Source organism: Chenopodium quinoa, unplaced genomic scaffold (genome assembly GCF_001683475.1).
Source record: "Chenopodium quinoa cultivar QQ74 unplaced genomic scaffold, ASM168347v1, whole genome shotgun sequence".
NCBI classification, from domain to species: domain Eukaryota; kingdom Viridiplantae; phylum Streptophyta; class Magnoliopsida; order Caryophyllales; family Amaranthaceae; genus Chenopodium; species Chenopodium quinoa.
Genome location: NW_018742204.1, coordinates 10183634 through 10327812, shown reverse-complemented (window position 1 = coordinate 10327812; position 144179 = coordinate 10183634). Strand labels below are relative to the sequence as shown.

The 144179-nt window shown below is 37.3% G+C and overlaps 1 protein-coding gene across 3 annotated transcripts; it reads left to right on the top strand.

Annotated features, from left to right (window-relative positions):
* The first annotated feature begins 44912 nt into the window (after positions 1–44912).
* Positions 44913–47916, top strand: LOC110714963. Of its 3 annotated transcripts, none has more exons than XM_021893682.1 (4): positions 44913–45765; positions 46477–46656; positions 46726–47108; positions 47185–47916. In XM_021893682.1, the coding sequence occupies exons 2-4, from the start codon at positions 46647–46649 to the stop codon at positions 47401–47403; spliced, it is 612 nt and encodes a 203-aa protein (XP_021749374.1). In that variant the 5' UTR covers positions 44913–45765; positions 46477–46646; the 3' UTR covers positions 47404–47916. The 3 variants fall into 3 exon arrangements, with proteins under 3 accessions (XP_021749374.1, XP_021749315.1, XP_021749246.1); XM_021893623.1 differs by having other exon boundaries at positions 44913–46403; XM_021893554.1 differs by having other exon boundaries at positions 45680–45765; positions 46076–46656.
* The last annotated feature ends 96263 nt before the right edge of the window (positions 47917–144179 follow it).

Below are 144179 nucleotides of genomic sequence, written 5' to 3'. Positions count from 1 at the left end.
TCCCTGACGAAGATTTACTCATGACCGAAGATGATAGCTGGACGCTCTATTTTGATGGAGCTTAAAACCAAAAAGGTTGTGGTGTAGGAGTCTTGCTTGTATCACCTAATGAAGAGCATATCCCAATTTCCATGAAACTCGACTTTGATGTCACCAACAATGCAGTAGAATATGAAGCATGTATATTGGGATTAGAAACAGTTGTCGCCTTGGGAATTAAGAAGCTCAGAATCTACGGTGATTCTTCACTAATCATTAACCAAATCTCCAAGAGATGGAAGGTGAGGAGTGAAAGTCTCGCTACGTATCAATCTCATCTGGAAACTCTCACGGAGCAACTAGATGAAGTGGAATATACGTACTTGCCTAGAGAAGAAAACCAGTTCGCCGACGCACTAGCTAAATTAGCATCAATGGTGCAAATTCCAACGGAGACAATCAGAATGCCATTGACCATAGAAAGAAGATATGAACCGGCTTATGATCACTAACTTGATTATGAGCAAGAATCACAAAAGAAGACGAAGAGCCATGGTATACAGATATCCTTAACTACGTGACAAGAGGAGAATAGCCTCCAAACACTGATAAAAGGGCACGCCGTGCTTTGAGGCTCCTGGCCTCACAGTATGTGCTCATTAGGGGAGAACTCCACAAGAGGACTGCAATAGGGAGAAATCTCTTATGCATAGGGTAGAAACCCATTTGTGTCTCCCCAAAACCAAACCCAGTGATGAGTACCTTTCACGTCGAATCATAATCGAATGAAGTGAAAGTGTGGAAAGTTTAGTGTTGCGGATAGTTTTAATTTCTTTTCTTTTCTCTCTGTTTTTGAAAACTTATTTTAAGAAAACAGCCAATCCAGTTTGGTTGGTCCATGATATGGGTCCAATAGTAGTGTAGTTGGATGGGGCTTGACAAGAGCTTTCCAACGATATATTAAGCCCAATTCCGATGAATATTGAGGTAGTTATGGCCAAATTACTAAACTGGGCCAGGTTTGAGCCTTATATTCGGCTCAATGATCTAGGGGAGGGCCTAATATAGATTTATCATTCCTAATGCAATTAGGAATGGTTTTAGTCTTCTAGATTCTTCTAGAAGGTTCTTTTCATTCCTAATTCAATTAGCATTGATAAATTCACTTTTGTTGACTTTTTAGAGTTTTAATTAGAATCAAAGAACATTTTTTGAGGAAAAATACGATTTTATCCTCCTATACGACAATTTCTATCTGATTTTAAGAAACGCGTGAATTTCTAAATCAGCACCAAACGCCAGCTGTAGCGCCTAGCGCTACGATTGGCGCCTGGCGCTAATATTGGCATCTGGCGCCAATAGCCATCGTTGGCGCTAATCCAATTTTATTTGCGTCAGAACTCTGTTTTGATATTTTATCTTTTTGGCTGATTTTCTTTATAAATAATCTCGTAAAAACTCCATTTTGATTCATCAATTTTAACAAATTCTCACCAACTCTCATCAAGATTCTCTTGATTACTCCCTCTCTCTCTCTTTTCTAAACTAGCCTTTTCTGAAATACGAAATTCCGCATTCATTAGATGTAGATACACCTAGCCATATTCGAAATTGCCTTCGACCTAGACGTGAAAGGTTTTAATTTATGAGGGTTTGGTCCCAAATCTTTATTTCAATTATTTAATTGTTTTTTTTTTGTTTATTATTTTCCTTGAAGTTACTAACGTGTGTATTTTGTTATTAGAAAGAGGTATGAGACATCAAAGTAAGTGCTTTAATGGTTTTTATAGATGTTATGATATACAGTTCATGCTTAGATTGTTATTTTGATTCCTAGTATCATGTCTAGGGTAACTTTAATACTAAGTATGATTGTTATGATGCCTTCTATTTTCTTTCCTAATATTCATGTTAGTATCATGTTAGGGTTAAAGCTTTGATTTTTATTGCTTAGTGACATGCTAGGGTTTGTTATTAATCTTGTTAGTATCATGCTTAGGATTTTGCTATTATTATGCTTTAACATGATTATTTTAATTAATATGATTGTTAACATGATTATGATTATTATTATGTTGCTTGATATTATTTATTGTTATTGCTTGATCACACCTTTCATGCATGTTTAAAGGGAATTGGTACTTGTAATCACACTTAATAAGATAATTAATAATCTTGTTTAGGGTTAATTTCATTAAAATTCGAGTGATCGCCAATTATAGAATTATTTGTGCATTAAATTCAACCAACATATATAAACAGGTTTAGGGTTATTCCTATTGATTGCATGTTAGTCAGAAAGCGCACATGAATACGATCAGAATAAAGTAGAGACCTATTATTAGGGCAGGTTTAATCTCTTTTAGGTTGGATTTGTACCTTCATCCCCGAACCCTATTTGGTTCAAGACCTTATGGAGTTGACGATCTCTAGGATCGTTAAGGGGTGTAACCTTCACCTCGAGAACGGTTTACAAGTTCCTTAAAAAACTTGTTGGCGACTCTTTTGCTCTATCTTCTTTCTATTTGGATGCCACCGTACTTAAGTGTATGATCACAGTGGGGTTCAAGCTAGGGGTTAACGCTTCCACTAGGGAGGATTTCTATTTTGATTCCTGAATTTGTTTCGGCAATGATTTAGAATGAGTGGATGAGACTTGAAACGTTCTAAGTATTTCATGTGCGTAATTTTGATTAACATTATTGTCATATGCATAAAAAAGATCTCATTGGAAAGACCATCCGTAATGAGTGAAAAACATAGGATTTTACACGTAGGAAATTTGAGAAATATCTTTCACAACTAGGACCGAAATAACACTGCGCGAAACTGGAAAATTTTATCGAGCACAGAAAGCAGATGAGGCATGTAGGAAGTAGCGTCAGCGAACAGTAGCTGGCGCTAGACATTTAACTGTAGCGCAAGAAGACAGCTCTGTCGCCAGGCACTACAGCTAAATCCTAGCGCCAATCTCTGTTTGCTGGCGCCAAATTCTTCCAATACCGAGCCAAAAATATGCGTTCTAATTTCAACCAGTTTTTAGCATTGTTTGCTCGATCCTACTTCCTCGCCAAGGGTTTAATGAAGAACTCAATGCTCCTAAGCCACGGGCAAAACTGACCATTGAAGAATACAAACCAATAGGAATGGCTTACTATAGACACCCATTTGTGTCTCCCCAAAACCAAACCCAGTGATGAGTACCTTTCACATCGAATCATAATCGAATGAAGCGAAAGTGTGGAAAGTTTAGTGTTGCGGATAGTTTTAATTTCTTTTCTCTTCTCTCTGTTTTTGAAAACTTATTTTAAGAAATCAGCCAATCCAGTTTGGTTGTTCCATGATATGGGTCCAATAGTAGTGTAGTTGGATGGGGCTTAACAAAAGATTTCCTACGATATATTATAAGCCCAATTCTGATGAATATTGAGAAAGTTATGGCCAATTTACTAAACTGGGCCCGGTTTGAACCTTATATGCAGCCCAATGATCTAGGGGAGGGCCTAATATGATTTATCATTCCTAATGCAATTAGGAATGATTTTAGTCATCTAGATTCTTCTAGAAGGTTTTTTTCATTCCTAATTCAATTAGCATTGATAAATTGACTTTTGTTGACTTTTCAGAGTTTTAATTAAAATCAAAGAGCATTTTCGAGGAAAAGATACGATCTTATCCTCCAGTACGGCAAACTTATCTGATTTTTTAAAACACGTCAAAAACAGCCTGGCGCCAGAATCCAGGCATTAGCGCCTGGAACCAGGCCTGGCGCCTGGCGCCAGCCATTGGCGCCTGGTGCTAGCCATTGGTGCCTGGCGCCAATAAGCTGGTGCTGGTGCCAGATCTATTTTGCGTGCGCCAATCTCGTTTTGCGTGCTTCAAGTGCTATGTTTTGATATTTTATCTTTTTGGCTGATTTCTCTATAAATAACGTATTGAAAACTCCGTTTTCATTTACGAATTCTCATCAACAATCAGTTTTAATTAATATTAACCTACAATCAGTTTTTAGTTCTCTCTCATTCTCTCCAATTCTTATTCTTTCATTCACCAATTCTCATCAAGTTTTCTTGATTATTTCATTCATCTTTTTCTTTCTTCTTTTTCTAAACCTTGTTTTTATACACAAAATTCCGCATTCACAAGATCTAGAAACACCTAGCTATATTCGAAGTTGCCTTCGCCCTAGACGTGAAAGGTTTAATTTTTGAGGGTTTGATCCCAAATCTCTATTTCAATTATTTAATTTAATTGTTTGTTTATTATTTTCCTTGAAGTTACTAACGTGTGTATTTTGTTATTACAAAGAGGTACGAAGCACCAAAGTAAGTACTTTAATGGTTGTTATTGATATTATGATGTGACATCATGTTTATATTGTTATTATGATATTCCTAGTATCATGTCTAGGGTAATTTTAATATTAAATATGATTCCTGCGATGCTTCCTATGTTCTTCCTAATATTTATGATTGTTAGTATCATGTTAGGGTTAAAGATTTGATTTTTATTGCTCAGTGACATGCTAGGGTTTGTTATTAATCTTGTTAGTATCATGCCTAGGATCTTGCTATTATTATGCTTTAATATTAACATGAACATGATTATGATTATAATTGTTATAATTTATGATGATTATGAATATTATTATTATTATTATTTTAATGATGATTATTATTATCCATGTTTATTCTAATTACTGATTATTTATTATGATGCTTATTTATTTGTTGCTTGATCACGACTTTTTATGCATGTTTAAAGGGAATTTAATATTTGTAATCACGCTTAATAAGATAATTAATAATATTGTTAGGGTTAGTATGATTATAATTCAAGTGATCGCCAATAATAGATTTATTTGTGCATTAAATTCAACCAACATAGATTAAACAGATTTAGGGGTTAAACCTATTGATTGCATGTTAGTCAGAAAGCGCACATGAATACGATCAGAATAAAGTAGAGGCCTATTATTAGGGCAGGTTCAATCTTTTTTAGGTTGGATTTGTACCTTCATCCCCCGAACCCTTATTTGGTTCTAGACCTTATGGAGTTGACGATCTCTTGGATCGTTAAGGGGTGTTACCTTCACCTCGTGAACGGTTTACAAGTTCCTAAAACTTGTTGGCGACTCTTTTGCTCTATCTTCTTTCCCTTTGGATGCCACCGTACTTTAGTGTATGATCACAGTGGGGTTCAAGCTAGGGGATTAACGCTTGAAATTTATTCCCTACACTTACAATGAAGCTTTTGACTGTCTTCATGATCAAGGTCATATTCACTCCATTGGTCCCAGTCAAGATTCTCCACCTGAAAAACGTTTTCTCAATTGGGATCCAAATTCCTATTGTCGATACCATAGAGGTCGCGGTCACACTACTGAAAAGTGCCTCGCCCTCAAAGTCGTGTTCATGACTTCATTGACTCAAATCTCCTTCATGTTTCTCCGCGCGACAAGAAGGCCAAGATTATTAACGATAAAAACAATGGTTGTAAAGGAAAGAAGAACGACTATCCTTCTTCTTCCGAAAACACCTACTCTAGTAATAGTGTTGGTACTTTTGACCTTAATGAGATCTTAGCCATGGACAATCGAGGATTTAGAAAGCATTAATAAAAGGATTTTACCCCTATTTGAATTAGCTACAATGATGCTTTTGATCAACTCCATTCCAAAGGACTCATTACTCCTATTGGACCTCTTCAAGATCCCCCGCTTGAGAAGAGGTTGCCTAGTTGGAATCCAAATGTGCGCTGCAAGTACCATCAAGGTAGGAGTCATGCTACTGAGAGCTGTTGGAAGCTAAAGGAGGCTATCCTACATTTGATTGATAATAACAAGCTTCCCAGGCCTCCAGTTAACAAGAAGAGCGAGTGATGATAAATCAAACAACACAGGACAAGAGGCGAGCTTCAACGACGAGATTTCATGACATCTTTTTTCTTTTTCTTTATTTACCCTTTCCCCAATAAGTCTAGCATAAGCACCTTTCTTTTCCCTTAGATTAATTTTGCAGATTCTTTCTTTTCCCCTTTTTAATAAAATGAGCATTTATTTTCTTGCATATGATCATCATCATTTCATCACAAAAAAAAAAAAAAAAAAAAAAATCCATATCAAACTAAGCACAAGGTATATCAATGATTATAGGCACCCTTTGTAGCCCATCATATCACCTTTTATCCTTCAATTATACATCCTTTCTTCTTAAACCACTTTGAGCCTCGTCTAACGATATACCTTTCTTTTTTTCAACCCACATCTACCTAACCTTGGGATGGGATGGTGTGTAACTTATGCAATCTCAAAAGCTTGAGTGATTTCAAAAGATCAAAATAAAAAAAAATAAGCAAAAAAAATAAATAAAAGTGTACAAAAGGGCAAGTGTTCCAATGTCTTTGACATGAAAATGTCTTTGATAAGAACACGTCTCGGATTGCGTTTCTTATCGAGTGCTCGGTACCGTGCCTGAGAAACATGAATGCCAAGTGAGTGATAGACCGCATGATCGGGATTGTCCACACTTATTAAAATAAAATAAACGCTAAAGCAAAAGAAAGAGCTAAAAAAAAAAAGGAGTAGAAGCTCAAGCATAAAAAAAAATATAAAGATTCAAAAGCAAGGTTGCACACCTTGGGGGCTTATCGAGGGTCTTGAGCCTTTATCCCTTTCTTCTATAACCTTTAGCCTAACCACGTTACAACCCTTAAAAAGACCTTTTTGAGGTATACAAACACTTGTGCGAGGTTCGGCTAGAGCTACGTTCGGCCTGATTCCTAACGGATACGTAGGCAACCTTAAATCGAGGTGCGACCGTAATAAAAATGCATTCATATTCAAATTCACACACTTACACCATGATCATATCAAGGGATCTCCTATGCTCATCCCTATTTACTTAGAGCTAGTCTTGGGGGCTTGATCCCTACATCATTAGCTTACCTAGCCTAAGAGTCACCACCATTTGACTTTTTTTTAATATTTTCCCACACACGTAGCCCTTGTGGCCTAACTTTAGTGTCACTTTCACACACATCACGGATACATGACCGAATATACTTCCCTTAGGAACCCTTTGTCATGAAATCTTAACATAACACTGAATCATGCCTTGTCATATCAAAATCACTCATCAATCATAATTGTCATTGCATCACAAAGTATGAAGTGCTTAGCCTCCGTGCCTAAGTTACCCAAATACTTTCATCATTGAGTCAACCATTGAGATAGCCTAGGATGGATTAATACTTGCACCTTGAGAGATAGTATCAAACAACATTTGATTAAGCTCATTCAACATGCACCTTCAAAACTTCAATTCTTTTTCGCGTCTTTCTTTTTCGGGAGAAAGTCGATACCCTCCACAAAAATGACGAAAGTTTTTTGCTTTTTTGAGTCACATTGAATCAACACTATGCACACACGGGTCATGAGTCACACGTGTCATTTCACTTCGAGTCGAGTCAACCTCGAGTCAATCACAGTGATTAAAGTTTATACCTTGAGTCATCTCAAATCAATGAGTCAAGTGACATTAAAACTTAGGTCAACCCTAAGATAATTAAAGAGATTAGCAAAGTTCTATAGTAAAAAATAAATACAGGTGCAGCAGAATAGGGAAGACTGTAGACACCCATTTGTGTCTCCCCAAAACCAAACCCAGTGATGAATACCATTCATGTCATTTGATTATCGAATAAAGAAAAAGTGTAAAAAGTCTAGTGATGAGGATGTTTTTAATTAAAATATCTCTTCTTTCTGTTTTTGAAAATATTTCTTTTCTTACCTTATTTATGAAAAACGTGCATTCCAGTTTATTTTGGTCCATGATAAGGGTCCAATAATGGTATAGTTGGATAGGGCTTGAAAATACCTTTACAACGATAGTATTATAAGCCCAATTCCGATGAATAATGAGGAAGTTATGGCCAAAATACTAAACTAGGCTCGAACCGGATCTTACCTACGGCCCAATGATAATGTGGAGGGTCCAAAGGTTTAATCCTATTCCTAAACTAATTAGGATTAATTAGAAGCTTCTATAAGTTTCTAAAAGATCTTAATTATCCTTTTTGAAAAGATAAGATTAAAGAATTTGAGTTAAATAAAAACTTTCCTTTTTCTTAAATCCTAATTCTATTCGAATTTAAAGATGTTCAAAGACAGTCAGAATTTATTTTTGTGCCTCATAATCTTTATCAAAATTTTATATGTTTGGATAGATCTTGAAATTATCTTTCCAATGATATATTATAATATTAAATCCGATCTATAACGAAAAAGATATGAATGAGATATGAAACTCTATCCAAAACTGACACTGTTCCACTATTTCGGCCATATCTTTTTATCTACAAAAGACTTTAATCTGATTCTAATTGTGTTAGAAATTAGATTTCAAGAGCTTTCCAATAACATATCATATGCCTTATTTTGAATTTTGGATCAAAAGATATGATAAAAACAAAATCCGCAAAAACTGTTGTCCATCGAGTTCTATTTCGATTCGAATTCGGATTCTTTTCTTATTCTTTGACCCTCTTTTTCTCTATAAATAGAGGTCATATCTTCCCTTTTTCAATCACCAATTCTCACCAACTCTCATCAAGAAATTCTTGATTCTCTCTCTCTTTCTAGCCTAGCTTTTTACAAACACAATTCCTCATACATTAGCACTAGACACACCTAGCCATATTCGAAATTGCCTTCGCCCTAGACGTGAAAGGTTTAATTTATGAGGGTTTGATCCCAAATCTCTCTTTCAATTATTTAATTTAATTTTTTTGTTTATTATTTTCCTTGATCTTACTAACGTGTGTATTTTGTTATTAGAAAGAGGTACGAGGCATCAAAGTAAGTGATTTAATGATTTATTGATTATTGATGTAGAAATCATGTTTAGATTGTTATTATGATATTCCTAGTATCATTTCTACTGTAATTTTAATAATAAATATGATTGTTACGATGCTTCCTATGTTCTTCCTAATATTTATGATTGTTAGTATCATGTTAGGGTTAAAGATTTGATTTTTATTACTTAGTGACATGCTAGGGTTTGTTATTAATCTTGTTAGTATCATGCCTAGGATCTTGCTATTATTATGCTTCAATATTAACATGAACATGATTATGATTATAATTTTTATAATTTATGATGATTATGAATATTATTATTATTATTATTTTGATGATTATTATTTTAATATGACGATTATTATTATGAATATTATTTTTATGATTATTATTATCTTGATGATGATAATAATTTTATTGTCATGATATTTATTATTATTATGTTGCTTGATATTATTTACTTTTTATTTCTTGATCACGCCTTTTATGCATGTTTAAAGAGAATTGGTACTTGTAATCACACTTATATAAGATATTTAATAATCTTGTTTAGGGTTAATTTGATTATAATTCAAGTGATCGCCAATAATAGTTTTGTTCGTGCATTAATATTCAACCAACATAGATAAACAGGTTTATGGTTAATCCTATTGATTGCATGTTAGTCAAAAAGCGCACATGAATACGATCTGAATAAAGTAGAGGCCTATTATTAGGGCAGGTTCAATCTCTTTTAAGTTGGATTTTTACCTTCATCCCCGAACCCTATTTGGTTCAAGACCTTAAGGAGTTGACGATCTCTTGGATCGTTAAGGGGTGTAACCTTCACCTCGTGAATGGTTTACAAGTTCATTAAAAAACTTGTTGGCGACTCTTTTGCTCTATCTTCTTTCCCTTGAGACGCCACCGTACTTTAGTGTATTATCATAGTGGGGTTCAAGCTAGGAGTTAACGCTTGAAATATTCCCTACACATAGCCAAGAAAGAATTACGCAGAACCATGGAAAACCTTTATGCCGGTATATGTGGAACGCACATGAATGAGAAGATGTTAGTCCAAAAGATTCAACGACAAGGTTATTATTGGATTACTATGGAGAGAGATTGTCACGAATACGTCAAGAAATATATGAAGTGTCAAGTCTACGCAAATTTACAGCACGTTCCACCTTCGCTCCTCTATACATATACTTCTCCATGGCCTTTCTCTACTTGGGGCATCGACATCATTAGAAAGATAACGCCACCAAGACAAGGGGGGCATGAATTCATCCTCGTAGCAATCGACTATTTCACCAAATGGGTCGAAGTTTCCTCATATGCTAAGCTAACGGCAAAACACGTAGCTCAATTCATTGAGAAAAATATCATATGCCGCTATGGGGTACCTCATGAGATGATCAGTGATAATGGAACGCATTTCAAAGCCGAATGCGCGGAATTATAATAGAAATATCATATCAAGCATCACAGATCATCACCTTACAAACCACAAACAAATGGTGCAGTCGAATCGGCCAACAAAAATGTGAAAACTATCATCGAAAAGATGACAGAAAATTACAAGGATTTTCCAAGTAAGATACATTTCGCCCTTTGGGGTTATCGAACCTCTGTTCGTACATCAACGGGGGCTACCCCTTTCTCTTTGGTCTATGGATTTAAAGTTGTACAACCAATAGAGCTCGAAATCCCTTCTCTCCGAATCGCGTTGGAAAGCCAACTAGATGAAGTCGACTGGATTAGAGCAAGATATGATGAACTGGTCTTACTTGATGAAAAACGCTTGGCAGCTTTGCATCATGTCCAAACCTACCAACAGCGTATGGCGCAACATTTCAATAAAAAAGTCAAGACTAGGAACATCAAAGAAGGTGACCTGGTGCTTAAGGCACTTCGCAAAAATGTGTTGGATCCAAGAGGAAAATTCAGAACAAATTGGTCAGGCCCATACATTGTTAAAGCCGTCTTGTCCGGCGGAGCGGCACAATTGGTAGATATGGACGGTAACGGTTTCCACAATTTAACCAACTTGGATCAACTCAAGAAATTCTATGCCTAGTTGCATGGGTTCATGACCCAATAGAGCTACGTTTGGCCTGATTCCTTTTTAAGGATACGTAGGCAACCCCTCAAGGGGCCCGAACACTTTAAAAAATAAAATCCTTCCTCCGTCGATCAAGTATTGTGTCACAAAAAACAGAGCTAAAAAAAAGGAAGGTTTGCCGCGACACGAGACTATCCACCGTGTCACGGCACTGTCCACCGTGGCGCGGTGGAATTGCAAAAAAAAAAAAGTTTGCCGCGCCACGGGAAAATGTAACGTGTGACGACAAATTTCCACCGTGGCACGGTGGACCTGCAAAAAAAAAAAAAAAAATTTGCCGCGCCACGGGAATTTCTACCGTGTCACGGCAAGCTCCACCGTAGCACGGTGGAATTCAGACTTTTCGATTTTTTTTAGTGACACAGTCTTCGCGAATTCAATTATTTGTTCAATGTTTTTTTATTTTCATTCTTCCATTGCGTTCGACTCCTTGACTCGGATATATAATAAATAAATAAAAAAGAGTCATTGTAATTTTTATTTAAGGCGAAAATAAATATGCTATTATTATTGAATTAAATGTGACTACAATTATTGACATCATGCAACTTATTTTAAAAATTATAAATCGTAAAAGCAAAGTAATACTGATCTAATCCTTCTTCACTTTAGGAACCTCCTTCTCTTTTTCAATTAGGTTGGCCTTCACCATTAATGTGTCTTTTGTAGCTCGAACCGTCACACCCCTAGTCGAACTTTAACCCCTTTCACCTTTCTTAAAATTCTTTGGTTGTTTCTCTCTATAAACCATCTTCTCCTTACCCTTCCCTTTCACATAATTCTTCCTTTTCGGCATTATAGGAGTCTTAAACTCAATCCCTTGTGTTCTTGGACCTAGACGATCTTTAGGAGGCGCTTTCTTATTTCCAAGACGGCTCTTTAGATCAGATTTGCGTGATCCGACTCGTTCCCTCCTACTTCTAGGAATTAACCATGCCTTGTATGCACTAGATAAGGGAGGAGGAGCTTGGTTACTTGCAGAAACGGTCCACAAAGGTCTTCCAATCCAATAAGTCTCGTATTTGTGAATGTTACTTTCATGCAACGATACTTCACGAGGACTATCGTTATAGCGTGGAACTACTTGTTCAAGTCCATACTGTCGTATCAGTCAAGAAGGGCAATAAAAAGTCAGTCTTGAGATACTAGGAACACGGCAATACGGAGTATCATTCGTACCAACCATCCTAGTAAGCCTCCACCAAGACACCACCCAACGAATGGAAAATTCTCTCTTTGCAAAGAAATTCTTCCAATCTTCATACGACATGTTCACAGAGTAATTCTTCTTCTTGCGAACTAGATCGTTAGGGCCATATTTTTCAATATCGTCGGGGGCTTAAAATAGTTCTAAATGCTCCATCAACCAAATCTGCAAAAAAAAAAAAATAAAAAAAAAAAAAAATTGCAGATTCCACCGTGACACGACAGAATTCACCTTGTCATGGCAGACGGCCACCATGACACGGTGCCTGTTTTGTGTCACGAGGGCTACTTGGAGCGTGTTTTTACCTGCAGCAGTACTAGAGAGCCCTTCCTGATGGCTTTCCGATCAGCTTTTGCTTCGTCAAGGCCACGAAATGTTTCTCCAAGGCACGTAGGCATAGGAGACCTCCCAGATTCAACATGTTCAAGCACAGATGTTAGACAAGCATGTCCTACCCTACCGTTTGCAAATAAAAGCTTGCTAAACATGCAAAAAATATATGCCTTTCTACGGTATACATGATAAGACTAAGAGACAAGGTGATTGAAATATAAATTTGCAAGTTTTTCTAAGACTACCTCATTACCACACACAATTCTATTTAAATCTGGATCTGTTAGATTCAGAAGGCGTTCATAGTCTTGGTAATAATACTCACGTAGGGTAGGCATGGCAATAAGATTTCTGGCAGGAAATCCAAAGATGGCACCGAATTCCTCTGGCACGGGACAGATCTCATCGTAATCAAATTTAAAACAATGTGTTTCTGGACTTCAATAGTCTAAGGCTGCCCTAAGAAAATCATATTCAATCGCTACATGCCTCAGGGCTAGTAAACCCCTGACATGAAACAATTCCAACTCTCTTTTGTCAGCATTGGTAAAAAAAAAAAAAGACCAGTCGCGCAATGTATTATAAAAATTCCCACCATGTCACAAGAATTTTTGCCGCGACACAACAGATTTTGCCGTGACACGGTGTACAGTGCCGTGTCACGGCGCCCACGTGTTTTCTTTTTTTATCCTTTTCCTGTATCTATCCGAATTTTTTTTACTGTTTTATCTTCACCGTTTATTTTTTTTTCTGTTTTTCGAGAGTTTCATTCCTAATAAAATTCTTAACTTTTTTTTATTAATATTTTTATTTTTTTATCATTTTTTTTTTATTTTATTTTATTCATTTTTTTTTTTTTTTTTTTACTCATATTTCTATTATTATTTTGGGGGAAGTTATAAACCTCGTCTCATTTCCAAACATATTTATTTTGGAGTAGTTGTAAGACTTATTCATATTTTTCTTTTCTTTTTATTTCTTTTTCTTTTGGGGAAGGTCGGTACCCTCTACTTACTCCACTTATGTTTTTTGTCGCGTCATTAATAACTACACAATCACACACAATGAGTCTCAAGCACACACTAACACACACTAATAAACACATAAACTGTGAATAATGTACAAAATGAGTCATAATAAATAAGCAGCGTCAAGTGTCATCACAGTATGTACAAATAAAGACCCTCGGTCAAAAATCTGCAGAACTAGAAAAGTTAGGATCAGTGCCATCTCCAGCCTATGAATATTGGAACGGTGAGCCAAAGAGTCCCGCCATCATCCAAGTACGAGGAGTAGTATCCCTACTAGTCCCTGTACTCTAGTAGCAGTCAAACTTAAAGCAGGACCCGTCCAACTGGCAAACGGTGTAGACTGACTCAAAGAAAAAGGAATCGTCGGTGGAGGCATCGTCCCATACACTGGAACGGAAAACAAGCCCGACACCGGTGGAGGAACCCTAGACAATGGAGCTGAATATAAGCCAGGATCAACGGGAGTGATAACTGGCCTGAACTCAGGCTATGGAAACGACTGTCGCTGCCACTAACCCTGACCTTGAAGGCGCTAGGAAGACTGAGGCTGCTGCCACTGAGCCTCCTAAAACGGCTGAGAAATTTGAGGCTCCCGCTGAGACTGAGAATGCCGATGAACCTCAGGAGATCGTCTACCAAGACTAGGCTCTCCCTCGTCCGAGCCTCTATGCCTCGAGCGCGAGCGGGACCTCCGTTGCTCCTGAAGGATACAAAATCAAAAGACGTCAACAATGCAAAATAAAACAAATGGTAGAAATGAAAGAAAGTGAACATACCTCAAGAACATTGCCAGAACTGCTCCAACAACTCGCACCACACCGAAGCTTGATGATGCAGTACTTCAGAGCGTCAACCAGCTTCATGAATCCCATCATCTGCGGGCGGGTAGGCTAAGAACAAAATAAAGAAAAATTAATAACAAGCGGTGTTAAAAGGGAGGAATAATGCATCAAAAGCTCACCGACTCAAAAACATCAGGCAGAGACTCCTGCGCCTGTCTGAAACCCTCTGGCGCGTCAGCAATATGGTCCTCGGTAATGCCAATCAGCCCTGGGTAGCGGACAGATTGAGGCGGAATCTCAATCCTCCCCACACGGCGAAAAGTCGTCTAAAAATACGATCGAATAATCAAGTTATTAGACTATTTAAACAGAGACTATCGACAAAACTCCTCAAAAGAAATCATACCTCAGGAAGACGGGGTGGAGGAGCCAGAGAGGGAAGCAAGTCCTGCACATAATCACCCTCCATGTGCACAAGCTCCTGCCAAGGAAAAGTGTAGCGCTCTCCCCTATTTATCAACTCCCTAAGCAAGCGCGAGTCCAGCATCGACTCTGGTGGAGACAAGGGCACCACAAAGCAATCACCACTGTGCTGACGAGCTCCCCCAAATACGAGACAAAGCGTCCGGTACCAACAAAAACATAGCGGTACGCTGAAAGCTGCAAGGCCTCGGGAAGATTAGTCATCCCAGCCCAAGGACGATACTGGACATCAATAGCAACCTGAAAACCATAAAAAGTTGCAATAAAGCATCGGAAATAACGTCAAGATAGAAAATAACAAGCTACAAAAGAGGTGCCTCAGCATAGCAGCCCGCGCAGCACAGAGACAGACTCCACCCGTGACTCTCCTCGGTCTCGCCGACTGGCCTCGATAGGGAAGTCATGAACCGCTCCATGACGCCGTCGAGGCGCCAATCCTGGAAAGTACTCGTAGAACCATAGCTGCAATGAAAAGTAATCTTTGAGCACATGAGTCGAACAAGTTAAAAATAAAACAAGAAGAGGAAAGGATCGTCACCTCTACGACTCTCCATAAATCGTAGACAGTGACAGGGGACTCGTCGTTCAGCTGCCTACAACCATTAACGTAATGACAAGAGAAGGTCGGCATATCCGAGGTTGGCCTAGCTAAAGGATGCTATCTCACTGATCTTGACTAAAGAAGGAAGGTAGCAAAGGAGCGCACGCGAACTCCTGTCAGGAGAAAGAGTCATGAAAATGAGAATCAAAATGAAGATCTGCACTCACTACTCAGGTGATGTCTCCTCCATGTCAAAACCACGGGCTAGAACTGAAGCCAACTCTGATTGCCCGCTCCTAGGACCACCTCGAGACACTGGCTGGTCTTGATATGCTGAACGATCGGACCTAACAAATGGGCTGCCTCAGCCGCTCCCCAAGAAAGATCAGACATCTGTGCTACGGCCCGGTCGGTGAAGCGTAGACCACTGATCATGCTAAAGTCTAGAGGGGTCACTATCATCTCCCCCCAAGCAAAGTGAAAGGTGTTGGTAGTATCCTAAAAATACTCCAACAATGCGCGAATGACTGTCACACCACAACCCCGGGGGCTGCAAAACCTTACGATCGCTGAATAAAAGTCTACTAGACCAGCTGATTCCCATAAGGCGTTCGTAGCAGGATCCCTCGTGATAATCCGATGAAGTCGAGGAATCAAATCTCCGGCTCGAGAACCGTGATGGCAAAGCGTGCCGTCAACTATGCCAGCAAGTGGACGATGAGAAACGTGGTTCTAACGACAGAAAACTAACTGGTCTGATGTCCACATAGGTGGAGCCCACCTACCTCTACCCGTAGAGGCCCAAGGCTCATACTCTAAGACGTCATGATCAATACCCTCGGGAATCGTGGGAGTGTCTTCCCGAAAAGCCAGACGCCGGCCATGAGTGGAAAGATCGCGATCTCGTCGTCTAGGCATGCTATTATAAAAATAAAAATCTAAATGCTTAGCATCATTTCCTAAGATATTTAGTTATTTATATCGAGTTGCATTTTAATAAAAAACCTAAATTCTTAGCATCATTTCCTAAGTTATTTAGTTATTTATTGCATTTTCTATTATACGCTAAATTTTTACCTCAAGGCTAAAAATTAGCAAAATAATGGAATTATTTATAGTATTTAGTTTCTCTATGACGAACTAATACTACGTTCTCTTAATTGCATGATACTATATTCTCCATGACAATGTAGTACATACACAACACAAAACATGTCTCATAATTGCACAAAAACAATAGATCGACGCCTCATGACATATTTTACAAGATCTACAACCAATACATCATCATTTCAAGTGCATCACCATTTCCCACAAGTAGTACCAAAAATGATGATTTGCTCAAATCTTCACCAAATCATGCAATTTTTGTCTCAAATCGCTCACAAACACACATACATACATATACAAGTAAATTCATGGCAAGAATTTCAACATAAACCTCAAAATCAAAAAATCCCCAAATTGAGTTTAAGGGTTTTTTTTCATGAAATTACTCATTTGAAGCAAATTCGAGACAAAAATCAAAGGAAACTTACATAGATCCTTATGGAGAACCAAAAATGAAGAAAGTAGCAAAAATTTAGAGCAAAATTGATGAAGATTTGAACTCCAAAAGCTCGAAAAGTCGTGAAGACAGCAGCACAACCGCCGCGACACGGTCTGCAGCAGCCCTAACACGGTAACCAGGACCCGTGTCAAGGTGAACCTGGGATGTGACGCAGCTCCGACGGTAGCGGCGGCGACTTCAGGTGACGGCGACAGCAGCAATGAGCTCTAAACAACAGCAGGAGCAACGAGCAGCAGCGGAAATAAAAAAAAAGAAACAAGAATCCCAGAACCGTCGTGTCACGGGCAAGAACTCCGCGTGACGGGAACCATAATCGTGCGCCGGTGAATCCTCGCCGTGGCTCGGTAATTTAAGCAGCTTAAAATAAAAAAAATGGAGAAGAGGAAGTGCAAAAGTAGCAAGAAAATGGCAGAGAGCAGCTTGAATTTAAAGAAAAAAAGCATCTCGTTTCCCGTGTGACGGTTTCCGTTACCATGTTACGGCAACATATTGAAGTGGCGCACGTGGTTTGGACTGGTCAAAGATGCCAGTTGATTGATTTGCAACCAACAGATTTCCCGTGTCATAGGAATTTGTTCCGCGTGACGGGGATCCCTGCCGTGTCACGGGAATCTTGCTTCGTGACACGGTGGTCCCGCGTGTGTCCTACACGTTACTTGAAGCTGTCAGCGAATATTCCTGGCATTTTGACTAAAATTGCGCAATTTTCCATACAAATTGGACAGTTAGTAAATTACGCAGAAAATTTTAAATAACGTTTAAAGGGTATCAAAATTACTATTTTTCCCTAGGAAGCGTCAAAATCAATTTTGTCGATATTTTAAACACCTAATATGGTCGGATAGTCGACTTAAAGGTATGAATCATCTGTGGCCCACGTTCGGGGATAATCGAACCATCATACACTTGCAAATTCTAGCGATTACAGTAGTTGTCAGCTTTCCTCAAGCATGGAAAGCGTTATCGGTGGATTTTTCTTCATGTATAGAAAACCGCCAAGTCGGCTTTCCTCAAGCATGGAAAGCGTTATCGGAGGATTTTTCTTCAAATATAGAAAATCGCCAAGTCGGCTTTCCTCAAGCATGGAAAGCGTTATCGGTGGATTTTTCTTCAAGTATAGAAAACCGCCAAGTCGGCTTTCCTCAAGCATGGAAAGCATTATCGGTAGATTTCTTCAAGCATAGAATGACACCAAATTCATACGTCGACTTTCCTCAGGCATGGAAAGTATCATCCGGTAGATTTCTTCAGGCTTAGAAAGCTACCAAATTCCTCAGTCGGCTTTCCTCAAGCATGGAAAGCGTTTCAACAAACGTCATCCGGTGGATTCCTTCAAGCATAGGAAGCTGCCAAACTCATTTGTCACCGATACACTGGTGCCAGATACGTATTATATCCTTTTCCTCTTTTATCTGTGGAATTAACATTTTTCTGCAGGTATCGACGTATACAGAGTGATTTAGGATCGCCGAACGTCTTAAATCATTCTCCGTCCCTATCGACTACTTTGACTATCGTTTTCGAAACTAACGTTTCTACAAACTCAGTCAAAGTGGGGGCTTCTGTAGACACCTAAAAATGTCTCCTCAAAACCAAACCCGATGATGAATAACTTTTCACCGTCACTATTGGTCGGGTTCAGTATTTAATCCTAAGAGTGCTTAAAAAATCGTATTTAATTAAATCTAATTTTTGAATAGTCCATGGATCAGTCTTGATGTTTGGTCAAAGCATAGATTTTTTAATTTCAGCCCAAAACCTTTTTTATTTTATTATTTATTTTGACCCAAACCTTTTATTTATTTTATTTACTTATTTTCTTATTTTTAGCCTAAATAATAATAAATCAAAAATGGCCCGAAATTATCAATCGGCACTTAAAATGCTGAACGAAATTAGGGTTAAAAATGAATTTAGACGGAAACACGGATAAAAAATTCCCGCGTCACGGCAATAGTCCACTGTGTCACGGGAAATTTTCCCGTCAGAAGGTGGGATTTCCCGTGACACGGGACTTTCCGTGTCCGTTCCACGTAAACCCTTCACGCGTTTTATTCCCCGTACCCTAAAATATTTCCAGCGTCACACAACTGTTCATCGCGTCACGAGAATTTTTCCCGTCTGACGGTGGGATTTCCCGTATCACGATACACTTTTCCATGACGCGGTATACTTTTTTAGGGGTTTTATCATTTTAGGGTTCTGTGTGTTCCCTCAACACATTTTTTCTATATATACCCCCTCATTTCTGATGTACAGGGCATCAATTAATTCTCTATTTTCTCTCTTCTGTGCTCTAGCCTAAACACTAGCCTACCCTTTTTATTTCAAAATTCCTTCTTCAAGCACTCCAAGGAGTCCGTACTTTACTCGTGGTTCTATCCTTAAGCCAAAGCGTGAAAGGTAGAACTGTTTGAGGGTTTGGCCCCAAATCAACTCTACTTTGTTTAATTTAATTTAATTATTGTTCTATTATTATTTCCTTGAAGTTACTAAGTCGTTTATTATTTTGTAGTTGCAAGCAAACAGAATCAAAGTAAGAATTATGTTCCTTTTATTTCTATTATTTTTCTAACGATTTTGTATTGTTGAATTGCTTCCAATATTGATGTTATTCTATTATTTTTATGATCACCACATTGCATGTTTAAAGGGAATATATAATTGAAAATCACGCTTAAAATTTGGACGACCGGTTTAGGTTCCTTTTTAATCTTGTTGCTTAATTAAAGTGATCACAAAATATTTTAGAATTATGTGTTGCATTAATATTCAACCAATTTAGCTTAATAATAGTTTGGAGAAAATTGAATCTCTGTTTGTATGCCTTTGAGATCGCAGAAATCATTTTTCACTATAAAAATCGAGTAGAGGCCAATACGGGTGAATGTGACTCCATGACTCACTTTGTACCATCATCCTGGATCTCCTTTCGTTGTTCCGAACCATATGGAGTTAGTAATCTCATGGATTATGAATGGGGTATAACCTTCACGGGTCAATCGTTGTTGCCTTCGTTGTCCCTTATTTGTGGTTGCCTTTTATGATCCGTGAACGGTTTTCAAGTTCCTTAAAAAATTGTTGGAGGCTCCCTACTTTCCTTGTCCCTAATCGTATATGTCAATTCCCACTTCCTATGAGTGCCAAGCATATTCACCACATGCTTTAACGTAGGCGCACTTCGAATGATGCCCACAGAAATGGAAATATGGATTTAAGCACTCCAAGTAGAGGTGTCCACCGTGCGAGTCGTGCGAGCTGGGTTAGGGTTAGGTGGGTCGCGGGTTGGGGTTTCATGACGCACGACACACATTAGGTAGGGTGGGCCAGGTCGTGGTTGGTTCGAAGAAGTTGGACACATTAGGGTTAGGTTCGTGGGTTAGACGGGTCGTGGGTGGGTCGAGCTGGGTTCGTGGGTTAGACGGGTCGTGGGTGGGTCGAGGTGGGTTCGTGGGTTAGGGTGGGTCAAAGGGTGGGTTGAGGTGGGTTAGGGTGGGTTGAGGTGGGTTAGGGTTGAGATGGGGTTAGTGTGTTAGGGTCGGGTGGGCTAAATGGCTAAATGTGTGGTGTTTTAATTTTTACAAAATTAACAATTTGATTGCTTGCTCTTAATTAAGATGCCTACGTATCCTTATATCACAAAATAAGGAATCAAAGCCAACGTAGTTCTTATATTGTACGTATTTTGGAATTTGGGAGGGGGGGGCTTGGACCTATCTTTAGAAAATAAATTTTAATTTTGCAATTAAATTCTAATTTTCGAAAAATAAGTTGCCTACGTATCCCGAAAGAATCAAAGCCCACGTAGTTCTTAGCGTACCTGATTAAGACTTTTCTAGCCACCCATGTTTGTTGCATCATCATCCCCGGAAGCCGCATCATCCGTTGACGACTCCAATATCATCACAGGATCATCTTCATCGTCTTCGTATTGCTTTAAACCTTGAGTTCTTTTTTCAGCTTGATCCCAATCTTTCTTACAAACACAAATTTGAATGCTTTCCGGAGTTAAGCGAGATATTTTTTCATCTAACACTCTTCTACCTGCACTAAAAGCAGACTCGGAAGCAACAGATGAAGCGGGAACTGCAAGTATATCTTTTGCAATTCTCGCTAATATAGGTTAACTTTTTTGATGTTCTTGCCACCATTTTATAATTTGAAAGTTGTTGTTGGTCTCATGTTGATATGACAAATAATCATTAATAGAAAGTGTTGAAGAAGATGATTATGAGAATGATGTAGATGCTTTGTGTTTTTTTTTTCATAACATTATCAAGAAAACCAAATCTAGAATCGGAAGTACTAGTATTAGTTGGTGTTGCTAAATCAAAACCATAAATAGATGCATAATGATCATAAAGGTCTCCCAAAACAGATTTGCGTTTGTTAATATATTCACTAACATTATAATCGATACCTAAACTTGTATAATAAAATTCTAAAAGATTTTCCAAACCATCATCTTGGACACCGGGGTCAAGAATAGCAGCAATTCCTTAAATAATTGGAAATTCACTAAAATAAGTATGCCACTTACGTTTCATACTATCAAGAACGGGACGAAGTTCATCAATCTTCGTATGCTCTTCGATGGTGTGAACAACTTTTACACACTCGGTTACGACTAAATGAATGTTAGGCTCATAGATTTTAGAGAAAATATGAGTTGCATTATCAAAAGCATTTAAAACATCACAAACAAAAGAAGCATTAGTCCATTGACTTTCGGTTAATAACTCAGTAGGATCAACACGAGTCTCATTGTAAAGTTGGGTCAAAATATCACGATATTTTATAGCATCATTCAACAAATTGAAAGTAGAATTCCAACGGGTAGGGGTATCAATGGACCATTGTCTTTTCTTAAGACCTCTTTCTTTACACATAGCTATGTACTTTCTTCTAACTGATTGATTCATTCTAATCCATTTTATAACTGTTCTAATTGGGTTTAGCAATGGTTGTAACTCACCGAGAAATTCAAAATATGAGCACAACATCTAACATACAAGAGACTACCACCCAACAACAAATGCAACTCGGAGTCATTTTTCAAATAGTCAATACACTTTGTGTTTGCAGTTGCATTATCAAGAGACAAAGAAAAAACTTTATTATTCAAGTGAAATTCTTTTAAACGATCCAAAATACAAACTTTGATGTTAAAACCGGTATGCCTTTCTTCCATAGCTTGAAAACATAGAATACGTTTTTGAATAAACCAATCATCATCCACCCAATGAGCAGTAATGCAAAGAAAAGGTTCGCCCATACTAGAAGTCCATGTATAACTTGTAAAACTAACACGACCATCAAAAGTACGAAATAGTTCAATCAAACCACTTCTATACTTATAATAAGAAGTTTGTGTATAACGTCTTAGGGTATTTCGAGGGACACGAGTAAATGCAGGTTGTAATGCAACTTTATTAAAATGCTCAACATTTTCATTTTCACCATAACTAAAAGGGTATTCATTAGCAATAACTAAAGTACTCATTTCATCAATCATTCTATCTTTATTATAAATGAAAGGTGTACCTCCGCCTGGTAGATGGTTCATGTATCCACCCAATTGTGTTTGGACGGGCATCCCACCCCCCTGAAATACGGGGGCCATTTTCGAACAAGTCATGTTTATTTTGCAAATGCCAAGTCAAGGTTCCGATTCCATCTCCCGTTTTCCAATTATATGACTTGACATTTGCACCTAGCGCCTTGCAAACTAGGCATGTGCACGTGATCGAACCTCTTTGGTTGACCGGGTTGCCATCCTGGGGGTGTAACTTCAACTCGTTCAAAATGTTTCCACACCCAAGAAGTTTGTGCTCGACCTTTACTTTCACTGCCACCACCTTTCATAAATCAAATTATTGAAATTAATTTTTAACGCTATTTATAAAAATGCACTTTTAAATTTAAAATATTTTAATTATATTAATTTAAACGCATTTTTCATGGTGATTATAAATTATAGAAAATTGGAAACTAAACTAACTTTATAATCATTAATAATAGTTTTTTTTTTATTTTTTATTTTATATATTCATAACAATAAAAATTAAATTAGAAATTACCTTGAGATGAAGGTTGAGATGTTGGTTGCGATGGAGGTGGAATAGTTGAACTTGATGATTGGTGGGAGAAATGTTGTGGTGGAGATGTTTGAATATTTTGCCCATCTCCTAAACCATAATCTCGATCTCCATATTCATTGACAAATTGGTTGAAATTTTCCGTATTAATTTTATACGAAAAATTTGCACCACCACTTCGACCACCAATTTGATTCCTTCCCATTCCTCCTCTTGAACCCATTTTTTTTAATGAATACTAACTATAATATAGTGAAGAATTTTTTAGACCTTTTTTTTTGAGAAATTATTTATGAGAATACTAATATTAATATTAAGGAGATTTTTTTTTAACAAAAATAAACTCTATATAACACTAAATAACACTTGAGATTATGAGAACAATTAAAAAATTTTAAGTACGAGAGAAAGAAAGCTTGAGTTGTGTGGAAATTTGAGTGAAATGGAATTGGTATTTATAGGAAAAATTAAGGGGATGGTCTTACAAAAAAAAATAATAAAAAAAATAAACTAGCCAGCAAGTTACTGTTAGTAGCTAGCCGTTAGTTTAGGATTTCAAAAACTAGTTAACTTTGAATTTTTGAACTATGGCAGAATTACATAAAGTAGACGTTAAATGGATTAGAGGGGTTGGGTTGGCGGGTTGGGCGGGTTGGTGGGTCGGGTGGGCTGGTGGGTTATGCAGGTTGGTGGTTGGGTTGGCCGTGCGTGATGGGTCGAATTGGGTGGGTTCGTGGGTTGGGTGGGTCGAATCATGTGGGTCGAAGTAGGTTGAACGAGTTGGGCCGAATCATGTGGGTCGAAATGGGCTGGGTCAAAATGGGTTGGGCTACAATTTTGAGACCCACGACACAACCCCCTTTGTAGACGGGTTGTGCCGGGTTGTGCCGGGTTGTGCTGGGTCGGATCCGGGTTGGACCCATTTGACCCACTAGCCGTGAGGGTCAGGGTGGGCTGTGTCCAACCCGGCCCACTGGCCACCATACTCAACCCGACCAATAATGGCGGTGAAAGGTTGTTCATCATCGGGTTTGGTTTTGGGGAGACATTTTTAGGTGTCTACAGAAGCCCCCACTTTGACTGAGTTTGTAGAAACGTCAGTTTCAAAAACGATAGTCGAAATAGTCGATAGGGACGGAGAATGATTTAAGACGTTCTGCGATTCTAAATCACTCTGTATACGCCGATACCTACAAAAAAAGGTTAATTCCACAGATAAAAGAGTAAAGGGATAGAACGCTTATCTAACACCAGTGTATCGGTGACAAATGAGTTTGGTATTTTTCAATGCTTGAAGGAATCCACCAGATGACATATGTTGAAATGCTTTCCATGCTTGAGGAAAGCCGACAGATGAGTTTGGTAGCTTTCTAAGCCTGAAGAAACCTACCGGATGACACTTTCCATGCTTGAGGTAAGTCGACATATGATTTTTGCGTTTTTCTATGCTTGAAGAAATCCACCGATAATGCTTTCCATGCTTGAGGAAAGCCGACAAAGGAATTTGGCGGTTTTCTATGCTTGAAGAAATCCACCGGATAATACTTTCCATGCTTGAGGAAAGTCGACAGATGATGAGATTGCAAGTCTCTGTGCATCGAGAACCTTGCGTTATGAAATGATGGTGGTTCGATTGTCCCCGAATGTGGGCTGTAGATGGTCCGCTTGTCCCCGGACGTGGGCTGTAGTTGGTTCGCTTGTCCCCGAACGTGGGCTATAAATGGTTCTCTTGTCACTAAACGTGGGTTGTAGATGGTCCGCTTGTCCCCGGACGTGGGCTGTAGATGGTCCGCTTGTCCCCAGACGTGGATTGTAGTTGGTTCGCTTGTCCCCGAACGTGGGATGTACATGAGACCTGCAAAAATAAATTTGCCTATGGACTCGTATATATTGTGATTGACTTGACCACTGACTTGACAAAGTTTGACTTGATGTGACATGACATGTGTATGACTTGTGAGTGTGTGTGTGCATATCAGTGTGTGCTGAAACAAGCAAACGAAGATGCAAAAGCAAAAATTTTCTGTCAATTTTTGTCATGAGTAGAGGGTACCGACTTTCTCCCGAAAAAGATAGATGTGAAAACTGAACTTTTATTTTCAAACTTTCCTTGATGAGAAAATTTTGAAAAAGTTTTTTTAAACTTCCCCAAAAGAAAAGACGTAAAAAAAGGAAAGAAGTTTTGAACTTCCTCGTTGAGCAAGACAAAATGAATCGCATGGATTGAATTGCTTTTCTTGAAAGTAATGTATGCATGATGCATGTCCTTAGGCCAGGAGGCTAAGGATAATTACATCATGTGACACGATGAATGAACTTAGTTCATGGGGCTAAGCATCATATATATATAATTCTCAATGGTACTCATCAGGTTTTTATTTTTCTTAATGGTAAACACAAAAATATTTAATTATCTTTGGTAATCTATAATTTGTATAACTAATTCAGTGGTAACATTAGTTAAGCATTTTAAGAAAATATTAACCATAGTTAATGTTTTAAAAGGGAGGGAAAAGCAAAAGGACTAAAATACCCTTTTAACAAAAACCCACCACCCACCTCTTCCCTGCCACCCCTGCCCGCCCAGACCAACCCCTTGCTCCCGCCCGGCAAGACCCCTTCCTAGCGCTGGCGCCAGGCTGAACCCTTGCCCTTCGCGTCCCCTAAACCACCCAATTCCCACCCCCGTAGGTCGCAGCGCCGCTAACACCATTAACATCAAAATGCGTAAGTAATTGGAGGCGTAGATCGAAGGTGGCCGGAGGGACTTAGGGTTTCGCGAGGGTTTCGGTCGGTGGGTGGCGCTTGGGGTGGTTGTCAATGGAGATCGGGGCTGCTTGGGATTTTCGGTTAGGGATTTCGTGGGGTTTGTGGTTGTGGGGGATCCGGGAGGGAGGAAAGGGAGGCCTCGCTACATGGGGAGGGAATCGGCGCCGGCGCCTGGGAGGGAGGTCTGGGAGCGGCCGCCGCCGGTGGGCAGGTGGATTGGGTTTGGGCGTTGGGCAGGGTGGAGTACGATTAGGTTGGTGGGTGAATTTTTTACTTTTTCTTTTTAATTGTTAAAAAAAAATAAACTGATTTTTAAGGATATATTAATCATTTCGCCTTTAGTTAACTATGGTTAGCTTTATAATTATAAATTAATTTCATTAATGTTACCACTAAATTAGTAACACAAATATCTAATTAGCAAAGATAATTTATTTTTTGATGTTTACCGTTGAGAAAAACAAAAAGCTTAAGAGCACCATTGAGAATTTCCCATATATATATATATATAAGGTCCGATCTTTTCACTTCACCTTATTTTTACTGAACTTAAATTATATTTATTGTAACAAAATTATATTCGCTGAACTTAAATTATTTTTACTGAATTGAAATTAGTTTTGCTTAACTGAAATTATTTTTTACTGATTTTCTATTATAATTCTTCTTTAAAAAAAACTGAATTTTACTAAACTGAACTTATTTTTACTAAACTAAAATTATATTTACTAAACTGAACTTATTTCTACTGAACTGAAATTATTTTTACTTAATATTATTTTTTTAAGGTGAAGTGAACAAGGCTTAAGTTTGTACTCCCTCCGTTTTTAAATACTTGCTTCATTTCTCCATGCGCGGAGTTTTAGGATAAATTGGAGAAAGTAATAAAATATGGAGGTAGTGGGGTAGTTGAGAAAATAAAAAATTATAAAAAGCAAAAGTAGTAGAAGAATAGGAGGAGAGAGAGTATTATGTTGGGTCCACTAAGTTTGAGAAATGAATTAAATATTATAAAAGCTTTCCATAAAAGGAAATGGAGTAAGTATTTAAAAACGGTCGGAAAAGAAAAGTGGAGCAAGTGTTTAAAAACGGAGGGAGTATTTGTTTACGGATTTTGTATACATTTAATATTTTATTCATTTAATTTTTAAAATTGTTATTGTACTCCGTATAATTATTTAGGATGTACGGAGTATAATTTTTTTTTCAATTAACCTATTATTTTTTAAAGCTTAAAATAAAATAAATAAAAGGTTTTTGGCAGAAATTTTTTAATGTAGACGCGACACGTGTATTTCTGAAATAAATCAGATTATTTTAGTATATAAAAATATTGACTAGATTATACTTGTGCGTTGCATGATTTAATTAATTTTTTTTATTATGCATAAAATAAAGTTTTATCATTTGTGTAAAAAATAATGGTAATTTTTTTTGTTAGGAAAATATATAGTGTAGGTTAAAAAAATAAAATAAATGACAACATCACACATAAAAATGGAAGGAAAATTTTTAATGACACGTAGGATAATTGGAGGGTTAGGGTCTGTTCTCTTACGTTGAAATTCAGTTCAGTTCAGTTCAACTCAGTTCAGTTCAGTTCGTTTCAGCTCCTAATTTCCTTCTCTTATAAAATATTCATTTCAGTTCAGTTCAGTTCAGTTTAGCTCAGTTCAGTTGAGTTCAGTTCAGTTTAGTTCAGCTCAGTTTAGTTCAGTTCAGTTCAATTCAGCTGAGTTCAGTCAATGAGAATATGCCCTATGATGTCAACAATTTTTTTGTTTTAGTAATAGTTATAGTAATAGATTAATAGATTTTACATATAAAGAAATAATAAATTTTTATATACACATGCCTGATTCAAAGTGCAAAATGGTGATATTTATTACTCTTAGAGAATGACTATTTGTGAAACAGAAAAACTTGTGTGAACCCGAAGTTCTTCACATTTGCAACTGGCTTTGTATTAAATATAGTGACCCTTATATTAAATATAGTAACTTTAATTTTAACATAGTAACCTTCAATAAAATTTGTGTGATTTTTAATATTGTTGTAAACCTGAAGTATGACGTTATGATCCTAATGTTAACCTAGTGACCTGTATTATTCATATTGACCGCTATTTTAAAAGTTTCATTAAAAAAATTAATCTATAAAAACACAATCACTTTTATTTTAATATAGTGACTTTTTTTAATTAATAAAACGACAATAGTAACTCTACTATAAGTGGTCCACAATAGATTAATGTGAAGCGGGTCTATTTAAGAGTTTGTATTTGTGAAATATTGATTTTTATTTTTGTAATATCGAATCATCCTTTTATATGTCGTTGATTGATGGCGCATGGTAAATTGGTGATCTACCAAGCTACCATCCATAAAATTATGGATCCGCTACTTATATATTTATACCAAATCTTTAGATATTATACCAAGTAAAATCTACATTTTTTATATAGTTTTACATTACTACTTTTTTTTTATTATTTTTTTTTTTTTACATTGAATGGTACTATTTTTCAGCTTTAAAAAAACTTACAGGTGATTTACACTAGTGAAGTGAGCAAGGCAGTAACAAATTGCTCAAATAAATATCGTATAATGTTGTGCTTCCATGTCGAGAGGCAGGAGTTGTACTACATGTCTACATCGACCTAATACCAATGCAGTTGCAACCATACAAAGGGCAAGATCGACACTTCAATATCCTTGTTTACAAAGGGCATGCTCGCGATTTGTGACATCTTGGGGACTAGGAGTAATTTAAATACATTCCTAAGCATAAGATTATGGTGTATGAAGGAATACATGAACACCAAATCTTGGACCCTTTTGTTTGAAGTGCAAACAACGGAAGTTTGTTTGTTCCAGACATTACTCTGTGGAATGTACCGATATGAAGATGATGACAATGTCGATGCGTCATTGTTAGCTAAAGATTTAGTATGGACGTTTGATCCTCATAATCAAAAACTTAAGCAAGTCCCTATAAAAACCGGTATTCTTAGTCGATTAATGCCATACCAAGAAAGCCTTATTCTCCTGTGATAATTTGCTAGTGATTTACTCACATTGTGTTTTGTTTTGGATCATGCTCTTTTCATCAATTAATTATTGTAGTTTTTTTTTAAATTTTTTTTTGCAATTATACTTTATTTTTTGAGAATTCACTATTGTTTTAAAGTAAATCTGTAACTCTATACAGAGTACTCCTTATGTAAGTAAAACATTTTTTCCCATCCTAAATTCCTTAAAATCCGCCTATTTTATACTTATATTTTTTTTGGTACTTGGAAATTTACCTTCACTATTTCAGGAGAGAAATATTGATGGCATATTATTCGATCACAAAGTTTTATATGTGGCTGGCCACACCGTACGGTTAGCCACAATTTTTTTTAATTCTTTTTCTCTCTCCGCTTTCTCTCTCCTCTTTTCTTCTTCTCCAAGCTCAGGAAAAAAAAAAAGACATCTTACTTTTCTCTCTCCTCAAACACTTTTCACACTCCCATTATCTTCTCTCTCTTAAAACCATCAATTTTTCTCTAAAATCCATAGTAACTGCTCCAAAATTCAAGCAATTTTGTTCAACTTTTTCTCAAATTCAACAAATTTTAGTCAAACTTACATATAAACAAGTTGAAGTGACCAATTTGATTAGAATTTTTGCAACTACAACCCTATTATGACAAAAGAACAAATTGAAGAAAATTTGAATGGAATGAGGTAAAGAACAATAAACTCGTACTGAAATTTGTTCTGAAATACAAAGGTAAGTTATACTCCAAAAATTTTTGAAGAATTTGATGATTTTTTGGGCGATTTTTTTTTAACAATTTTAATGGTTGTTTGTGGTACGGGAGTTGGTGGTGGTGTGGTGGAGTTTAAGGTTTTGAGGACGGCGGTTGAGAAAGGTTGGTATTGGTGGTAGTTACGGTGGGTTTGGGTGTGGGTTAATGGTTACTAGGTTGGGGGCTACTAGGGGTTACTAGGTCGGGGTTACTAGGTCGGTTAGGGGTTACTAGGTTGGGGGTTACTAAGGGTTACTAGGCCGGTTAGGGGTTACTAGGTTAGGGGTTACTTGGGGTTACTAGGGGTTACTAAATTGGTTAGGAGTTACTACGTCGGTCAGAGGTTACTAGGTTGGGGGTTACTAGGGGTTACCATGTCAGACAGGAGCTACTAGGGGTCAGTCAGGGGTTACTTGATCAGGGGTTACTAAGTCAGTCAAGGGTTACTTAAGTGGGGTTACTTAAGGGTTACTAGAAGGTTACTGATATGGTACCTTGCCGCACCGTGTGGCCATCCGCACCAAAAACGGTTGTTATTCGATTGGGTGATGAATGATATTTATCCAACAAATATAATTGTTTTTTTTTTTTGTTAGTTACATTGACAATAAAATTAATCGGTTTGATGATGATATTTATCCAACAAGTAAATTAAACTTAATAGATGTTTTTTTTTTATAATTTGGAAAATTATATCATTAAGTTGTTTGTTCAGGAAAATTCTTCGTTAGTTCATTAAGTTGGATACAATTTCAATTAAGTTCAAATCATAGTGTATCGGGTCAAATCAATCTATAATTAATAATAACAAATCAGATCAATTCAGATTATGGATCATTAGGTTCACCCATTGTTCAAATACAAGCCGAATACAAATCATTAAAATTCAATTCGGGTCCCAAATTTGGTCATTTAATTTGATGCCTTGCCAAAGTACTCCTACATAGAGTAACACCACATAACTATTTCCTCCATGGATTGACTACAAAAAGATGGAAGGAGGGGGATATTATGTTTGTAGGTTTCATAATAACATTAGAGCACCATTATTGGTGAACAAAAAAAAATGGTTCATGGGTCACTATCACCATTTCTCTCTCATCCACATCAACCCAACAAACCATTTACAATATTCACTCTTAACAATAAACACTAAACAATGGTTCATCATCAATACTCCCTACCCCACCTTATTTTATTTTTGTAAATATAATCTTTTTGTTTCATAATTATAATTTATTAACCGATGTCAATGTAATTAATTGACGTATTTAATATTTTAATCGTGATTACTAATTAAGAAATTATCGCGTTTTTTTATCAGCTTTTTAAAAAATTCATTCTTGTGATTAATATTTTTTTAACAACAACGCAGCTAATTTTAATTAACATAAAAAAAGGAGGTACAAATCGTGATTACAGTTCTACAACTATAATCTAGTACATTTTATTTAAAAAAAACAAAACTACACATCGTTTTGTAAGATGTCCTTAGGGATAACCATTTGTTGTAAACCTGGTTGTCTAAGTTTTCGTTGTTACCAAATTTATTCCATATATGTTCGACCAAGTCGTTTTTAGCTGCAAATGAGTTTGTTGATCCTCAATCTCTGTTCTACGAGACAAGTATAAGCCGATATCCACAATACGATCAGTACGGTACTCGGTAGTGTCCTCATTAGTGTTCCCTCCAGCATTCATAAACTCATTGGTATTAACGTTATTTTGATACGTCTCTCGTTCATCTTCAACGATCATATTATGTATTATGATGCAGGCGAGCATGATATTGTGGAGTATGTCGGTATCCCACGCCAAAGACGGCTTTTTAATAATGGCAAAACGAGCTTTTTAATAATAATAATAATAATAATAACAACAACGATGATAATAATAATAATAACAACGATAATAATAATAATAATAACGATAATAATAATAATAATAATAATAATAATAACGATAATAATAAAAATAATAATAATAATAATAACGATAATAATAAAAACATAATAATAATAATAATAATATTAATAATATTAATGATAATAATTAAAAATAATAATAACAATAATAATATTAATATTGGTATAAATAATAATAATAATATTGGTAATTATAGAGGGGATTTTTGAAGAGAAAAATATAGTAGAAAAAAATGAATTTTGAAAGTTGAAAAAATATATCAATATGGGTGTCTATTTATAGAGGGGGAAAAAATAGAGTCGTTGGTAATTTTTTTTTTTTATTTGTATTTTGTAAAATATATCCGTTGCAAAATTACAACGGATATATTTAAAACAGTGCACACGTGTCAAGCAGCGGCTGGACCAAGTGGCCACTCCCAGCCGCTGATTTCTATTTTTTTTCTGAGCTTCAACAGCAAAACGACGTCGTTTTGCACCATGAAACAGCAAAACGACGTCGTTTTGCTATAATACCAGTCCAAAATATTGGTGGGGCCCAAATTTATTCCATATATGTTCGACCAAGTCGTTTTTTAGCTGCAAATGAGTCTGTTGATCCTCAATCTCTGTTCTATGAGACAAGTATAAGCCGATATCCACAATACGATCAGTACGGTACTCGGTAGTGTCCTCATTAGCGTTCCCTCCAGCATTCATAAACTCATTGGTATTAACGTTATTTTGATACGTCTCTCGTTCATCTTCAACGATCATATTATGTATTATGATGCAGGCGAGCATGATATTGTGGAGTATGTCGGTATCCCACGCCAAAGACGGCTTTTTAATAATGGCAAAACGAGCTTTTTAATAATAATAATAATAATAATAACAACAACGATGATAATAATAATAATAACAACGATAATAATAATAATAATAACGATAATAATAATAATAATAACGATAATAATAAAAATAATAATAATAATAATAACGATAATAATAAAAACAATAATATTAATAATAATATTAATGATAATAATTAAAAATAATAATAACAATAATAATATTAATATTGGTATAAATAATAATAATAATAATATTGGTAATTATAGAGGGGATTTTTGAAGAGAAAAATATAGTAGAAAAAAATAAATTTTGAAAGTTGAAAAAAATATATCAATATGGGTGTCTATTTATAGAGGGGAAAAAATTAGAGTCGTTGGTAATTTTTTTTTTTTATTTGTATTTTGTAAAATATATCCGTTGCAAAATTACAACGGATATATTTAAAATAGTGCACACGTGTCAAGCAGCGGCTGGGCCAAGTGGCGCGCTCCCAGCCGCTGATTTCTATTTTTTTTTCTGAGCTTCAACAGCAAAACGACGTCGTTTTGCACCATGAAACAGCAAAACGACGTCGTTTTGCTATAATACCAGTCCAAAATATTGGTGGGGCCCACAGCGAATTAATTCATGGAAATGCTTGCTCCTGCAATCGAACCCATGACCACTCAACATGAACCATTAAAGGTTTGCCATTAAGCCACCACTTTATTTGTTTATTCATTGTGAACAATTAAATAGTTTATCCTTAAAGATGCCCTTAGTGCAAAAGAGAATCTCCAAACGCTGACTTGTAACAACTTTTACCTTTAACTTTTTCAAGTGATTTGTCTACCAGTAAAGTCATTTTCAAGCCCAATTTTTCTTTACTTTATACATTAAGCTACATAGTTAGGAATCTGCTTGAATTAATCAAATCAAAACATGATAAAAAAGACTGTTTTTTCGTGTCTAAATATTGAGTAATCTTTAAACTGACACAAACAAGAGTGGACTATGACAAATTGCAATTATTACATCTAATCCAAAGTAATTTCAATTCCTGACCCACTTCCGTTTTGACAAAATTTTCACACTGTCGATTGGAATTATGTAATGGTCACTGTCATTTTTTGCTTTATCTCACTAATTTGTTGACCTTTAATGCTTGATTTGTTTGTTGATCGGCCTTTACTTTTGCTTCATTATTATACATGCGTGTACATGGTTGCATCACTTGCACAGTTGCACATATGCTCAATAATTGGGTTGTTAATTTGCTACTTCATCCGTTCTATTAATATTGCAATAATGATGAAATTACGCATCCAAAATCACATTTTATATACTAAATATCTATAATTGTGTAAGAATAAAAATTATAAAAAGTTGAATTTGTGAAAGTATTTTTTTGAGACAAATCCAACAAGATTTCACATAACTATATTTTGCTTAACGTATAAATCATATTATTTGGTCAAACAAGGGTGATGAATAATTGAATAGTGCAAAAAGTCCATTATTGCAATATTAATCAAACGGAGGAATTATATAGTGTATACCGCGGGATGTTTAGTACATACTCTCATTGTCCCTAAAGTAAAGTCCCTTACTCATTTTTTAAGTTGATACCTTTGGTTGAGTGGATTGATCGATAAGAGATAAAAGTGATGAGATTTAACCATTTTAAGTATTTATGTGAGCTAAGAGCCTAAGAGTAGTGATGTGATCCCCATGAAAAAAAAAGGACGGAGATAGTCTTTCAAAACATCCACTTTTGGTATATATGGAGCAAACATTTAGGGATAGATGGAGTAATTATAAGAATTTGAGGTGGGATCGGTGGGATCGATAGAGATTGAAAATTAATTGTTAGAGGTATTTGTAAATATCTCAATATCTTAGAGGAGTGTTTGATATGTGGCAGTTTAGGGTAGGAATGGGACTGTTAATCTCAATTAGAAGGAATGAACTCCTATATTTGTTTCTTTAGTTTAGGAATAGTGGTTGGGAATAGGCTTGAGAATATATGTCCTCTAATCCCAACCCCAGAAGCATTGTTATTAAAATCGCAATTTGAATCATAGAATTTCACAATTCTACAATCCTGGTCCACCAAAATGATTTGAATAGTAGTCAAAATTGTTCCCTACTAGAATCAGTGGTAAGATTCTAAGGATCACACCAATCTTGCTAATCCTGCACCAATTCTAAGGATTCTAGCTATTTCTATATATGAAAATAATAATTATTGATTTTCTAAAAATTCATAACTTTAATTTTAATTGTGAAGTTGAAATTAGGCTTATAATATACCATTAATTGGAAAGAACTTGAACTCTACTTTTTTATCCAATTGGTTTTACACCTATATCATTTTTTTAATTTATGTTATGGCTTAAAGAGTACAACAGTGTCAAAAATTTAAACCTAATTTCTAGTCAATTGCTCATAAATTTTCAATAATCGAAATTAAGCTTATGAAATACCAATCTAAAGCTCTTTCAAAATGTTATCTAACCATTTTAATTTCACCAACCAACAACATAGATTCAAGAGTCTTATTAGCTAATCTTTAAATATATATATATATATATATATATATATATATATATATATATATATATATGTTTATATATGTTGTGGTTGTCATTCTTTAATTATCTCTTTGAACCGAACAATTTGATAATTAGTATTCCATAATCATTGGATTTTGTATTAAGGAAAAGAATATGTCAACAACGTTATTAATTGTCTTGTACTCGTGTGATTAACCTACAAGAATAGAGAATGTGTACTATTATCTTTTTTTTTAGTGTACTATTTGAAATATGGGCGTGTATACTTCTAAAACTATTTTAAGTATTTTTTTTGTTGTTGTCGGTATTATGTTAGAAACACTATATATTATTAGCATTATTATTGCTTGTAAATTATGTATTTAGTTATTTACTACTTGTAACATTCATTTTGAATTTTGTGGAAGCAAACATACAACATAATCCTACGATTCAATTATACACCACTAAGCACTCACCGATCTAAGGTAGAATCTATATTTTTATATTAAAAAGCGTTCCTAAAAACATTTATGTGTCATGTTGAATTTCATTTTATTATTTACCTTGTCAAGAAGGGAGGATAATGGAAATTGGGAGAGTTCAAATGTCATTAATGAAAGTTAATACGAGAAGTTTTAGCAAAGATATTTTAGTAAACTTATACTCCATAATGATAAATATAATGTAATGATAAATATATATATTTTGATCAATTATTTTTTGGCCGAAACTCGAAAGAGTCAAAATTAAGTTAATAATAATGTAGACAAAATTTGAAATTAAGCTTTGGTACATACCACCCATAATAAATTAACACGCTAGTTAGCATTATTTTTTGTTAATAAATTAACATACGAATTGAGGTACGTACGTGTACTCAGAAATTTATTATGCGTGTAGAAACATGCTAGGATTTACTTAATTGATTCCAAGTATGTGTCATGTTAGGAATTGGTTGGAATGGTTGAATTGAAACGAGATTGGTGATTTGAATTGGATTGATCGAATTGAGAATGGTTTTGGTGAATTATTTGTAAAGCATTATTGGTTGAAATAAATTATTTATTGAAATTGGTGATATTGGAATATTGTCATTGAACCATATTTTTATTATTGGCACGTTTGAAGGTTTATTAATTAAACTAAATGTTTAATTTGGTTTGGAATATTGAAAAAGAATTTTATTATGGTTCATATAATTTTTATTAATGCTATAAACATGAGGAACGAGGAATAAATTAAATTTTGGTGCCTTAGTGCACTTAAGGTGTTTCTAACACCGATGGATAGGAATTATGGCGCATTATGCGTTTAAGGTGTCTTTTACACCGATATAGATTAAAAAGGGTTCAACATTAAATATTATGTGGTCACTAATTATTCAAGAATTAAATTGGTATGCTTGATTGTTTGAATAATTATAATGATTGATTGTGTTGTGTTTTGAGAGTCATCACCAAGTCTAATAATATGTAAAAAAACGTAAAGTGAAAGAGATTACGCACCAAAACTCTTGGAACGTATATATCTTGAGTATGAACATATGGGGGGAGTTATGCGACTTTATGTTTGACCATAACTTCTAGTGTGGGGTATAGGACACTGTACTTTCCATTTTATTATGCGCAGGAATTCCGCCACTTACGAGTAGTTCTTTTATACAGGCCCGGTTAGCTCCCGTGTTAGTACCCCTTTATTGGGGCAAGTTAGGGGGAAACCCGTTCAATGCGTAATCAAGCTAAATAAATTATTTAATTATTTAATTGTAGAGTCATGTTGTATGATTGTAAACAGGTGCAACAAGGTAAGTTATATGATGATAGGATGAAAGCATGTTAGTGTGATTTAGTTACGCTTATGTACTCAGTTTTGCTGATTGTGTGTTTGTATGTTTGTTTGGCCTTGTCTTTACTTTAACCCTAGTGGGGACAATTAAAGAGGAGCTTTTCAGCTGATGAAACATATTCATGATGGGCATGAGTGAAGAGCGAAGCATGCTTAGTTTCCATAAGACTATAATGTGATTTATTGTTTTATTTATTATATTATATTATGCTTGTGAGACTAACGCAAAAGTTTTAAGTTTTATTGGTTTTACTAAGGGCCTACAATGGTTCCAAGTTGTAGGTTGACTTTGTTTGATGTTAGATTGACTTTACTTTTGTCTTAATTGACTTTATAGTTGACTTGTTTTGAATGTTTTTAAAAAGAGTCTTTCGCTATGTGTCTTTGATAATTGCCTTAGCCGATTTCACGGTGGTGGTAATATCTCCGATTTTCCTATTTAGAGTTTTGAAAAGAACAAAACGGGTATTTTAAAGGAAAGAAATTTCTAAGGTGTTACAAAGCAAATTTTCCAAAATATTGTCATTACCAGTCAACGTATTATTATCTTCTAGTATTATTAAAGTCTCTCTCACCACACTTTCCACTAGCCACCCTCTCTATTTGACACAATATATGTACCCTATGACATTTCAATAGTCTAAATCAAGCAAAAAATTCTATCATGATAACAGATTATTGTCAATCAAAGACAAAAAAAAAAATGTGAAATTCCACAAAATGATAAGAAAGTACCAACAAAATAATTCAAATCAAACAACATGATAGTGAACTATGCACCCACCAATACCCTAGAACCCTACAATTCATTTTTGCTCAATGCTCAATAATAGGCAATAAAACTGTAAAGTTAGTCATTAATTACCTTTTTGTCTTGAGCAAAGTGATTGATGTTGGGCTGAAAAAAATATCCCATTATCACGCTCACAAATTTAGCCACGTCTAAAAAAAACTTTTTTTTTTAAAAGCATTTTACCTTTTCTTTAGCATCACCTTTGATTAATTGTGTATTTATTTACCTAAATTAGTGTGGAAATTCCAAGAGCCTAGGAAAACGAGATAGTGGAATTTTTTGTTTTGTATTCCCCACAAACATGCTTGGTAAATTAGGTTGAACCGAGAACAGAATTTCAACATTACTGCTATGCACGTCTTGTAAAGGGAAAACAAATAGTTCTACTTGCTACCACCCAGTAATAAAGTTGATGTTGTCTATTTTTGACTTGTAAATCCAATTTAGTCATCCGCTTCATACTTCATACGTTCTTTTTTAATTGTAATGTCATACAGAGTAAACTCTTCTATACTTTTACGATTAATACGTTAACAATACAAGCAATAATTTTGGGGAGGAAGTATAGTTTTTTTTTTTTTTTTTTTTTTAATGGACGGAAATGGCCGGTGTAGCTTTAAAAAAAATGGAGGGAATATTAAGTATTAATGATTAAAAACTTGATATTTAGAAATTATAAAGTAAAATGATTCTAACATTCGTAGAACCATGCTTAATTTTATGTATAAGTATAAAACATCAATATTGCTCAAAGTAAGGTACTATGTGATCAAATTGAATGGTATAAAAATCAAATCGGAGCAATTATTATAAACGGTTTTTTCACCAAATACCCCTGAGTTATAACGTTATTCATCATATACCTATGAAAAATTCAAATTCACCATATACCCATAAGTTTTACGAAATTTTCACCAACTGCCCTTAATGGCAAACGTCGTTAACTCCGTTAGTCATTACGGTTAATTATTCTATGTGACAACCTATGCTTGTTCTTATTTAAATTAATTAATTAGTTAATTAATTAATTAAAACAATAACTATTTAAAAAACATACACCACCAATCCAACCACCCTGCCCCAACCCCCCGCTCGCCAATGCCCAACTCCCCCACCCTCAGCCAGCAAGCACCCATTCCCCTTTCCCCGCCGACAACCCCCACCTCTCTCACTCCTTTCGCCCTAACACCACACTTCTCCCATTTCCCCCACTCCAGAAAGGCTCCACATCACCGAAATACCACTCCCATGTTCGCCGGTCTTCAAAACCCTAAATCCCTGTTAGGTTCCTGTTTAGGTTTTTAAACCACTCTGAAAATGGATTTGGTTTTCTCAATGGTTTTGGCTAGGGAGGGGGTCGATTTGGGGAGGGGGGCGTTTATGAGGTGGGTCGGTGTAGGGGAAACGGGGAGAGAGGTTGTTTTTGGGGATGCAAAGACACACAAAGTTAGAGGGAGGGTGCGGGATTTGAGGTGCTTAAGGCCTTAAGGGGGAAGGGGGGACGACATCAGTGCGGGGCTAGGGGGAGGGGCGGTGACCGGCACATGGGGGGTCAACCGCCTGGGTGGGGGGCAGGCTAGGCTGGGGGCGGGGAGGATACGGTGATTATAAGAGTTAACGGTAAAGGGCATGTGGTGACATTTTCGTTAAACTAACGAGCTTATGGTGAATTTTAAAATTTTCACAAGTATTAGTGAAAAGACCGTATTACAAAAAATTATGTAAATGAAAAACTAGTCTTGATAAAACTTACAAGTACATTATTGTCATTATTATGTACAAGTACAAAACATAGTAATGAACTAATGATAGGGTAATAATTGCATAATCAATAATACTGCGGGTGTCATAATTCATGAACTGTTATTAATGTTGCTCCCTATTTATATACAAGTAGGTTTCATTTGTTTGTTTTTTTTTTCTCATTAATAATGTTAGAATTTTTTTTAAATTTTATTTATTTATTTATTAAATATACGGAGTAGTTGCTCAAAAATACATAAATAAATAAAATTTAATTTTATAACAATATTATAGCCAATTTACGAAACCTTTATTCATTGTACTTCGTATTTAGTTTTCATTTCAAGTGAACATATTTGCCAATAAATAAGGATGTGCAAAATTAAGTGTAACTAGACGCATAACTCCTATATGTTTAGGATGAATATAGGAGGGTTAATTGGTAAATTCACTTAGTTTTTGAGATTTTTTTTATTGCTACAGTGGTATTTTTAATATACCATTATATTTACAGTGAAATTTTAAATGTAATACTAGAGTATAAGCTATTTTAGACTTTTAGTAATACTATTTATAGTTATTATAGGTAACAGTGGTACAGATATTATACCACTAGAAAAAAAAATCACCACTCTTTTATAATATAGCTGCTATTTACTTGACATGTAAGGGCCTGTTCTCTTCCGTTGAAATTCAGTTCAGTTCAGTTCAGTTCAGATCTTAATTTACGTCTAATGATATTGCTAATGATATAAAGCCAAATTTCATTCGTTTAAGCTCTTATTACAACGACGAAGACGACGACAACAACAACAACAACAACAACAACAACAACAACAACAACAATAATAATAATAATGATAATAATAATAATAATAATAATAATAATAATAATAATAATATTAATAATAATAATAATATTAACAATAATAATAATAATATTAACAATTATAATAATAATAATAATAATAATAATAATAATAATCAATAAGTAATAAATAATAAATAATAATAATAATAATCATCAATAAATAATAATAATAATAATAATAATAACAATAATAATTGAAATAATAATACTAATAATAATAATCAATAAATAATAATAATAATCATCAATAAATAATAATAATAATAACAATAATAATAATAATAATACTAATAATAATCAATAAATAATAATAATAATAATAATAATAATAACAATAATAATAATAATACTAATAATAATCAATAAATAATAATAATAATCAATAATAATAATCAATAATTAATAATAATAATAATATTATTATTATTATTATTAATAATATGTACATTTGTATATACACATATGTATAGTAATAAATAATCAATAAATAATCAAAGATCACTAATCCGTAGTTAAAAATCACTAATTGATAAGTTCAGTTCAGTTCAGCTCAGTTCAGTTCAGTTCAGTTCAGCTGAGTTCAGTTAATCGGAACAGGCCCTAAATAGTAGCTATGCGCCAATACTTATCCCAAAATTAGACCTAAGTCGGAATTGGAAAATTAGAATGGACCTACTGTCTAGTACTAGAATCTAAAAGAAATCACTTTACTTATCAATTTAGGTGGGTACCTACAAGTATCCAAGAAAAAATTCTTTAGCATAGAAGACTGAAAAATAAATGAATTAATCAATAATTAACCAATTATAATCCACGCACATTGAACCAAAAAGCTACAATCTCCTCTTTATATATCACCCTTTGTACACTCCCCATATCCACACCCCAAAAACAGAAGGAAATAATAAACACACTTGTTTTTTCTATTAATACAAAAGTTCATTTTTTCTCCTTTGTTCTACTTAGTAGAGAAGGAGAATCAATGAACTTTGTTACCTTACAATCATCAATGAAGTTGAGCAAATGTTTATGCATTCCCATTCCGATGGTGGAAGGCGGCCGTGTTGGCAAAAGCGAAGGCGGCTGGCGGGAGATGGTTGTATTGTATATAACAAGTGACAAATGATGGTAGAAATGTCCAAAAAATTTTACTACTACTACTTCAAAAAGACTTTGCAACTGCGCTCTCCCGAGTTTCTAGCCCTTTTTTTGGGGCAGAATTGGGAGAGCGCCAATGTTGCATCGTGGGGAATTGAGGGTAGCGGTCCGATTGTTACTTTTATTTAATTTTTACTATTTTTTATAAATTAAAACTCGTTGAAACTCTTATTATTACCTTTTTGCCCTTATTTTGATAAAAGTAAGTGGAAAAATCATGTAATTGTTTGTGAGTTACGGGGATGTAAGAGATGCATTCTAGGGTATTTTAGGAAATTTTCTTGTTTTTTTTGGGTGTTTGATGATTTTGGGTATCTAAAGTTCTTTCTACTGGGAATGCATCACTTACACCTTCATCCAACATTATTACTCATATAAGTGCTGTATTATTGTTATGTTTTAATAAATGGTATTGTTTGCTTCTATCTATTTCTTATTCGAGCCGAACCCATCTCTTTGGGAATAAGGCTAACCGGCTAAGACTTTGTTATTGTTGTTGTATCTATTTAGTTATCATACATATAACTAGTGTAGGCCCGGGCGATACCCCAAGTTACTGCATTATTTCCATGACAAAAATCCTTATTAATATTTAATTTTTGTTGAATGACATGTAATATGGTAATAGCTTAGTGACTAATACGTTGAAATTTAAAATTGAGGTTGTGGGTTCAAATCTTAAGAATCATATTTTTAGACGTGGAGTGAAAATTGGATTAAATGAGGAGTGCGCCATGTGGCACCTAAACTTCTTTAGGAACGCCTTGAAGAAAGCGCCACGTGGCATCTAAACTTATATAGGAACGTCTTTTAATATATAGTATAGATTGTTTGATATTGTACGTGTAATGGTAATTTATTTGCCTACTATACTACGACTAATTCGGATTTGTACACTTAATGGTACGTCTTGTTATATTATTCTTAATGCTCGAACCCAAGAACCTTACCTAAGCTGGAATATTCTGTTTGTGTTGTATGGGACGGGTACCCGTACCATTAATACTAACTAGAACATTTGCTTACACTAGATAAACACAGTCTAAAAGTACTGTATTGTTTATGAGTGAAGTGGACAATTTGGGAGGCAGGAGAAGTTAGTTTACCAAAGATCTGGGATTCACAATAAATTTTGGTTGAATTAGTCTATGTTTGCTAGCTAATAGTTCGAGCTAGAACATTTGCTTACACTAGATTTCAAACTCAGAAAATTTTAAGTTCAACCCATGAATTTGAGAATTATCCACACAAATACAGAGTAACCCTTTGTACCCGTGAGAATTTTATTGTAGTCTTTTATAATGTTTTATTGATCAAATAGTTTATAGTAGACATATTTTTTTTCAAGTAATTAATTATATTAATGCTCTCCATTAACTATTACTAAAGTAGAAAATTGCTGACATCATCCTCTCCTCAAATTGTATACATGTCGCTCTCTCATAAAAAATTTTCCCGCCTAATACACTTATGATGTCATATATATTTTTGAGTTTTTTTAAAAGAATTGGTTATTTTTAATCATTTTTATTTCAATATTTGACTGTGTCAATAAATAAATAAATAATATTTTTGGTTGGAATAAATAAAATTGATATTGAGCTAAAATATTTTAGGTAACTACGACAATTTTATAAATTTTTTGTAAGGTTTTTCTATTATTTATGTGTCTGTAAAATAAGGAGTGTGCAAGCAACCTAGCTATGAAGTCACATAATTATATACGGATGTTTGTTATACAAAAATGAACTAATGTTGTCGTTAAATGTTACCATTGTTTTGCGTATTTTCAAGGTGCTTCAACTTATTTATTTATTTATTTATTTATTTATTTTATTATATAGCTTCAACTTATTTAAGTTACATTTATTTTTAATTTGTATTTGGAACTAATATATAAATTCATAAGCATATGGTTTGATTAGATCAGATTGACTTTCATTTTTATATTTTGTTACTAAGTAATTTATGATGAAAGATACTTCGTATGTTCTTATGATCTAATTTATAAGTATACACGGGGAAATAATAAATAGAAACAATTTATTTCATACTAATAATTTTTTCAATCCGTGCATTGCACGGGTCTAATCTGTAGATTGTATTATCAACATTTTTTTTTATTTATCAAATTTTTAGTTTTATTTATGAAATTTTTATTCTTACTGTATAGTTTCTCAAAAAATATTTATTTTATGTTGGATTAAAATGTTCAAATTCTATATATTTACATTGTAGATATTATAAGACTAATTGTGACCATTTTATGACGTAAAAAAAATGAATCGATCATATTATATATATCATTAAAATAATATGGTAGTCATTATTCAAATGACTGATGTAAAATCGTCCTTGTACCCGTAATTCACGTGTCCTAAATATCTCTTATATATAAAACCCTAGCCTCCTCTCTCTCCCTTCTCTCTCCTAAACTTTAGCCTCCATTGTCAATTTTGAAGGGGCTTCCATCGGATTTCACTGGTGAAAAGCCCCAATCTTTATTTACCTTTAAGTTTTTTGTTTCTTAGGTTACAATAATGTCTCCCTCGAAAGAAAGATTTTATCTCCTTCGAAAGACAAAGTTTTTTCGATCTCCTTCGAAAGACAAGGTTTTTCGGACTCCTTCGAAAGACAAGGTTTCATTTGTGTTTAATTTGGTCTCTGGTTGTGCGGGGCTACTATTGATTATGGCTCGGATTCGGGTTACAGAATCAACACAAGAATTTACTTTCTCACAAAATTATGAAGCGGCGACAGATCCACTCAAAAAGTTGTATGCGGCAACGAACCGAGAATGTGCCGAATTGTTATATTCATGTATTTGGATTCTTAGCCCTTCCCCGATTAATTCTTGTTTGATTTTGTTAAATTCGTTTTCATTATCGTTAATTGTCAATTATAAATGACGTATGGCTATCATTAATGAAAATTAATGTCCTTTAGGAATTCTTTCAAAAAAAAAAATAAATCTCTTATATATGTAGACATGCTCACAAAGGGAATAAAGTTACACCATTATCCACCAACCATACTCTAACAATGTATTAATACATAGTATTAGTGCGAAACAACAAACAACAAACTACCACAAACCAACTCTTATACAGAGTACAATTTACAAATGAGGGAAGGGGATTCCAACCTTTGACCTATTGTACAATTGTACAGATACCAAATTACCAATACCCTCAGTTTTTGCAACTTAGATCTATTAGTTAGTCAAAAAATGGTTTGACTCATAAACCCATTAATTGTTAAACCTTGATGAGGCAACAACCTATGTTGGTCTTTCAAAAAAAAAAAAAAAAAAAAAAAAAAAAAAAAAAAAAATCTTAATTTATGAGCAGAATATTTGCAGAATCTTGAACCTAAAACTTTTAGTCCAAACTCAATGCATTATTATTATGACAAAGCTAATTTGATGTTATATATTGCATTAAAATTGTATTTAACATATAAATTTACACATTTACTTAAATAAAAAAATAAAAAAAAATGGGGGGAAGGGGCTGGTGCCACCCAGGCCCCTTCATAGATCCGCCAATGTACACATGTAATTGACATTATATTCAACATAGTAACTCCTAATTTTGATATAGTAACTCCTAATTTTGATATAGTAATCTTATTTTTAACATAGTAACTGTTAATGCAAAAAATTAAAATCGTCAAGGAACGACGTAAGGCTGGGACGTCGACGGCTAGACAAACTATGCTATGAATAAACAAAATGGGGGATAATAAAGATGAACAAACGATATTTTGATGACGCAGAAAACCCAATGAAGTGGGAAAAACTGCGGGTGGTAGAAATCCATCGATTGCACTATGAATAATCAATTGTTACAATGAGAGCTTAGAGAATACTTGAGAGAGTACCGTGTGTTCTACATCTAAAATAAAAATCTATTTATAAAGGAGGAATTGGCAGTCTAGGTCTTCAAAGTAGCCGTTGAGAGAAGATAATTATCTTCCCCTGAATCTAGGAAGTCAGTTGATTGACCCGTTCTTCTGATTCATTGAGCACAAGCAACGACCTTATCTTGTTTTAAACACTGAACTATTTGAACTGCAGAATTAATCAAATAAATCCCTGGATTGCAGGGACGTTAGTTATGAACTCGGGATGACGCTTCTATACGACGCCTAGGTCTAAGACGCGTCATGAAAATTCTGCACTAACAATTTGCCCCTGATTGATGCTTTGGATTCCTCGAGCTTCGGAGTAACAATCTTACTCTGCCAACTCAGCGCATTACCCTGAATTTTCTGGCCGTTACTTTAGCTTGTCCAATTTTTTAACTTCCACGATGTATCACAATTCCCCATTTTCTTTTGGTGAAATAGCTTCCAACTGTCCCTTACAAATTCTGAGCAATTACTTTCCCCAATTCACTTTAAGCTTTTTCAAAAAATTTCAAATTTTTCGAGCTCTTTCAAGTCAAAGAATTCCGGTGCTCTTGAAGCTTTTTTTGGTACGATCTCCGTACTTTTAACCAGGTAATTTCTTCAACTTTGACTTTCAATTTCTTTATTTTCTTGTTTTGAGATGAAAGGGGGTAGTTCTAGATCTAGGTTTTCACTTAGAATTTTCGAGAAATCTAGGGATTTACCTATTGAAACTATGGCGACGCTTGAGAATCCTGCAAGGACAATTATTGAAGAGGAACTTCCATCCTTTTCTTCCATGTCGGGCTCCCCTGAGAGTGCCTTAATGGTATTCCCTTCAAAGGACAAATGTCCTGAAGATTGTCCTGAAGGCCACATTGTCTTTTATGAGTATCCCTTTAAACTGTGGTTTAAATTTCAGTTCGATTCCTTGACTCGTTCTTTCATGGAGGTGCTCGACCTGAGCCCAGGGTAAGTGATGCCCCTAGTCTAGAGAGTTGCCCAAGTGATCGCAAAAGTGACTGAAGGTTAGGAAGATCCCTTTAATCTTTCCGACCTGGCTCACGTATACAAAATCCATGTTGAAGCTTCATTCTAACTGATGTACCCTTCACGTGGGACGTGGTCGTTCTGCCCTAGTTGGGAAATTGAACGCCAATGATCGTGGATGGAAGATACGTTATGTGTTTGTTGACAGGGAGACCTTAGGGAAGACGCTCAATGGAAAAGGACTGGGTGGCGTGGCGGAGGTATACTTCACTTTTTCTTTGTCGTTTGCTGGTATTTGTGGTTGACAATTCTCTTATATGCTTCATTTTGCAGTGATTGACGTGAGCGCTGTCGCCGTTGGAGATAAGAGTGACGACAAGGTGAGAGCTTTTCTGAGTGTTCCACTGAAGGACAAGACGTTCCCTTGCATTGGCACAGAAGTTTCAGAACGATCAAGCTCTGATACGGAGGAGGACGTGAGAATTCTTGACGATACCACAACTATGGCTTCAGGTGACGCCTCATTTTATTGTGCTTTTCTTTAAAGGTTTTAACTTTCCCTGACCCTTTGGTTTCTTCCAGACGCTGCTCATTCGTCCAAGACCCGAGTTAGTTCCATGACTATGAGTGAGATGATTGAGAGGGCTACGAAGAAAAGGAAGCAAACGGCTGGTGCTTCTACTGCCCCTAAGGTGGTCATTGACGCGAAACCCCTTAACGTCCAGATTCCTGGTAAGAATCCTGAGGACAAGAAAGTTCCCAACGTCCGTACTTCTTCTGCCAAAGAGAAGCAAATCAAAGAGGAAGAATATGAGGTTAGGGTCCCTGTCAGTTTTCTGTCTAGGGACCCAAATGCTGTGCCGCTATGGCCTACCATAGAAAAACTGTTTTTCTCTTCTACTAAGCGTTTAAGTCAATTCAAACCTCCCGAAATAGTCGGTGAAGCTATCAACCTACAACTGAATGTAAGAAGCTTGTTCTTCTTTCCTGTCTTCTATTTATATGTATCATGCATCTTATGACGTTAATTTGATTTTGTAGGCTTTTCAGGATCTACTGGCCATTCGAGGCCATTTTATTTCAAATGAAAAGGAGCCGGGCACTGTCAAGAATGCACTTATTGCTACAAGAGGAGAAACTCGTACTAGCAATGAGGAGTTAGCCAAAGTAAAGCGTTCATTAGACACTGCTCAAAAAGTACTTGGGGAGAAAAACAATGAAATTGCAGGTTTGAATACAAACGTTAACGAGCTGAACTAGAGAATTGCTGACCTGACTAAGAACATCTCTGAGTTAGAGAAAGAGCTAAATGACGTCCAAGAGGACGCTAAGGACTCCAAGTGTTTGAAACAACTAACTGGGTGGGCCAAGGTTTTGAAACTCTTCTTGGCTGATCGTTTGACTAAGGAGGATGCTTAGAGGGAGATTGGTGACTACCTTCAGTCCTTGGGCACCGCGACTGACATCAAATCTGAGTCCGAGAAAGAAGCTGAGGAGGCCAAGTCTACAGCTTAGTCGGTGCCGACCGATGTCCAGAACCTGTCTTCTACCTTGGTTGAGACCCCAACTCCGAATGTTGAGCAAGTTCAGGATGTTGATGAGGACATTGTTCAGGATGCTTAACTGCTGGGGTCTTTTTCTTTCAATGTTCTTCTTAATCTGTGTTTTTAAATCTGTGAACTTTCGTATTTTGTGTTTTGGGCGCCTATAGGGAATATTTCAAGCATTATCCTTAGCTTGAACCCCACTGTGATCATACACTAAAGTACGGTAGCATCCAAAGGGAAAGAAGATAGAGCAAAAGAATCGCCAACAAGTTTCTTTTAGGAACTTATAAACCGTTCATGAGGTGAAGGTTACACCCCTTAACGATCCAGGAGATTGTCAACTCCAATAGGTCTTGAACCATGACTGGTAGTTCGGGGATGAAGGTACAAATCCAACCTAAAAGAGATTGAACTTGTCCTAATAATAGGCCTCTACTTTATTTTGATCGTACTCATGTGCGCTTTCTGACTAACATGCAATCAATAGGTTTAGCCCTAAACCTGTTGATCTATGTTGGTTGAATATTAATGCACAAATAAATCTATTATTGGCGATCACTTGAATTATAATCATATTAACCCTAAACAAGATTATTAATTATCTTATTAAGCGTGATTACAAGTACCAATTCCCTTTAAACATGTATAAAAGGCGTGATCAAGCAATAACAATAAATAAAATCAAGCAACATAATAATCAATGAAAATAAATCATTATAATTAATCATAATCATTATCATATTAAAGCATAATAATAGAAAGTTCCTAGGCATGATACTAACAAGATTAATAACAAACCCTAGCATGTCACTAAACAATAAATATTAAAACTTTTAGCCCTAACATAAATATTAGGAAAGAAAATAGGAGGCATCGCAGGAATCACAATTGTCATATTAAATATTAGAAATTATAGTTGTTACCCTAAACATGATACTAGGAAGATCAAAACATCCTAACATGAAACTAGGAATCAAAACAACAACCTAGACATGATTTGTATATCATAATATCAATAAATCAATTAAAGCACTTACTTGGATGCCTCGTATCTCTTTCTAATAACAAAATACACGCGTTAGTAACTTCAAGGAAAATAATAACCAAACAATTAAATTAAATAATTGAAAGAGATATTTGGGACCAAACCCTCAGAAATTAAAACCTTTCACATCTAGGGCGAAGGCAACTTCGAACCTGGATAGGTGTTTCCAGTGCTAATGTATGAGGAATTTTGTATTTGAGAAAAGGATAGTTTAGAAAAGAGAGAGAGAGTAATCAAGAAGTTCTTGATGAGAATTGATAATGGAAAATGGAGGTTTTAGGAGGCTATTTATAGAGAAAATTGGCCGGATATGATAAAAAACGAATCAGAGTTTTGAAAAGAATAAAACACGACCGCAACGCCAAACACGCGCCTATCGCGAGACGCCAGGTTTTTGCGGATTTTGTTTTTATCATATCTTTTGATCCAGAACTCTAAATAAGTCATATAATATGTCGTTGGAAAGCTCTTGAAGTCTAATTTCAAACCCATTTATAACTAGTTTATAATCGTTTGTATATAAAACGATATGGCCAAAATAGTGGAAGGGTGTCAGTTTAAGATAGAGTTTCATATCTTATTCATATCTTTTTCGTTATAGCTCGGATTTAATATTATAATATATCATTGGAAAGATAATTTCAAGATCTATCCAATCATATAAAATTTGGATAAATATTATGAGGCACGAAAATAATATTTGAATATTTTCCACTTTGAACAAAACAAGGATTCTTAAAAGGAGTAGTTTTATTCAATTTCAAACTCTTTGAAACATAATTATCAATCCTAACTCCATTAGTATTTAAGAGAACCTTCTAGAATATTCTAAAAGACTATAATAAATCCTAATAGCTTTAGGAATGATAATTAATAATAGGCCCTCCTCCAAATCATTGGGCCGTAGGTAAAATCACGTTTGAGCCTAGTTTAGTATTTTGGTCATAACTTCCTCATTATGCATTGGAATTGGGCTTATAATATATTGTTGGAAAGTTCTTTTCAAGCCCCATCCAACTACACCATTATTGGACCCTTATCATGGACCAAACTAAACAAGACTGCACGTTTTTCATAAATAAGGTAAGAAAAGAAATATTTTCAAAAACAGAAATCATCACTAGACTTTTCACACTTTCACTTTATTCGATAATTAAATGACATGAAATGTATTCATCACTGAGTTTGGTTTTGGGGAGACACCTTTGGGTGTCTACAAAAGCCCCCACTTTGACTGAGTTTGGAGAAACACAAGTTTCGGAAACAAAAGTCAAAGTAGCGATAGGGATGGAGAATGATTCGGAACGTTTTGCGATCCTAAATAATTCTTGTAACGCCGATACCTTCAAAACTAGTATTAGTTAAAACAGATAAGAGAGTTAAAGAAACGCGTATCTTGCACCGTCGAGCACACGTCTCTGGGGTAACCGATTTGTTGCTGCATTGCTGTTGTTGACAACCTTCCACAAGCTAGGGAACGCTATCAAAGATAACTTCTCTTGAAATCACCTCCAGTTGTTTGTGACAACCCTCCACAAGCTAGGGAATTCCGTTGATCAACGCTGCTACATCTCGAACCTTTTCCTTGAATCATCACAAACCCCTCTTCAAATCTCGGTGACAACCTCCATAATCTTAGCGAATGCTGTCGAAGACCGCCCATCTCGTGCTATCTTCTCAAATCTTGGTGACAACCTCCATAATCTTAGCGAATGCCGTCGAAGACCGCCCATCTCGTGCTATCTTCTCAAATCTTGGTGACAACCTCCCCAATCTTAGCGAAGTGCTGTCGAAGACCGCCCATCTCGTGCTACCTTCTCAAATCTTGGTGACAACCTCCACAATCTTAGCGAATGCTGTCGAAAATAACTTTACTTGAAGTCATCCTCAATTGTTGCAATAATATTCCAAAGAAAATTACCAAAGACCAACGTTTGTCGATCTTTAGAGCTTGCTTGAACTTTGCTTTAGCCGGTGCGTCGGCGCTTCCGCTGCTTGTAAACCGGTATGTCGGTGCTTTGAATTGTGAACATGTATGTCGATGCTTCTGTTGTTTATAAACCACTATGTTGGTGCCTTCGCGATGAGCCAATGTTTAGGCGCTTTAAGCTAAGTGAGACAATTTTTCGCCAGGTCGATCACTTATTTGCGATTGTAATCAAACCGACTACTCAATCATGTCAAATTGCTTATAGGGGCTACCTGGCGTACCAAGGAACCCGAAGTTGCTGTACGAGGTCGAACTAACCGTTCTGAGTGGCTTAGAGCTCTATCGCCGCTGCAATGCCTCTAGCGCCGCGATTTTGCTCTGTCGCCAGGCGACAGATGTTGGCGCCAGGCGCCAGCCTTGTCATCTGGCGCTGGAGTCGGGTCTTCCCTATTTTGCTCTTGCTGCTGCTATTGCTCGGTTTCGCTCCGAACTTTGAACTTAGTCGTTTCCTTTCACCCAAATCCGCTCAAATCTTTTGTAAATTAAAGCTCTTCATCTCTAATTTACTGATCTATGTAATTTTGCTCAAATTCTTCTCATCTTGGAAGAATCCCTTGTGCCATATTTGCGGGTTTTTTTTTTGAAAAAATCCGGGAATGTTCTTGCTTGCTGGGATGTAGTGCATTTATATCTTTGACTATAGGACTTTGCTCATGCAATTAGGGTTGACCTTAGACTTAGTGTTTCTTGACTCATTGACTTGACATGACTCAAGGTATGATGACTCACTTCATGTGACTCGTGTGTGTATAGTGTTGACTCAATGTGTACATGACTCGTGTGTGCATTTGTAATATGATCGTGCGACTCGAAAATGCAAAAAAGCAAAAATTTTCCGTCATTTTTGTGGAGGGTACCGACTTTCTCCCGAAAAAGAAAGACGCGAAAAATAATCAAAGTTTTTGAAGGTGCATGTTGAATGAGCTTAGTCAAATGTTTTGCAATGGATTAATTCATCTTGGGCTATCTCAATTGTTGACTCCATGATGAAATTATTAGGGTAACTTAAGCACGGAGGCTAAGCACTTCGTACTTTGTGATGCAATGATGAGTGATGAGCGATTTTGACATGACAAGGCATGCTTCAGCTTTATGTTAAGATTTCATGACAAAGGGTTCCTAAGGGAAAATATATTTGGTCATGTATCTGTGCGATGTGTGAAAGTGATACTAAAGTTAGGCCGCAAGGGCTAAGTGTGTGGGAAAAATACTATTTTAAGAAGAGTCAAATGATGGTGACTCTTAGGATAGGTAAGTTAATGATGTAGGGATCAAGCCCTCAAGTCTAGCTCTAAGTAGATAGAGATGAGCATTGGAGATCCCTTGATATGATCATGATGTGTGAATGTGAATATGAATGCATGTTTATTACGGATGCAGCTCGATGTGAGGCTGCCTACGTATCCGTTAGGAATCAGGCCGAACGTAGCTTTAGCCAAACCTCGCACAAGTGTGTGTATACCTCAAAAATGTCTTTTGAAGGGTTGTAACGAGGTTAGTCTAAAGGTTTGAAGAAGAAGGGGATAAAGGCTCAAGACCCTAGATAAGCCCCCAAGGTGTGCAACCTTGCTTTTGAATCTTTATATTTTTATGCTTGAGGCTTTTAACTTTTTTTTAGCTCTCTTTTTTCTTTTTTTTTGTTTATATTTTTCTCTCTCTTTTGCTTTAGCATTTATTTTATTTTTATAAGTGTGGGAAATCCCGATCATGCGATCTATCACTCACTTGGCATTCATGTTTCTCAGGCACGGTTCCGAGCACTCGATAAGATACGCAATCTGAGACGTGTTCGTATCAAAGATATTTTCATATCAAAGACATTGGAACACTTGCCCTTTTGTACACTTTTATTTATTTTTTGCTTATTTTTTGCTATTTTAATCTTTTGAAATCACTCAAGCTTTTTATGAAATTGAAAATTGCATAAGTTGTACACCATCCCATCCCATAGTTAGGTAGATATGGGTTGAAAAATGAAGGGTCTATCGTTAGACGAGGCTCAAAGTGGTTTATAAAAAAGGATTGTATATTTGAAAGGTGAGAGGTAAAATGATGTGGCTACAAGGGGTGCCTCAAATCATTGGTATATCTTGTGCTTAGTTTGACATGGAATTTTTTTTTTTTTAATTCAATGTAATGAAATGATCATATGCAAGAAAATAAATGCTCATTTTTATTAAAGGAAAAAAATAATGATCCTAAAAAATAAATCTAAGGAGAATAAAAAAAGGTGCCTATTCTAGACTTATTGGGGAAAAGGGTAAATAAAAGAAAAATAAAAAGGAGGTCACGAAATCTTGTCGTTGAAGCTCGCCTCTTGTCTTGTGTCGTTTGTTTTATCATCACTGTCTCTTCTTGCTAGCTGGAGGCATGGAAAGCTTGTTATTATCGATCAAATGTTGGATAACCTCTTTTAGCTTCCAACAACTCTCAGTGGTATGTCCCCTATCTTGATGATACTTGTAAGTTCACTACTCCCCCAATGTCGACACAGAAGCCATACTCTGCCACGTCGGGGTGCGATTCGAATTTCGACATGTCATTCACATCTGGCGACATCTGGTTAGTATCATCAACGTTATTGACGTTGCTTACCTGATTAAGTTTGTCTTAGGGTTTCTGATGCTAACTTTTCTTGGGGTTGGAGGGTCTCCTATAGACTCTTTCATTGTTGGAGGAGTTGAGGCTGCTGACGCCTTTTCTGGCCCCAATATCATCTTCCAATCACATCTGAGCCAATGCCCTTGTTCTGAATTCTTCAATTGACATGCATTGATAATTTATTAATTCCTTGTAGAGCTCTGACTCTAGGAACAATCCTCTTTTGAAAGCTTCTATGGCTGTACGGACGTCATAATTCTTGATTCCAATCATTTCTTTGTTGAAGCGTCCGAAGTAGGATTTGATTTATTCCCCACTACGCAGTACGACACGATATAGGTCACTGGTCTGCTTCTCCACTTTATAGCTGTTGCTGAATTTTGAATAAAACCTGTTACACAAAGTTTGGAAGTTAGCAATGGATCCTCTTTTCATGTCACACATCCATTTTAAAGTAGGCCCAGTAAGAGTTGCTCCGAAAGATTTGCAAGAGACAGGTGCTTCCATCATATAGATTTCCCGGCGGCGGGATGTTGAGTCTGCGAGGGATATCGGCCATTGCAATTTTGTCCACAAACGGTGACGCTGCGTAATCATCTGGCTTTTTCGTCACGGTTGGGATTGGCGCTCCTGGAAACTTCTTGAGTAGTCAGAGTAGCTTGGCATTTTGGGCCTCGATCTGCTTTAGCTTTTGAGCCTTGGATCGACTCCTTCATCATCGAAAGCGCCGTCATCCTCTTCCTCTTCTTCTTCTTCATCATCCTTGCTGCAAGAATCATCTTATGAGTCTAGGCTCATCATGGTGGAGACATCATTAGTATTGCAGCGTTTTCCCGGAGTCTTGCTTTGAACGGACTCCAACTCTTTTTGCAAAGAATCTGCAGTATTCTGTCTTTCAGCTGCGAGACACTCGTTTTCAGCCTTCTACTTCGCGAGTTCCTCCCGAGTTTTGCAAACTTCTTGTACAAGCTGCTCCAAAGTCATATCGATCTCCTAAAGAAACCATGATTGCAGAAAAAGTTTTTCTTATGGGAAGATAATATTTTTTTGATTTAATTAGTGGAATCTAGTCGTCGGCCCCACGGTGGGCGCTTAATTATTAATGCCAAAAATCATCAAGGAAAGACGTTAGGCTGGGACGTCAACGACTAGACAAACTACGCTATCATTCCTAATGTGATTAGGATTGATTATAGTCTTCTAGATTCTTCTAGAAGGTTCTTTTGAGTCCTAATTTAATTAGCATTGAAAAATTGACTTTAGTTGACTTTTAAGAGTTTTAATTAGAATAAAAGAAGTTTTTTAAGGAAATTACAGTTTTACCCTCTTGTAAGCTTAAAATTTATCAAAATAAAGAAAACGCGTGGAAAACTATTTGCAGCGCCAGGCGTGGCGACAGACCCGACGTCTGGCAACAGTTCCGTCGTCTAGCGACAGGCGCGTGTTTGGCGCTGCAGTCGTGTTTTATTCTTTTCAAAACTCTGGTTTGTTTTGTATCATATCTGGCTAATTTTCTCTATAAATAGCCTCCTAAAACCTCCGTTTTCAATCATCAATTCTTAGGAATTCTTCTCATCAATCCTCCATCTAATTCTGACCAACTCTCATCAAGAATTTCTTGACATCTTCTCTCTCTCTTTTTTCTAAACTAGCTTTTCTCATACAAAATTCAGCATTCACAAGATCTAGAAAAACCCAGCCAAGTTTGAAGTTTCCTTCGTCCTAGACGTGAAAGGTTTAATTTCTGAGGGTTTGGTCCCTAATCTCTCTTTCAATTATTTAATTTAATTGTTGATTTATTATTTTCCTTGAAGTTACTAACGCATGTGTTTTGTTATTAGAAAGAGATACGAGGCATCCAAGTAAGTGCTTTAATTGTTTTAATTGATATTATGATATAGAAATCATGCTAAGGTTTTTATTCCTAGTATCATGTTAGGATGTTTTATTGCTTCCTAATATCATATTTAGGATTATTTGCTTATATCAATTTTGCTTATTATGATTCCTGTGATGCTTCCTATTCTCTTTCTTAATATTCATGTTAGTATCATGTTAGGGCTATATATTTGATCTTTGTTGTTTAATGACATGCTAGGGTTTGTTATTAATCTTGTTAGTATCATGCCTAGGATCTTGATATTATTATGCTTTAATATGATTTTATTATTGTTATTATTATTATTATTATTATTGTTATTATTATTATTATTATTATTATTATTATTATTATTATTATTATTATTATTATCATCATCATCATCATCATCATCATCATGATTATTATTATTGTTATTATATTATGGTGTTTCTATATATATTTTTATTTTGTTATTGCTTGATTACACATTTTATGCATGTTTAAAGGGATTCAGTACTTGTAATCATGCTTAATAAGATAATTAATAATCTTGTTTAGGGTTAATTTGATTATAATTCAAGTGATCGCCAATAATAGTTTTGTTTGTGCATTAATATTCAACCAACATAGATAAACAGGTTTAGGGTAAACCTATTGATTGCATGTTAGTCAGAAAGCGCACATAAATACGAGAAGAATGAAGTAGAGGTCTATTATTAGGGCATGTTCAATCTCTTTTAGGTTGGATTTGTACCTTCATCCCCGAACTTCCAGTCATGGTTCCATACTATTGGAGTTAACGATCTCCTAGATCGTTAAGGGGTGTAACCTTCACCCTGTGAACGGTTTACAAGTTCCTAAAACTTGTTGGCGACTCTTTTGCTCTATCTTCTTCCCTTTTTGACACCACCGTACTTTAGTGTATGATCACAGTGGGGTTCAAGTTTGGGGTAATGCTTGAAATATTCCCTACAATTTTTGGCGACTCCACCGGGGAGGATTTCTATTTTAATTCCTGAAATTTATTTCGGCAATGATTTAGAATGAGTGGATGAGACTTGAAAAGTTCTAAGTATTTCTTGTGTGTAATTTTGATTAACATTATTGTCATATGCATAAAAAAGATCTCATTGGAAAGACCATCCGTAATGAGTTAAAAACATAGGATTTTCACACGTAGGAAATTTGAGGAATATCTTTCACAACTAGGATCGAAATAATGCTGTGCGAAAATGGAAAATTTTATCGAGCACATAAAGCTGTTGAGGCATGTAGGAACTGGCGTCAGAAAACAGAGTCTGTCGCCAACAATATGACTCTTTCGCCAGGCGACAGAGCCATATTGCGGCGACATCCTCTGTTCGCTGGCGCCAAGTTCTTCCAATACCGAGCCAGAAATACACGTTCTAATTTTGACAAGTTTTTAGCACTATTTGCTCGATCCTACTTCCTGATTGAGTTTTTCTCACTTTTCTGAAACCCATATGTGTTCTACATATGGACATAACCCTCTGGGAATTCATGCTCCATCTACCTGATTGAACGCTCTGTGCAACAAAGGGTACATCCGAGAATGTTGAATTCACCAAACCATGGAAGCGAGTTTTTTAACTCGCAGTGTCCCATCCACTCGCGCCAACCCTTTAAAATGTAAGGCTTCCCTGCCGTGCATCCGGAAAATTAACCATGGACCTTCTTTGACTAACCCATATCCCAAACTTTACAGAACTAGAGCCATGGTTAGGTTGAAAACTCATTGCATCATATTATGCCTACTTGACTAATTGTGCATTATTTGTTGTGCATACTCTATGTGTTTTTCCTAACCGTTTTTTTGACTTGTGTTTAAGTCAAAAAATAAACTGATTAATGACTAAAAGGAATTTGTCTAATTAATTAATTAATTAATTAATTAATTTGAGTGTTTAAAGTCCAATAATTTAATCGGAATTGACTTAGTACGACTTTAGGCATGTCCCGTTGTAGACACCTATTTGTGTCTCCCCAAAACCAAACCTAGTGATGAGTACCTTTCACGTCGAATCATAATCGAATGAAACGAAAGTGTGGAAAGGTCTACTGTTGCGGAAAGTTTTATTTCTTTTCTTTTCTTTTCTCTTCTCTCTGTTTTAGAAAACTTTATTTTAAGAAAACAGCCAATCCAGTTTGGTTGGTCCATGATATGGGTCCAATAGTGGTGTATTTGGATGGGGCTTGCAAAGACCTTTCAAACGATATATTATAAGCCCAATTCCGATGAATATTGTGGAATTTATGGCCAATTTACTAAACTGGGCCCGGTTTGAGCTTTAAGTACGGCCCAATGATCTAGGAGAGGGCCTAATATGATTTATCATTCCTAATGTAATTAGGAATGGTTTTGGTCTTCTAGAAAATTCTAGAAGGTTTTATCATTCTTAATTTAATTAGGATTCTTCAGAGTTTAAATTAGATCAAATAGCATTTTCTACTGAAATTATATTATTTTATCTTCCAGCACAGTAAAATTATCAGATTTTCGAAAACGCGTTAAAAGCCAGTTTGGCGTCCAACCCCAGGCCTTGGCGCCAGACGCCAGCCATTGGCGCCTGGCGCTAGCCACTGGTCCTGGCGCCAATGAGCCAGGGCTGGCGCGAAGGTAGTTTTTCGATCTTCAGACTCTGTTTTGATAAATTATCTTTTTTGGATGTTTTTCTCTATAAATATCGTATCAAAAACTCCGTTTTCAATCATCATCTACATCTATCATTCACCAATTCTTTTTTCTTAAGTTTTAATAAACTCCGTTTTCATTCATCATCTACAATCATCAATCGTCAACAATTACTTTATGAATTATTAATCTTCAATCCTCTTCATTCATCTTCATCATTCATTCATTAATTTTCGGTATCATTATTCTTTTAGCATTCTTTCTAAACTTTGCTCTTTAATAAAAAATTCCGCATTCACAAGATCTTGATACACCTAGCCATATTCGAAGTTTCCTTCGCCCTAGACGTGAAAGGTTTTAATTTCTGAGGATTTGGTCCCAAATCTCTATTTCAATTATTTAATTTAATTGTTTTGGTTATTAATTTTCCTTGAAGTTACTAACGTGTGTATTTTGTAATTAGAAAGAGGTACGAGGCATCCAAGTAAGTACTTTAATGGCTCAATTGATTTATGATGTAGATATCATGCTTAGGTCGTTATTAATGATTTCTAGTATCATGTCTAGGGTATCTTTAATATTAAGTATGATTAAAAGTATGATGCTTCCTATGTTCTTTCTAATGTTTATGATTACTTATAATTATTATGATTATTTATTATGTTGCTTGATATACATATTATTTTATATTGTTATTGCTTGATCACCTTTATTGCAGGTTAAAGGGAATTGGTATTTGCAATCACGCTTAATAAGATAATTAATAATCTTGTTAGGTTAATTGTGATTATAATTTCAAGTGATCGCCAATAATAGTTTATTTGTGCATTAAATTCAACCAACATAGATTTAAAAGGTTTAGGGTTAATCCTATTGATTGTATGTTAGTTAGAAAGCGCACATGAATACGAGCAGAATAAAGTAGAGACCTATTATTAGGGCAGGTTCAATCTCTTTTAGGTTGGATTTGTACCATCATCCCCGGACCCTTATTTGGTTCATGACCTTGTGGAGTTGACGATCTCTTGGATCGTTAAGGGGTGTAACCTTCACCTCGTGAATGGTTTACAAGTTCATTAAAAAACTTGTTGGCGACTCTTTTGCTCTATCTTCTTTCCCTTGAGACGCCACCGTACTTTAGTGTATGATCACAGTGGGGTTCAAGCTAGTGGGATTTTAAAGGCTTGAAACTATTCCCTACAGTTTTTGGCGACTCCACTGGGGAGGATTTCTATTTTAATTCCTGAATTTGTTTCGGCAATGATTTAGAATGAGTGGATGAGACTCGAAAAGTTCTAAGTATTTCATGTGCGTAATTTTGATTAACATTATTGTCATATGCATAAAAAGGTTCTCATTGGAAAGACCATCCGTAATGAGTCAAAAACATAGGATTTTACACGTAGGAAATTTGAGAAACGTCTTTCACAACTAGGACTGAAATAACACCGCGCGAAACTGTATAATTTTTTTGAGCACAGAAAGCTGCTGAGGCATGTGGGAAGTAGCGTCAGGGGCCAGAGCTTGGCGCCACACTTTTTGCCGTAGCGCCAGACGCCAGTATTGGCGCCAGGTGCTACAGTTAAAAGTTGGCGCCAATCTCTGTTTGTTGGCGCCAATTTCCCCCAATACCGAGCCAGAAATATGCGTTCTAATTTCGACCGGTTTTTCGTATTGTTTGCTCAATCCTACTTCCTGATTGAATTTTTTCTCATTTTTCTGAAACCCATATGTGTTCTACATATGGACATAACCCTCTGGGAATTCATGCTCTATCTACCCGATTGAACGCTCCTGGCAACAAAGGGTACATCTGAGAGGTTGAATTCACCAAACCATGGAAGCGAGTTTTTTTCTAAAAACTCGCGGTGTTCTATCCACACGCGTTAACCCTTCACGGTTAGGCTTCTACGCGGTGCATCTGAACAATTAACCATGGACCCTATTTGACTAAACCATATCCCGAACTTTAGAGAACTAGAGCCATGGTTAGGTTGCGAACTCATTGCATCATATTGTGCTTACTTGCCTAATTGTGCATTATTTGTTGTGCATATATATTCTATGCTCCTCCTAACCGTTTGTTGATTTGTGTTGAGATTATAATTAATGACTTAAAGTACTTTGCCTAATTAATTAATTAATTAATTAATTCGAGTCAATAAAGTTTTTTCTTCTTTTAATTAGAATTGACCTAGTACGACTTTAGGCATACCCCAGTTGACTAATAATATCGAAAACAGTCCCAGACCGAGGCTCTAGTATTGGTGCCAAAATCTGGGCTGTAGCGCCACTGTATGGTGTGTAGCGCCAGACATTTACTAAAAAGTCTGGCGCCAACCACGATATTGCGACGCCAGTCCTGTCGCTTGGCCGACAGTTCGGATTATTTGTCGAGTCATCACCTAATGTCTAATTAATCAGTTTCCTATTTAATCCGGTTAATTTTGCTAGCAATAATGCTTAATTGAATCAATATTCGAGTTTAGGCACTAAGTCCCATGGTCTTACACAAGAGTCCAAGCATGTCACTTACACTCAATAGACACACCAATACACATGTCTTGACCATGATTAAGGGAGTCTTGGTGCGCGCGTTATTTTTCGTCATTTTTTTTAGGGGGGTAAGTCGGATATTAATCCTCCAATAAATAATAGTACTTAAGTTCCCTAAACACATGTACATTATTGCTCCCTAAAATATGCATACTTTTTTTTAAATAAAAGCCATAAAGTCAAACTGATTCGAGTTAAGTAATTAAAATGCAAACTGGCTTAACCTACAGCGCGTGGTCAAGAAAGGAAGGACGATTAATCAAAGATAACCTCTTCGTACAAGTCCAACTTTTTGACAAACCTATAGCTCGCAAGAGGAAAGCAAGAGTTATAATGGCAACTCAGGAAGAAGTTAATGATCTCAAGAACCAACTAGCCACTGTAACTGAGACACTAAAGCTTCTCGCACTTAAGATCGAGGATCTCGCGAAGCAACAACAAATGGACCTCATGCAAGAAAGCCTAAGCAAGTTGTCCAGCGACTACAAATTTCAAGAACTCACATCCCAAAGGGTCTCGGTGGATAAAGATCTTCTTCCGCAGAAGTTCAGTGCCAACGATTTCCCAAAGTTTAGGGAAATCGACAACCCCTACTTCCATCTAAGGGCATTTGAAACAATAATGAGTATCAAGGGTATCGATAAGAAAATTTTCCCTTCTTTGTTTTCGCTATCTCTCGAGACCGTTTGCCAACAATGGTTATTTTCTCTTGAAAAATAAAAGACCTCTACCTGGGAATCCATAGCAAACGCTTTCGTCGATAGGTACAAGTGCAATGTTCAAGTCGAAACTGACCATAGAGAACTTGAAATTCTCAAGCAGAAGGAGAATGAAGGTTTCACATCTTTCTTTAACAAGTGGAGAGAAACCTCAGCTAAAATGATTGAGGTACCAAGTGAAAAAGAGTCTGTGAGATTGTTCATTAAAAATCTCCAAGAAAAATATTGAAAACATCTTAAATATCAAAATAACCTTCATACCTTTAAGGCTGTTTATGATATTGGGATTAATATTGAAGATGACTTAGCTAAATCTAAAGCTGCCAACAATAACTCCAATAGTGGCTAGAAAGGAAAGAAGAACGACAATCCTTCTTCTTCCAAAACCGCCCACTCAAATAATGTTAGCACCTTTAATCTGAGAGAAGTCCTCGCCATGAACAACCAAGGACAAAAGAAACTGTTTAGGAGAAACTTCACTCCTATTGGCATGAGTTATGACACCGCGTTTGATCGGCTAAATACAAAAGGTCTTATAACTCCCATTGGACCATTTGGAGATCCACCAGCCAAGAAGAGGTCGCCTAATTGGAACCCCAATGCACATTGCAAGTATCATCAAGGTAGGGGCCATTCCACTGAAAGCTGTTGGAAGCTTAAGGAAGCTATACAAGACCTGATTGACAGTAACAAGCTGCCGTTGCCTCCTGCCAGTAAGAAACCGAGTATTGACAATGCACCTCTAGCTCACACATTGGCTATCTCCGATGAAGAAGGCGAAGTTGACCCCTCATCTCTCATTAAGCCTGTCAAAGTAACCAACGTCGAAGAAGAAGAAGAAGAGACCTTTTTCGATGTCGAAGATAATCTTCCAGAACCAGCAAATGAGGTAGAAATACGAATACTCACACTATATCTGAGGGAGACATCACAACTGTTACATGAAGCTCTCAAAATTCTGAATGAACTTCGCAAGGAATATGATCAAGAACCTAAGAGAGAATTCACACCAGTAAAAACGACTTATGAGGCAAAACACTTTCCCTTACAAGTCACCGAAAGACCCAAGAAGAGTAATAAAGTTTATACTCCAATTGGGATCCCATATGCACAAATGTTTGAAATGCTCTCCGAGAGTGGCAAGGTCAAACCTCTCGAACCGAGACCATTTGAATCATTAAAAAGAACAGATAGATATTACTGTCAATACCATCAGTCAGAAGGACACACCATAGAAAACTGCTTCAAATTCAAGGATTTGGTGCAGAAAATGATTGATAGAAAAGAATTAGTCCAAGTTCAACAAGAAGAGGATATAAATGTTAATGGAGTATGGGACAGTGATGAAGAAGATGTCTATCTAAAAGACATATTAGAACCTTCATCTTCCATATCATACACCACAGACGACATTTGGGATGAAGAAGATTCATCAATAGATGTCCTCACAAGATCCGGGAGAATACAACCTCCTGTTTCAACACAACCCATGCCTACCGTACAACAAGTTCCCATACCTATCATCGAAGACAATGACATCGTTAAACAATTCAAGAAGACAAAAGTGGAGATGAATGTTTGGAAAATTCTGGCAACATCTCGAGAACATAGGTTGGCTGTGATGAATACCTTGGATAAAATCGGGATAGATTCTGACACCACTCCTGAGGGACTAGCTAACTTCCTCACGAGTGATCTCCCTAGTCCAATTAATCTAATCACCTTCTCTGATAAAGATTTACCCCCGGAAGGTGACAAGCACTACAAAGCGTTAAACCTCACAGTAGTCTGCAAAAGAATGAATGTTCCCATGACTCTTGTAGACAATGGATCGGCTATTAATGTATGTTCACTTAGGACTACGAGGATGCTCGGCATAAAGGATGAGGATTTAACTCCGTCCACACAAGGAATAAGAGCTTACGATAATACTCGACGTCAAGCTCTTGGCAAAATAACCCTAAATGTGACGGCAGGAGCAATAGAACATGCTACTACTTTTCAAGTGGTAGACATCAAAGCCTCATTCAACCTGTTGTTAGGACGCCCTTGGCTCCATGACCTAAAGGCCGTCCCTTCATCTCTCCACTAACAAGTGAAAGCTATAGTTGGAGGAATCCCCATCACTATTGATTCTTCGCCAATGAGGATCAAGTCAATAGAGAATCCAATCATCAACGTGGAGCACGACGAAGATGATGAAGACCTATGGGGCTTTAACGAAGAAGTCTCCTTAATCCAAGAGGATGAAAGGACATCTCTTTGCCACGACCCCCATTCCAACATGATTATCAACACTATGCTAAAGAAACAAGGACACTTTCCTAGGATGACCTTAGGAAAGAAGAAGGGGATAGCAAAATCGATAGAGTCACCTGGCCTCCCTAAACTAGATACTTTCGGACTTGGTTTTGAACCGACTCAGAAAGATCTCAAGCAAGCCCAGGACAAATTGAAAGCACGTAGGGACGCTCGCATTCAAAAGAAAGCAATTCCAATGGATGAGTACCCTCTTACGCTTAAAGGTCAGTTTATAAAAGAAGGAGAGGACTATCCATGTCATGAATTTCCCGAACCATTTGTTGAAAATGGTATACGACAACCAGGATTCGAGATTTTCTTGGATTGCCATTTCACTGACGAAATCCCCACTCCCGTCCATAAGAAGAAAGCACCCCCATGCTTTGACTTTAACGTCATGGGATTACTGTTTGGGCGAGAAAAGAATGAGTTAGTTTATGAGGAAGATAACTCCTCACTCATTCAAACGGTCCTACAAAGCGAAAACTTTGACCCCTCAAAGCTAATTACTCCAGCTGAAGGATTATTGCAAGGGTGGCGCAAGACTATCAAGGTGACTACTCCGAGTGGAAGGAATATATCAATCACGACAGGACAAGGGCTGATGTTTGAAGAATCCTCAGAGTCAGGGTCAGAGTCTGAGTCAGAGCCTTTCCTTTTAGAATCTTCTAAGTCTTTAGCTATAACGCCTTCCCTTCCTATTTCTTCTCCTAGGATAGTTAGTGATCCAGTCCCTGAGGACATATCACTCTTTGATGTAATGATCTCAGAGTATAATAATATTTTTCATTCTCCTTACTTCTCGTGTTCTTCCCTAACCCAAGATGACGAACATTGCTTAGCTAACGATGAAAAAGATAAAGAATTTATTAAAGCAATGGAAACACTTGAAAAGAAAACACCAGTAATTGAAGAGACTGAAACAGTTGACATCTCAAATGATTCAACTCATAAAAGAGAAGTTAAAATCGGACTAACATTGAATAAACAAGAAAGAACCGATTTAATTAACTTACTTAAAGAATTTATCGATGTATTTGCTTGGTCATACAAAGATATGCCAGGCATTAATAGAGAAATAGCTCAACACACTATACCCCTAATTCCAAGAATGAAACCCGTAAAACAAAAGTTACGTCGAATGAAACCCGACGTAGCACTTAAGATAAAAGAAGAAGTTCAAAAACAAATAACTGCAGGTTTCATCAAGGTATCCAAATACCCCTAATCGGTCGCCAACGTCGTCCCAGTTCCTAAGAAACACGGAAGGGTAAGGATGTGTGTCGACTATCGAGATCTAAATAAGGCAAGTCCAAAGGACGACTTCCCTTTGCCACACATCGATATTCTGGTAGACAACACAGCAAATCACGCGCTTCTCTCATTCATGGACGGATACGCAGGGTACAATCAGATTCTCATGGCAGAAGAAGACATGGAGAAGACAACTTTTATCACACCATGGGGCACTTACTGTTACACGGTAATGCCTTTTGGGTTGAAAAATGCAGGTGCTACTTACCAACGTGCAGCAACTTCCTTGATCCATGACATGATGCACAAAGAAGTCGAATTATATGTAGACGACATGATTGTGAAATCAAAGGACCGTCCAGGTCATCAAGTAGCCTTAAGGAAATTTTTCGAAAGACTAAAAAAATACAATACGAAGTTAAATCCATCAAAATGTGCTTTTGGAGTCACCTCAAGCAAGCTCTTGGGGTACGTCATAAGCTCTAGAGGAATAGAGATAGATCCAACCAAGATTAAAGTAATCATGTCAATGCCACTACTCAAAATCGAGAAACAGATTCGGGGATTCATTGGTCGGTTGCAATACATAAGTAGGTTCATATCAAAATTAACAACGATATGCGAACCAATCTTCAAAAAGCTCAAGAAGAATGTATCAGTAATATGGGATGACGAGTGTCAAAAAGCCTTTGACCGGATCAAAGCCTATCTTGCAAATCCTCCCGTATTAGCGCCATCACTTCCCGGAATACCTCTTAGGTTATATTTGACGGTTACCAAAGAGACAATGGGAGCCATGCTAGCACAAGAGGTAGAAAACAAAGAGAATGCAATCTATTACTTAAGTAAGAAGATGCTCGAATACGAAACACGCTATACACCACTCGAGAAATTGTGCCTCGCTTTGGTGTGGGCCACGACTAAGTTGAGACATTACATGTTGGTGCATACCGTTTTCGTAGTATCTCGATTAGATCCACTCAAATACTTGTTTGAGAAATCAACACTCAATGAACGTATTTCAAGATGGATAGTCAACTTAGCCCAGTTCGATGTGCGGTTTATGCTACAAAAAGCTATTAAAGGATCCGTGGTGTCAGACTTTCTGGCAGATTTTCCAATAGAAGACTCGACACCAATATAGGACAATGAATTTCCAGATGAAGATTTGATGGTCACCGAAGATGATACTTGGATCTTGTATTTTGACGGAGCCTCAAACCAAAAGGGATGTGGTGTCGGAGTGCTACTAGTATCTCCTAAAGAAGAACACGTCCCAATCTCAATAAAGCTTGATTTCGACGTTACCAACAATGCTGCTGAATATGAAGCATGTGTGGTAGGCCTTGAAACAGCCCTGGCATTGGGAGTAAAGAAGTTAAGGATATTAAGAGATTCCTCTCTAATCATCAATCAAATATCTAAAAGGTGGAAAGTTAGGAGCGAAAGCCTAGCCCCTTACCAAACTTATTTGGAAACTCTTACCGATCAGTTAGAGAAGTAGAATACACATACCTACCTAGAGAAGAAAATCAATTTGCTGATGCCTTGGCAAGATTAGCCTCAATGGTTAGGATTCCCACGGATATCGAGCAAATGCCTCTAACTATCGAAAAAAGGCACAAACCGGCATATATACAGGCTATAGAAGACGACGACCCAGTCCAAGATGAAGATGAAGAACAAGAAGAAGAACCATGGTACACAGACATTCTCAACTATGTCACCAATGGAGAATACCCTACACCCGTAGAGTTAAAATATTGAAAGCAGTCCCAGATTAAAGCTCCAGCAATGGCGCCATGATTTGGGCTACAACGCCACACTATGCTGTGCAACGCCTAGCGAAAATTCTGTCGTCTGGCGCTGCACTACAGAGTGCGGGGACAGTCCTGTTGGTTTGGCAACAGTTTAGGATTTTTCTCGGTAATCACGACGAGTCTAATTAAACAGATTGCTAATCAATTGGGTTATTCTGTTAATAATAGTACCTTCGTTAAGTCCTTAATTGAGTCTAGTCACATAATATAGCCACATGGTCTTACACAAGAGTCAAAACATGTCACCTACACTCACTAGTCTTAACACACACTTTTTATATGTCACCATGACCATGTCTTAGGTTCATGCATGAGTCGGTTTTTTCCGTCATTTGAGTTGGGGGTACATTCGATTCCTAATTTTTTCATCTACATCATCTTTCCATTCTCTACGTGCTTTCCCCATTTCATAATATTCATTCTTCCAACCTCCTTCTATCTATTGCACGTTGAATAGAATTGATTCAAATAATTAACAAAGAATATCCCTAATTTCCTTTTCCACAGTACTTGGTCAAGGAGAGAAGGGCGATTAATCAAGGACAACACCTTTATTCAAGTTTAACTTTTTGATAAACTGTTTCGTCAAAAGAGAAAAGCTAAGAAGATAATGGCAAGTCAAGAAGAAGTCAATGAACTTAAGAAGAAAATGGCTGACGTGACTGAGGTGTTTAAGGCTTTAACCCTCTAAATCAATGACCCTGTGAAGCAACAACAAATGAAGCTCATGCAAGAAAGCTTGACCAAAATGTCCAATGACTATAAATTCCAGGGCATTAGCTCGCAAGGGGTCTCGGTGGACAAGGAGCTTCTTCCGCAGAAGTTCAATGCCACTGACATCCCTAAGTTCAAGGCAACATATAATCCTTATTTCCACTTGAGAGCCTTTGAAACTTTAATGAACGTTAAGGGGATTGATAGAAAAGTCTTTTATTCCTTGTTTTCGTTATCCCTTGAAACCGTTTGTCATTAATGGTTCTTTTCTCTTGATAAAGAGAAAACTTCTACTTGGGATGCTATTGTAAACGTTTTCATTGATAGGTATAAGTGTAATATTCAAGTCGAAGCCGATTATATACAACTTGAGATGCTAAGACAAAAAGAGAATGAAGGCTTTACTTCTTTCTTTAATAAGTGGAGGGAAACTTCAGCTAAGATGATTGAGGTGCCCTCCGAAAAAGAATATGTGAGGATGTTTATCAAAAATCTCCAAGAGAAGTATTCGAAGAATTTAAAATATCAACATAATTTGAATACTCTCAAGGCCGTCTATGACATAGGCATCGAGATCGAAGATGACCTCGCAAAGCAAAAAGCTACTAACAATAATAACCACATTGGCTGGAAAGGAAAGAAGAACGACAATCCTTTCTTCTTCCAAAAACGCCCACTCTAGTAACAATGTTAGTACCTTTGACCATAACGGTGTCTTAGCCATGGATAATCAAGGATCTAAAAAGAAACCCAGGAGAGAGTTCACACCCATTAGAATGACCTACAATGTTGCTTTCAATCGTCTTTATGATCGAGGATTAATCAAACCCATTGGCCCTACCGAGGATCCAACGCCAGAAAAGCGATCTTCAAGATGGGATCCCAATTCTTATTGCAAGTACCATCAAGGAAATGGTCATACCACTGATGAATGCTACAGGTTTCAAAATCTCATTCAAGATCTCATAGAAGCAAACAAGATCTCATTGCCTCTAGCTTGCAAGAAGACTGGGTGATGATAAGCACAAGACGAGAGGCGAGCTTCAACGACAAGATTTCATGACCTCGTTTTCTATTTCTTTTTAATTCTTCATTTCCCCAATAATTCTAGCATAGGCACCTTTTATTTTACTTAGATCTTGTTTTGTAGGTTTTTTCTTTTTCCCTTTTAATAAAATGAGCATTTTATTTCCTTACATATGATCATTGCATTGCATTACTGTAGACACCCATTTGTGTCTCCCCAAAACCAAACCCAGTGATGAGTACCTTTCACGTCAAATCATAATCGAATGAAGTGAAAGTGTGGAAAGTCTAGTGTTGCGGATAGTTTTAATTTCTTTTCTCTTCTCTCTATTTTTGAAAATCTATTTTAAGAAAACATCCAATATAGTTTGGTTGGTCCATGATATGGGTCTAATAGTAGTGTAGTTGGATAGGGCTTGAAAAGAGCTTTCCAACGATATATTATAAGCCCAATTCTGATGAATATTGAGGAAGTTATGGCCAAATTACTAAACTGGGCCCGGTTTGAGCCTTATATGCGGCCCAATGATCTAGGGGAGAGCCTAATATGGATTTATCATTCCTAATGCAATTAAGAATGGTTTTAGTCTTCTAGAAGGTTATTTTCATTCCTAATTCAATTAGCATTGATAAATTAACTTTTGTTGACTTTTTAGAGTTTTAATCAGAATAAAAAAATGTTTTTGAGGAAAATACAATTTTATCCTCCTGTACGGTTAATTGCTATCTGATTTTCGAAAATGCGTCAGAAATTTAATTAGCGCCAAACGCCAGTCATTAGCGCCTGGCGCTAACCTCGTTTTTTCGCGTCAGAACTCTGTTTCGATTTTCTATCTTTTTGGCTGATTTTCTCTATAAATAGCCTTCTAAAAACTCCGTTTTCATTCATCAATTCTCATAAAATATCATCAACTCTATTATTCTCTCCCTAGCTTTTAAGAATTCTTTTCTAAACCTACCCCCTTTCTTACAAAATTCTGCATTCACAAGACCAGATACACCTAGCATTATTCGAAGTTGTCTTCGCCCTAGACGTGAAAGTTTTTAATTTCTGAGGGTTTGGTCTCAAATCTCTATTCCAATTATTTAATTTAATTGTTTGTTTTATTATTTTCCTTGAAGTTACTAACGTGTGTATTTTGTTATTAGAAAGAGGTACGAGGCATCCAAGTAAGTGCTTTAATGGTTTTTATTGATATTATTATGTAGAAATCATGCTTAGGTTATTATTATGATTCCTAATGTTATGTTAGGGTGTTTTGATCTTCCTAGTATCATGTCTAGGGTAACTTTAATATCAAGTATGATTAAAAGTATGATGCCTTTTATGTTCTTCCTAATATTTATGATTGTTAGTATCATGTTAGGGTTAAAGCTTTGATTTTTATTGCTTAGTGACATGCTAGGGTTTGTTATTAATCTTGTTAGTATCATGCCTAGGATCTTGCTATTTTTATTATGCTTTAATATGATTCATGATTATTTTTATAATTGTTTTGATTATGATTATAATTTTATGATTGTTATAATTATTGTTATGATTATTATTATATTTCTTTATTATATATATTATTATTGCTTGATCACACCTTTTTATGCATGTTTAAAAGGAATTTGTACTTGTAATCACGCTTAATAAGATAATTAATAATCTTGTTAGGGTTAATTTGATTATAATTCAAGTGACCGCCAATAATAGATTTATTTGTGCATTAATATTCAACCAACATAGATAAACAGGTTTAGGGTTAATCCTACTGATTGCATGTTAGTCAGAAAGCACACATGAATACGATCAGAATAAAGTAGATGCCTATTATTAGGGCAGGTTCAATCTCTTTTAGGTTGAATTTGTACCTTCATCCCCAAACTACCAGTCATGGTCAAGACCTATTGGAGTTGACGATCTCCTGGATCGTTAAGGGGTGTAACCTTCACCCTGTGAACGGTTTACAAGTTCCTAAAACTTGTTGGAGACTCTTTTGCTCTATCTTCTTTCCCTTTGTACGCCACCGTACTTTAGTGTATGATCATGGTGGGGTTCAAGCTAGGGGTAATGCTTGAAATATTCCCTACAGTTTTTGGCGACTCCATTGGGGAGGATTTTTATTTTAATTCCTGAAATTTATTTCGGCAATGATTTAGAATGAGTGGATGAGACTCGAAAAGTTCTAAGTATTTCATGTGCGTAATTTTGATTAACATTATTGTCATATGCATAAAAAAGATCTCATTGGAAAGGCCATCCGTAATGAGTTATAATATAGGATTTTTACACGTAGGGAATTTGAGGAATATCTTTCACAACTAGGATCGAAATAACACTGCGCGAAACCGGAAAATTTTATCGAGCACATAAAGCTGCTGAGGCATGTAGGAACTAGCGTCAGCGAACAAAGATTAGTGCCAGTATTTTGACTTTAGCGCCAGACGACAGCTTCTGTCACCAGGCGCTAAAGCCAAAAAGTGGCGTTGGCCTCTGTTTGTTGGCGCCAAGTTCTTCCAATACCGAGCCAGAAATATGCGTTCTAATTTTGACCAGTTTTTAGCATTGTTTGCTCGATCCTACTTCCTGATTGAGTTTTTCTCACTTTTCTGAAACCCATATGTGTTCTACATATGGACATAACCCTCTGGGAATTCATGCTCCATCTACCGGATTGAACTCTATGAGCAACAAAGGGTACATCCGAGAATGTTGAATTCACCAAACCATGGAAGCGAGTTTTTCTAAATTCGCGGTGTCCCATCCACTCGCGCCAACCCTTCACGGTTAGGCTTCCGCGCGGTGCATCCGGACAATTAACCATGGACCCTCTATTGACTAACCCATATCCCGAACTTTAGAGAACTAGAGCCATGGTTAGGTTGCAAACTCATTGCATCATATCGTGCCTACTTGACTAATTGTGCATTATTTGTTGTGCATACTCTATGTGTTTTTCCTAACTGTTTGTTTGGCTTGTGCTAAGATTAAATGAATTAATGACTAAACGAACTTTGCCTAATTAATTATTAATTAATTAATTTGAGTAAATAAATTCTAATATTTTAATCAGAGTTGACTTAGTACGACTTTAGGTATACCCCTGCTGAGCAATAATACCGAAAACAGTTTCAGATTGACGCTCCAATAATGGCGCCAAAGTTTGAACTGTAGCACCACTATGTGGAGTGTAGCACCGACAGGGTAAAGTCGTATCCCCTAATCAAAAGTATTACCTAAGTCCTCTAACTAATGCAGATAGGGGAGTAGGGTCGAATCCACAGGGAAACAAGTCTTTCTATTCCTAATTAATTATTATAATCTAGATTGTAAAGTAACCAATATATTGTTTTCAAAGGAACCTAAACTACGAAGATTAAGAATAAGGAGAAAATAATGAATAAAAGGTCTAGGGTATAGGTTCACCAATAAATAATATTCCAGGGTAAGACATAATAATCAATAATCAATCATCAATGCATCAATTAATCAGATCATAAAGGGCTTTCGCTACGTATTACAATCACACAATTAATCTACCGGTATTAAATCTCATCTCTCGAATCTCGACTTAACCATTTATAAATTAACCTGCCTATTGAAACTAGACCTAAACATTAATTCTCATCTGTCGAATCTCGAATCAATAGTGTCAAACTCATGCATAAAAGATCTGCGCAAATCTAGTCATAGAGCATTAAATCAATTAATAGGAAATTAATTTGGCATTGATAATCAACAACAATAAATTACCCCTTGATATTATTTATGGATCCCCACAAACCCTAGAAATAAAACTACTCACACATAGTTATAACTAAACTAATCAAAGCAATAAAACAAGACATGATCAAAGAAATAAAATAAATAACTAAGATTAAGAGAAGAGAAATGGTTACCAAATAAATCTGGAATTAAGAATAGAGTTAAGAACAAAGTATATGAGAGAGAAACTAATCTAAAAGCTAAGTAGAGAGAGAAAATCTAAGAAAGAATTAAGAAAGAGTAAAAGAAGATATTAAACTCGTTTTACGGGAAAGTATTTATACTCAAAAAAAATCCTAAACTAAAACAAACTTAAACGTAAAAAATTAACTCCTAATAATAACACGCGCCCGATCGGGCGCGCCTTTTCTCTATCAGGTACGTTTCTCGCGCCCGGCCGGGCGCGTCTTCCGGCGCCAGCCTTTGCTTCCCTCGCCCGGCCGGGCGCGCCTCCAAGCGCCAGCCTTTTTGGCCGGGCGGCTCTCTTGGGCCGCTATTTGGACTACGATTGGGCTCTAATTCTTTGGGCCAATCTGGAATTCCTCTTCGGGTCTTGAATACTCGGTCCAAATGCCTCGGTATCATATATACCGAGCCCTTAATCACTGGTTCGATGGCTCTAACCGGCCTTGGGCTATAAAAACTAGTCGTGCTTCTCCAGTGCTCGTAATTACTCCATAATATATTGGGAAAATGCTCCAAAAGTGCAAATCCCTACAAAAGTCAACCAAATCTATGAAAACACTAGAAAACACCAATTAGTAATAAAAGTGGCTCTAAAAAGCCAAAAACACTACTAATTATGACGAATGGACGGGGGTAAAATACTATATAAAATAGACACATCAAACTCCCCCAAGCCAAACCTTTGCTTGTCCCTAAGCAAAGATCTCATCAATGAATAAATAAATATGCTTTACCCCAAAAAGTAAAAATCAAGCACAAACAATTCAGGGTAAATCAAATAAACATGCTTCTAAATCAACCAATCAAATCCGTCCGATTACCCTTCCTCCCTAACAATTGTCAAATAGAGTAAACCACAAGAGCATATAGAATTCAAGACTAGTGCTCACACACTCAACTCTCATTTATGTGGCGAGTAGAAGATGTACTCGATCGCTCTCCATCCAACCCCTTTATGTGAATAATGCCCTTCCAACTCACACTCTGGTGTGTATAAAAAGATGTACGCTCAACCTACTAGTCGACTCGAAATATGTCAAATCATAACTTGCATTGATAAACAACACTTTCACATTCTTACAACTCTATGCACAAAGGTCAGAAGGTCTTTAAAGCTTATAATGTAAGGCTAGGGTAAAGGGTAGGAATCATTTGGGAACAAGTGAGAGAAAAGCTATGCTTAAGGGAGCAAATCCTAGTAAAACCCATGATCAAAATAAATAATGATCAACATCTCTGTTGAGTAATTAGGTTTTGATGATTGTAAACTAATGATGATTATCTATCTAATGTGTTTGTTAAGTTGTGCATAGAAAGAACAAGTTATACTTGGAACAGGATACAAGGAACCTGAGCAGTCACATATATATATATACATATATATATATACATATATATATATATATATATATATATACATATATATATATACATATATATATATATATATATACATATATATATATATATATATATATATATATATATAAGGAACCTGAGCAATATATGATAAGCAATAGAGAAACAAGAACAATGATGAGTGTTATGGTTGATAAACATGATGATGGCTAAAGAACCATGAAGGTAACTATGTAAATAGGTGTTTGTATATGTTAGCTTCATAAGGTAAGTACACTATGCATACATGAGTTGTATATTTGTAGGAGTATTTACATAAGCTTTAAGTTTAATTAGTTCTCTCACTAGAAGTTTGTTTATGACGAACAAACTTTAATCTAATGTTTCTCTTAAGTGTTTATGTGAAGACAGGAACTGACTTAGGTGAAGTCAATGGGTCGGAACATAGAAGACTTCAAGAGGAACAAGAGAGAATGAATGAACCTAAAGCAGGTTCTCCCATGAGAACCAAACCACGAAGGAACCTGAAGGTGTTCTTTAACAAGATCCAGAAGGAACTTTCGGCAGGCTTTCCCACGAAAGCCGGAGCATGTTCCCTAACAGGTACATGAAGAGTTCCATGTTCCCTAACAGGAACTTAGTTCTCTAAAAAGAACTATCTAAGTTCCCTAACAGGAACTTGCCCCGAGATATAGAATACATCAATACTACAAGATTCCAGAACAATTGTTTCAAAGAAACAACATGAAGACGGAGAAATCGAAGTATGTCGCTCTAGGATTCATGTAAGTATGTTGGACATAAAATTCAGTCTGGAACAAGTCTAAAGAACCAAGGTGAACTCATGATAGTCAATGAAATTAGAGTTACTGACTTGTCAGGAACTCAGAGACTGTCAGAGTTCCGAAACCTAAATGGAACTTAGGTCTGCACGTCGTTAAAGGTCGCAGGTCGAATTTAATGATATAAATATTTATCTACCACGTGCATATCTTTTAAGGATTTGGTTTTACAGAATAAAGATATTTATTTTCTAATAAATCCTTTTGGAAAAAGATAAGTTATTTTTGGAAAATATTTTCAGCAAAATAAGTTTTAAATAAAATCTAATTTTATGGCAAGTATATCTTTTGTAAAAAGATATGGTAATTATATCTTTTGTAAAAAGATATGGTAAGATATATTAGTATATTTGGAAAATGTAAGATTTAGATAAAATCTGATTTTATGGTAAATATATCTTATTATTATTGATTGAATATATTCTTAACAAAAGATATATTTTTGGAAAACTTATTTTTTGGAAAATATCTTTTATTTCTATCTTTTAATAAAACTTATCTTTTACGAAAAGAATAATTTGGGTGTACTATAAATATGCTCATATGCATTCATTCAAAGTCGAGGCTGATGAAGCTTAGTGTTCGTGCTTATATGGTTTCATCCTTCACCACGAAGCTAAGTCAAACCTCCAGGTCGAAGTTCCAGTCAGGTTCCAGTTACAGTTCGTCCAGTAAGTTCCAGACAGATCTTGAAGTGTCCAGCATATTAGTTTTATCTCTTTATTCATTGGTATGTATTTAGAGTTATTCTTTGAGATCTTGTAATTGGGAAAAAGGGTTTTGAGTGTTTTATGTATTGGGGTGTGAGAGTTCGTGAGGATTCTCGTTATAATTGTAAGAGTGCAATGTGTAAGCTTCTAGGTGAAGCTGTGAGTCTTGTACTTAGGTGGTACAAGTATTTAGTGCTTTGGCAGTACGTGTAGTACTTTGGTGGTACGAGTGAATCTAAGTGTGGTACTTATATTGGGTAGGTTAGGGTCTTATCAAGTAGCAAGTCCAGTGAGGAACTTGTGAAATAAAGGTCCGTGTCTAATAGGTTGTCACTTGGTGTTTGCCCTATTATAGTGAAATGGTTTGTGTTTGAAATCCCTAAGGTAGGGTCGAGGTTTTACTTCCAGTTGGGCCCTGGATGGTTTCCTCGTAAAATCTGCTTTGCATTGTCTAAGTTCCTAACAGCAATCAGTTTTATATTCCTCGAAAAGTAGGCACTAGGAACATACTACAATTCACCCCCCCTCTTGTAGTATATCATCCGAATTAACAATCTCCTACATAACCAACTCTACATCCACCAAATATACTCCAATCATAATAAACAATCCCAACTCCTACAAAATCACTCATAAGATAACATAATGAAGAACTGGAGTGAATAAACAAACTTTTCCAAACTTGAATTTTTCATTGAAGCTCAAAATTTTTTTCTTTTTCTTTTGATCAACCTCCAACTAGAACATTTCAACTTTGAACAATTTTTTTTCTTTTTGCTTTTTTTTTCTATTGAAGTTCACTCATTATTTTCTCTTTTTTTTCTTGAACTTCTCTCTTTTTTTTTTTCATAAAATCATAATTTATTTTTTTCTCAAGAAAATATAACTTTCAAACTCATCAAAAATAAACATGATAAAAAACAAAACAACTTCTCAAATCCCACCCAAATTGTGCAAATAATAAGCACACTACAAACTCCCTCACCTCACTCACTAATAGGTCCCCTAATTCAAGCTTGGGACTAGTAACCAATGGGGAAAAATAGGCTTGTAATGTGGCTAATAAACAACAAAAAGTCAAGGCAACAACATGGGTAGCAAGAAGGGAACAAATGTATCTATAATCATCTGGAGGCTACCTAACAGAATGAACGCCTTCGTCCTCCTCAATGTGCATAATAATGAATCATATAAACATTACTTATATTTGCAAACAATACTCAAATTCATTGACATACCAGGAACTAACACACATTCCTAACCAAATCAACTAGTCAAGCACTATATTCACAAGTAGTTGGGCAAAATTGACTCATGTTAAGGTTTCAAGGCAATCAAACATCAAATCATGATCAACTAATCCACAATGCTTATCATCAATAACCAAGAATCAAAACAAATTTTCTCAAATATGGGGCATAGGGAAGCATGATTTATAATTCATTAGAACGTATTTTTGGATTTTTTTTCAATTTTTTTTTCATATATAAGAAAGCAATAAAACTAACCTAGAAAGCAATAAATCTAAACTAAGAAAACACACCAAAAATAAAAGAAAAGAGAAAAAGAAAGATACCAAATCCAAAATCTCCCCCAAGCCAGAATCAGACAATGTCCTCATTAGCTCGGGAACTAGCCCAACATAGCTATTCCTGATCATCCTCATCCATGGATCCGAACCCTGCACCTCCACTGCCACCTGTACCACCTGTACCACCTGCACTAGAATAGCTACCACCAAAATAATCAGCATGAAAACTCCCCCCTGCTGGTCCCCCGAAAGGAATGTCCTGGTCGTACCCATGAAAGGCAGAATAGTCAGTATAAATGCCATGGGCAGTGGGATCCCTATCGTATCCCTGGGGTGGAGGCTGAAACCAGTTAGGGTAAATAGCATCGTCGGGAATGTTGCCCCGACGAGCATAATCATCGTACATAGGGTAGAGAGCTCTACCCTAGTTCCTCTCCAGGTACCCTAACCTCTGGTCAATGGAGCCTACCATCCTCCTAAGGTCAGTGTGGGAATGCTCGATACGGCCTAAAGCCTGACCTATACTCTGAAGGTCGTAAACTGGGTCAGAGTCAACATGGGGGACGGAGTGAGACATGCGAGGTGGAGAAAACGCTACCTCGGGCTAAGGCTGAGGCTGGGGTGGTGGAACTGGTGGTGGTAATGGTGGTGCTTGCCCCCTAGAGTTGGAAACTAAAAGGTCATACGTGTAGGATGGTTGCCCGGGAGGAAAAGCGGTCAAGTCAAGACTAGGTAGGGAAAAGATGGGCAAAGGATGCTCGTGAAGGAGTTTTGTATTCGATAAGTGCAATTACTAGATATATCAAGGATCACTATTATGGAGATAATAAGTTCGTTCTTTTGGGTCGTCATTATCTGTTGCTAGACTATGATGATTGACCTTTGGGCTAGTTAAATAGTCCAAAGCCCACTAGAATGGATTCTCTGAGGTCACACAACAAAGGTATTGGGTTAAGCAAGTTAGAAGCCCATTTATGGGCCTCATGAACAAGTAACCAATCATGAATTGAATTGGGCTAGTATAGTTAGATTAGAGTTAGGATTTGGGCTTTGTCATGGACTCTTATTTAGAGATGAGATCTATAAATAAAGTCCATGCCTAGGGTTGTATGACATAACACAATTAACAGTTAATTGTGCACCAAGCAACCAGTAATCCAAACCTACCTCTCTCTGTCTGTACCACATGCCCATCTCCTCCCTTCGTGGTGGTTCGTGATTTGTTCGTTGCTCGTTCTACTCCATAGAAGGTCAATTGAAGGGTTCAATTGCAACTAACTAGCATTAGTGGAGGACTTAATCTGTGCCTGTGGACCAAGTAGAGGAATCACGCTTGAGGTTCTTTGTCTCCCTTGTTCTTTTTGATCGCACGTGGAATCACGCTTCAAAGGTATTAATTCTAATTCTTTATGTGTTATGCATGATCTTGGGATTAGGTGCTATATGAATATGGTTCATGTTTTTCGCATTCGTACCTATAAACTCCTACAGTGGTATCAGTTAGCCTATGCATTTACGCATATTGAATTTTAATTCTTTGATAGTCCACAATTGTAATTCAATTAAGTGGGAGAATAATTTAATTATGGTTTAATCTTTATATTAAATGAGATTTAATTTTTGGAATTGTTTAAATATGATTTAAATTGCTCAATTATTCTAGCAAAATTCGTTTTAAGCCCTAGAATTTCGAAAATTGTTATTGAAATAAAGCCCAAAATTTTGATTTTGTGCTTAATTTTGAAGATTTTCGAATATTTATGCTTCATAAATTTAATTAAATTGATTTGATACATAAAATATGATTTTTGTACAATCAATAATTTGATTTAAGAGTTAAATTAAATTTGAATTAATTATGTGAAGAACCCTAGATTTGAAATTGAATTATGAATTTGATTTCAAAATTGAATTAGGCATAAATGTTATGTTTTAATTCAAAAGACCTAATTTTAATTTAATTTAACAAAAGTTGTTACATTAAATTAAATCTCTCTAAAAAAAAGGAATTAATTTTGGGATCGGAGGGGGCAGCCGTGGCTGGGTGGACGAACCACCGTCAGGTGGCCACGGCGGCTGCCCAGGTGGTCGAAAAGGGTGCAGCGAGGAGGGCGCACGAGGGAGGGCGATAGTAATAAGTGCGACCGTTGCACTGCCGCAAGCTGCTGCCACCGATCTGCTGCAGCCAGTAGATGCTAGTGGCAGGGCTACGACCTTGCTGCGATGCGTGATTGGCGGCCCTCAGTCAAGAGCAGCGGCTTTCGACTGGAATAGTTCCAGTTAGTGCTGCTGGTGTGCCGTGGCTGGGTTTCACCTGGCTACGGTTGCGGGATACGGTGGTGTCGTGGCTGGGTCATTCCTAGCTGCGGACCTTGATTGCGTTTTTCCTGTTGCTGCGTTAGCTGTGTCTTCCTGGATGACGCGACAGATTACCTCAAAAAAAAATTTAAAATTATTTTATTTTAAAATATTTTCAAAATAAAATCTGATTTTATTTTGAGGATAATATCAAATTTCAAAAGTTGATTTTTGATAATTATCCTTAATTAAAGTTGTTAATTTTGGATAAAGTTTGGTAAAATAATTTCAAATCTTAAACTTTGTTTTAATCTTTGAAAATTTTAAGGATTGTTGAGCAAGATTCCAAAAAGATAAAGATTGATTTAATTAATATGATTATCCCATAATTATTTTGGATAATAATTGAATTAAAATTATGTGATTGGCTAGCAATTAGGATAGAATCTCCTAAATTAGTTAGGATAACCATGGAAGATAAATATGATTTATCTTTCATAACTAAAATATGATTTGATTCTATCTCTTACCTTAAATAAAATATATGATATTTTATGATTGGTTAGAAATAATATATGATATTATCTAATTGCAATAATAAATTAAAAATATGAGATATTTTATGCCATGTTTCCTCAATTATGATCATTCGATGTTATAGTTTAGGAAAGCATGATGAGTGATTTATTATGTGGCACTTTATAATATATGATATTATTTATTGATATATATAAAGATTTGTATGGCCCATAGATTCTAAATACGATCTGCGCATCGTTTCGTATCTTTGTAATCTAAATACGGTGTGCGTACCGTTAAGTATTTTTGTAATTTATTTTATTTATTTAAGTAGTAAATAGAATAGAATAGTATTACAGGTTGCAGTTAATCTAAGAAATCCATGGAGTGAAGGCCCAAAGGAGCAAGATGGATGAGATCCATGAAGGTTCAAGTGGGAGCTTTTTGCTTTATTAGTTTTTCTTAGGATTAAGGAGCCATACTATGTCATGTTTTACTTATGAATTAGTAGATTATGCATGTTAGATTTTATTTATGTTGATTGATGATGCGTTAGAGTTCACTAAATAATCACAACATAATAAATCTAGGTCCCAGTAATATTGAGGTAGCTTTTCCAATCAAAAACCCAATGAAACCTTCGATATTTATGATGGGTCATGCTAAAGATGGGTGTCATATTATATCTTAGGGGAGTGGGGGTAAAACAAATTTTACACTTTTGATTGGTTATACTCAACGAGGTTACCTAAAGAGTTAGAACCTTGAATCTAAGGATAATAATTAAACATGTGATGGGTAATTATTCAACCAAGAATTACAAAGAGTTGTAATCAGTAAAGAGTTTACTCACCTTGAAAATGTAATGGTTGATGGTAGGGCTAAAGTCTGGTCAATTATTGCACAATTAAAGGATCTTGGAATCATTTTATTCAATAGGGATCAATTAAAATTGAATAAATGCTTTAAAGTTACCAGTTTTATAATCGCTTATGGTAATTTAAATTTTATTAAACATAATTGAATTTTGTGTTTACTTATAAGTAACATGTCGTTCTAATTTTATTATTAAATATAATCTCCTCGATTGGAAATAAAGTGAGAAACGTTCTCAAAAAGTTAAAAGATAATCCATAAATCTATATTCCAATTTTGCTAAGATGGCTCTAAAAGGTAAGTTTTAGAAACCTATGTCATATGTCCAAGGTTAGTTTTATTCAAAATGTTTGAGTAAAATGCCAACTTATCTTCATTTTGAAAAGTGTTTCAAGGGATATAATGAGATGGGAGGTACAAACCCTCTAAACGACAAGTATAGAAGTCAAATAAAATCTCTTATCTTCAATATGATTGAATTTAAAAAAATGATTGGAAATCTCTATGATCAAAAGTTGATCAAATGACGCTATTCTTCATCCACTTTATGTAAGAGTTAAATAGTTGATTAAACTCTAATATGAATGATGATTGAATAGACTTAGCAAAATCATGAAATGTGCTTAAAGTAGTTAAGCAAAGTATCATTTCGAACCTAAGAGAAGTGTTCTACGTGGCTCAAATGGGAAAGGTTTAGGAATATATGAGGATTGCATAAGAAGTTATAGGCCAAGAAATGCAAACAAGTTGCTACTTCTCAAACCTAGAACTGCTTACATGCTAAAAGTTGTTATGAACAGCAAATGTTTCAAATTAAATGGACCAATTCCAATTGATTAGAAACTACCTCATATAGTTGGAAGGTAAAAGAATGGAAATGTTCCAATTTAAGAAGTATATTATAGAAATTGATTTAGCACATTACTACTTCTTGGACATATGATGTCTTGTTTAGTTCTCTCTTATTGAGAATGAAGTTGAACTAAATGAAGAAGTATGGCTAAAGGAGAAATTAATCTACAAGTCTAGAAGCAAATGTTGCTACTTCACAAGTAGAATCTACGAGTTTAGAAGCAAAAGTTGCAACTTTACAAGTAAAAGCTATATTTCACCTTACCTTGTAATTGGCTAGAATTAAATAAATGTTATTCAATTTTGCCATTATCAAAACACCATTCAATGTTAGTAATGACTAAGCATCGAAGATTCAAAAAAACGTAGAATAAATGTTATTCTATGCTTCATTGAGTCCTAATGTGTTTTGAGATTGTTAAATAGGTTCAAAGTTCTATATGATAGAAATTATTAAACCATTTCTATATATATAAATTGTCTCTAAAATGTCAATTAATTCGAATGAAAAATGAACATTGCATGTGAAAGATCCAAAGGGATGGACTTTCAATATCATTGGATTATGAATCCATTGATATATGTAAATATCATTCTAATTTGGAAGTATTGACAAAGTCACCATTTAGAGAAATGATGATGAGAACCCAAGGTCGAATACGTATCGATGTAAGAAAACCAAAGGTTCAAAGGCTAGAGACGGACAATGAAACATCATTTGTGATATGATCACATGTGCTTAGTTGAAGCATAAGAGTGAAAATTTTGAAAATTTCAAAATGTTCAGTATGAAGTTCAGTATCAACTTGACAAGATAATGATTACATTACAATATGATTGTAATTGTGAAAATTTAAGTCAAGACATATACTTGGCAACACATTCAAAGTATTGCGATATGATCGTAATAATGAGAATTTAAGCCAAGACCTTGATGAACATCCAAGAGTTGTGAAATCGTTTTACGAAAAACTCCGAAAGAAAACCTTGTGAAGTGTTTATGAAGGGAGCTATCAATCTATATAAGATATATTTTGATAATGGATGAAAATTACCTATCTTCCAACCATTGTTCAAGGGATATACTTTTAAGATAAGCTACAAAACTAAACAAAGAAACATAGGTCAAATCAAAATGTAGCAAAGGTTTCATATGTGATATGGATATGAAGAGTTCTTATAAAGTCTTTCTACAAAGAAAGGAATAAAATTTTTATTAAATCGTTTAATGCACGATTAATTCCTATACGGAGCACAAGGTACTACTACACAAATCATACTTACCACAAAATGTTTGTTGCTCAAGTAGGTGCCCTTATGGAAATTGTTCCAAAAGGTCAAGTGGGAGTAGTATAAATCTCAAAAGAGTTCGAGAAAAGCAATAAACAAACATGGTTCAAACCATGGTTGGTTCACCCTATGCTAAAAGTGCCTCCTCAAAAAGGCAAGTGGGAGTACAAGAATCTCGAAAAGTTCGAGAGCCTTGAAAGAGTTCAAGAAAAATGATTTCGAAAATCTTGAAGAAATTCAAGAAGTAATCGAATAAAAGCAACAATATGAGCATGATTCACCTCATGTTACAAATGACAACGCATGGTCTCATTAAGTGTAATGGGAATAATAACCATGTGTCGAAGGTAGTACATTCCAAGTGTAAATCCTCTATTGTCGTTTGTCATGGAAAACTAAACAAAGTTGTTGTATGAGTTTCAATTGTTGCATAAAAACCCACAATGATGACTAGCATATGTAAAACTTAGCCAAAGAAATATGATTTCATATTGACTAAGAGTTCTAAAATATTCATTTTGGAACATGATGATAATGCAAGTAATAAATATGATTTGACAAGTTATGACTCCAAGTGGTTTAAAAACAAAGAAATCTGAAATAGATTCTAAGTCTGTAAACAAGTGTATGACACTTGAATAATTTGCTTAATTGGGTGAGACCCATTATATGCAAAACAGATAAGAAAGAAAAGTGTTTTCTAAATAAAGCAAAGACTTGTTAAAGGATTCAACAAATTCATAGTATGACTATGACTACGATGAAACCTTTACATTAGTCATCTTGCAAAGATCTATTAAAGATATTTTAGTGATTTCTACCTTATAAGATTTGGTAGATGGATTTCAAAACACTTTCTTGAAATTGTTCATGAAAGAAGATCTGTATACGATACAATCAGAATGGCTTTGAAAACCAATAATCATAGGGATGCATAAAAGATCATTAATGGATTGAAGTTAGCATCTAGGAGTTAATGTTCTTAATTTTGTGAGTTAATCAAATCATTTGATGTTCTCGTAAAATGAAGAAAAGGTCTTATGTGTACAAGATGTTTAGTGGGAGCTATGAATTCTTCTTGGTCTAGTATAAAGAGCAACTTATTCATTTCTTGAAGAGTCAAGTGGTGGGTAGCGCATTTTGTATGAAAAACCTTGAAGAGAATGATGAGTACATTTGGGATTCAAAATCTATAGAGATAGGTTTTGATTGATGTTTGAGTTTGGTTAAGAAGCTTATATTGATAAGATTCTTATAAGGTTTAACATTATATTGAAAGGAGTTTCAATCCCATGTAACATGGCACATTACTTAATGATTCAATACTTTGAGAAATGTTGATGAAATTAAGGTTTTGAGTGATGATCCTTATGCAATATGCAAAGGATGCATCATGCATGTTATGGACTATACTCGTCTATTTGATTCACATGTTTTAGAACAAGTGATGATAGATTTCAATCGAAATCCAATATAACGTTGGAATACAAATTAGAAATTCCAGAGTTCTTTACGAAAGGGCGAAGGGAAATTCTTAGTGTATAAAGATGAAAATGATTATAATATTTAAAAATTGAAAAATTCATGTTTATGAGAATGTCTTATGAACTCTACTTAGTAAACCCCTTCCATTTCCAAAGCATGAGAAACATGCTAATGAAACTGGATTGAGGCAAATGATGTAATTAGAAGTTGTATTTGTTTTTGGAGAAAAACAAGTTACATGTGTAATACATTCATTTGCAGAATTATGTTTATCAATTGAAACAAAGTTTCAATCTTATTTAATCGTGGTTTCAAGATTAAATAAAATGTCCAAAATAATTATGGATTGATGGACTCATCAGGTTAATTTATTTAAATAACCTGGTGAATGAAACCCCACAGGTGAAAAAAATCCATACATTATTTTAGTTCCTAGTCTAGAGTCATTAAAGTGGACATAAATGATCCTTTTGAATGGACTAGCATGTAAGATTGATTGGATAACGCTGTTTCTTGGGCTATAGGAGCGTAGTGAAGCTCGTCAATCACATGGGTATGCATGAATGATGCATGATCGAACTATAGACGTATTTTGAAGTTCAAGTATAGAACTTCCGGATATATTAGTGGATTCCTTTGACATGAGTGGAACATTGATTTCATTAAATGATTGATGTAACTGTGTACATTCAAACGTCTTCCCGTAACTGGAGATTATAAAAGGTGTTTCCTAGTTACCTCATGATTTGAGTGGGAGCCTTGGTTGCCACAAGATTGGATTGAGTCTAACTATTTAATTAGAAATGTGTCTTGGCCCCTTGAGGAGGGAGAATTCAGAAAATGTATGGCCGTACTCAAATGGATTACAAAGTAATCATTTGTTTTGTAATTCTAACTCAGTTTCTCAAGAAAAGATTTGTAGATTAATATGATCACGACATGAGATGCAATCATATTATCAAATCGACACACATTGACTTAAGGAATTTGAATATTGTGCACTTGTCTCAGACAAGTGGGAGATTGAAGGAGTTCTGTCTTCGATAAGTGCAATTACTAGATATATCAAGGATCACTATTATGGAGATAATAAGTTCGTTCTTTTGGGTCGTCATTATCTGTTGCTAGACTATGATGATTGACCTTTGGGCTAGTTCAATAGTCCAAAGCCCACTAGAATGGATTCTATGAGGTCACACAACAAAGGTATTGGGTTAAGCAAGTTAGAGGCCAATTTATGGGCCTCATGAACAAGTAACCAATCATGAATTGAATTGGGGTAGTATAGTTAGATTAGAGTTAGGATTTGGGCTATGTCATGAACTCTTATTTAGAGATGAGATCTATAAATAAAGTCCATGCCTAGGGTTGTATGACATAACACAATTAACAGTTAATTGTGCACCAAGCAACCAGTAATCCAAACATACCTCTCTCTGTCTGTACCACACGCCCATCTCCTCCCTTTGTGGTGGTTCGTGATTTGTTCGTTGCTCGTTCTACTCCATAGAAGGTCAATTGAAGGGTTCAATTGCAACTAACTAGCATTAGTGGAGGAATTAATCTGTGCATGTGGACCAAGTAGAGGAATCACGCTTGAGGTTCTTTGTTTCCCTTGTTCTTGTTCGATCGCACGTGGAATCACGCTTCAAAGGTATTAATTCTAATTTTTTATGTGTTATGCATGATCTTGGGGTTAGGTGCTATATGAATATGATTCATGTTTTCCGCATTCGTACCTATAAACTCCTAAGCTCGGTCCCAGTCCTAATAAACCAGTGGGGTGTTTGCTCACTGTCCAGTCGTACCCACCCCAACTCCTCAAAATACCTAGCAGTCATATAGGTATCTGGTCCACATTTAGTCAGTTGGTGGGGTCCACCCTCAACAAAACCGGCCTTTTTCACTACTATTCTAGTGATAAGGCCTCCTATACGAATGGGGGTGCGAGATTGGGTGGTACTGGCTGTGGCATGTCTGCTCAGATGGTGAATGATGTACCTACCTATGTTCAGTTTCCCAAACCCATACACAAAGTGTCTTATAACAGCTAGATCGTTAGTTTGGGCCTTATGAGGCTCATTCCTACCCAGAAAACACAAACCCGCAAATCTTTGCCAGATTTTTGGAATAGGATGATGGATAGGTTTTGTACTGGCATGTTGGGGATCAGGAGTAGGCAAACAAGTCAGAGCATGATAAATGTCACCCATTTTGTAATCAGCATGCCATTGGAATGGTAATTTAGAATTCAATTCAAACAATTTACAAAATTCCACAAATGTTAAACTAATATTCCTATTTTTCAACCTAAAAATTAAATTCGGTCCATTTTTACTATTTACAACTTTCAAAGAAGACAAGAATTCACAAGTCAATTCACGGTATGTAGGATAATGCATTTCAACGAATTTTCTCATGCCTATGTGTAGGCGTCGCTCGAAGTGCGCCTACGTTAAAAAGCATGTTGTGAATATGCTTGGCACTCATAGGAAGTGGGAATTGACATTACAATTAGGGAAAAATAAAGTAGGGAGCCGCCAAAAAGTATTTAAGGAACTTGTAAACCGTTCACGGATCATAAAAGGCAACCACGAATAAGGGACAACGAAGGCAACAACGATTGACCCGTGAAGGTTACACCCCATTCATAATCCATGAGATTACTAACTCCATATGGTTCGAAACCACGAAAGGAGGATCGGGGATGTTGGTACGAAGTGAGTCATGGAGTCACATTCGCCTGTATTGGCCTCTACTCGATTCTTATATTGAAAAGCATTCCTGTGATCTCAAAGGCATACAAACAAAATATTCAATTCGCTCCAAACTATTATTATGCTAAATTGGTTTAAGATTAATGCACACATAATTCTAATATATGGTGATCACTTGAATTAATAACAAGATTAAAAAGGAACCTAAACCGGTTGTCCAAATTATCTTATTAGACGTGATTTTCAATTACATATTCCCTTTAAACATGCAATATGGTGATCATAATAAAAACAATAATAGAATCAACATTAATACCAATTTAATCACAATCCCAACAACATAAAATTGTTAGAAAAATAACAATAACAATAAAAGAGCATGATCCTTACTTTAAATCTGTTTGCTTGCAACTACAAAATAATAAACGAGTTAGTAAATTCAAGGAAATAATAAAACAATAATTAAATTAAATTAAATTAAACTAAAGTTGATTTTGGGGCCAAACCCTCAAACGATTCTACCTTTCACGCCTAGGCTTAAGGACAGAACCTCGAGTAAAATATGGACTCCTTTGAGTGCTTGAAGAAGGAATTTTGAATTGAAAAGGGTAGGCTAGTGTTTAGGTTAATAGCATAGAGGAGAGAAAATAAGAATAATAAAATTCTGGTTGCCTTGTACATCAGAAATGAGGGGGTATTTATAGGGAAATGTGCTGAGGGAGCACACGGAACCCTAAAATAATAAAAACCCTAAAAAAGTATCCCATGACACAGTTAGACTGTACCGTCAGACGGTACACTTTCCCGTGACACGGTATAGTTTTGGAGTGACGCGGGAAATTTTCAGAAAACGGAATAAAAAATGCGTTAAGGGTTTACGCGGAAAGGACACGGAAAGGACACGGAACATCCCGTGTCACGGCAGACCTCCCGTGTCACGGGAAGTCCCACCGTCAGACAGGAAGGGTTCCCGTGACACGGTCAGACTGTACCGTGACACGATCAGTTCCAATGCATTTTTCCGTCTAAATTCATTTTTAACCCTAATTTCTTTCGGCTTTTTAAGTGCCGATTGATAATTTCGGGCTTTTTTCTGAATTTTATTATTTGGGCTAAAATAATAAAACAAAATAAAATGTTTGGGCCAAAAATAAATAAAATAATAAAATAAAAGGGTTTGGGTTTAAAATTAATTAACATGCTTGGGCTAAAATTAAAACTATGCTTTTACCAAACACTAAGACTGATCCATAGACCTTTCAAAAATAAGAATTTAATAAAATACGATTTTTAAAGCAATCTCGGGATTAAATACTAAACCCGAACAATAGTGGCGGTGAAAGGTTATTGATCATCGGGTTTGGTTTTGGGGAGACATTTTTAGGTGTCTACAGAAGCCCCCACTTTGACTGAGTTTGTAGAAACGTTAGTTTTAGAAACGATAGTCAAAGTAGCCGATAGGGACGGAGAATGATTAAAGACGTTCTGCGATCCTAAATCATTCTGTATACGCCGATACCTGCAGAAAAATGTTAATTCCACAGATAAAAGAGTAAAGGAATAGAATATGTATCTGGCACCAGTGTGTTGGTGACAAACGAGTTTGGCAGCTTCCTAAGCTTGAAGGAATCTACCGAGTGACATTGGTTGAAACGCTTTCCATGCTTGAGGAAAGCCGACTGAAGAGTTTGGTACCTTTCTAAGCCTGAAGAAAGCTACCAGATAATACTTTCCATGCCTGAGGAAAGTCGACGAACGAATTTGGTGTCATTCTATGCTTGAAGAAATCCACCGATAATGCCTTCCATGCTTGAGGAAAGCCGACAAAGGAATTTGGCGGTTTTCTATGCTTGAAGAAAAATCCACCGATAACGCTTTCCAAGCTTGAGGAAAGCCGACTTGGCGGTTTTCTATACTTGAAGAAAAATCCACCGATAACGCTTTCCAAGCCTGAGGAAAGCCGACTTGGCGGTTTTCTATACTTGAAGAAAAATCCACCGATAACGCTTTCCAAGCCTGAGGAAAGCCGACTTGGCGGTTTTCTATACTTGAAGAAAAATCCACCGATAACGCTTTCCAAGCCTGAGGAAAGCCGACTGATGAATATGGTGTCGTTCTATGCTTGAAGAATTCCACCGATAATGCCTTCCATGCTTGAGGAAAGCTGATTTGGCGGTTTTTTATACTTGAAGAAAAATCCACCGGATAATACTTTCCATGCTTGAGGAAAGTCGAAAGATGATGAGATTGCAAGTCTCTGTGTATCGAGAACCTTGCGTCATGAAATGATGGTGGTCCGCTTGTCCCCGGACGTGGGATGTAGAGGGTCCGCTTGACCCCGGACGTGGGCTGTAGCTGGTCCGCTTGTCCTCGGACGTGGGCTGTAGATAAGACCTGTAAAAATAAATTTTCAAATGGACTCGTACATACCGTAATTGACTTGACCACTAACTTTACCAAGTTTGACTTGATGTGACATGACATGTATATGACTTGTGAGTGTGTGTGTGTGTGTATACGTGTGTGTGCAGACACAAGCAAACGAAGATGCAAAAGCAAAAAATTTCCGTCAATTTTTGTCATGAGTGGAGGGTACCGACTTTCTCCCGAAAAAGAAAGATGTGAAAACTGAACTTTTATTTTCAAACTTCCTTCGATGAAAACTTGGAAAAAGTTTTTTGAACTTCCCCAAAATTTTGAACTTCCTCCTTGAACAAGACGAAATGATTCGTATGGATTGAATTGTTTGTCCTGAAAATAATGTATGCATGATGCATGTTCTTAGGCCAGGAGGCTAAGGACAATTACATCATGTGACACGATAGATGAATGAACTTAAGTCATGGAGCTAAGCATCATATATGGTGTAAAGAAGCGATTTTGAACGTCACTTAGGTCTGGAAGCTAAGCACGTATAGTGATTATTGCATAATGAACGTTGCTTAGGTCAAGGAGCTAAGCACGATATACTTTGTATGATTAAAAATCATTGACATATAAATGTTTCTTAGCACATTATGTGAAACAATGAACATTGCTCAGGTCAGGAAGCTAATCAGACAATTACATCATGTGACACGATAAATGAATGAAGTTAAGTCATGGAGCTAAGCATCATATATGGTGTAAAGAAGCAATTTTGAACGTCACTTAGGTCTGGAAGCTAAGCACGTATAGTGATTATTGCATAATGAACGTTGCTTAGGTCAAGGAGCTAAGCAAGATATGCTTTGTATGATTAAAAATCATTGACATATAAATGTTTCTTATGCGAAACAATGAACATTGCTCAGATCAGGAAGCTAAGCAAGTATGCATTGTTTCTTCTACTGAATGTTGTCTTTAAATATGATGAAGCATGCACAGTGTTGAAACAAGATTTCATGATAAAGGGCTCTTAAAGGGAAGGATGATTGATATGGATATGGATGTGTGAGTGAAGTGTGTGAATGTGATACTAAGGCTAACTGTAAGGGTTATAGCGATGGAAAGAGATGTGAGAAGAGTTAAAGATGATGACTCTTCAGGCTGGGTAAGCTAATGTGATTTGGGTTCAAGCCCCCAAGTCTAACTCTAAATGGGTAGGGATAAGCATTGGATATTCTTTGACTCGATCATGCATGGATATGAATATGAATGTGGCCGCACCTCAATGTGAGGTTGCCTACGTATCCGTTAGGAATCAGGCCGAACGTAGCTCGCTCTAATCGAACTTTGCACAAGTGTATGTACACCTCAAAGAGGTCTTTCAAGGGTTGTAATGTGGTTAAGTTGATGGTTTAAGGAAGAAAGGAATAAAAGGCTCAAGACCCGAGAGAATCCCCAAGATGTGTAATGTTGAATTTGAAAATTTTGAATTTTGCAAGTTTATTTTCAATATATATGTTTTTCTTCTTTTCTTTTTTTTTTATTCTTGTGAATAAATGTAGGCAATCTCAGATCATGCGGTCCATCACTCACTTAGCATTCATGTTTCTCAGGCACGGTACCGAGCACTCGATGAGGGACGCAATTTGAGACGTGTTCATATCAAAGACATTGGAACACTTGCCTTTAGACATTGTTTTATTTTTTCCTTGCTACTTTTTTTTTTACTTGCTTTTTGAATGTTATACAATTACACATCTTCAAATCCCAGGGTTGAGTGAATGTGGGTTGAAGAAATGAAGGCCAAACGTTAGGCGAGGCTCAAAGTGGTTGATGAAGAACTGGATATGTGATTGAGTGGTTAATGGGGAATGACAGGGTTGCAAAGGTGCCTCAAATCATTGGTGTACCTTGTGTTTAGTTCGGCAATTTTTTTTTTTTTTTTTTCTAATCACATGATTGAATGTAAGAAAGAGATGCTCATTTATGAAGAAGGTAAGAAATGTGACACATAGACACATGGATAACGGGAACCTATGCTAGACTTATTGGGGAGAGGGTTGAAACAAAAGAAAAAAAAAACATGAAATCTTGCACGAAGGATCTGTGTGCCTTGTATTCATTACTTCTTGCCGCCTGGAGGGACAGGAAATTTATTTGCATCCATCAAGTCTTGAATGACGTCCTTTAAATTCCAACATTGCTCCGTAGTGTGGCCCCTTCCTTGATGGTACTTGCAATAGGCATTGGGATTCCATTTGGCGCTCCTTTCTTCAGGTTTTGGCTCTGGAAATGGCCCAATAGGTGTGATCAAGCCTTGACTGTAAAGGCGATCAAAGGCCGCATCATAACTCATTCCTAAAGGAGTGTAAATTCTTTTCTTCTTGGGCAATGGAGTATCAAGAGCTAACACTTCGTTGAGATCAACTTGGCTTATATTGTTGGTAGTATTTTCGTGCTTAGAAGACGAAGAAGAAGGATGGTCGTTCTTCTTGTTTTTCCAAGTGTTATTATTGTTACTACCAGCAGTCTTTATTAGCTCATCCTCGATATTGATGCTGATGTCATATACAGCTTCGAAAGTGTTAAGTGGAAGAAATTTGAGATGTTCCCTATATTTATGAGTCAGATTTTGAATAAAGAGGCGAACCATCTCTCTTTCTTTGGGAGGATCTACCAAGAGTGAAGCTGTTTCCCTTCACCTGTTCAGGTAAGCGGTGAAGCCTTCATTCTCTTTCTGTTTGAGAATGGAGAGTTCACGTTCAGAAGTTTTAGTTTGAATGTTACACTTGTAACAATTCATGAAACTGTCGGTGACATCTTGCCAAGTCGCAGTACGCTTGGCATCTAGGGAATAGAACCATTGTTGGCAAGCATGTTCTAAGGAGAGAGGGAACACCCTAGGGAAGAGTGTTACGTCCAATCCCTTAAGAGCCATGGTTGCAGAGAACGCCTTCAAATGGAATATTGGATTATCAGTAGGCTTGAACTTTGGAATATCAGCAGTGGAGAACTTTTCAGGGAGTCTGTCCTTCACATTCAAAGGAGTGGGAGGCCGTTCCACATAAGTGAAATCGTCAGAAATCTTACTCATTTGTTCCTTCAGTTTGTCAAGGGTGGAAACAGTGACCTTGTTTTATCCCATGGTAGTGACCCTAGTGGTAAGGGTTTGCATCATGGAAGACAATGCCTCAATGGATTTGTTGATGTTCTCAATGTCTTCTTTAGTGGCCATTGAAAGGTGATGAGTAACGGAGATGACAAAGTTCTCTTTGAACGCCTATTAGATCTGAGAGATTGTTGCGGTAATGGCTCGAACCGTATTAATCTATCTCTGTTCCTTGAACAAGTACTGTGAAATAAAACAATTCACTTAATTGTTTGACTCATTGCTCAAGATAGGAAAGGAAGGAAAAATAGACATTTGAAAACAGGTGAGAAAACTCCACTCATTTTTTTATTATGACGAAAAAAGGGTGCATGAACCAAATATACGATCATAAATGACCTGGTGCACGACTCGAGTCGGAACATAAAGAAAGTGTGTGGACTATATTTGACTCGTGAGTGACTAAGTGATGTTATAAGACTCGTGGTATGATCGTATGGCTAGACATGTGAACAATAACCAAAATGACTGACGTGAGGACCAAATTAACACGGAAGACTTGACTGACGCTTTTTTTTTTTAAAATTCCACCGTGTCACGGTGGAAATTTGCCGTGACACGGTAGATGCTGACATGGCACGAGATTTTTTTTTTGATAGGAGGTGACGTGGCACGGGACACTTCTCCCGTCAGACGGGATAAATTCCCGTGTCACGGCAAAATTTTTTTTTTTTTTTGACAGGGGGTGACGTGGCACGGGACACTTCTCCCGTCAGACAGGATAAATTCCCGTGTCACGACAAAAAAAAAGAAATATAGCAAAAAAAAAATATATATATATATTTTTTTTTATTTTTTTTTTAAAAAAAAAAAATTTTGAAACGTTGCTTGTTTATTTTTAAAGGGAGGATACCATCCGACTTACTCTAAAAAAAAAAGACACAAAAACAAGACTTCCCTAAAATACGGTCAAAAAAGTGGTGCACGACTTAAAGCAAAAAAAGTGTGTGAACACGACATGTGAGTGATTAAGTGAGGTTATGGACGCGTGTTTTGATCATATAGCTAGACACGACTCAAAACTGGACACAACATTCGCACAAAAATCGAGAACAAGACTGACAGGGAAAGTTTCCTGGGCACCGTGTCACGGTGCAAACTGTCGTGACACGGTGCAGTCTACCGTCAGACGGTAGACTTTCCCGTGTCACGACACTGTTCACCGTGACACGGCAGAACATGCCGTGACACGGTGCGTAGTTCCAGTTCAGTTTTGTGATTTTTTCAGATTTTAATCGATTTCAAGTCCGTACTAATTGCTATGTGAGAATAAAAACCCTCGGTCATGGGTTAAACAAAAAGAGCAAACACATGAGGGTTAGCACCAAACAACCACATAGCATTTAGGCACGATGATGTAAAAGTTCGCAACCTAGACTTAAGATCTATGTTCAACTACTGGTCAAGCTTTGGGTGTCAAAGGGTACCATGGTTAAGAGTTTGGACGCGTTAGCAAGGCAACTTCCCTTGAGGGTGTATGCCAACGGGCGGCTCCACGAGTTCATGATGAAATCGAACTCGACTCCATGGTTTGGGTGGATTTAATAACTCGGATGAACCCTTATTGCCATGAGCGTTTTTGGGTCGATAGAGCTAAAATCCCTCGGGGCTAAGACGCATGTAGAACACATACGTTTTTTCAGAAAAATCAAAGGAAGTCAACTGTGAGAAAGAAAATAGGCCACCAGACTGATTTTAGGATTGCCGTGACACGGCAGACTCTACCGTGACACGGCAGACTCTACCGTGACACGACAGACTCTACCGTGACACGGCAGTCAGAAAATCTGACTGGTGCCCTGTTTGCTTTTGCGCGCAACCAAGTTATCCAATTTTTCTTACGGGACAGACCTGAATGCGACGTTAAAACGTCTATGCAGATGCAAAAATGCCAAATTAATCACAGGAATATTTTTTCAAGAATCTTTCAAGTCGCCAAATTGTAGGCGTCGCTCGAAGTGCGGCTACGTTAAAAAGCATGTTGTGAATATGCTTGGCACTCATAGGAAGTGGGAATTGACATTACAATTAGGGACAAATAAAGTAGGGAGCCGCCAAAAAGTATTTAAGGAACTTGTAAACCGTTCACGGATCATAAAAGGCAACCACGAATAAGGGACAACGAAGGCAACAACGATTGACCCGTGAAGGTTACACCCCATTCATAATCCATGAGATTACTAACTCCATATGGTTCGGAACCATGAAAGGAGGATAGGAGATGATGGTACGAAGTGAGTCATGGAGTCACATTCGCCCGTATTGGCCTCTACTCGATTCTTATATTGAAAAGCATTCATGTGATCTCAAAGGCATACAAACAAAATATTCAATTCGCTCCAAACTATTATTATGCTAAATTGGTTTAAGATTAATGCACACATAATTCTAAAACATGGTGATCACTTGAATTAATAACAAGATTAAAAAGGAACCTAAACCGGTTGTCCAAATTATCTTATTAGGCGTGATTTTCAATTACATATTCCCTTTAAACATGCAATATGGTGATCATAATAAAAACAATAATAGAATCAACATTAATACCAATTTAATCACAATCCCAACAACATAAAATTGTTAGAAAAATAATAATAACAATAAAAGAGCATGATCCTTACTTTGAATCTGTTTGCTTGCAACTACATAATAATAAACGAGTTAGTAACTTCAAGGAAATAATAAAACAATAATTAAATTAAATTAAATTAAACTTAAGTTGATTTTGGGGCCAAACCCTCAAACGATTCTACCTTTAACGCCTTGGCTTAAGGATAGAACCTCGAGTAAAATATGGACTCCTTTGCTTGAAGAAGGAATTTTGAAGTGAAAAGGGTAGGCTAGTGTTTAGGTTAATAGCATAGAGGAGAGAAAATAAGAATAATAAAATTCTGGTTGACCCGTACATCAGAAATGAGGGGGTATTTATAGAGAAATGTGCTAAGGGAGCACACGGAACCCTAAAATAATAAAAACCCTAAAAAAGTATCCCATGACACGGTCAGACTGTACCGTGACACAGTCAGACTGTACCGTGACACGGTCAGACTATACCGTCAGACGATACACTTTCCCGTGACACGGTACAGTTTTGGAGTGACGCGGGAAATTTTCAGAAAACGGAATAAAAAACGCGTTAAGGGTTTACGCGGAAAGGACACTAAACATCCCGTGTCACGGCAGACCTCCCGTGTCACGGGAAGTCCCAACGTCAGACGGGAAGGGTTCCCGTGACACGGTCAGACTGTACCGTGACACGGTCAGTTCCAATGCATTTTTCCGTCTAAATTCATTTTTAACCCTAATTTCTTTCAGCTTTTTAAGTGCCGATTGATAATTTCGGGCTTTTTTCTGACTTTTATTATTCGGGCTAAAATAATAAAAAAAAAAAAAAATGTTTGGGCCAAAAATAAATAAAATAATCAAATAAAAGGGTTTGGGTTTAAAGTTAATTAACAAGCTTGGGCTAAAATTAAAACTATGCTTTTACCAAACACCAAGACTGATCCATAGACCTTTCAAAAATAATAATTTAATAAAATACTATTTTTTAAGCACTTTCGGGATTAAATACTAAACCCGACCAATAGTGGCGGTGAAAGGTTATTTATCATCGGGTTTGGTTTTGGGGAGACATTTTTAGGTGTCTACACTATGTCATTTAAAAATCGTTTAACAAAATCAAACAAACCATACGATTCTAAAGTAAGGCGGTGTAACCACCGTGAAGGAATTATCTCCCGCCCGACTATGTGTTCTAGCCGCTCTTTTTGCTCCTGGCTAGCAATACTGATCGTTGGCCAGTACGGGAGTTTTAAATCCGGGTCGTACTCCTCCCTCGAGCTAGAACTCCTACCGAAAATAGATCGAGCCCTCTTTGAAGCAATGGTAAAAATGGGTATGAAAATTAATTTGAATGGAATTCGAAAATTTTGATATAGAAATGTAGAGGATGAAGAGAGGATTAATAATATGTAAAAATATTTGGATTTGGGTGAGAAATGGAGAAGAAAACTTAGAGAGAAGGTAGAGGATTTAAGTTTTAAGAGAGAGAAAGTTATGGAGGAAAGAGAGTAAATGAGACAAGAACGAAGAAAGAAGAAGAAGACGAATAGGGTCAGGCGTGTCGCGCCCGATCGGGCGAGTGTTCGCTCGATCGGGCGATCTGAAATTATTTTTCTGTTATGCTCTTGCGCCTGGTCGGGCGGCATTTCGCCCGGTCGGGCGATCTAAGTGACCGAATTCGTCTACTCTCGCGCCCGGTCAGGCGCCCTTCACCCGATCGGGCGATCAGATGCTGAAATTTTCGTCTCTTCTCGGGCCCGTTCGGGCGATCAAAGTTGTCCGTATAAGACGAGTTTCGCGCCCGGTCGAGCGAAAAACACTCGATTTTTTAACACAGCTCTCGCGCCCGGTCAGGCGAACTTCGCCTGGTCGGGCCCGAGGCTATTTGACGAATTTTTTTGCTTTCTTCTTTTCTTCAATTTTTGAATAACTCTTTTCCTTCAAAACTGTAAAAAAACTCATAAAACTCATTAAATTCCCTCATCTCTCCTCTCATAGGAAAAAGAAAGAAAAACTAGTCTAAAAAAGCATTAAAATACGGGTTGCCTCCCGCAAAGCGCTGGTTTATCTAGGTCCCGCACGACCTTCTTACCAAGTTTAAGAACTAGGATCCTTGGCCTAACGCTTGGTCGGGCGGTTTCTCACCTGGTCGAGCGGTGTTTTGGTTACGACACGACATCCTGACATATCATGTGGGGCGCCAATTCACCTTATCTGGTGGATCCTCCTTCACTTGGATTGGGGGTTCTTCAATGCTACGCACTAAATATCCCTCTTAGATCGAGGTTTGCTTCAAATTGTCATTGCATTTAGCACTTGCAACTCGATTCGGCGGAACACTCACCGTAGGCTCAATTTCCACAACTTGCTTGATTGATTCCACCTTTTCGTCCTCAAAACTAAGACCGACAGTGTAGAGGGTTCTTTCTATTGCATCAACTTCCTTATGACATTTGTCTATCTCATCTGAAAGGGATGCAACACAAGATACCGACTCCAAGGGATCTTTTTCAAGAGCTTGGGGCTTGTTAGAATAATTATGAACCACATTAACACTAAAACACTTCTCCTCTGTCATGGGGCTTTTAGGGGTATTGTTAAGATTAAAAATAATTTTATCGTCCCCTACTGATAGTGTTAATTTACCACTTCTCACATCTATAATTGCTCTTGCAATGTTAAGGAATGGTCTACCCAAAATGATTGGGGTTTGCATATCCTCATCCATATCAAGAACAGCAAAATCAACAGGTATATAAAATTTACCTACTCTAACGGGAACATCCTCTAAAACACCTAATGGATATTTGAAAGAATGGTCGGCCATTTGTAAAGTAATATTAGTAGCTTTTAATTTTCCCATATTCAACTTGGAACACACAGATAATGGCATAACACTAACGCTAGCACCCAAATCACACAATGCATTATCAATAATTAGATTGCCAATATAACAAGGGATAGAAAAGCTACCCGGATCATTTAATTTAGGTGGAGATATATTTTGAAGTACGACACTACACTCTGCAGTGAAAGCTACTGTCTCTACCTCACTAATAGACCTTTTTCTTCTCAATATTTCTTTCATGAATTTTGCATATGCAGGAATTTGTGTGATTAATTCAGTGAAGGGAACTGTTACCTTCAAATCTTTTACCATCTCCAGGAACATACCAAACTGCTTATCCAAATTTGTTTTCAGTTGACGATTGGGGAATGGAAGTTTGATAACTGGCTTTGGATCATTATTGCTCTTATTTGGAGTGACCACCTTCTCTGGAGTTGTACCCTGCAATGTAGAATTAGATATATTAGTACTATGCTTTAGCCCTGCAGGGCTATTAGCTACATTGTCTGGTTTTACGGAATCAAGATTAGCATTATTTATTAAAACAAGTTCATCAACTCTGGGCACAGGGGGCCCTTCGTAGTTTGAACCACTCCTTAGAGTAATTGCATAGGTTTGATCCGTAGGCCTGGTCGGCTGTGATGGCAGAGCTCCCTGTTGGCGGGCTTGTAGAGTAGCAGAAAGTTGCGCAATTTGATTATCTACAATTTTATTATGTGCTAGAATTGAATCAATTTGTGCATCTCTACTCTCCATGTGCTTCTGCATGTTAACCAGCATCGCTCTAATTTCTTCCAAAGTAGGGTCGGAAGATGAGGAGGGTTGTTGTGGTTGGTTCTTCTTGCCAGCATTGGGGTGGTAATATTTCTGCTGTTGTTGTTGTGGCGCCTGTGGTTCTTGTGGTGGTGGATTTTGAACATTAGTGCTACGATAGGAAAGGTACGGATGATTCCGGTACCCAGGATTGTAGGTGTTGGAGTATGGGTTATTCTGCCTATAAGCTTGAAAGGCATTAACTTGCTCCACGGAACTCCTGCAATCTTGTTCCCAATGACCTAAAATTCCACAATTTTCACAAAAAGCCTCATTAGCACTATTATTATTTTCAGAAACATTAGCTACATGAGCAGTGCTAAGATTATCTAATTTTTGGCAGATAGAAGTTAATTGAGCTTGCAAAAAGGATACATCGTCAACACTATGCTTCCCCTTGTTAGCAAAGCCTCTAGGATTCCCATATTGGGAATTGTGTATCGCTATATCTTCAATAACCTGACCTGCATCATTAACATTAAGATTCATAAACCTCACACTAGCTGCAGAATCTAAAATTATTCTAGATGAATTTTTAATGCCATTCTAAAAGGCTTGGATTAACTGCCATTGTGCCAAATTATGGTGGTGACATTCTCTTTGTAGGTCCTTGAACCTCTCCCAAGCCTCATATAAAGTTTCATCGGCTTCTTGGGCAAAGTTCTGAATTGCACTCCGTAGTACGGCTGTTCTCTTTGCAGGATAATACTTGTTATAAAAATTCAAAACAAGTGTTTCCCAGTCAGTTATACTAAGTGCAGTTCTATTTAATCCATTAAACCATAATTTGGCTTTTCGAGTTAAAGAGAAAGGAAAGAGAATCTCCCTGATTTGGTCTTGTGTGACCCCGGCTTGCCTGATGGTATTACAATATTGACAATAGTCTGCAATGTGAAGATTTATGTCTTTACCCTTAGCTCCACTAAATTTCTTCCTCTCTATCATCGTTATAAATTGGGGTTTAATCTCAAATTGTACCCCATCAAGAGCCGGAGTGGGAGTGAGATGTGGAAAATCTGTATGCTTTGGTTGTGAGTAATCACTAAGCTTCTTTGGAGCCGTCATCTCTGATTATGGATCTGATGATACCTCTGAATCTCTAGAATCAGCTGGAGGATCTCGGTGATTATTATTATCACCAGAATTTGCTTGTAGAAATTCTTCTATCTATAAAAGGATCGTTCAATCTCAGGATCGAATGGGATGTACCCTGATCTGGATCACCTGGGCATAAAAAAAACTAAAAGCAAATATGAGACTTGCCTCAAAGAACTAACGTTCTCTAAGACAAAAAGAAATAACCTAGACTTCAAAAAAATAATCAGAAACAAAAATAAAACCGTTTTCCCGGCAACGGCGCCAAATTTTGACAGGGTAAAGTCGCATCCCCTAATCAAAAGTATTACCTAAGTCCTCTAACTAATGCAGATAGGGTAGTAGGGTTGAATCCACAGGGAAACATGTCTTTCTATTCCTAATTAATTAATAAAATCTAGATTATAAAGTAACCAATATATTGTAATAAAAGGAACCTAAACTACGAAGATTAAGAATAAGGAGAAAACAATGAATAAAAGGCCTAGGGTATAGGTTCACCAATAAATAATATTCCAGGGTAAGACATTAATCAATCATCAATGCATCAATTAATCAGATCATAAAGGGCTTTCGCTACGTACTACAATCACACAATTAATCTACCGGTATTAATTCTCATCTCTCGAATCTCGACTTAACCATTTATAAATTAACTTGTCTATTGAAACTAGACCTAATCATCAATTCTCATCTGTCGAATCTCGAATCAATATTGTTAAACTCATGCATAAAAGATCTGCGCAAATCTAGTCACAGATCATTAAATCAATCAATAGGAAATTAATTTAGTATTGATAATCAACAACAATAAATTACCCCTTCATATTATTTATGGATCCCCACAAATCCAAGAAATAAAACTACTTACACATAATTAAAACTAAACTAATCAAAGCAATAAAACAAGACATGATCAAAGAAATAAAATAAATAACTAAGATTAAGAGAAGAGAAATCGTTACTAAATAAATCTGGAATTATGAATAGAGCTAAGAACAAAGTATATGAGAGAGAAACTAATCTAAAAGCTAAGTAGAGAGATAAAATCTAAGAAAGAATTAAGAAAGAGTAAAAGAAGATATTAAACTCGTTTTACGGGAAAGTATTTATACTCCCAAAAAAATCCTAAACTAAAACAAACTTAAACGTCAAAAATTAACTCCTAATAATAACACGCGCCCGATCGGGCGCGCCTTTTCTCTATCAAGTACGTTTCTCGCGCCCGGCCGGGCGCATCTTTGGGCGCCGACCTTTACTTCCCTTGCCCGGTCAGGCGCGCCTCCGGGCGCCAGCCTCTTTGGCCGGGCGGCTCTCTTGGGCCACTATTTGGACTACGATTGGGCTCTAATTCTTCGGGCCAATCTGAATTTCCTCTTCGGGTCTTGAATACTCGGTCCAAATGCCCCGGTATCATATATACCGAGCCTTTAATCACCGGTTCGATGGCTCTAACCGGCCCTGGGCTATAAAAACTGGTCGTGCTTCTCCAGTGCTCATAATTGCTCCATAATATATCGGGAAAATGCTCCAAAAGTGCAAATCCCTGCAAAAGTCAACCAAATCTATGAAGACACTAGAAACCACTAATTAGTAATAAAAGTCCCTCTAAAGAGCCAAAAACACTACTAATTATGACCAAGGGACGGGGGTAAAATACTATATAAAATAGACACATCAAGCGCCTGGCGACAATCCTGTCGTCTGGCGCTACACTGCAAAGAAAGGCACCAGTCCTGTCGTTTTGACGACAATTCGGTTTATTGCTCGAGTCATCACTTTGTGTCCAATTAAACAGTTTGCTAATTAATTCGGTTAATTTTTACTGTTAATATTGCCTTGTTAAGTCATTAATTGGTCTAGGCACTAAGTCCCATGGTCTTACACAAAAGTCAAAGCATGTCACTTACACTCACCACATAACACACACACTAATACACACTTTTGACCATGTCTAAGAAAGTCTTGTATGCGCTTTTTCCCGTCATTTTCTAGGGGGTAAGTCGGATATTAATCCTCCAATTTTCTAGTCGGATACCTTATTTTTGCCAAAAATATGCACCTATTTTTACTTTTCCTCTTTAAAACCGTAAAGTCAAGGTCGATTTGAGTCAAATAATTAAAACAAAAATGGTTTAAATTACAACACGTGGTCAAGAAAGGAAGGGCGGTTAATTAAAGACAATATTTTTGTACAAGTCCAACTTTTCGACAAACCCATCGCTCGTAAGAGGAAAGCTAGGACAGTAATGGCAGCACAAGAAGAAGTCAATGAGCTCAGGAACCAACTAGTTACCGTGACTGAGGCATTAAAGATTCTAACCCAAAAGATCGATGATCCCGTGAAACAACAACAGATGGAACTCATGCAAGAGAGTCTGGGCAAGCTATCTAGTGACTACAAGTTTCAAGGGATTAGCTCACAAGGGGTCTCGGTGGACAAGGATCTTCTTCCGTAGAAGTTCAATGCCAACGACATCCCGAAACTCAAAGCAACTGATAACCCTTATTTTCATTTAAGAGCCTTCGAATGAGTATTAAGGGTATCGACAAGAAAATGTTCCCCTCTCTGTTCTCACTATCTCTCGAAACCATTTGCCAGCAATGGTTCTTTTCTCTCGAGAAAGAAAAAACCTCCACATAGGAGTCCATAGCAAACGCTTTTGTTGATAGATGAAAATGCAATATTAAAGTTGAGACCGACCATAGGGAACTTGAAATCCTCAAGCAGAAGGAGAATGAAGGATTCACCTCCTTCTTTAACAAATGGAGAGAAACCTCAGCTAAGATGATTGAGGTGCCCAGTGAAAAAGAGTCTGTAAGGTTATTCATCAAAAACCTTTAAGAAAATTACTCCAAGCATCTCAAATATCAGAATAATCTCCATACCTTCAAGGCCGTCTACGACATTGGAATTAATATTGAAGACGACTTGGCTAAGTTGAAAGCTGCCAACAATAACTCCAACAGTGGCTGGAAAGGCAAGAAGAACGACAATCCTTCTTCTTCCAAAACCACCCACTAAAACAATGTTAACACTTTTAACCTAAATGAAGTCCTTGCTATGAATAATCAAGGACAAAAGAAAGCATTTAGGAGGAACTATACTCCTATTGGCATGAGTTATGACACCGCATTTGACCGATTAAATGCAAAAGGTCTTATAACTCCTATTGGACCATTTGGGGACCCACCAGTTGAAAAGATGACGGCTAACTGGAACCCCAATGCACATTGCAAGTATCACCAAGGTAGGGGCCATCTTACCGAGAATTGTTGGAAGCTTAAAGAAGCTAACCAAGACTTAATCGACAACAACAAGCTACCATTGCCCCCTGCCAGTAAGAAGCCAAGTATTGATAATGCGCCTCTCGCTCACTCCTTGGCCATCTCTGATGAGGAAAACGAGGTTGATCCCTCGTCTCTCATCAAACCTGTCAAAGAAATCCATGCTATCGAAGAAGAGGAGGAGATCTTTTTCGACGCCATGGATAACCTTCCAGAATTAGCAAGTAAAGAGGACTTACAATTGCTTACACTGACTATGATGGAGGGATAACACTTGCTACGTGAAGCCCTCAAAGTTGTAAAAGAACTTCAGAAGAAGTATGACGAGGTTCCACTCTAAAAAAATAAACCTAAGAGAGAGTTCACACCCATGGGAATGACCTATGATGCTATTTTTTATCATCTCTATGATCAAGGACTAATCAAACCTATTGGCCCTAATGAGGATCCAACACCAGAAATGCGATCTTTAAGGTAGGATCCCAAGTCCTACTGCAAGTACCATCGAGGAAACGGTCATACCACAAATGAATGCTATAGGTTTCAAAACCTCATTCAAGATCTTGTGGAAGCCAATAAGATCCCATTACCTCTAGCTAGCAAGGGAACGAGGAAACACTTTTCTTTGTAAGTCACCGATAAACCCAAGAAGAGTAATAGACTCTACACTCCAATTGGGATACTATACGTACAAATGTTCAAAATGCTCTCCGAGAGTGGCGAGATCAAACCTCTTGAACCGAGACCATTTGAATAATTAAAAAGGACAGATAGATATTATTGTCAATATCATCAATCAGGGGGTCATACTATCGAAAACTGTTTTAAATTCAAGGATTTAATTTAGAAAATGATTGAAGATAAGAAGCTAGTTCAAGTTTCACAAGAAGAGGATGCAAATATTAATGGAGTTTAGGACAGCGACGAAGAAGACGTCTATTTAAAAGACATGGTAGGACCTCCACCTTCGGTGTCATATGCCATGGATGACTTTTGGGTTGAAGAAGATTCATCAATAGACGTCCTCACAAGATCCGGGAGAATTCAACCTCTTGTTTCGACACAACCCATGCCAACCACACAACAAGTTCCCATACCTATCATAGAAGATAATGACATCGTCAAATAGTTCAAGAAAACCAAAGTTGAAATGAACGTATGGAAGCTTCTAGCAACGTCTCGAGAACATAGGTTGGCCGTAATGAATGCCTTGGATAAAATAGGGATAGATTCTGACACAACTCCTGAAGGGTTGGCTAATTTCCTCACGAGTGATCTCCCTATTCCCATCAACTTGATCACCTTTTCCGACAAAAATTTGCCCCCAGAAGGTGACAAACACTATAAAGCATTAAACCTCATAGTGGTTTGCAAGAGAATGAACGTCCCTATGACTCTTGTAGACAATGGATCAGCCATTAATGTCTGTCCACTTAGAACTGCGAGGATGTTAGGCGTAAGGGATGAAGACTTGACCCCGTCAATGCAAGGAATAAGAGCTTATGACAACACTCGTCGTCAAGCTCTTGGTAAAATTACTATGAATATAACGGCGGGAGCGATAGAACACGCTACTACTTTCCAAGTAGTAGATATTAAAGCTTCATTCAATCTATTGTTAGGACACCCTTGGCTTCATGACCTAATGGTCGTCCCCTCATCACTCTACCAACAAGTAAAAGCTATAGTTGGAGGAATTCCTATTACCATCAATGCTTCGCCGATGAGAATTAAATCTATAGAGAATCCAATAATTAATGTGGAGCACGATGAAGACGATGAAGATTTGTTGGGCTTTAATGAAGAGGTCTCCTTAATCGAGGAGGATGAAAGGACACCTCTCTGCCACGATCCCCATTCCAACATGATCGTAAATGCTATTCTGAAGAAGCAAGGACATTTTCCTGGGATGACCCTAGGAAAGAAGAAAGGAATAGTGAAACCGCTGGAATCACCTAACCTCCCTAAATTAGACGCTTTCGGACTTGGTTTTGAACCGACTCGGAAAGATCTCAAGCGAGCCCAGGAAAAGTCGAAGACACGTAGGGACGCTCGCATTCAAAAGAAAGAAATCCCAATGGATCAGTACCCTCTTACCCTTAATTGGAAATTTATAAAAGAAGGGAGAGGACTATCCATGTTACAAATTTCCCGAACCATTTGTCGTAAATGGCATAAGGCAACCGGGATTTGAAATTTTCTTAGATTGATATTTCACAGACGAAATCCCAACTCCTATCCATAAGGAGAAAGCACCCTCATGCTTTGACTTTAATGTCATGGGATTATTATTTGGGCGAGAAAAGGATGAGCCGACATACAAAGGGAATAACTCCTCGCTCATTCAGACAGTCCTACAAAGCGAAAGCTTTGATCCCTTGAAGCTAATCACTCCAGCGGAAGGATCACTACAAGGGTGGCACAAGACCGTCAAGGTGACTACTCCAAGTGGAAGAAAGATCTCCATCACGACAGGGTAAGGACCGAGGTTCGAAGAGTCGTCCGAGTCCGAGTCAGAGTTAAAGTCTCTCCCTATAGAGTCATCTAGGTCCTTAGTTGTAGCACCTCCTCCTTCTATCCCTTCCCCTAGAATAGTTAGTGATCAAGTCCCTGAGGGTATCCAAATACCCCGAATGGGTCGCCAACGTCGTCCCAGTTCCGAAAAAGGATGGAAGGGTAAGAATGTGTGTCGACTATCGAGATCTAAATAAGGCAAGTCCAAAGGACGACTTCCCTTTATCACACATCGATATTCTGGTGGATAACACATCAAATCAAGCACTTCTCTCATTCATGGATGGATACGTAGGCTATAATAAGATTCTCATGGCAGAAGAAGACATGGAGAAAACAACCTTTATAACACCATGAGGTACTTACTGCTACACGGTAATGCCATTCGGGTTGAAAAATGCGGGTGCTACTTACCGACGTGCAGCGACTGCCTTACTCCATGACATGATGCATAAAGAATTCGAAGTATATGTGGAAGACATGATTGTTAAGTCAAAAGATTGCCCAGGCCATCAAGTAGCCTTAAGAAAATTTTTCGAAAGGCTAAGAAAATACAATATGAGGTTGAACCCATCTAAGTGTGCTTTTGGAGTCACCTCAGGCAAGGTTTTAGGTTATGTCATAAGCTCTAGAGGAATAGAGATAGACCCAACCAAGATCACGGCAATCATGTCAATGTCACCGCCCAAAACCGAGAAGCAGATTCGAGGATTTATTGGCCGGTTGCAATACATAAGCAGTAATATGGGATGATGAGTGTCAAAAAGCCTTTGAAAATATCAAATCCTATCTCGCAAATCCTCCCGTTTTAGCACCAGCACTTTCGAGAATACCTCTTAGGTTGTACTTAACAGTTACCAAAGAGACAATGGGAGCTATGCTAGCAAAAGAAGTAGAAGGCAAAGAAAATGTGATCTACTATCTAAGCAAGAAAATGCTCGAATATGAGGCACGCTATACACCACTTGAGAAATTGTGCCTTGCCTTGGTGTGGGCCACAACCAAGTTAAGACATTACATGCTCGTGCATGCAGTCTTCGTAATTTCCCGATTAGCTCCACTCAAGTATTTATTCGAGAAATCTACACTCAATAGGTGCATATCGAGATGGATAGTCAATTTAGCCTAGTTTGATGTAAGGTTCATGCCACAAAAAGCTATCAAAGGATCTGTGGTGTCAGATTTTCTAGCGGACTTTCCAATTGAAGACTCGACGCCAATACACGACAATGATATTCCAGATGAAGACTTAATGGTCACTGCAGATGATACTTGGACCTTGTACTTCGACGGAGCCTCAAACCAAAAGGGATGTGGCGTTGGAGTATTACTAGTATCACCTAAAGAAGAGCATGTTCCAATCTCCATAAAGCTTGATTTCGACGTTACCAACAACGCTGCTGAATATGAAGCATGCGTGGTAGGCCTCGAAACAGATTTGGCATTGGGAGTAAAAAAGTTACGGATATTCGGAGACACTTCATTGATTATCAACCAAATCTCCAAAAGGTGGAAAGTAAGGAGCGAAAGTCTGGCCCCTTACCTAACCTATCTGGAAACCCTTACTAATTAGTTAGAGAAGGTAGAATACACATATATACCTAGAGAAGAATATCAATTTGCTGATGCCTTGGCAAGACTAGCCTCAATGGTTAGGATTCCAGCGGAAAGCGAGCAAATGCCTCTAACTATAGAAAAAAGGCACAAACCAGCTTATATTCAAGCTATAGAAGATGATGAAGTAATCCAGGACGAAGAAGAAGAAGAATACCCTCCCCATGCTGACAAAAGAGAAAAACGAGCATTAAGACTCTTGGCTTCCCAATACGTACTCATAGACAACAAGTTACATAAAAGAGTACCTAAGGGTTGAGCTCTCTTATGTGTAGGAAAAAAAGATGCCCAAAGAGCAATGAGGATAGCCCACGAAGGAATTTGTGGAACTCACGTAAATGGTAAGATGTTAGTCCAAAAGATAATGCGAGAAGGATACTATTGGACTGCAATGAATAGGGATTGCCATCAATACGTAAAAAGATGCCCTATGAGCCAAATCTATGCTAATCTACAACACGTTCCTCCATCCTTGCTCTACACCTACACGTCGCCATGGCCGTTCTCTACATGGGGAATTGACATCATTGGCAAAATCACTCCCCAAGGAACAGGAGGTCACGAATATATCCTAGTGGCAATTGATTACTTCACAAAGTGGATCGAAGCACAATTATACGCTAAACTCACCGCAAAATATGTAGCACTCTTTATCGAAAGAAATATTATTTGTCGATACGGAGTCCCACATGAAATGATAAGTGACAATGGAACTAACTTTCAAGCCGAATGTGAAGAATTGGTACACAAATATGGAATTCAACATCATCATTCTTCCCCTTATAGACCTCAGGCAAATGGAGCAGTCGAGGCAGCTAATAAAAATCTAAAGACTATCATCGAGAAAATGACGGAAAATTACAAGGATAGGACTGACAAACTTCACTTCGCATTGTGGGGTTATCGCACGTCAATTCGCACATTAACAGGAAATACACCATTTTCCTTGGTTTATGGAATGAATATCGTACAACCTGTCGAACTAGAGATTCCATCTCTACGCATGGCATTAGAAAGCGACTTGGTGTTAAAAGCTAATTCTACTTGATGAAAAACGACTAGAAGCTCTACATTATACTAAATGTTACCAAACTCATATAGCTAGGCATTTTAATAAGAAGGTCAAGACAGAAACATCAAAGTAGGAGACTTGGTGTTAAAAGCATTAAGGAAAAATGTTTTAGATCTAAGGGAAAAATTCAGACCTAATTGGTCTGGACCCTACATTGTCAGAACAATCTTGTCAGGAGGTGCAGCAAAATTAATTGACATGGATGGCAATGAGTTCTCGAACATGACAAATCTTGACCAACTTAAGAAATACTACCCATAATTACTTGAGTAGGATACTCAAGAGAGCTACGTTTGGCCTGATTCCTTAAGAAAGGATACGTAGGCAACCCTTTACGAGTGCGGCCACTTTTTTTTTATCAAACCTCGCATCCCAGATTCAACATAAGATCGACGAGACATCGGCGTCACGAAAAAAGTTCTGGCGCCAGCCGATAAACATTAGCGCCGGACGACAGCCTCCGTCGCCTGACGCCAGACTGCCGTCGCTGGCGTCAGTCGTAAAATTGTGGCGCCAACTTACTGAAAAATATCTGGGAATATTTCCGTGTCTTTTGGAAAATTTTCGACTTCCGTACTCGAAAAAATTTCTGGAAAATTAATTTTTCGGTTTTCATTGCTTTAATAAATTAAATTTAAAGTAAATAACTTAATTAAAAGGCTGCAATTTCATTAATAAAATAAATTACATTATTGATGGAATTTAAATAAAGCTTAAATAAATTAACTTTGAATTTTTAAAAAAAAAAACTAAGTCTAATAATTGAAAATTAAGCAATTTTCTTAATCTTTGTTCTCTTTCTTAGCCCTTTTCCAATTCTTGTCTGCGTCTTCTTCCTCATCCATAACCTTAGCTAGTAGGCATCCTTTAGAGGACCTACATTCAATCTTTGAGTAAATAGTCTCTCCCTTAGCTAGGACCCCATGCTTCTTTTCTACCCAAGCTTTCATTTCTGTGGTGTTAGCTTTCCTTTTTCCTTTATCTTTCGCAATACTTTTCTTCTTAGGCATTGTAGGTGTTTTGAACTCAATTCTTTCACCCAAGAGTTCCTTAACAGGAATCACTTTGTCACCTAGACGTCTCTTCACATTAGTTTTACTCTGATTTTTCTTCACGTCCTTTGAAGGTTTCTTCAAAAGCCACTTTTTTACATCATTAGGCAAGGAAGGAGGAACCTTTTGAGTAATCACTTCCCATAAAGGTCTAGCGCTCCAATAAGCATAAAATTTTTCTAATTCCTGAAAAACAGGGAACTCATAGGGACGACGAAGATCACCAGAAATAGTCTGAAGTAGCTCGTACTGTCTTTTTACCCGGCCTGCAGGGATAATAAAAAGTCATTCGGGACAAGCTTGGAAGACGGCAGAAAGGCTGCTTGTTGACACCAACCATATTTTCTATTTTCCACCAAGGGATGACCTACTTGATGGCAAAATTATAAGACTCGAAGAACTTCTTCCATTCGTGGCGCCTCATCTTAGAGAAACGTTTCTTCCTTCTCACGAAGCAATTTGGAGTATACTTCTCAATGTTGTCTGGAGGGCTAATTAATTCCAGTCTTTCCATTAGCCACATCTGTAAAAATTGCAATGGAAATAAATTATTATTACTATACCAAAATATATTTTTAATTTTTGTAATTAAAAATATTATTTTTCTACCTGTATTAAAATTGGAGAGCCCCGAAAAGGCGCTTTTGGATTCTTCTTTAATTCATCAAGGCTAAGCATAGTCTCTCCAGCTATTAAGGGCATTGGATTTCTCCCAGATTTAATCTGCTCTAAAACAGTGGATATAATTGCTTGACCCTCATTATTTTTACCACTAGTGAGAAAATATTGATTGAGCATACAAAAGAGAAAAGCCCTTCTTCTATAAACATGGAAAGATTCATAATAAGGTCTATCAAAATAATGGCGAGCAAATTCTTTCAAATTAATTATGCTACCATCTACTATTTTTGATAGATCTCTGTCTTTTAAATTGAAGAAGTGTTCAAAATCCTTATAATAACATTCGTTTATTCTGGGTATTACTACAAGATCTAGTGCAGGGAAGTCTAAAACAGCACCATATTCTTCCGGCAAAGTGCTAATTTCATCATACCCTATTCTAAAGCAATGAGTATCTACATCCCAATATTCTAGAGTGTTGGGGTTTGGTGAGTCCGACTCATCGCGGAAACAAACCCCGACCCAAGGAACCACTCGCAATAATTAAAATCATAAAGCATAAATAAATAATCACTAAGAAAAGATAAGGAATCTTACCCTCGAAGCGAGCTTCGCCCAAAAACCGGGGCTCTTACTTGAAAGCTACGAGCACGTCAAGCGCCGCGCCTCCAACGGTATCCACCCATAAAAGGGCGAACACAACTTTAAGGTCTACTACTTGGGGGTTAGCGAGGTCCGACCAAAACCTGAGTGTTATATGAGTTTAAGAGTTTTTCCAATATTATGGAATGATCTTTTTCACTCCCACTCAAGCATCATTTCCTATGCCCAAAGTTGGGTATTTATACGGAATGATGGAGTATGAAAATCTCTCCCATCAATGTGGGAAAATGAGATTTTCTCATTTTATTTTAAAGCTAAAATAAAATTATTAAGCAAACTAGTAATAAATCAACAAGTGTCAAGCATACATGAGAGAGTAGGTGAGGACCACTTGGAGATGGGGACTAAACTTGCTCCCCACTCTCTCCCTCACCTTGTGCCACATGGAAACCCACTTGTTCCCAACCTTCCCCTTATACACGGCCCTATGGCCCGAGCCAAGCCTGAGCCTGGCCCGAGCCCGGCCCGCAGCCAGCCCGCAACTGGCCCGCACCTGGCCCGAGCCCAGCCTGCACCAGCTGCTGCTGTGGCATGGTGCGGCTGCGGCTGCTGCCGTGGTGCGGCGCGGCTGCTGCTGTGCCTAGCCGCGGCTGGCTGTGGCTGCAGCACGGTGCGCTGGCTCGTCTTGCCCCTAGCATTCGGATGCTCGGGGCACTCCGATGCTAGGGTATTTTCGAGAATATTGTTGATTTATTATTATTTTGCGTGTCTCATCTTTTATTATTTAGACTCGACTTCCGACGATCGGTTTTGACGCTCTAAGCTCGAATTACCGATGTCTAATTATTTAACACTCGGGCGACGAATTAATTTCTTCCGAATTAATTTGTCGAGTTGGTTCGCATATATTTGCTTGGGTGTGACCCGAAGGGTTCAGTCAAGATTAAGCTGTAATATTAATTATATTAATATTACTGATCGGAAGCGGCCTCCACCCAGGCATTCCGATCACTTGACCTTACTGAATATATTAGCTTTCTAATAATTCTGAACCCGCTATCAGAATAATACACTTGTTCGAAGGACACTATTCCTTTCAATCTCCCACTTGTCCTTCCGGACAAGTGTGCATTTAGTGTATAGCCCTTATCCTATGTCTCTTCATGAACTACAGAGTAAGATTACTAGTCATCTCTGTTACGACCAGAAGTGTTTCTCAAAATCCGAGTTTGACTTTTAATAAGCAGATGATTTCTAAAATCCATTTGAGCACGACCATGCATTTTTCACAGTCTCGCTCTTCGAGAGGCCTTGTAAACAACAAGACATGTTCCCTATTGTTAGTAGAGGGACATTTCCAGTCTTGTAATGTAGCTTCTCTTACTAAGAGGACTCACCCGCCCAATATCTGTCTTTATAATCCCCAGTTACGGCGAACGTTTGGCGGATACTAAAGCGGATCAGTACTCAAACAAGAGATCTCCCACTACTCATGGTCAAAGGAAAAGAGTTCCGATAGTAATAATGAGAAATTACTTATGACGATTTTTAAATCTCTTAAAGTATTCTCATAGGTCGATCCAGTATGGTTCTAAACCAATACCTGTGCAAATGATTTATATCCTCATATCACAAGAAACGGTGCTATAAATCATACTACACACTAATCTCTGATGGTCATCAATCGTCCACAAAATATGACCTTGATTAGGGATAATTTTCGATTAAAACATTCAATGTTCACTTAATAGGTGTTTCTTTATCCAAGTCATTGACTTGATACCCTATTTTGAATATTTATCGAATGGACTCATTATTTAATTCTAAACCACAATTAAATAGTTTTGTGGAATATTTAGAAATATTTTATTCCACTATGAAACTTTACAATGTTTCATTTTATGATAAATGGTTTTTCCCAAATGTTTAAAGAGTAATACTCTTCATAAAACATTCATAGAAATCACACCCATATTTGATATGCTTGATTTCTTTCATTCAATTATGAATGTTGTCTTTCACTTATTGCAAAGGTTTAGTTAAAATTACTTTGCAAACCTTAGCATCTTCATTATCCACCATTTCCATAATAAGATGATAAAATTTTGAGAGTGTTAATGGATTACATGTGATTCAGAATTTATTGTCCAAGCAATGGCTCCCACTCATTTTCATGATTTGAGACCTTCTACTTGACAACCTACCATCATTAATGTTCAACAACGAACCTTTCCATTTAACATCTATCTTATTATTGCCTTTAAGGCAACAATATTCTCAACATATATTTTAGTAGACTCCCCGATGATGCCTTGCTTGGGTTTTACTCCAAGCGACTCACAACGATTTGGGATACCCTAATCACTTGTGATCATGGAAATTTTCTTTAAATTCCTGCACATTATGCATGGATGCACATTCATGTTACCATTCTCAAGCCACGACACTTCTTGCCTCGTGCTTATAAATGGCTTCCTTGCTAAGGATCTAATACTTGTTAAGGTTTGTGCTTGCAACATCAAAACTCAAATTATATTTGTTTCCATACGTCAAGAACTCATCCAACTACTTATCTAAGTTCTTTAGATGTTCTTGACTATAATCTAATGATCTAATACTTAGATTAATGTCGATTGGTATTATATACGTACTTCACATGCTCTAAGCATGTAAGTCATCTGACGATTCCATATCATAGCCTTACATGATGGATTTAATTCTAGAATGATTCTCAATTTTATTCCATCCATGTGACATTTAGCTCATACAGTTACACTGAGTCTTGCCAAATTGTTCGCTGTATGATATGATTGAAAGTCTCTTACTAGAGTATTTCTTGTTTGATTTAGTACTTATCCTAGCTTATACTTAGTTAAAACATTTACTTAGCTTCATACATATGGGTCGAAAGCCTTTCAAAGTCTTTCATGTTTAACATGGTAATTTCTTTTACTCATTTAAACATTTAATTAATTCCATACCATAGAACTTAATTCCCAACATGTATTAAGTATCGTCTTTAGCTCGGTCCATTGTCGAAAATACTTTCAAATCTAAACATTTAGCATTTGATGGTTGTTTCACAATAGAGTTCGTAAACTTCTTGTTGGACCATTACTTTTGCTCCCACTAAACTTCTTGTTCATCAGAATTTCTATGTTTCTCCATAAGTCAATCCTCTTATTAACTTTATGAGAAAACACATTCCAATTCCTTCATGCAATGCTTCCTTTAATCCTATGACGGATTCCATGTGCTTGCTTTCAAATCTAGCAATATTTAGATTTTCAAAACCCTTAGACTATTCCATAGTCACTTCCAAAATCCTATTTTGGGTAGGCGGTTTTTGTATCTGTTTTTCCATATTTCATATGCGCAATTTTGATAGATCAATCACGAAAAGACTTGAGCATTCCGATTGGTGAATGGGATTTTACTAAAATCAACTCCTTGAAATTAATTATATCCTTTACAACCAATCTAGCTATGTATGCATATACATTTCCACATTTGTTAGTTTTTTCCTTGAAAACTTATTTGCAATCGATGGGTCTTTCAACTTTCATGCATATTAATCAAGTTTCAAACATGATTTTCAAACATGGAGTCTATTTCGGATTTTCATGGCTTTTAACCATTATTCAGAATTTGGATTTGTCGTGCTATCTTACAAGACATTATTCCTTTACTATCTAATAGTAAATAGTATGCTTGTAAGTCTTAGGTTTGTTTCTAACTTAATAGAAAATTTATAGGATTCAATCCAAGACTTTGGTGAATTCTATACCTATACGAGGCATCAAACACTGAGTTTTAAGGCGCTTTCAAATCCCTTTTATTATGTTGATCTTACTCCAACATCTTTAATGTTTTGTGAGTAATGAATTCTCTTTTAAGGCACTTGTAAAGTCCTTTTGAGTATAATTGATCAAGCATTATCACGAAGTCCTTTAAGGTCTTCCGAGATTCTCAGTTCTAGTTTGTTGCTAAGATCGATGGTCATCGAGTTCATTTTCCTCCCACTTGTCGTTTTGGAAACGTGTTACTTTCCAGAAAGACACTACTTAGAGCAACAAACAATTTTTGTTCTCAATTAGGATGTGGAGGTAATACCCGTAGTCTCACTTGAATGCTTACAAAGAGACATGTATATTGTCTTTGAGTAAAAGTTCGTTGTGAAACAAACAGTTAGCTCCTACTTGAGCTATCTTAGTCTTTATTGAGCCATTCAGCTCCCACTGAGTCACCTAGCTCCCACTGAGCCACTTTGCTCCCACTGAGCTAGTGAACTCCCACTGAGACTAAGAGCCTTAGACATATACTTGAAAAGACTTTTAGAAGTTATTTCTATCCATAACTGAATATGGCGTCCTTTCTTAGCTTCGACACATTGTTTAGTGTAACATTAGTCATTTGTGCAAATCTTTAAGAACTTTATAGGAACGGTTGTGAACCATCATTGTTCGAGTCATTTTCAAATGACACCGAGGTCTCCGTGAAGACACACCATGTTCTTTGTGGAGTTATTTATGAAAATTTCAATTCATAACTTTGAGATAGTCACGCTTGGCTCAAGCAAACATCGCTCGATCTAATCTAGACATTTTAATATCTTGCCAAGTCGATTCTGTACTTCACCGAACTCTTGAGCTACTCAAGTCAAGTTTGTTCACATTTGATGAATATAGCCATATCCTTTCAAATTCTTTGTGAAACGTTGAAGTAATTATATCCTCTTTAGCCTTCGGAGTCAATTGTCTATACCAAGAACAATAGCTCTCTGATTTGTCGGTTTCAACAAGTAAGACTTTCTTATCTTAGAACGATTCCAATTCAAGCAACTATCAAGAGCCTATTTAATAGAGCCTTGAGTACGTTCTTGTCGATGTGACATTGCTAAAGATGTTTGGAACGCAAATCAAGCCCATGACTTGAACTTAGTGAGTTTATCATGTTAGAGAAATGTTTGTTTATAATCAAGCATTCTTAACTCAACGCTTGGATAACCATCCCATTCAAATAAATCTCGCAACTATTGCTCATTACTTTGAATGTGAGTCTTTCCGTGTGTAAACGGATCAGTTGCTAATTATGGAACATAATAACCATTACTTGTTCCAGCCTTTGGCTTAAAAGGTATTTAAACAAAACATATGACCTTACAACTAATGTAGCTCTTCTTGCTTCATTCTAAGCTTGTAAGTCGATAACTTAGCTTAACTTCAATAGTTTGAGGTCACTATCATAGTGGAACACTCAAGCAGTACCGATACTTGTGAAGATAACGAATTGCTAAGTAAATAACATGAACTCATGAGTTGAAATTAAATCTAATTCTTTTTCTTTGTTCCTTCTTTCCTATATTTCTTATCATACAATATCTCATAATCATACTTTCAGAATCATTTCTTTAAGTACCTTGACTCTTATACTTTGTTAGGCATAATCAAGCACCTAGTGCGTCGTTAAACAAAGTTTCATCTTTTCCATTAATTCTTACTCGAATTACTACATCAATGAATCCTACTCAATTGTGATGCGAAAAGATACATTGGTTGTCAAACATTGACAATCTTGAGTTTGCAACTCAATATCTCATGTTTTATCAAAACTACCTAGTATTTAGAATACATGATGTCCAACCGTCCTTTCGGACTTAATTATAAAAGTCATTCATGAGAATTGTATTTTAGAAATGCTTTTCCTTTCTTTGAGAACTATTCTCAAGGATTTCCTTTACCAATCATGGAAACAATATTATTTGATTTAGAATACTATAAATATAAGTGCTAAGTATAACCATTTATCAAGAACATAATAAGTTTGAAATTTAATAGCATTCATGCAAACTTCAATCTTATTAAACGACTTATTTACGCATAATAATTGTCCCTATTTGGCGAAAATAAGGCGATTCCAAGATCCGAAGAAACAAAGACTGGTTAAGCATGCTTTGGCTTGTCTTAAACACTCAATCTTCTTGGGTAAGCATTGCCTTGCTAATGGCTCTAAGCCACTCTTGGTTAGATAATCGTCGCATCTAATGCATCTTTGACGATGTATCTCTTTTGCCACGGTATGCGAGGACTCCTCACCCATACCGATGAGTTAAACCAAAACCAACGTGCACACCCGGTGTTCCTTATGCCCCTTGGAGAAGTGATGGCACCTCGCTTTGGCGTAGCCTACCATCACTCTCGTTCGGTTAATAAGTGTTGTTTGGAAAGGCAAGTTTGACTCAATATTATTAGGGACCTAGGATTTCTATGTTGGTTGATTTAAGTGTACTTAACTAATCATCGCAACATCAAGAAAACCTAAACATGCATCTAACGAATAATTCACACATATATATAAGCATAAAATATAAAGCGAAATTATAGATGCATATTGGCAACTAGCATGACTCCTTGAGATCTTCATATCTTCAAAAGGTCTTCATTTGCAATTCAAGGCTTTGTCTTCCAAGATACGCCGTCTTCAAGACTTAACCAAACTATGCAAAAACTAGTGTCTACAACTAGGAAAGATCTAAATATTAAAGTACAAAAAATACTTAACGGTGCGTAGACCGTATTTAGATTTACAAAAATACATAACGGCACGTAGTCCGTATTTTCTATCTTAGTTGGGTCCCACTAGTTGCCATTTCATAAAACCTGTGAGAGAGAATATATACATATATTCCATTCATCCATTCACTATTTGTGAATGGCCCATGCAATTTACAAATTAAAACAAAGTAAAATGCATTTAAACAACGCGCGCACTAGTAACTAATCTAGGTGGTTAACCCGATTAACACGCCTAATTAAAACTAGTCAAAGTTGTTTAATCGATTATATAAATTACGTCATTAATAATTGAAGCTCCCACTAAATTCCGCATTTCCTTAATTAATCCAATTAATTAAGTCGGTAGCACCCAAACTTGTCAAAATGAAATTTTGCCAATGCCGCTCAAAACCGAGGCCTAACCTCCCAAAATTTTAATTAAAATAAACAAAGTTAATTAAAATAAGTAAAACGACAAAATAAGCAACTTCAAGCCTACTATGGCTAGCCACCTCACCGCACCAAGTATACACACACGCCAAGACCACGAACACACGGCCCACGACACACGGTCGCGAGATGCTGCCACGGCACAGCCGCGCGTGGCTGCTGCAGCCCGCACCTGCTGCCGCGCGTGTGCTGCTGCCTTGCGTGGCTGCTGCCGCGCGTGTGGCCGCAAGTAAGGCGGTGCTGCCACCTTGGCAGCCACATATGGGCTGCTATGCAGCCCGGCTCGCCAAGGTGATACAATGCCTCGTTTTGCGTGCCACGACCCCGGGTTTTGATCCCTTTTCGCGAGACAACAATAATTAATTCTAAATTAATTTTAGAACTAATTTAGAGAGCAAAATAAAATTTTAAACAAGTCTAACTTAATAAAATTTTTAAAGTGCAAATAACCAAAATAATTCCAAGAACCATTCTTAATTAAATTGGTTTAGCTTGGTGCAACATAAAATTGAGGCAATTTCTCACTTTCAATTTAATCAATTTAAATTAAACTTGAGAATTTGACAAAGTAAAGGGAAGTTGGAAAAAATATGAACTTTAATGTTCAAATGAAATTCCAACATCTAAATTTTGTGAATCCTTGAAAATTATATCTTCCAACATGAAGATAACCAAATTTCTATCACAAAAATCGAAACTTTATGTTTCCAATCAACTCAAAATGATTAAAACATCAAAGTTTAACACAAAATAACATGGAATTTAGTGGTTTTTAAAGTTTCAATCACTTATCACAAATAAAGATTGAATCTTTAACACTTATGGAAGCCTCAAAATTAAAATTTCACACTAAAAAGCAATTAGTTTGCATTTATGTGAAAATAAATCAACCTTTAAGCATCAAATACCACCAAGTAAGTGTGCTTTAAGGGGAAATAAAATTGCAGAAAATAATGCAAATAATCAACCATATAATCAACAATTTATGCCATTAATTTCAAGGTTAGAAAAGACTTAAAATTTTTCGTCAAAAACGAAAAACCCCTCGAAAAAGGCATTTCTGGTCAGAATTTGGCTAAAATCACAGCCCCCTTTGGACGTAAAAACCTTTCCAGAACACGTTTTCCACCCAAAATTCACTAGTCTTGGGCAAAAATCTGGGTTCTAGGCCAAAATCGACATTAAAAATGGGATTAAAATAAATAAAACCGAGCTACTAATCTAATTAGCAACTTAAACAAGAAAATTAAGCCAAAATAAACCTTGAAAAATATGATTATAAAAATAAACGAGCGGGGCTCTGATACCGCTGTTGGGGTTTGGTGAGTCTGACTCACCGCGGAAACAAACCCCGACCCAAGGAACCACTCGCAATAATTAAAATCATAAAGCATAAATAAATAATCACTAAGAAAAGATAACGAATCTTACCCTCGAAGTGAGCTTCGCCCAAAAACCGGGGCTCTTACTTGAAAGCTACGAGCACGTCAAGCACCGCGCCTCCAACGGTGTCCACCCACAAAAGGGCGAACACAACTTTAAGGTCTACTACCTGGGGGTTAGCGAGGTCCGACCAAAACCCGAGTGTTATATGAGTTTAAGAGTTTTTCCAATATTATGGAATGCTCTTTTTAACTCCCACTCAAGCATCATTTCCTATGCCCAAAGTTGGGTATTTATAGGGAATGATGGAGTATGAAAATCTCTCCCATCAATGTGGGACAATGAGATTTTCTCATTTTATTTTAAAGCTAAAATAAAATTATTAAGCAAACTAGTAATAAATCAACAAGTGTCAAGCATACATGAGAGAATAGGTGAGGACCACTTGGAGATGGGGACCAAACTTGCTCCCCACTCTCTTCCTCACCTTGTGCCACATGGCAACCCACTTGCTCCCAACCTTCCCCTTATACACGATCCTATGGCCCGAACCAAGCCACGAGCCAAGCCCGAGCCCGGCCCGCACCCAGCCCGCAACTGGCCCGCACCCAACTCGCACTTGGCCCGAGCCCAGCCCGCACCAGCTGCTGCTGTGGCATGGTGCGGTTGCGGCTGCTGCCGTGGTGCGGCACGGCTGCTTCTGTGCCTAGCCGCGGCTGGCCGTGGCTGCAGCACGGTGCGCCGGCTCATCTTGCGCCTAGCATTCGGATGCTCGGGGCACTCCGATGCTAGGTTATTTTCCAGAATATTGTTGATTTATTATTATTTTGCGTGTCTCGTCTTTTATTATTTAGACTCGACTTCCGACGATCGGTTTCGACGCTCTAAGCTCGAATTACCGACGTCTAATTATTTAACACTCGGGCGACGAATTAATTTCTTCCGAATTAATTCGTCGAGTTGGTTCGCATATATTTGCTTGGGTGTGACCCGAAGGGTTCAGTCAAAATTAAGCTGTAATATTAATTATATTAATATTACTGATTGGAAGTGGCCTCCACCTAGGCATTCCGATCACTTGACCTTACTGAATATATTAGCTTTCTAATAATTCTGAACCCGCTATCAGAATAATACACTTGTTCGAAGGACACTATTCCTTTCATAGAGTGGTATGAATAAAATCTAAGTCAAGATCTACCCCTTTGACACCATAAATATCTCCCAAGTGAAACACATCTAACTCTTTCCTCTCCTTGGCATTAAGAGACGGACACCATTCATGAGTATAGTTGGTAAAACATTTGGAGACTAGAGACATGATGTTATTCTTTTCTAAAAGCTAAGAAAATATTTTATTTGCTGAAATTATGAAGAAAATCGGCTGGGCAAGGGGTTATTTATACACAAAATCGGCATAGTTTTAATCCAGGAAGGATTCGGAGTCAGCGCTCATTAGCGCCAGACGCCAAACATTGGCGCCTGACGCTAGAGCTTGGCGCCAAACATTGGCGCCTGACGCCAGAGCTTGGTGCCAAACGCTAAGTGTAGCGCCTGGCGCTACACCAAAACACGTGGCGCCAGCTGACGTTAATGTGTCTTATCGTACGAGCTTTCCAAAAAACCGCGTTTTTGACCTGATTCGAGTCTGCCAATAACTTTACGGTTTCTTTATTATTCTTTTATATCTTTTTCTAAATATTCATTTATTCATTCCTCTTAATTAATATAACTATTATATTAATTATATTATTTTTCGGATTTTATTTAGACTAACTTCCAAGTTTTTATAAATCCAATATTTTTTGTGACTTTTATTTTTCATTTTTTCTTTTTTGGAGGAGAAAGTGGTATACCCTCCATCAATAATAAAAATGATGGAATTTTCGCTCAAAATTAATTTTCACAATTCTTTGCACACACAAACATGAACATAAAAATAATAAAAAAATGAAAAACAACGATAAATGATGAATAAACTAATACTAGTATGTCTAAATAATGAGTCTAACTAAAGGAAAATTTCTAAACAAAGTGAAAATCAAATAATAAAAGGCACAAGAACAAACTACGGCGCCGGGGGACGTACACCCATCGTCTCATAAAATTGCGCCGTACGAGGAGTAACCTCTCCACCAGCTCCAACTCTGGTCTCCTCGGGAGGAGGAAAACTCAGCACAGGACCCGTCCACCCAAGATCAACCTGAGGCTGAGGCTCCGGAGGCTGCCACGATGACGAGCTGACCTCGTACATCCCTCCACCTCTAAGAGCCGAGGTAGCCTCTCCCTGGCCTACCGGCGCAGCATGTGCACCCTCAAATGAAGAGCCTGAGCCCTCTACCGCCTCGGTACGGGAAGCCTCAGAACGACCGCCCCGACCACCTAAACCAGTGCGGCAACATCTCGAGCTAGACCTCGCCGACTCCCTCTGCACCTCAGGTCTCGTGCGGGTACGAGAAGGGATGGGCTGACCTTGCAAAAGAAACTAAGATCAGAAACATGCAAAATAGAAGCGGTAATGCAAAAAACATAAGAAGGGAAGCTACCTCCTAAACGGCGTCGTCTCGACGGCATGTAGCCACGTTCCTCATCCAGACGAGCTGGCTCCGGAAGGCATCTATACATCGTGCCATCGACGTGACCACCTCGCGCGAAAATTGTCAGGAAAATAAAGTCAGTAAACATGCATAACATTTATGAATAAAAATTTGCAAATAAACAAGCTTACCCGAGTATAGTGACGAGGAATCGACCGCTCCACAAAGCGCTCGCTCTCAGGAGCCAGAGGAATCATCTCCTCGATCGGGTCGTATGTCCCCTGATAGTGGATGGACATACGAGGTGGCACGAACTCAGCAGGACCACCCTGACAAAGCAAATCAAAATTAGTAAAGCATTACTTGGGGGCTACTTAACGAAAGGTACAAGCTGAAAACCATACCGCCATATCCTCAGTAGGTACAGGAACTGGAGCTAACAACGGAAGTAACTCCTCCTCAGAGCACCGCCCAAGGATCGTGTAAGATCGCCAAGGGGAATCAGCTCCCTCTGACATGCTCACCAACCTCACGACATTAAACATGTGACGCGGTGGAGGAGCAGGAATGACAAAAGTATTCGAGGAATGCTGAATAGCAACCCTCTCTCCAAGATACGCGATCGCTCCATAGGTCTCCAAGAAATAGCGACACTTAGCAGAATACTGCGCGGCCAGCCCATGAACTACCAAGTCGACCCACGGTCGGTACAGCATATCATACTGCTGCAAAGAACGTCTATCAGACAAGAATTTATCGAAGGTATCACAAAATGTTCAAATATGTAAAGAACCATACCGAGATGATCCAATCTCGGACGTAAGCAGTGGACATCCCTACACGGCGGCTGCCCCAGGAAGCACTTACTGGAAACCTGCGCGGCGACGGTCTCGCTGGCGTAGCTAAGGGAAAGTACTTATAGAACCAGATCTATAAAAGGCAAAAATTATCAGCGAGTGCTAACTAAAGCTCAGAGCTAAACTTTACAGGAAATAAAGTATACCTCTACGACCCTCCAAAAACTGGATAGAGCAACGCTCCCCGTTAAGGACCGATGTCGACACGAGTCCCGCAATGCTCAAATGAAATCAACATAGGCCAAGCTGGCATAGTCGTAAGTCCTGATCCGGTGTAGATCACGGACAGCAGGAAGGTAGTAAAGCAGCGCCCTACTACCCTTGTCAGAAGAAAACGTCCCTGACAGCAAGATAAGTGCAAAGATGCACACCCGCTGCTCTCGGGTAGTCGCACCATCATCAAAAGCCACTGCTAGAGTCGAGCGGCGAATCCCCTTCGCGCTGAACTGAGTGGACTCGACCTCAGCACGAGCCCAAATAGCAATCGGACCCAACAGCTCCTCGACCTCGGGAGAAAAGTCGCTGATCTTGCTGTCAAACGGCAGCGCCACAGAGCTAAAATCCAGTCCTGTAATGAGACTGAAGTCGGTCGGGGTGACCATCATCTCACCCCAAGGGAAGTGGAAAGTGTTGGTGGTGTCCCAAAAGAACTCCACCAGAGCACGGACTACATGGTGACCCCCGCTAGAGGCAATCATGGCCTCTGAGGTCTCAAACAGTGCAGTCAGTCCGCAAGACTCCCATAGAAGTCTTGTCTCGTCGTCTTTGGCAATGTACATCTTCTACAGGTCGACCAAACTGTCGCAACCGGAACCGTTACAACGTGTCCTCCCAACTATGACGCCCCGTCTCACCCTCTCAGAGATATGATGGACGGGAGAGAAGTACAAGGTCCGCTCATCCCACTCAGGGAGTCGACGAGCGAAGTAGACGGATCAGCATCGTCCTCTACAAGCTCATGCTCCTGTCGAACGTCTCGGGACTGTGAACCAGAGCTTCGCTTTCTAGCCATGCTACATTGCGCAGAATCATTATAAATTAAGGTTCTATGGTATCTAAAGTTCGCCTAACCGCATGATACTATGTTCGCAAAAAACAGAGTACGTAGTACTAAAACAGGGCACAAATTCAAATAGAGCATGTATGGCATTTTTTAAGCATTCAAACAATTTCTTGCAATACTATAGTAATTATTGTGACAAATTGGACTAGAATTGCTAACAAAAACATCAAGAACAAGCCACATTGTCTTCCCGACCATAAGAGGTTCAACAATGGTGATTTGTTCGTTTCTTCACCAAATTAAGTCAAACAAGTCTAAAATTACTCCCAAGGCAATATATAAACATAATCAAGAAATTTCATGGCATAAAATTTGACGAACAAAGAGAATTAAGCAATTCTAGTTTTGAATTTTCAAGAAATTCATGAACAAATGCATGAAAAATTCATTATAAACGTGGTGAGTTTGGAGGAAACTTACATAGATTGGGAAAATGGATGGAATGAGCTTTGATTTGAAACAAATTTGAGAAAATTTGGTTGAGAAACGAGCAAGAACGAATCAAATGAATTCTGAGAATTTCTCGAGCCGAAACGCGAGCAGCAGCAGCAGCGAAAATGAAGAAGAGAAATGTATTTAAGGAAAACTCAACTCTAGCGCCAAGCGTCAGACCTTGGCGTCAGTCGATAAGGCTTACCGCCTGGCGCTAGTACTAGCGTCTGGCGCTACAGCCAAATAACTGGCGCTAGTGTTATTTCAGTAGTGCCAGACTTCTCAGACACTCAGTACGGTTGTTCCAACCTTTTGCAATATATTTTGGGTTCCTTGGTACACCAGTTAGCCCCTCTAATCAATTTGACACGATTTTAGTAATTGGCTTGATTACAATTACATAAAGTGATCGATCTGATTAAAGATCGTCTCACTTAGCTTAAAGTGCCTAAGCATTGGCTAATCGCAAAAGGCACCGACGTACTGGTTCATTCAGAAAGGCACCGACATACTGGTTCATTCAGCAAAAGGCACCGACATACAGGTTCAAAAGCAGCTGAAGCGCCGACGTACAAGCATAGCGGAAACAAAGTTCAAGCGAGCTTTTAAAGATCGACAAGCGTAGGTCTTCGGTAATTTTCTTTGGAATATTATCCCAAAAAATGAGGATAGCTGCAAGCGAGGATATCTTTGGCAGCGTTCCCTAGCTTGCGGAGAGTTGTCACAAACAACTGGAGGTCGTTTCAAGCGAAGCAATCTTTGATGGAGTTCTCTATCTTGCAGAAGTCTATCATAGCGGAATTGGAAGCAGTTACAAGCGTAGAAGTCTTCAGGCGGCATTCTCTAGCTTGTAGGAGGTCGTCAAAAATTACAGAAATACAAGAATACAGTAGCAAATCGGTTACCCTTCAGAGACGTGTGCTCGACGGTGCAAGATACGCGTTTCTTAACTCTTTTATCTGTTTAACTAACGCTAGTTTGCAGGTATCGGCGTTACAAGAATGATTTAGGATCGAAGAACGTTCTAAATCATTCTCCGTCCTATCGATACTTTGACTATTATTTTTGAAACTTGCGTTTCTCCAAACTCAGTCAAAGTTGGGGCTTCTGTAGACACCCATTTATGTCTCCCCAAAACCAAACCCATTGATAAATACTTTTTACGTCGAATCGTAATCGAATGAAGTGAAAGTGTGGAAAGTCTAGTGTTGCGGATAGTTTTAATTTCTTTTCTCTTCTCTCTGTTTTTGAAAACCTATTTTAATAAAACAGTCAATCAAGTTTGTTTGGTCCATGATATGGGTCCAATAGTAGTGCAGTTGGATAGTTCTTGAAAAGAGCTTTCCAACGATATATTATAAGCCTAATTCCGATGAATATTGAGGAAGTTATGGCCAAATTACTAAACAGGGTCCGGTTTGAGCTTTAAATGCGGCCCAATGACCTAGGGGAGGGCCTAATATGGATTTATCATTCCTAATGCAATTAAGAATGGTTTTAGTCTTCTAGATTCTTCTAGAATGTTCTTTTCATTCCTAATTCAATTAGCATTGATAAATTGACTTTTGTTGACTTTTTAGAGTTTTAATCAGAATAAAAGAATGTTTTTGAGGAAAATACGATTTTATCCTCCTGTACGATTAATTGCAATCTGAATTTAGAAAACGCGTCATAAATTTAATTAGCGCCAAACGCCAGTCAGTAGCGCCTTGCGCTAGCGTTAGCGCCTGGCGCTAATGTCAGCGTCTGGCTCTATTCTCGTTTTTTCGCGTCAGAACTCTATTTCGATTTTTTATCTTTTTGGCTGATTTTCTCCATAAATAGCCTTCTAAAAACTCCGTTTTCATCCATCAATTCTCATAAAATATCATCAACTCTCTTATTCTCTCTCTAGCTTTTAAGAATTCTTTTCTAAACCTAACCCCTTTCTTACAAAATTCTGCATTCACAAGACCTAGATACACCTAGCATTATTCAAAGTTGCCTTTGCCCTAGACATGAAAGGTTTTAATTTCTGAGGGTTTGGTCTCAAATCTCTATTCCAATTATTTAATTTAATTGTTTTTATTGATATTATTATGTAGAAATCATGCTTAGGTTATTATTATGATTCCTAATGTTATGTTAGGGTGTTTTGATCTTCCTAGTATCATGTCAAGGGTAACTTTAATATCAAGTATGATTAAAAGTATGATGCCTTTTATGTTCTTCCTAATATTTATGATTGTTAGTATCATTTTAGGGTTAAAGCTTTGATTTTTATTGCTTAGTGACTGTAGACACCTAAAAATGTCTCCCCAAAACCAAACCAGATGATGAACAACCTTTCACCGCTACTATTGGTCGGGTTCAGTATTTAATCCCGTGAGTGCTTAAAAAAATCGTATTTGATTAAATTCGTATTTTTGAACAGTCCATGGATTAGTCTTGATGTTTGGTAAAAGCATAGTTTTAATTTCAGCCCAAATTTATTATTTAATTTCAGCCCAAACTTTTTTTATTTTATTGTTTTATTATTTATTTTTGGCCCAAACCTTTTATTTATTTTATTTGCATATTTTATTATTTTAGCCCTAATAATAATAAATCAGAAAAATTCCTGAAATTATCAATCGACACTTAAAATGCTGAACGAAATTAGGGTTAAAAATGTATTTAGATGGAAAAGCGGGCTTAAAATTCCCGCCCCACGGCAGGAATCCACTGTGTCCCGTTTGACGGTGGGATTTCCCGTGACACGGGAAACTTGCTGTGACACGGGAATTTCCGTGTCCTTTCCGCGTAAACCCTTAACGCGTTTTCTTCCCTGTTTACCAAAAATTTCCCGTGTCACTCTAAAATTGCACCGTGTCACGGGAATGTTTCCCGTTTGACGATGGGACTTCCCGTGTCACGGGATACTTTTTTAGGGTTTTTATCATTTTAGGGTTTCGTGTGTTCCCTCAGCACATTTTTCTCTATAAATACCCCTTATTTCTGATGTACGGGGCATGAATTAATTCTCTAGTTTTTCCTCTTTTCTATGAATTAGCCTAAACACTAGCCTACCCTTCTTATTTCAAAATTCCTTCTTCAAGTACTCCAAGGAGTCCATACTTTACTCGTGGTTTTGTCCTTAAGCCAAGGCGTGGAAGGTAGAACTGCTTTAGGGTTTGGCCCCAAATCAATTTTATTTAATTTAATTATTGTTTTATTATTATTTCCTTGAAGTTACTAACTCGTTTATTATTTTGTAGTTGCAAACAAACAGAATCAAAGTAAGAATTATGTTCCTTTTTTTCTATTATTTTTCTAACAATTTTATATTGTTGGATTTATTGTTAAGTTGCTTCCAATATTAATGTTTATTCTATTATTTTTATGATCACCATATTGCATATTTAAAGGGAATATGTAATTGAAAATCACGCCTAATAAGATAATTTGGACAACCGGCTTAGGTTCCTTTTTAATCTTATTGTTTAATCAATTGGTCACGATATTTTAGAATTATATGTTACATTAATATTCAACCAATTTAGCATAATAATAGTTTGGAGCGAATTGAATATTTTGTTTGTATGCCTTTGAGATCGCAGGAATCACTTTTCACTATAAGAATCGAGTAGAGGCCAATACGGGCGAATGTGACTCCGTGACTCACTTCGTACTATCATCCCCGATCCTCCTTTCGTGGTTCCGAACCACATGGAGTTAGTAATTTCATGGATTATTAATGGGGTGTAATCTTCACAGGTCAATCATTGTTGCCTATCGTTGCCCTTTAATCGTGGTTGCCTTTTATGATCCGTGAACGGTTTACAAGTTCCTTAAAAACTTGTTGGCGGCTCCCTACTTTATTTGTCTCTAATAGTATTATGTCAAATCCCACTTCCTATGAGTTCCAAGCATATTCACCACATGCTTTTAACGTAGGCGCACTTCGAACGACGCCTACAATTTGGCGACTTCACTGGGGAGGATTCTTGGTTATTTATCGATTTGAGTGATCGGTATATAATTAAGATGAGTGGATGAGACTTGAAAGATTCATGAAAAAATATTCCTATGATTAATTTGGCATTTTCGCATATGCATAGACGTTTTAACGTCGCATATAGGTCTGTCCCGTAGGAAAAATTGAATAACTTGATTGCGTACGAAGGAAAACGGGGCACCAGTCAGATTTTCTGATTGTCGTGCCACGGAGAAATCTGCCGTTGCACGGTACAGTGCACCTTCTGACGGTGTGCCGTACCATGGCACGGGAATTTTTGCCGTGTCACGGCAGTCCTAAAATCACTCCGGTGGCTTATTTTCTCTTCTCACAGTCAACTTCCTTCGATTTTTCTGAAAAAACGTGTGTGTTCTACATGTGTCTTAGCCCCGAGGGATTTAAGCTCTATCAACCCAAAAACTCTCATGGCAATAAGGGTTCATCCGAGTTATTAAATCCACCCAAACCATGGAGTCGAGTTCGATTTCATCACGAACTCGCGGAGCCACCCGTTGGCATATACCCTCAAGGGAGGCTGCCTTGCTAACGCGTCAAAACTCTTAACCATGATACCCTTTTGACACCCAAAGCTTGACTAATAGTTGAACATAGATCTTGACTCTAGGTTGCGAACTGTTTTTTTTTACATCATCGTGCCTAAATGCAACATGGTTGTTTAGTGCTAACCTTCATGTGTTTAATCTTTTGTTTAACCCATGACCGAGGGTTTTTATTTCCACATAGTAATTAGTATGGACCTAAAATAGATTAAAATCTGGAAAAATCACAAAACAGACCTTAGAACTGCGCACCGTGTCACGGCATGTTCTGCCGCGCCACGGTGAACAGTGCCGTGACACGGGACTTTCTACCGTCTGACGGTAGACTGCACCGTGTCACGACAGTCAGCACCATGACACGGAGCCCAGGAATTGTGTTCCGTTAGTCTTTTTTCGGTTTTTGTGCGTACGTATGTAGTTTATATGTCCAGTTTGGTGTCAAGTCTAGCTGTACGGTAAAAACACGCGTCCATAACCTAACTTAATCACTCACATATCGTGTTCACACACTTTTTTCCTAAGTCGTGCACCACTTTTTAACTGTATTTTAGGGTAGTCTTGTTTTTGTGTCGTTTTTTTTAGGAGTAAGTCGGATAGTATCCTCCCATATTTTTTAAAAAACAAAAAATAAACAAATAGAATTTCAAAATTATAGATTTTTTTTTAAAATTCAATTTTTTTTTTTATCCGGATGGGTTAAGGTTAAGTTTGGTCATTAAAGGTGTGTTTGTTTCGGTGTCACAACACTTGGTCAAGAAGCAGGGGTAGATTGTTACGGTTCGAGTCAATACCTCAACAACCTCTTATACCAAAGAGGCGTACAAGGAAACCACCACAATCATCTCCACAAGACCCATCTCCAGTCTACTTTCAACCACTGGCTACTAAGGAAGACATCGAGAACATCAACAAGACAATTGAAATGTTGTCTAACATGATGCAAACACTCACTACTAGAGTCAACATGGTAGAGCAAGACAATCAAAACAATGTCACTACTACTGCAATGGACAAGATTAAGGAACAGATGAGTAAGAAATCTGAAGAATTCACTTATGTGGAACAGCCTGTCACCTCTTCGTCCATAAGGGACAAGCTTCCTGAGAAGTTTTCCACTGCTGACATTCCCAAATTCAAGCCTACTGGTAATCCGCTTTTCCATTTGAAGGCTTTTTCTACAACCATGGCTCTTAAGGGAGTAGATGTGACACTCTTCCGTACAGTGTTCCCTCTTTCCTTGGAGCATGCCTGTCAACAGTGGTTCTACTCTTTGGAATCCAAACATGTCGCGACCTGGGAGGATGTTGCTGAAAGCTTTATGAATCGTTACAAGTGTAACATTCAGGCCAAGACTTCTGAACGTGAACTCTCTATTCTCAAACAAAAAGAGAATGAAGGCTTCACCACTTACTTAAGTAGGTGGAGGGAAACAGCCGCGCTCTTGGTGGATCCTCCCAAAGAAAAAGAGATGGTTCGCTTGTTCATTGACAATCTGACTCATAAGTACAAGCAACACTTGAAGTTTTTGCCTCTGAGTACCTTTGAAGCTATATACGATATTGGAATCAATATCGAGGACGAACTAATGAAGACTACTGGTAGCAACAATATTAACAGCACTTGGAAAAACAAGAAGAACGACACTCCTTCTTCTTCGTCTTCCAAGCCCAATAATGCTACCGACAATATCAATATCAATATCAAGGATGTGCTAGCCCTTAATGCTCCTCCTTAAAGATTCCAAAGTCAAAGGAGGGTTTACACGCCTTTGGGAATAACTTATGATGCTGCTTTTGACCGTTTACATGGTCAAGGACTGATTATGCCAATTGGACCATTTCCAGAACCTCGACCAGAGAATAGGACCGCTAGCTATGACCCCAATGCTTATTGCAAGTTTCATCAAGGCAAGGGTCATAATACTGAGAAGTGTTTGAGGTTGAAGGATGCAATCCAAGACCTAATTGATGCTAACTAACTTCCTTTCCCTCTTGGGGGCAAGAAACCTAACATTCAAACAGGTCCTCTTTCCGATGCTTTGGCTATCATGGGAGATGAAGTCTCCTTTGATCCGTAATACTTATTCAACCTGTGAATGAACCTCTGCCGAAAGTTGTAGTTGTCTCGAGTTCTGAAGAAGTGAATGGAATTTGGGATGGTGATGATGAAGACGTGTATCTCAAGGATATAGCCTGTTCATCTCTTGGCACAGGTGAAGATGTTTGGGGAGACCTTGAGGTCAAGGTTCTCACCAGAATTGGACGGTTGCAAAAACCTAGTCCACCTCCACTTCCACCACAATCACATCCGATAGTTGATCCCATTGACCCTATGAACAACGATGTGGTCAAACAATTGCAAAAGACCAAGGTGAAGATGAATGTATGGAAGCTTTTGGCCACCTCCAACGAGCATCGAACGGCTGTAATGAATGCTCTGGTGAAAATAGGAGTTGATGATGACATGACTCCTCATGGACCGGTCAACTTTCTTACTACTGAATTGTCAAGTACTAGCAATCTGATTTCGTTTTCTGACAAGGATCTGCCCCCGGAAAGGGATCAACATAATAAGGCCTTACACCTCACTGTGGTGTGTAGGCAGATGAATGTTCCTATGAGCCTGGTTGATAACGGCTCTGCAATTAATGTATGCCCACTCCGCACTACAAAGAAGTTGGGCATACAGAATGAAGAACTGACTCCCTCGACCCAAGGGATTCGTGCTTATGATAATACAAACCGTCAAGCCGTGGGTACTATCACACTAAACATAACTACTGGGGCCATTGAACGTCGCACCAAGTTTCAGGTGGTAGATATTAAGCCCTCTTTTAATCTGTTGTTAGGACGCCCTTGGCTTCATGAGCTAAAAGCGATTCCATCATCGCTGCACCAGAAAGTGAAAGCCATAGTTGGAGGGGTTCCAATTACCATTGATGCCTCTCATATGCACATTCAAGTTATCGACACTCCTATCGTCCATGTCGAACATGACGAAGATCTTTGGGGGTTTTCACTCGATGATGTTCTCGTGATTGAAGAAGAGGAAAAGTGCCATCTCGACTTCGATCCCTATTAAAACACCAATATTAATGCCATTCTAAAGAAGCAAGGGCATTTCCCTGGAATGACCCTCGGACTCAAAAAGAAAATGGCTGAACTTTGGGGCCATCCTGGTGCACTCAAGAAGGATACTTTTGGCTTAGGATTCAAGCCGGCAAAAAAAGATGTGAGACAAGCCCTCTTGAAGATGAAGGCTCACAATAACGCTCGAATCACGAAGACAGAAATGGCTATGGATCCATATCCATTCACCCTCAATGGCAAGTACATCAAAGAAGGGGAAGACCTCACATGCTATGAATTCCCTGAGCCATTCGTCCACGATGGGAAGCGTGAACCAGGATTCGAGATGTTCCTCGATTGTGACTTTTTTGATGAAGAAGAAGAGCTCTTCACAACTGAGAAACCAGCTAGCCCAAACTCTGATGATCTAGGCATCAACCTACTTTTTAGAATGGAGAAGAATGTGTCTAAGCCCGTCTGCAATGATAATTCCGAGCTCGTTCAAGATGTTATAGAAAACAAGTATTTTGACCCCTTTAAGTTAATTTTCCAAGCTGATAATATTTCAAAGGGGTGGCGCAAGACATTGAGGATCATTACTCCAAGCGGAGAGAAGTTGGAAATAACCGCTGGCGAAGGTCCTATGTTTGATGAGTCTGAGTCGTCTGGGTCCGAGTCCGAGTCTGAGTCTGCAGACGAGTCCTTAGAGTTTGAGGCCGACCCTCTTTCTGCTATAGAGTCCAATCCTGAGTCTCTTGTTGAATTTTCTCTTTCCGGTGAGGTCGTAGCTGACCTTGCCCCTCTTGATGTATTAACCAATGAATTCAATAAAATGAGTACCTTTGCTTACGATGCGTGTCATTCCCCTAGCCCTGATCAATATTGATTTGCTAATGATAAAAATGACAAAGAAATAATAAAAGCAATGGAAGAACACAAAAATAAAACAGCAGTTATCGAAGATACATAAACAGTTAACATTTCCAATGATACGACTGTTAAAGAAGTAAAAATTGGATTAACACTAAGTCAAGATGAATGCAAAGAGCTAATTAACTTGCTTAGTGAATTTGTTGATGTATTTGCTTGGTCATACCAAGATATGCCAGGAATTGACAGAGATATAGCTCAGCATACGATACCACCCATTCCAGGTATGAATCCTTTCAAACAAAAGCTGCGCCGCATGAAACCGGATGTGGCTCTCAAAATCAAAGAAGAAATCAAAAAGCAGTTGGCCGCAGGTTTCATCAAAGTATCCAAGTATCTTGAATGGATAGCAAATGTGGTTCCAGTTCCAAAGAAGGATGAAAGGGTTAGAATGTGTGTTGATTACAGGGACCTCAATAAAGCAAGCCCGAAAGATGGGTTCCCTCTACCTCACATTGATATTCTGGTCGATAACATAGCAAACCATGCACTCCTATCATTCATGGACGGTTACGCCGGATATAATCAAGTATTGATGGCTGAAGAAGATATGGAGAAAACCACATTCATACACAATGGGGTACATATTGCTATACAGTAATGCCATTCGGGTTGAAAAACACGGGTGCCACCTACCAAAGAGCAGCTACAACATTGTTACATGATATGGTGCACAAAGAGGTGGAGGTCTATGTCGATGATATGATCGTAAAGTCTAAAGAACGTCCAGGCCATATCATTGCACTTCGCAATTTCTTTGAAAGACTCCACAAGTACAACATGAGATTAAATCTAGCAAAGTGTGCATTCGGAGTCACGTCAAGAAAATTACTCGGATATGTGATCAGTTCTCGAGGGATTGAAATAGATCCCACAAAAGTAAAAGCGATCATGGCCATGCCACCGCCCAAGAATGAGAAGGAGATTCGAGGTTTCATTGGAAGGTTGCAATATATAAGTAGGTTCATATCAAAACTCACAGTGATATGTGAACCTATATTCAAGAAGCTTAAGAAAAATTTCCCAGTCACATGGGATGACAATTTCCAAAAAGCTTTCGACAAAATCAAAGAGTACCTGGCAAACCCACCGTGCTAGGGCCAGCAATACCTGACTTTCCTCTTCGACTCTACCTTACGGTCACAAGAGAAACAATGGGGGCAATGCTAGCACAAGAGATTGAAAGCAAGGAGAATGCAATCTACTACTTGAGTAAGAAGCTTAAAAGATATGAGACATGATACACACCACTTGAAAAGTTGTGTCTCGCACTTGTGTGGGCCGCACAGAATTTAAGACATTACATGCTCACTCATACAGTGCATGTCGTGTCCAATGGATCCTCTCAAATACTTGTTCGAAAAAGCAACACTCAATGGCAGATTATCAAGGTGGATAGTCAATCTTGCTCAGTTTGACTTGAAATTTGTACCACAAAAAGCCATCAAAGGTTTTGCGGTTTCTGACTTCTTAACAGACTTTCCGCTAGAAGAAGTTGAGAAAGAAGAAGATGAGTACTATTTCCCTGACGAAGATTTACTCATGACCGAAGATGATAGCTGGACGCTCTATTTCGATGGAGCTTCAAACCAAAAAGGATGTGGTGTAGGAATCTTGCTTGTATCACCCAATGAAGAGAACATCCCAATTTCCATGAAGCTCGACTTTGATGTCACCAACAATGCAGCAGAATATGAAGCATGTATTTTGGGGTTAGAAACAGTTGTCGCCTTGGGAATTAAGAAGCTCATAATCTACGGTGATTCTTCACTAATTATTAACAAAATCTCCAAGAGATGGAAGGTGAGAAGTGAAAGTCTCGCTACGTATCAAGCTCATTTAGAAACTCTCACGGAGCAACTAGATGAAGTGGAACATACATATTTGCCAAGAGAAGAAAACCAATTCGCCGAAGCACTAGCTAAATTAGCATCAATGGTGCAAATTCCAACGGATACAATCAGAATGTCGTTGACCATATAAAGAAGATATGAACCGGCTTACGTTCACGCACTCGACGATGAACAAGAGTCACAAGAAGAAGATGAAGATCCATGGTATACAGATATCCTTAATTATGTGACAAGAGGAGAATGCCCTTCTAATACTGATAAAAGGGCACGCCGTGCTTTGAGGCTCCTGGCCTCACAATATGTGCTCATCAGGGGATAACTCTACAAGAGAACTGCAATGGGGAGAAATCTCTTATGCATAGCCAAGAAAGAAGCACACAAAACCATGGAAAATCTTTATGCCGGTATATGTGGAACGCACATGAATGCGAAGATGTTAGTCCAAAAGATTCAACGACAAGGTTATTATTGGACTACTATGGAGAGAGATTGTCACGAATATGTCAAGAAATGTATGAAGTGTCAATTCTACGCAAATTTATAGCATGTTCCACCTTCGCTTCTCTACACATATACTTCTCCATGGCCTTTCTTCACTTGGGGCATCGACATCATTGGAAAAATAACACCACCAGGACAAGGGGGGCACGAATTCATCCTCTTAGCGATCGACTATTTCACCAAATGGGTCGAAGCTGCCTCATATGCTAAGCTAACGACAAAACACGTAGCTCAATTCATTGAGAAAAATGTCATATGCCGCTATGGGGTACCTCATGAGATGATCAGTGATAATGGAACACATTTCCAAGTCGAATGCGCGGAATTATTACAGAAGTATCATATCAAAAATCACAGATCATCACCTTACAGGCCACAAACAAATGGTGCGGTTGAATCGGCCAACAAAAATGTGAAAACTATAATCGAAAAGATGATGGAAAATTACAAGGATTGGCCAAGTAAGCTACATTTCGCCCTTTGGGGTTATCGAACCTCTGTTCGTACATCAACGGGGGCTACCCCTTTCTCTTTGGTCTATGGAGTTGAAGTTGTACAACCAATAGAGCTCGAAATCCATTCTCTCCGAATCGCGTTGGAAAGTCAGCTAGATGAAGTCAACTGGATTAGAGCAAGATATGATGAACTAGTCTTACTCGATGAAAAAAGCTTGGCAGCTTTGCATCATGTCCAAACCTACCAACAGCGTATAGCGCGACATTTTCATAAAAAAGTCAAGATTAGAAACATCAAAGAGGGTGACCAGGTGCTTAAGGCACTTCGTAAAAATGTGTTGGATCCAAGAGGAAAATTCAGACCAAATTGGTTAGCCCCGTACATTGTTAAAGCCATCTTGTCTGGCGGAGCGACACAATTGGTAGACATGGACGGTAACAGTTTCCACAATTTAACCAACTTGGATCAACTCAAGAAATTCTATGCCTAGTCGCATGGGTTCATGACCCAATAGAGCTACGTTTGGCCTGATTCCTTTTTAAGGATACGTAGGCAACCCCTCAAGGGGACCCGACGACTTTAAAAAAATAAAATCCTCCCTCTGTCGATCAAGTATACGCGTTAGTTCAGCGTTGCTTCACGACCAAAAAAAAAACAAAAAAAAGAGGAGTTTTTCCGCGAACGGGAATGTCCACCGTGGCACGGTGGACCTGAGCAAAAAAAAAAGAGTTTTGCCACGACACGGGAATGCCACCGTGTCACGGCACAGACCACCGTGGCACGGTGGACCTTAGAAAAAAAAATTGCCGTGACGCGGGAATTTCCAACGTGTCACGGAATTTTTCACCGTGGCACGGTGGAATTTCAGATTTTCCAATTTTTTTTAGTGACGCAGTCTTTGCGAATTCATTATTTGTTCGAGGTTTTTTTATTTTCATTCTTCCATTGCGTCCGACTCCTTGACTCGGATAATAAAAAAAAGTCATTGTAATTTTTTATTTAAGGCTAAAATAAATATGCTATTATCATTTAAATAAATGTGACTACAATTATTGGCATCATCCGCCTTGTTTTAAAAAATTATAAATCATAAAAGCAAAGCAATACTGATCTAATCCCTCTTCACTTTAGGAACCTCATTCTCTTTTTCAACTAGGTCGGCCTTCACCATTAATGTGTCTTTTGTAGCCCGAACCGTCACACCCCTAGTCGAACTTTCACTCCTTTCACCTTTCTTAAAATTCTTCGGTTGTTTCTCTCTATAGACCATCTTCTCTTTACCCTTCCCTTTCACATAATTCTTCCTTTCCGGCATTATAGGAGTCTTAAACCCAATCCCTCGTGTTCTTGGACCTAGACGATCTTTAGGAGGTGCTTTCTTATTTCCAAGACGACTCTTCACATCAGATTTGCGTGATCCGACTCGTTCCCTCCTACTTCTAGGATTCAACCATGCCTTGTATGCACTAGATAAAGGAGGAGGAGCTTGGTTACTTGCAGAAACGGTCCACAAAGGTCTTCCAATCCAATAAGTCTCGTATTTGTGAACGTTACTTTCATGCAACGATACTTCATGAGGACTATCGTTATAGCGTGGAACTACTTGTTCAAGTCCCTACTGCCGCATCAGTCGAGAAGGACATAAAAATTCAGTTTTGAGATACTAGGAATACGGCAATACGGAGTATCATTCGTACCAACCATCCTAGTAAGCCTCCACCAAGACACCACCCAACGAATGGAAAATTCTCTCTTTGCAAAGAAATTTTTCCAGTCTTTATACAACATGTTCACAGAGTAATTCTTCTTCCTGCGGACTAGATCGTTAGGGCCATATTTTTCAAAATCGTCGGGGGCTTCAAATAGTTCTAAACGCTCCATCAACCAAATCTGCGGAAAAAAAAAGGCAGATTTCCCGTGACACGGTGCCTGTTTTGTGTCATGGGGGCTACTCGGAGCGTATTTTTACCTGCAGCAATACTAGAGAGCCCTTCCTGATGGCTTTCCGGTCAGCTTTTGGTTCGTCAAAGCCACGAAATGTTTCTCCAAGGCACGTAGGCATAGGATACCTCCCAGATTCAACATGTTCAAGCACAGAGGCAAGACAAGCATGTCCTACCCTACCGTTTGCAAATAAGAGCTTGCTAAACATGCAAAAAATATATGCCCTTCTACGGTATACATGATAAGACTCAGAGATAGGGCGATTAAAATATAAATTTGCAAGTTTTTCTAAGTTTACCTCATTACCACACATAATTCTATTTAAATCTGGATATGTTAGATTCAGATGGCGCTCAAAGTCTTGGTAATAATACTCCCGTAGGGTAGGCATGTCAATAAGATTTCTGGCAGGGAATCCAAAGATGGCACCGAATTCCTCCGGCAAGGGACAGATTTCATCGTAGTCAAATTTAAAACAATGTGTTTCTAGACTCTAATAGTCTAATGCTGCCCTAAGAAAATCATGTTCAATCGCTACATGCCTCAGGGCTAGTAAACCCCTGACATGAAACAATTATAACTCTCTTTTGTCAGCATTGGTCAAAGAATAAGACCAGTCGCGCAATGTATTATCAAAATTCTTAGACACTATTATTGAAATATGAAATTCTAATTATTTTGTGTTTCGTAATTATGTATATCACGAATATACTGGTCCTATTTTATAGCAAAAACGCTCGGAACTACTCAAAAATTATCTTTCCATACGCGTAAACCACACCGTTGTAGAATACGCGCACCGTGACACGGGGAGTTCCATCGTGTCACGGGAATTTGTGCCGCGACACGGCAGTTTTTTCCGTGACATGGTGTACAGTGCCGTGTCACGGCGCCCACGCGTTTTCTTTTTTTTTTTTATCTTTTCCTGTATCTATCCGGATTTTTTTTAGTATTTTATCTTCACCGTTTATTTTTCAGTTTTCTGAGAGTTTCATTCCTAATAAAATTCTCAACTTTTTTATTTATTTTTTTTTATTTATTATTTTTATTATTTTTATCATTTTATTTTTATTATTTAAATTTTATTATTTACTTATTATTTTTTTTGTATTTTATTCATTTTATTTCTTTTTTTTCTTTAAAGTGAATATATTTATTTATTTATTCTATTTATTTTTTCTTGTCTTTTTATTTCTTTTTCTTTTGGGGAAGGTCGATACCCTCCACTTACTCCACTTACGTTTTTTTTTCGTGTCATTAATAAATACACAATCACACACAATGAGTCTCAAGCACACACTAACACATACATAAACTGTGAATAATGTACAAAATGAGTCATAATAAATAAGCAACCTCAAGTGTCATCACAGTATGTACAAATAAGGACCCTCAGTCAAAAATCTGCAGAACTAGAAGAGTTAGGATCAATATCATCTCCAGCCTGTGAATATGGGAATTGTGACCCAAAGAGTCCCTCCATCATCTTAGTTGCATTTTAACAAAAAAATCTAAATGCTTAGCATCACTTCCTAAGTTATTTAGTTATTTATTGCATTATATGCTAAATTTTTAACTCAAGGCTAAAAATTGGCAAAATAATGGAATTATTTATAGTATTTAGTTTCTTCATGACAAACTAATACTATGTTTTCCTAATTGCATGATACTATGTTCTCCATGACAATGTAGTACATACACAACACAAAACATGTCTCAAAATTGCACAAAAACAATAGATCGACGCATCATAGCATATTTTGCAAGATCTACAACCAACATGTCATCATTTCAAGTACAAAAAAAAAACAACATGAACAACAAGGAACACCATTTACCCCAAGTAGTATCAAAAATGGTGATTTTGCTCAATTCTTCACCAAATCATGCAATTTTTGTCTCAAATCGCTCACAAACACACATACACACATATGCAAGTTAATTCATGGCAAGAATTTCAACATAAACCTCAAAATAAAAAAATCCCCAAATTGATTTTTAAGGGTTTTTACATGAAATTATTCGTTTGAAGCAAGGTCGAGACAAAAATCAAAGGAAACTAACATAGATCCTTGTACAAAATCAAAAATGAGGAAAGTAGCAAAAAATTAGAGCAGAATTGATGAAGATTTGAGCTCCAAAAACTCGAACAGCCGTGAAGACCGCATCACGACCGCCGTGACACGGTCAGAAGCTGTCGTGACTCGGTAAGAACGGCCCGTGTCATGGTGAGCAACCTCAGGTGACGGAAAAGAACTCCGGCAGTGGCAGCGGCAACCTCAGGTGACAGCGACAGCAAGTGAGCAGCAGCAAATTTTAGCGAAAAAAAATAAAAAAAAAGAAGAGGAAAAACCGCAGAACCGCCGCGCCACGGGTAAGAACTCCGTCTGACGGGAAACAACTCCGAGCGCCGGTGAAACCTTGCCGTGGCTCGGTAATTTGAGCAGAAGAAAAAAATAAAATGGAGAAGGGAAGTGCGGAAATAGCAAAAAATGGCAGAAAGCACCTTAAATTTAAAGCCAAAAAAGCATCCCGTTACATCCCGTTTCCCGTGCAACAGTATCCATTACCATGTAACGGTAATATATAGATGTGGCACACGTGGTTTGACTGGTCAAAGATGTCAGTTGACTGATTTGCAGCCAATATAATTCCCGCGTCACGGGAATTTGCTCCGCGTGACGGGGATGCTTGCCGTGTCACGGGATCCTTTTTCGTGACACTGTGGTCTCGCGCCTGCCCTGCATATCCCTTGAAGCTATTTTGACCAAAATTGCACTATTTTCCGCTCAAATTGGATAGTTAATTTTTCAGTAAAATTACGCGGAAAATTCTAACTGACGGTTGGAGGGTACCAAAATTACTATTTTTCCCCTAGAAGCATTAAAGTCAATTTTTTGTCGATATTTTAAGCACCTAATATGGTCGGATAATCGACTTGAAGGTGTAAATCATCTGCGGCCCGCGTTCGGGGATAATTGAACCATCATACACTTGCAAATTTCAGCGATTACAGTAGTCGTCGGCTTTCCTCAAGCTTGGAAAGCGTTATCGGTGGATTTTTTCTTCAAGTATAGGAAATCGCCAAGACGGCTTTCCTCAAGCATGGAAAACGTTATCGGTGGATTTTTCTTCAAGTATAGAGAACCGCCAAGTCGACTTTCCTCAAGCTTAGAAAGCGTTATCGGTGGATTTTTCTTCAAGCATAGAAAACCGCCAAATTCCTTTGTCGGCTTCCCTCAAGCATGGAAAGCATCATCGGTTGATTTCTTCAAGCATAGAATGACACCAAGTTCATACGTCGACTTTCCTCAGGCATGGAAAGTATCATCCGGTAGGTTTCTTCAAGCTTAAAAACTATCAAACTCCTCAGTCGGCTTTCCTCAAGCATAGAAAGCGTTTCAACAAACGTCATCCGGTGGATTCCTTCAAGCATAGGAAGCTTCCAAAGTCATTTGTCACCGATATACTGGTGCCAGATACGTATTGTATCCCTTTACTCTTTTATCTGTGGAACTAATATTTTTCTGCAGGTATCGGCGTATACAGAGTGATTTAGGATCGCAGAACGTCTTAAATCATTCTCCGTCCCTATCGACTACTTTGACTATCGTTTTCGAAACTGACGTTTCTACAAACTCAGTCAAAGTGGGGGCTTCTGTAGACACCTAAAAATGTCTCCCCAAAACCAAACCCGATGATGAACAACCTTTCACCGCTACTATTAGTCGAGTTCAGTATTTAATCTCGAGAGTGCTTAAAAAAAATCTTCTTTGATTAAATTCGTATTTTTGAACAGTCCATGGATTAGTCTTGATGTTTGATAAAAGCATAGTTTTAATTTCAGCCCAAATTTATTATTTAATTTAAGCCCAAACCTATTTTATTTTATTGTTTTATTATTTATTTTTGGCCCAAACCTTTTATTTATTTTATTTGCTTATTTTCTTATTTTAGCCCAAATAATAATAAATTAGAAAAAGGCCCGAAATTATCAATCGGCACTTAAAATGCTGAACGAAATTAGGGTTAAAAATGTATTTAGACGGAAAAACGGGCTTAAAATTCCCACGCCACGGCAGGAATCCTCCGTGTCACGGGAATCAGTCCCGTCTGACGGTGAGATTACCCGTGACACGGGAAACTTGCTGTGAGACGGGAATTTCCGTGTCCTTTCCGCGTAAACCCTTAACGTGTTTTCTTCCCCGCTTACTAAAAATTTCCTGCGTCACTCTAAAATTGCACCATGTCACGGGAATGTTTCCCTTATGACGGTGGGACTTCCCGTGTCACGGTACAGTTTTCCGTGTCACGGGATACTTTTTTAGGGTTTTTATCATTTTAGGGTTCCGTGTGTTCCCTCAGCACATTTTTCTCTATAAATACCCCTTATTTCTGATGTACGGGGCATGAGTTAATTCTCTAGTTTTTTCTCTTATCTATGCTTTAGCCTAAACACTAGGCTACCCTTATTATTTCAAAATTCCTTCTTCAAGTACTCCAAGGAGTCCATACTTTACTCGTGGTTCTGTCCTTAAGCCAAGGCGTGAAAGGTAGAAATGTTTGAGGGTTTGGCCCCAAATCAATTCTATTTAATTTAATTTAATTTAATTATTGTTTTATTATTATTTCCTTGAAGTTACTAACTCGTTTATTATTTTGTAGTTGCAAACAAACAAAATCAAAGTAAGAATTATATACCTTTTATTTCTATTATTTTTCTAACGATTTTATATTGTTGGATTTATTGATAAACTGCTTCCAATATTAATATTTATTCTATTATTTTTATGATCACCATATTGCATGTTTAAAGGGAATATGTAATTGAAAATCACGCCTAATAAGATAATTTGGACAACCGGCTTAGGTTCCTTTTTAATCTTATTGTTTAATCAAGTGGTCACGATATTTTAGAATTATATGTTGCATTAATATTCAACAAATTTAGCGTAATGATAGTTTGGAGCAAATTGAATATTTTGTTTGTATGCCTTTGAGATCGCAGGAATTAATTTTCACTATAAGAATCGAGTAGAGGCCAATACGGGCGAATATGACTCCATGACTCACTTCGTACCATCATCCCCGATCCTCGTTTTGTGGTTCCGAACCATATGGAGTTAGTAATCTCATGGATTATGAATGGGGTGTAACCTTCACGGGTCAATCGTTGTTGCCTATCGTTGTCCCTTAATCGTGGTTGCCTTTTATGATCTGTGAACGGTTTACAAGTTCCTTAAAAACTTGTTGGCGGCTCCCTACTTTATTTGTCCCTAATCGTATTATGTCAATTCCCACTTTCTATGAGTGCCAAGCATATTCACTACATGTTTTTAACGTAGGCGCACTTCGAACGACGCCTACAGTGATATGCTAGGGTTTGTTATTAATCTTGTTAGTATCATGCCTAGGATCTTGCTATTTTTATTATGCTTTAACATGATTCATGATTATTTTTATATTTTGTTTTTATTATGATTATAATTTTATGATTGTTATAATTATTGTTATGATTATTATTATGTTTCTTGATTATATTTATTATTATTGCTTGATCACACCTTTTTATGCATGTTTAAAGGGAATTTTTACTTGTAATCACGCTTAATAAGATAATTAATAATCTTGTTAGGGTTAATTTGATTATAATTCAAGTGATCGACAATAATAGATCTATTTGTGCATTAATATTCTACCTGCATAGGTAAACAGGTTTAGGGTTAATCCTCTTGATTGCATATTATTTAGAAAACACACATGAATACGATCAGAATAAAGTAGAGGCTTATTATTAGGGCAGGTTCAATCTCTTTTAGGTTGGATTTGTACCTTCATCCTCGAACTACCAGTCATGGTTCAAGACCTATTGGAGTTGACGATCTCCTGGATCGTTAAGGGGTGTAACCTTCACCCTGTGAACGGTTTACAAGTTCATAAAACTTGTTGGCAACTCTTTTGCTCTATCTTCTTTCCCTTTCGACGCCACCGTACTTTAGTGTATGATCACAGTGGGGTTCAAGTTTGGGGTAATGCTTGAAATATTCCATACAATTACAAAAAAAAAAAAAAAAAAAAAAAAATTAAGCCATGTTAAACTAAGCACAAGGTATACCAATGATTTGAGGCACCCCTTTTAGCCACATCATATGTCCTTTAACCCTTCAAATATACAATCCTTTTTTGATAAACCACTTTGAGCCTCGTCTAAAGATAAACCTTTCATTTTTCAACCCACATCTACCTAACCTTGGGATAGGATGGTGTGCAACTTATGCAATTTTTAATTTCATAAAAAGCTTGAGTGTCTTCAAAAGATCAAAATAAATAAAAGTGTACAAAAGGGCAAGTGCGCTAATGTCTTTGACATGAACATGTCTTTGATATGAACACGTCTCAGATTGCGTTTCTTATCGAGTGCTCGGTACCGTGCCTGAGAAACCATGAATGCCAAGTGAGTGATAGACCGCATGATCGGGATTGCCCACACTTATCAAAAAGGTTCAAAACAAAAAAAATTGCAAAAGCAATAAACAGAGCTAAAAAAGAGTTAAAAGCATAAAGGTATAAAGATTCAAAAGCAAGGTTTCACACCTTGGGGGCTTATCTAAGGTCTTGAGCCTTTTATCCCCTTCTTCTTCAACCTTTAGCCTAACCACGTTACAACCCTTACAAAGACCTTTTTGAGGTATACACACACTTGTGTGAGGTTTGGCTAGAGCTACGTTCAGCCTGATTCCTAACGGATACGTAGGCAACCTCACATTGAGGTGCGGCCGTAATAAAAATGCATTTATATTTACGCTCATAATTGATCATATCTAGGGATCTCCAATGCTCATCCCTATCCATTTAGAGCTGGACTTGGGGGCTTGATCCCTACATCATTAGCCTACCTAGCCTAAGAGTCACCATCTTTTGGCTCTTCTCAAAATAATATCTTTCCATTCACTTAGCCTTTACGGCCTAACCTTAGTACCACCATCACACACATCACAGATATATGACCAAATAGTCCTTTCCTTAGGAACCCTTTGTCATGAAATCTTAACACAACGTTGAAGCATGCGTTGTCATATCAACATCACTCATCATTCCATCACAAATTATGAAGTACTTAGCCTCCGCGCCTAAGTTACCTAAATACTTTCATTATCGAGTCAACTAGGATAGTCTAAGATGTTACAATCCTTGTACTATGAGAGACAACATTAACGGATTTAGCTCATTTAACATGCACCTTTTTTTTTTTTTTCGGGAGAAAGTCAGTAGCCTCCACAAAAATGAAGGAAATTTTTGTTTTTCTGCATTTCGAGTCATTTACACATTGAGTCATATCGTGTTATCA

Excerpts from the sequence above, each read along its gene's own strand:
- LOC110714963 (XM_021893554.1), top strand. The coding sequence starts at position 46,461 with ATGCTTCATTTTGCAGTGATTGACGTGAGCGCTGTCGCCGTTGGAGAT. Across the intron at positions 46,657-46,725 it reads TACCACAACTATGGCTTCAG|ACGCTGCTCATTCGTCCAAG; the intron begins GTGACGCCTCAT and ends GGTTTCTTCCAG. Across the intron at positions 47,109-47,184 it reads CTATCAACCTACAACTGAAT|GCTTTTCAGGATCTACTGGC; the intron begins GTAAGAAGCTTG and ends TTGATTTTGTAG.